Source organism: Muntiacus reevesi, chromosome 1 (genome assembly GCF_963930625.1).
Source record: "Muntiacus reevesi chromosome 1, mMunRee1.1, whole genome shotgun sequence".
NCBI classification, from domain to species: domain Eukaryota; kingdom Metazoa; phylum Chordata; class Mammalia; order Artiodactyla; family Cervidae; genus Muntiacus; species Muntiacus reevesi.
In genome coordinates, this window is record NC_089249.1 from 56,296,139 (window position 1) to 56,434,491 (window position 138,353).

At 52.3% G+C, this 138,353-nt stretch overlaps 6 protein-coding genes across 9 annotated transcripts in view; 3 read left to right on the plus strand and 3 right to left on the minus strand.

Annotated features, from left to right (window-relative positions):
• The window catches only part of MEI1 (meiotic double-stranded break formation protein 1), a 53,628-nt gene extending 30,704 nt beyond the window's left edge, over positions 1-22,924 (plus strand). The window contains exons 19-31 of the mRNA XM_065937441.1: positions 1,110-1,128; positions 2,207-2,482; positions 7,427-7,592; positions 10,336-10,440; positions 12,363-12,473; positions 12,761-12,921; positions 15,143-15,224; positions 15,415-15,590; positions 18,461-18,542; positions 19,113-19,219; positions 21,641-21,769; positions 21,969-22,081; positions 22,879-22,924. Coding sequence (XP_065793513.1) covers positions 1,110-1,128; positions 2,207-2,482; positions 7,427-7,592; positions 10,336-10,440; positions 12,363-12,473; positions 12,761-12,921; positions 15,143-15,224; positions 15,415-15,590; positions 18,461-18,542; positions 19,113-19,219; positions 21,641-21,769; positions 21,969-22,081; positions 22,879-22,924 — 1,573 coding nt within the window. The remainder of the gene's footprint in view (positions 1-1,109; positions 1,129-2,206; positions 2,483-7,426; positions 7,593-10,335; positions 10,441-12,362; positions 12,474-12,760; positions 12,922-15,142; positions 15,225-15,414; positions 15,591-18,460; positions 18,543-19,112; positions 19,220-21,640; positions 21,770-21,968; positions 22,082-22,878) is intronic.
• Positions 22,925-24,640: 1,716 nt separating this feature from the next.
• On the plus strand, positions 24,641-41,643 carry CCDC134 (coiled-coil domain containing 134). Of its 2 annotated transcripts, XM_065944787.1 has the most exons (7): positions 24,641-24,767; positions 26,238-26,356; positions 27,069-27,190; positions 27,396-27,480; positions 29,229-29,410; positions 29,690-29,761; positions 39,128-41,643. In XM_065944787.1, the coding sequence occupies exons 2-7, from the start codon at positions 26,254-26,256 to the stop codon at positions 39,251-39,253; spliced, it is 690 nt and encodes a 229-aa protein (XP_065800859.1). In that variant the 5' UTR covers positions 24,641-24,767; positions 26,238-26,253; the 3' UTR covers positions 39,254-41,643. The 2 variants fall into 2 exon arrangements, with proteins under 2 accessions (XP_065800859.1, XP_065800865.1); XM_065944793.1 differs by lacking the exon at positions 24,641-24,767 and having other exon boundaries at positions 26,262-26,356; positions 27,062-27,190.
• A 1,312-nt stretch (positions 41,644-42,955) lies between these two features.
• SREBF2 (sterol regulatory element binding transcription factor 2) lies at positions 42,956-99,275 on the plus strand. The gene is made up of 19 exons (XM_065944805.1): positions 42,956-43,228; positions 66,581-67,039; positions 68,086-68,267; positions 69,303-69,449; positions 70,829-71,050; positions 72,053-72,167; positions 72,348-72,529; positions 76,803-76,995; positions 77,601-77,782; positions 78,617-78,893; positions 81,596-81,765; positions 86,799-86,967; positions 88,426-88,543; positions 89,384-89,493; positions 90,601-90,733; positions 93,278-93,446; positions 95,270-95,455; positions 96,841-96,952; positions 97,331-99,275. Exons 1-19 carry the CDS (start codon positions 43,141-43,143, stop codon positions 97,549-97,551), a joined length of 3,435 nt encoding a protein of 1,144 aa, XP_065800877.1. The 5' UTR covers positions 42,956-43,140; the 3' UTR covers positions 97,552-99,275.
• A 2,372-nt stretch (positions 99,276-101,647) lies between these two features.
• On the minus strand, positions 101,648-107,169 carry SHISA8 (shisa family member 8). Its single transcript, XM_065923956.1, has 4 exons — positions 106,273-107,169; positions 103,579-103,712; positions 102,669-102,815; positions 101,648-102,293 (listed from the first exon to the last, which is right to left on the minus strand). The coding sequence occupies exons 1-4, from the start codon at positions 106,794-106,796 to the stop codon at positions 101,899-101,901; spliced, it is 1,200 nt and encodes a 399-aa protein (XP_065780028.1). The 5' UTR covers positions 106,797-107,169; the 3' UTR covers positions 101,648-101,898.
• A 7,867-nt stretch (positions 107,170-115,036) lies between these two features.
• Positions 115,037-117,027, minus strand: TNFRSF13C (TNF receptor superfamily member 13C). 2 transcript variants are annotated; one of them, XM_065923978.1, is made up of 3 exons: positions 116,858-117,027; positions 116,222-116,485; positions 115,037-115,684 (listed from the first exon to the last, which is right to left on the minus strand). In XM_065923978.1, exons 1-3 carry the CDS (start codon positions 116,991-116,993, stop codon positions 115,503-115,505), a joined length of 582 nt encoding a protein of 193 aa, XP_065780050.1. In that variant the 5' UTR covers positions 116,994-117,027; the 3' UTR covers positions 115,037-115,502. The 2 variants fall into 2 exon arrangements, with proteins under 2 accessions (XP_065780050.1, XP_065780040.1); XM_065923968.1 differs by having other exon boundaries at positions 116,222-116,488.
• Positions 117,028-125,623: 8,596 nt separating this feature from the next.
• CENPM (centromere protein M) lies at positions 125,624-136,929 on the minus strand. 2 transcript variants are annotated; one of them, XM_065944814.1, is made up of 6 exons: positions 136,813-136,929; positions 136,212-136,291; positions 134,084-134,176; positions 131,975-132,054; positions 130,647-130,738; positions 125,624-126,570 (listed from the first exon to the last, which is right to left on the minus strand). In XM_065944814.1, exons 1-6 carry the CDS (start codon positions 136,867-136,869, stop codon positions 126,430-126,432), a joined length of 543 nt encoding a protein of 180 aa, XP_065800886.1. In that variant the 5' UTR covers positions 136,870-136,929; the 3' UTR covers positions 125,624-126,429. The 2 variants fall into 2 exon arrangements, 1 of the variants encoding a protein (XP_065800886.1); XR_010664407.1 differs by lacking the exon at positions 125,624-126,570 and adding an exon at positions 131,688-131,764 and having other exon boundaries at positions 130,675-130,738.
• Positions 136,930-138,353: the final 1,424 nt, after the last annotated feature.

The following is a 138,353-nucleotide window of genomic DNA, read 5'->3' on the forward strand; positions in this document are numbered from 1 at the left end:
AATATACACATTTATCAGATGATGATGTTGTATCCCTTAAACTTGAAAGTCCCTCAGTCGTGTCCGACTCTTTGTGACCCCATGGACTATACAGTCCATGGAATTCTCCAGGCTGGAATTCTGGAGTAGGTAGCTGTTCCCTTCTCCAGGGGAATCTTTCCAACCAGGGATCAAACCCATGTCTTGCACATTGCAGGCGGATTCTTTACCAACTGAGCCACAAGGGAAGCCCATACCTGAGCTATCAGGAAAACCTTAAACTTATGTAGTGTTATATGTTGATTATGTCTCAATAAAACTAGGAAAAAAGAAGACTTAATAGTGTTTAAATGGCAATACCTCCCAAATTATTCTATAGATTCAACATAATCTTGATCAAAATTCTAGTCGCCTTCTTTTTTTTTTTTTCTTGTCTCGAAATGGACAAGCTGATCATAAAATTTATTTGGAAATGCAAGGGACCCAAAATAGCCAAAACAATCTTGAAAAAGAAGATCAGGTTTGGAGGACTCACACTTCTTCATTTCAAACTTACTACAAAGATAGAGTAATCAAGACAATGTGGTTCTAAATATGTCTAGGAGAGACATCCAGATCAACTGAATAGAGTTGACAGTCCAAAAATAAACCCATAGGGAATTCCCTGTCTGTTCAGTGGTTAGAACTCAGCACTTTCACTGCCAGGACCTGGGTTCCATCCCTGGTGGGAGAATTAAGATCCCTCAGGTCAAAAACCCGAACAAACAAAAACCCCCAAAATAAACCCATATATTTTTATAAGGACAACAAGACAATTCAGCAAAGGAAAGAACTGCCTTTTTAATAAATGGTGTTGGAATCAGCTGCATATCTACATGCAACAGAATGGAGTTGGACTCTTAGCTCATATCATACACAGAAATGAACTCAAAATGGATGAAAGACCCAAGTGAAGTCAAAACTATGAAGCATAAAATCCTGAGAGTAACACGCTCAGGAATTTGAGCTTTGTTATATGTGCAACAGGGAAGAGAGGTTTAATAAATGGTTTAACACACCTACCCTTTGCTTTCTCTGTGCCAAGCCCTGTGCCCGGCCACAGATTAATCTGCTGCATTCCCTGCCCTCAGGCAGCTGAAGTCTAGCGTGGTAGGTAGACACATACACGCTGACAGTTGTGACATACTGTGCTAAGTGTCATTATAGAGTGGGGTTTCTCAGCCACGGCACTGGTAACATTTTGCACAGTCTTTTCTGTGGGAGGCTGTTCTGTGCATTGTAGGATTTTTAGTGGGATTTCTGCTCTCTCACAGCAGACGCCACTTGCACTCCCCCAGTCAAGACAATCAATAATCTAGACAGTCTAGACATTTTTAAATGTCCCTTGGGAGTGAAATCACCCTGAGTTGAGGGCCACTGTTATAAGGTAAGCACGATGAGGTTTTCTTTCTTTTTTTTTCCATTTATTTGTATTAGTTGGAGGCTAATTACTTTACAATATTGTAGTGGTTTTTGTCATACATTGACATGAATCAGCCATGGATTTACATGTATTCCCCATCCCGATCCCCCCTCCCACCTCCCTCTCCACCCAATTCCTCTGGGTCTTCCCAGTGCACCAGGCCCGAGCACTTGTCTCACGCATCCAGATTGAGCTGGTGATCTGTTTCACTCTAGATAATATACATGTTTTGATGCTGTTCTTTTGAAACATCCCACCCTCACCTTCTCCCACAGAGTCCAAAAGTCTGTTCTGTACATCTGTGTCTCTTTTTCTGTTTTGCCTATAGGGTTATCGTTACCATCTTTTTAAATTCCATATATATGCGTTAGTATACTGTATTGATTTTTATCTTTCTGGCTTACTTCACTCTGTATGATAGGCTCCAGTTTCATCCATCTCATTAGAACTGATTCAAATGAATTCTTTTTAATGACTGAGTAATATTCCATGGTGTATGTGTACCACAGCTTCCTTATCCATTCGTCTGCTGATGGGCATCTAGGTTGCTTCCATGTCCTGGCTATTATAAACAGTGCTGCGATGAACATTGGGGTGCACGTGAGGTTTTCTTTTTGCTGGAGGATGCCAGTGAAAATATCCTGGACCCCTGAGAAGCCAGTACATTTTTTCCCAGTTACATCTTGGCTGTCTCTATTTGTTGGGGATTGGAGTCTCTTGGGCCCTCTGCAAGGTGCATTTAGCCTCTTTATTCTTTGCCTCCAGACTGTGGTTGGCGCCATCAGAAAATTCCTAGAGGACACCCCAGACCTGCACCGAGTCTACACCCACCATCCGCTGCTGCTTAGGTTGTTCCTGCTGCATCCAGAGCTGATGAGGAGGTTTGGGCACCGTGTCCTGGAACTTTGGTTCTCCTGGGAAGAGAGCAGCTGTGAGGAGCTGGATGGTGTCCCATCTGCTGGGCAGCCCACCCTTCCCGCCAGCATAGCAGCCCTGTTTCACATGCTTAGGAGCAGCCCCAGCATCCTACTCATTTTGCTAGTAGGTGACCACTTGCTCCTTTCTACTGTCAGAGGAGATGGGTCCTCTCTCTCTGGGAGCTGGTTTCCTGAGGTCAGGAGGTACCCACAGCTGCTTCTACCTGCCTCTGGACTTATCACTATTTTCATGCTAGTAGGAGGTCTTTTCAGCTGGCAGGTGCCTGGTAAATCCATACCCTTTCCTAAGTCTGATGGATGTCTGCTCACTGAGAGATATGTGCCTCTCTAATCCCCAGGGGATATACCTCTGAAATGCTGACCTTTGTCACCATTCTCTCTCGCCTACCTGTCTTAAGTATATTCTGTTAGCAAGGGTTTGATGTCACAGGGGACCCCTGGGGCATGTAGTGGCAGATATCTGATTGGCAAAGAGACTCAGCCTCTTTTCTGTCATAACTCTCAAAATAATGTTACATGTGCAACACTCTCCCTTGGGCATACCCAGCATTTTTTTTATCATGAGTGTATTGCATATTCCAATGATTTTTTTGTGTAAGACATTCCTATAGTTTCTGTCAGGTTCATCAGTTAGATAAGGAAGCTGCTTGTTTGTAGTTTCTCACACACTGGCTTTATTCCATCTATTTTTCTTTATTATTATAGAGATAACTGCTATAATATATATATATATATATATATATATATATATATACTTAAAGTAAATTATTTACACAGTTGACAATTTGTATTTAGTGACCAATTAATGTGACTAGTGGCAGGTCCCAAACTGACAATGTGGTTTAGAACTCCTGCCTTCAATACCAGTTCACTTACTTGCCCCCTGTCCCTTAGCCCTAGGAGAATGACACAGCCCTTTAGAGGTGACTGGGTGTTCTTTTGATATTCTTATCATCAATAAATATGATTCCCCGATTTTACTGGAGTGACTGTGGTGGAAATGGGACTTCCCTGGTGGCTCAGATGGTAAAGCATCTGCCTACAATGTGGGAGACCCAGGTTCAATCCCTGGGTTGGGAAGATCTCCTGGAGAAGGATATGGCAACCCACTCCAGTATTCTTGCCTGGAAAATCCCATAGACGGAGAAGCCTGGTAGGCTATGGTCAGTCCATGGGGTCGCAAAGAGTCAGACACAACTGAGTGACTTCACTTTTCACTTCTATGGTGGAAATAACATCTGCGTATTGTATATCTCACATCCTTAGTTACCTACTTCTGTCCATATTCACACTCACATGTACACACCCCCACTCAGACTTAAATCTTCACCATCTGTCCCTGAGATCTGTCATTCTGTGAAATCTCACATGTGTTGATTTGATAGGGGCCACGTTCATGCTTTGGCTCAAATTCTTCCTTGGATGAGGAAGAAAAGGGAATAAGGAATGGGTTAAAAATAAGCCATTAGTGCATAAGGAAAGATGGGACACAAAGTAGCAATGGACAGAGCTAAGATGCTGGATTTTCTTTGCCAGATAAAGTATTCAGGGTCAGTTCCTCACACATAAGTATTTATAAACCTTTGCTGACCTGTTGAGTTAGGGATCTGAACAGATCTAAGTTTCTCAAAAAAGAAAAAATTCAGATCTTCTGAGGAAGATATACTAATCATAGTATCTTATTTTTGTCTTTTTGAACAGATTAAGAAATAGTTTTAGAGAGATTTGCCTAAGGTCACAAGAGCTAAGATTAACCCAGATTTTGATTCCCTGTAATTTTTTCCAGTAAACTAAGCTAAATCTCAGTTTAAGAGAGAAACCAACATTGACTCAAGGTTTCATCTAATTAGGAGAGCTGTTTGTTTGAGCACAGAAAAGAATTAGACCTAGTTCCTGGCCCATGGGCCAGTGAGGGACTCAGATACAACAAACCCCTAACAACTAGAAGAAGTCTTCTCTGAACTTTGGTTTCCTCATATCTAAAATGGAGATAACATGGGGATAAATGAAAGAATATATAGGAGCACTTGTGGTATGCTGTACACAGAGACTATCATTTACTGATTCCTGACTGACTCTGAACCAGATAAAGAATCTTAATCTCAGAAAGGCTTATTGAGGGCCTTCCCTTGTGGTCCATTGGTTAGGAATCTGCCTTCTAATGCAGGGGATGCAGATTTGAACCCTGCTTGAGCAGCTAAAATCCCACATTCCACCTGACAACTAAGCTTGGAAAGACCTGATACAGCCAAATAAATAAACAGTTTTTAAAAAACGAAGGAAGACTTATCGAATACTGAAGGTCATATAGCTAACAAAAGTCCTGAAAATGATCGGAGTCTAAATTAATGAGTTTTTTACTAAATTAGATCCTAGAAACATCAGTGTTAAGAAAGAAGAGCAAGGAACAACTTTGTTGTTTGTTCATGTGTATAATTCCTACCATTGCTTCCCAGCTTCTAGCTGCAGGAGGGGAAAGAGTCTAAAAATATGTGTTGGTACCAATTTCTGTTTCTGATATGGGTAATTAACAACTGAAAACAAAGCTGTTAATTGCCACTCTTACCAACGGGTGGTCTTTCACGTGGGTTGTTTATATGTAAAAAGCAGTGATGTCATAGAAGCTCTGTTTGTTCCCTACTTGGGCCATGTACCTCTGGTCGGCCCAGTCCCAGAGAGTTCTGGATGACTCTGGACAGGAGAGGCTTCAGAGTGGGCCATGCTCCACCCAGAGCCTCCTCACTAACCCACATGGTGGGGTGCACCCCTTCCTCTGGCATTTATCACAGCTGCCAAATATCTAAGTAGCCCCCTTCCTTTGGCACTTTTAACATTCACTAACTTAGGTTTCTAAGAGACCAGCTTTGGCAGTCAGGCAGCCATGTGCTGGTGAAGGAGCAGAACTAGGAAACTGGTTTGGCTGTGGGTCCTGTGACCTTAGACAAATCACACTTCATCTGGCTTCAGCCTCATACTCTATAAAGTAAAAAGGTTGATGGAAATGAACTGAGATTCCCTTTAGCCTTCTTATTCTGAGATCCTCTCCTTCCAGAGATGTTTTCTGAGTCTCTGTGTGTATGTGTATGTGCATGCTCAGTCATGTCCAACTCTTTGCAACCCCGCGGAATGTAGCCCAACAAGCTCCTCTGTCCATGGAATTTTCTAGGCAATAATACTGGAGTGGGTTGCCATTTCCTACTCCAGGGGATCTTCCCAACCAAGTCCCTACAAGGTAACGAAGATGAAGCCAACCTCATCCCTGCCTTCCTTAAATCATAGTGGCTATAGAATTTATAATGCCCCTGCTTTCTTGACAGGCGAACTAGTTAATCTGCCCCAGTTTGCTGATTTGAAAAACTGGAGTGACACCTACTAGGAAGAGTTATCATGAAGATACAGATAATGTATAGACAAACATGTAACTACAGTTTAAACACAGAACAATACCTGACATTATTAAGTCCTAACTGAGTGATTGCTATTGATGTTGTCAATAAAAATTAATCAACAGTCTATCTCAGAAGGAAATGGCATATTTGAGCCAACCTGAGAATTATAACCTGGTAGACAGTCTTTCAGAAATCTCTGAGGGGAATTCTCTGGCAGTCCGGTGGTTAGGACTCAGTGCTTCCAGTATAAGGAGCACAGGTTCCATGCCTGGTCCATTAACTAAGATCTTGAAAACCATGTGGTGTGGCCAAAAAAATAAGAAAGTAAAATAAAAAGTTCTGAGGACTGTTCTGCCCATAAGAGGTCAAAGCACAGTGATTTAAGTTTTTGAGACAAATGGTTAAATGACATATTATTGATCGTTTACACAATTTAAATCTATACATACAAAGGTAGTAGTGGAGCACAGGTCATCATGGTCCCTCGAAGAATTAGGAAGGAAGTTATCTCCTAAAGACTTATGAGTTGTGACCCTTGATGAGATTGAGAAAGAATGGTATCTCCTAAGGAGGTCTGGTTAATTCAGATGCACAATACACACTAAAAGGGGAGGAAAAGGCCCAAGCTAGCAAAGAAAAATTTTATGTTTAAATGTTTCTCATTGTGCCATAAGATATGAATTATTTCACCAGTATTATCGTTGTTTCTCTGGCAGCTGTGGGGGTTTTTAGAGAGCCAAGTACAGACGCCCCTGTGCAGCACATCTGGGTTTGTCTGGCTGGTTGCCTGTAATCATGGCTCTGTGTGTCAGGAGCTAGGAGTCTGTGTGTGACACTGGTTTCGTGGCACCCAGCCGCCTCTGCCCTGTCCAGAGGAATCGGCCTGTTTGAGCTGGAAGGTGCAGGAGCTCTCAGTGGGATAGTCTCTGGTGTAGCTTCTGCTGACTTCCCCTTTAACATATACTCATTAACTCTGAAAGCAAATAAAAAGCAATGTTCTTTCCCACCTTCTGAAACCAAGGCCTTTACTCCTTGGGGCAGAAATAGCCAGATGCCATGGCGGAGACAGGGCCTGATTTGGTCCTTGCTTCTCTTCCTGTGTCCTGAATCTGTCCTAACCCATCCTGTCCTTGCCCTGTGACATCTCCACCCCCACCCCCTTCTCCCTTAAGGCACACTCAGGTCCCATTGGAGTTGGGAGTGTGTTAGTCACTTAGTCATGTCTGACTCTTTGTGATTCAAGTCCTACCCTTGGGACTGTAGCCTGCCAAGCTCCTCTATCCATGGGATTCTCCCGGCAATGATACTGAAGTGGGTAGCCATTCCCTTCTCCAGGGGAATCTTCCTGACCCAGGGTCTTCTGCATTGTAGGCAGATTCTTTACCATCTGAGTCACCAGGGGTTCAAATCCTAACTGTACCACTTACTAGTTTATGTGAGCTTTGGCACATCACACAATCTCTCTGAGCCTCTGTTTTCTCCCGTTTAGGATGGATTTATTTGACAGGATGATGCATGGTAGGTCCTGAGTGAGTGCTTCCTTCCCCAGGTTCTGTGACAGCATTATTTGGGGCCCTTCTCCAGCCCCTCTTCTTCACTGTTCAACTGTCCCCAACTATAATGCCCTTTGAGCTCTGGCTTCCTTCTCTCCTGCTCAGGACCTCATCTGTTCCAGTCCCATGGACATAGCCCACAAGGTACTGATCGTCCTGAAGACCTTTCTGAGGAGGAATGAAGATGTCCAAGTGGGCGGTCTCATCAGAGGCCACTTCCTGATGATCCTACAGCATCTGCTGGTGGAGCATGGGTCCTCCCCCTCAGGAGGTCAGTCTGTAGCTGCTGGGGGCATGTTTAGACCTGAAGGAAGGTCACTCAGGAGTGGGCCTCTCTACTGTGATGAGGTCTGCTCTGGGAGAGAGAATCTGAGTTTTCTCTGCAAAAGACAAGTCAGGCCAGCGGGGCATCAAGTGAGAAACTTTTATCTCCATCCTCTTGTGGGAGAGTGGGTGCTCAACATACTTATGTGTGTGTGTGTGTGTGTGTGTGTGTGTGTGTGTGTGGTTTGTGCTTATGTTTCATGTCTGCATGGGTGGGTGTGTTTGATGCATGCATGCATATCCCTACCCTGCGCAGCATGTGCTCAGAGCTATTTGTCACAAGAATGGCAGCCCCCAGTTGGGAAGAAAGAAGCGGTAAATGTTGGGGAGGTGAGGGAGGCAGCAACAGCCAGCAGGGGCAAGGGAGGGAGTGGATCTGTGATGGATTGGAAGCTCCTGTTGAGATCCAAAAGGATGGTTTCCAAATCTGGAATGGGACTCCCTGGAGTCACAAAAGCTTGATATTTGGTATAGTGTGAAAGGCTGGGATTAGTCTGTTTTTTCCCCTACTCTTAGAAAGTTGAACTTTTAAATTTTCAAGCAATTAAGAGGAAGTGGGTAGAGAACTATGGCTCACTTGGTCCAGTTCTGTTGAGGACGGGGGTTTGGAGGCATGTTTAAGGGGATCTCAGTTCAGTTCAGTTCAGTCGCTCAGTCGTGTCCAACTCTTTGTGACCCCATGAACTGCAGCACGCCAGGCCTCCCTGTCCATCACCAACTCCCGGAGTTTACCCCAACTCTTGTCCATTGAGTTGGTGATGCCATCCAACCATCTCATCCTCTCTCGTCCCTTTCTCCCCCTGCCCTCAATCTTTCCCAGCATCAGGGTCTTTTCCAATGAGTCGGCTCTTCACATCAGGTGGCCAAAGTACTGGAGTTTCAGCTTCAACATCAGTCCTTCCAATGAACACCCAGGACTGATCTCCTTTAGGATGGACTGGTTGGATCTCCTTGCAGTCCAAGGCACTCTCAAGAGTCTTCTCCAACACCACAGTTCAAAAGCATCAATTCTTCGGTGCTCAGCTTTCTTTATAGTCCAACTCTCACATCCGTACATGACTACTGGAAAAACCATAGCCTTGACTAGACGGACTTTTGTTGACAAAGTAATGTCTCTGCATTTTAATATGCTGTCTAGGTTGGTCATCACTTTCCTTCCAAGGAGTAAGCGTCTTTTAATTTCATGGCCGCAGTCACCATCTGTAGTGATTTTGGAGCCCAAAAAAATAAAGTCAGCCACTGTTTCCCCATCTATTTGCCATGAAGTGATGGGACTAAATGCCATGATCTTAGTTTTCTGAATGTTAAAGCTTTAAGCCAACTTTTTCACTCTCCTCTTTCACTTTCATCAAGAGGCACTTTAGTTCTTCACTTTCTGCCATAAGTTTGGTGTCATCTGCATATCTGAGGTTATTGATATTTCTCCTGGCAATCTTGATTCCAGCTTGTGCTTCTTTCAGCCCAGCGTTTCTCATGATATACTCTGCATATAAGTTAAATAAGCAGGGTGACAATATACAGCCTTGATGTACTCCTTTTCCTATTTGGAACCAGTCTGTTGTTCCATGTCCAGTTCTAACTGTTGCTTCCTGACCTGCATACAGGTTTCTCGAGAGGCTGATCAGGTGATCTCGTATTCCCATCTCTTTAAGAATTTTCCACAGTTTATTGTGATCCACACAGTCAAAGGCTTTGGCATAGTCAATAAAGCAGAAATAGATGTTTTTCTGGAACTCTCTTTGTTTTTTTGATGATCCAGCGGATGTTGGCAATTTGATCTCTGGTTCCTCTGCCTTTTCTAAAACCAGTTTGAACACCTGAAAGTTCACGTATTGCTGAAGCCTGGCTTGGAGAATTTTGAGCATTACTTTATTAGTGTGTGAGATGAGTGCAATTGTGCGGTAGTTTGAGCATTCTTTGGCATTGCCTTTCTTTGGGATTGGAATGAAAACTGACCTTTTCCAGTCCTGTGGCCACTGCTGAGTTTTCCAAATTTGCTGACATATTAAGTGCAGCACTTTCACAGCATCATCTTTCAGGATTTGAAATAGCTCAACTGGAATTCCATCACCTCCACTGGCTTTGTTCGTAGTGATGCTTCCTAAGGCCCACTTGATTTCACATTCCAGGATGTCTGGATCTAGATGAGTGATTACACTGTCATGATTATCTGGGTCGTAAAGATCTTTTGTGTATAGTTCTTCTGTGTAGTCTCGCTACCTCTTCTTAATATCTTCTGTTCTGTTAAGGGGATCTGGAGGAGCTGAATCCTTCCTTTTCAGGGAAGGAGAAGCCACAACTAACTGATAATAGTGTTTAAGGATCATGAGATTTCTTGGAAACCCATAGTGGAAAGACTGTGAGCCTTGGATTCAGGTTTGGGTTCAAGTCCTGGCCCTGCCAGTGACTGTGGGACCTGGGAGATGTCAGTTAGCCTCTCTGGGCCTCAGTTTTCTTAAGTGTAAAATAGAAATGACAGTCCCTGCTTCCCATGATTTTAAAGAGGATTAAGTGAAATAATGAATTCTCTTACTCAACCCAGAGTTGGCACTCAGTCTGTCAGTTGCCCCTTTTCCAAATAAAGAAGACAGGAAATAGGGGTAAATCCCAACGAACTATTTACCATTGGTCGGGTGGTGGTGGTGATCTGTCTGTTAGTCCCCCTGACCAGCTCTTCTTGTTCCTAACAGCTTCCGGGAACCTGCCTTTGCTGTTGAGCCTCCTCTCCTTAGTGCAGCTGAGGAATGAGTCAGAGCAAGAACTGGACAGCATGGCCATGAAGTTGCTTCACCAAGGTGCTTGGGACAGTGCCTGAGGGCCCAGGGCTGGGTAGGCTGTGGGTCGACCCTCATAGTTTTGGCCTTGGTCTTTTCTTCCACCCTTTCACCTTTTGGAAGAAGCTGGTGGGTCAGTCTATTCCTGTGGGCTTCTCTCTCTTTTTTTGAGTAGAGAAGGGTTTATTGCAGGGCCATGCAAGAATGGGGACTCGTGCCCCCACAAACTGAGACCCCCTGAAGTTGAATGATTTCAACAAAGCATTTTTAAAGGCAATGTGAGGGATGAGAGTTGCAGGGTATATGATCATCTCATGCACAGTTCTCTGACTGATTGATCTCCTATGGGCTTCTTGATAAAGGACCTTACAGATCTTCTGCTCGTCCTCTGGGAATGTTTGGAGAACAAAAACCAAAATAAGTCACTGTGACAAGTCACTTCTTAGAATCAAGAAGGCCTGATTTTTGTTCTCAGCTTAGTCACTAGTTATGCAACCTTGGGCAACCTCTAGCCTTTGTGAGCCTGTGGTTCCTCATAAGATAATAGTGTGTACTGATTTAGGGTTGATGTAAGGAGTAACTTTAAATGTAGAATGCCACAGGGTGCTTGGCACAGAGTAGGCCTTCAGTGGGTACTGTCTATGTACCCTTCATTTTTCCTGGCACAAACTCTGTTCTCCACCTCACCCTGCAGCTGACTCAGGATCTGATGATCCAGTTCACAGATCTCTAGGCCTTCTCCCTCCCCACACCCCAAACCTTATTAGGATCTTTTATTGCTCGTTGATGCAGCCACCAGTTCATAGGCAGCACCCTCAGGAAGATTTGTTGAGGAAAGTTTGAGATTAATAGGAAAAATGGTGTGTCTCCAGTCCCTGTGGAGTGTTGTGTCCTTTGGCCACAGGGGAGCATGGTTTTTTCCCTGCCTGGAGCCCAGATCTCCTCATGAGAAGATCAGTGTCTAGCCTGGCCAGGTGCCTGCCTATCTTATCAGGTGACACTCAGCCACGAGGGAGGTTTGTGTGTGACAAAAACAGCTGTCAAAAGGGCCTCTAACAGGGAGACATAACAGACTGAAACATACACATGAAATGAGTATATATTTACACATAACCCTTGAATAGTTTTATTTGCGAGTAGAGGACTGTGGTTCAAGGGTGGGGCTGTGGTTGGGAGGGGCCTAGCTGCCTGGTTGATCATGAGCCATGTAAAGTCAAGTGTAATATGGCTGCCAAAAAAGTGAGTGAGGACTTAGGTAGGTTTCTATCTAGGATGGTGGGGGCAGAGGAGCAAGGGCTGGTAATTCCCAGGAGGAAAGGGTTGTGCTCTGTAGATGTCTACTCCACAGTGTTGTAACTGCTCTGATGAGGCAGGTGGGGTATGAGGAGGCGTTTAACCTTGCCTTGAGAGATTGATTAAGGGAGAATTCATGAGGGAGGTGAACTTTGAGCTGAATCTTGATTGCTGAATCGGAGGAAAGGTAGATGGAGGTGGTATGAGAGAGAGAATGTGGCAAGTTTAGGGAACTGAACGTCGATAGCTACAGACCTCCCCTGGGAAGGTGGTGAGTGCCTATTGCTGAAAGAATTCAGAGATTGAATCGTCTTTCTGCTGATGGTGGCAAGTTGGCCTACATAACCTCTGCAGATTCTGCAACCTGGAGTCTGGTTGGCACAAGTGCTGTCAGAGGCTGTCTTTTGACCTCCTAAACTTGTGCAGTCTGTTCATACATGTAGCTGTGGGCTGCTTGCCTGATGTTTATTCCGATGGAGTGTGTGAACATGTCTTTGGGTTTGTCACTGCTTCTTTCCATTGGCAATAACATCAGGGACACCTGGTTTGTTCTTGATCCCCAAGACTGACATCTGAAATTAGCCAGTTGAGGGCCATTAGCTTTAAGACCTGTGAATGCTGGGGCTCCCAAGGACTCTGATCTCTTGCAGTGAGCAAGCTGTGTGGGACATGCAGCCCCGCTGACTCGGACATCCTGCAGCCCTCCTTCAACTTCCTGTACTGCAGCCTTCACCAGACCACGCTGGGCAGTCAGAGAAGAGGTGCTGGGGCCCAGGCTGGCACAGTGAAGAGGAAGGGAGGGTGCTGGGCAGTGTCTGGGGCTCTTGCTGCCCTCAGTTCTTCCATCTTAAAAAAATAAATAAATAAGGGTGTGTGTGGCTGGAACGGATGGTCATAAGGTCCTTTCTGGTTCCAATAACCTTTGGTTCCAAAATGAAGCTGGGACCTTTAGAGCCTCCAGGTGACCCTTTTGTTCATTCACAGTACGTATGTGAAGCACCTTCTGGGTACTAATTGAGCACCACCTGCTCTGCCCAACCCTCTGCAGCTGCTGCAGTGCTTCTGAGCAGCACGGCCCTGATAGAGCTTCTGGAGAAGATGCTGGCGCTGACCTGGGCTGAAGAAGGCTCTCCCAGGACCGGGCTCCTCTGCTCCGCCTGGCTTCTCACTGCCTCCTTCTCTGCCCAGCAGCACCAAGGCAGTCTTCAGGTTAGTCTAACCGCTGTAGCTTTGGGGCATGGGTGTCCCTCAAAGGAGCGATGAAGATCCGAGTTCTGGTCTCAGCTCTGTGGCTTATTACCTATGTAACCTTAGTGAAGTATTTATCTCTTTGAGCTTCAGTTTCCTTGCCTACAAAACAGGAGAGTAACATGCAAGGCTGTTGTCAGGTTGATTTACATTGATCCATTTAGCACACATGGATCACCTACATGCCAGGCGGTACTTTAGGAACAGAGGAATAAAAAATGAATACAGTATACACCCCACACTTGGGGAACTTGTGTTGTAATCTTTAAGCAAAGCTTTGAAAGGTAAGTAAGACTGTGCCAGGCGAGGGGGAGAGCACGCTAGGCAAAGAGAATGAGATGAGCACAGGCCTGGAGCTGCACAAGTTTAAGACATGATTTATGTATTTGAAGAGTGGTGAGGTATCACATGCCAGGGTGTAGGGAGTGGACTGTCCAGCTGAACGGGAAGGCAGAATCCAGTCGTGATCTTGAAGTGGTGGGTGGCAAGCTGTGATGTGCCATACACATGGGAGCTGTCATGTGACTGTTAGAGAAGGTGATGCAGGGAACAGAAGCGCCATGGACTTATCCACAGAGCACCTCCTTTCCTCTCAGCCCCTCGCCCTTGTATGACCTTGGCATCCTAGTGCCCTGCATGGGCTCCTCTGTGGGCTGCTCCACTTTTGAGTGCTTCCCTTAAGGCTGGCTGCTCCTGGTGGATGTAAACCATTGCCTACCCCTTGAAGAATCCTCTCACTGTGCCCAGCTTTGTGCCAACCTAATGCCAGGCAAACACTCACTGGTATAGAATTGAAGTGAATCTTAAAATTTTGGCTTCTAGATTTTCAGTAAACTGGCAGATCTACACTGTAGCAGATCCTCAGGTAGTTGCTAGTGGGGTCAACTTGGGACAGGAACCTCTCCTGCTTTTCTCTGTTGGGCCCACCCCTGCCCCTGCAGTCACCTGCCTGGATGGAAGCCTGCACCACGTCATCAGTTCTGCCCTGGCCCTCAGCTGAGACCCAGCCAATCACCTAACTGCCTCTGCTCCAAGTCCTCACTTCTGCTCTTGTTCAGTCCTGATCATTCGTCCTCAACACCAAGGCAGCCTGTTCACAATCTGCTGGCCCCAGCCTCTCCATTCCCCTGCCTCTCTATCCCCACAGCACAGTCTGTCCACACTTCCCCTCTGCCCACTATCCTTCAGCACCTTTCTATTTTCTTTGTGGCTGCTGAGACCCTACCTACTAGGCCCCCCTGCAGCCTTACTTCCTGTCATTCTGCCCTCCTCTTCTGAGCACATGCTTGCTCTTCTCCCAGTTCACTGTGCTCTTTCACATCTCCATACCTTGTTTTGTTTGTTTCTGGTTGATTTTTAGTAGCTGTTATTTTTTGGACAGTTTTAGATTTACAAAAAAATTGAGCAGATAGCACAGAACTTGCACACAGCTTCCTCTACTAACAGATTAGTATAGCATCTCAATATCTTTATACAAGTTGGTTCTGCTTAGAACCTGCCAATTCCATCAGCCAACAAGCATTTTTAAGGAAATGCTTTGTGCAAAACTGTGATAGATCCAAGTGGAGGAGAAGCTGCCTAAAGGCAGCTCATGTTCTGGGTAAGGAGAGCAGAGCATACTCACAGCTTTGAACCTGTTGCCTAAACTAACCCCTCACTTTGGTCACTGCTTTGACGTCAAGAAGCACATTCACAGTACTGATCCTCAGCTATTCTTCAAAATGGCTCTGGTGGGAGTGAAAGCAGGTGGTCCTGTTCACGTTTCACAGGTGATGGATGTAAGACAGGCTGAGAGAGGTGCAGGGCAGTGGCTTGTCCACAGCCACTAAACTGGCAAGTGGCAGAGCCAGAATTTTGAATCTGGGCCATCTGACTCCAGGTCTGAATTAGGTAGATGGTGGGCTGAGGTAGAGATGGACTTACAGATAAGGCCAGGATCAGTTCCTCCCTGGTGCAGAGGCTCTCTGAGGATGGGGGAAATTTGGGAGAAGCAGGGTTCTCCAGGTCTGGGCTTGATTTTCCTCCTCAAGCTCCTGAATCCAGGTGAGATTCACAAGACCCTGTGTGGCCATCTCTGTCCTTCTGGATATGTGTATGAAGGTACACAAAATATTGTGGCAGGTTATTTTCTCCCCAGGCTCCCAGAAAGTGGGGGTTATGCCTTTACCCCATGCTCTGCCAGGTTCATCAGACATTGTCCGTGGAACTGGACCAAGTACTGAAGGCCCTCAGCGTCCCGAAGAAAAAGGCTGCACTGCTGTCAGGTGTGGGGCCAAGGGCCTCCAGCAGGGAGAAGAAAAACCTTTACCCTAGATCCTGAGATGGGACCACCCCACCCAGACCAGACTGTGGTCACCCCACTATATCTCCATGGTCTTCCCCCTGTAACAGAGCTGGGCACAGGGAGGTGGGGAATGAGACAGGAACTGGGTGTAAGGAGTTTCCTACTTTCAGCTGCCATATTACGCTTCCTGCGGACAGCCCTGCAACAAAACTTCTCCTCTGCCCTGGTTGCCCTACTGCCCTCAGGGGCCCAGTCACTGCCAGCCCCTGAGGACACTGTCCTATCTCCACTGGGAACATCACAAGTGCTGTCCTTGGTCATCAGACTGCAGAACCTTCTGGTGCAGGTAAGGCCCTTGCCAAGTGCGACCCTGGCAGTGGAGCCTGGTTCTCCCAGGATGACGGCAGGAAGGGGTAGCTGCCTGTCAAGACCCTGGTATTCCCACCAAGGCCTAGAGAGTAAATTGACTGGCTTTAAAGTTACAGTGACAGAAACAAAACTCAAATTGTCTCATAACTGAGAAGTCCAGGGGCCAAAACTGGCTTTAGGCACATCTGGGATCCCAGAGGCTCAGACAGTGTCATCAGAGCTCTATCTCTCTTATCTCCTGGCTCTGCGTTTCTCTCAGCTTTCTTCTCATGGGGATAGGATAGGGTAGGTAGGATAACATAGAGCAGCTCTTGGCTTATATCCTGGTAGAAAGAAAGTTTCTCTATCTCAGTAGCCCCCAGAATTGAATCTCATGAGCCTGGCTTGGTAATGTGCTAGTCACTCTGCTTGAGACATGGGGTGTTCTGATTGGCCTGACTTGTGCCTCTCCTGGAGGATGGGGCATATGGTTAACTCTCCATAACTCACATGGACTGAACATAAGAGAAGAGTGCTTCTGCAAAATAAAATTGTTCTCAGAAGGAGGAATGGATCCTGGACAAGCAAAAAGTGGCCAATCTTGAATACCTGGGAAAAAGTTGGAAGTTCCCAACTCTTAACTGGTTAAGAGTTAATTTTTGATTGGAGAAGGAGAAAGGACACAAGGCCTAGACTTGGGGGTTGTTAGGGAGAATGTTTCCCCTGTCCTGCATTTCATTAAGATATTCACCACTTTCTTGTGCTAACTCAGTGCCAAGCACTTATTAGATACTCTGTACCCATATCTCATCAAATCCTCTTAGCAACCCAAGTAATCTTTTTATCCTTACTTAGCAAAATTAAGTAACCTTGGCCAGGATCCTGCAGATGGTAAGTAGTCAAGCAAGGATTCAAACCCAGATCTGCCTCATAACTTAACCTCCAGGTTGCTGTGTTCCAAAGGATAGCATGAGGAGAACATAGGATTTTCTTGGTTAGTTTGTTAGATTAAAAAAAAAAAATCAGTCTTACTGAGATATAACTTACATGTAGTAAAATTCACTGATTTAAGTGTAATTAGATGAGTTTTGACAAATATATACAGTTTTGTGAACACCACCACAATCATGGTATAGGTTTCCAGCACCACAAAAAGCTCCCATGTATTGCTTTGTAGTCAGTCCCCTCCCCATCCCTGACCCTTGGCAAACACTGATCTGCTTTCTGGCACTACAGTTGTACCATTTCTAGAATTCCATGTAAATGAAATCATACATTATGTTGCCTTGTGTGTTTGTCTTCTTCAACTTAGCTTAATGCTTTTGAGATTCATTCATACTGTTGTGTGTATCAGTGCTTTATTTCTATATCTTGGTGAGTAGGGGCCCATTGTGTGGCTATACCACAGTTTGTTTATCCATTTACCTGCTGCTGCCCTGGTGGCCCACATGGTGGAGTCTGGCTGCAGTGTGGGAGACCTGGGTTCAGTCTCTGGGTTGGGAAGACCCCCTGGAGAAGGAAATGGCAACCTACTTCAGTATCTGTGCCTGGAAAATTCCACGGATGGAGAAGCCTAGCAGGCTACAGTCCACAGGGCCACAAAGAGTTGGACATGACTGAGCGACTAACACAACACTGATAGCTATTTGGGACTTCCAGACTTTTGGTTATTTTGAATAAAGACTGAAGTACAAGTCTTTGTGTGAATATCCATTTTTACTTCTCTTGGGTAAAATACCTAGGAGTGGGATTGCTGGGTCAAATGACATATTAGTTTTCTGTTGCTGTGTATCTACACACCACAAATGTAATAGCTTAACACAGCACCCACTTATTATCTGATAATTCTTTATGTCGGAAGTCTGGGTGGGCTTAACCAGATTCTTCACTTAAGAGTCTCACAAGGCTGAAATCAAGTTATTGCTCAGGCTGGGTGCTTATCTGGGAGATCAAGGAAAGAAACACTTCTTTCTTAGTTTGGTGTGTGGGGAGCTCTTTCATCTTTTTTAAGGTTGCCCCTATTCTGTCTTACATGGCCCCTCTATCCTCTAACTAGCCAGTGCATGTTGAGTCCTTCTCATACTTCTGGTCTCTGGTTCTTCTTCTGCCACTAGCCAAAGAAAACTCTACTTTTAGAGAACTGGTGTGATCAGATTGGACCAACCCAAACAATCTCCCTTTTGCCATATAATGTAACCTAATCACAGGAGTAACATCTGGGAGCAAAGGTCATGGGACCATCTTAAAATTCTGCCTACAACATATGGTAAGTGTATGTCTATAAGAAACCATCAAAGTATTTTCCAAAGCGGCTGCACCATTTCGCCTTCCCATCAGGAGTGCACGAGAGTTCTATCTGCTTCACATTCTTGCCAATACTTAGTGTTTATTGTCAGTCACAGTTAGCTATTGGTGAGTATGTGGTGTTATCTCAAGGTGATTTTAATTTGCATTTCCTTAATGACTAATGATAATAAGCTCTTTTCATGTGCTTATTAGAGCATAAAATTTTGTTTGGTAAAAGGTTCTGCTTTAAGAAAAAACCTACCCGTGCTGACTTAGAAAAACTGCGGGGCTCTTACAGCATCTGTAATTTGTGAATCGCTTAAAGGGCCCAGGGCCCACTCTTTTCTGGAACAGAACAGTCTGTCAGATGTTGGTAAATTATCAATATACACACTGTGATTTGTGTGTGAGTGAGAGATGAAACCAACAAGCGTCTTGATTTTCTACAGAGTCACAATCCCCAATCTGAAATCCTGAAATCCAATTGTTCTGAAAATCAAATGTTTTTTTCTTAGTTGGCAGCAAAATCCATTATTGTGAAATCTGACGTGTACGTCTGTGGGTTTTGTTGTTTTTTTGCAGAAGGACCCTCTGTTGTCCCACGCCTGTGTCGGCTGCCTGGAGGCCTTGCTTGACTACCTGCATGCTCGGAGCCCAGACTTTGGTACAAACCCTCCCTCTTCTCTGATGTTCCCATGGGGTTGGTTGGAGGGAGCCAGCACCTGCCATGACACCCTCCCACCCCAAACTCCCATCCCCTGTTCTGTGATTCATACTCTTCTTTTTTTTTTTTGGTTTGCGGGATGTCAATTCCCCGACCAGGGACTGAACCTGAGTCATGGCAGTGAAAGCCCAGAATCCTAACGCTAGGCCACCAGGGAGCTCCCTGATTCACATTCATCTTGTTTAATTCTTTTAACAATACTGCAAGGGCACTGCTATGTCCGTCATACAGATGAGGACACTGAAGTTCAGGGATGTCAAGCAACTTGCCCCACATATCTCTTGCATGGCAGAGCTCCTCCCACATATAATGGGATATATGGTCTCCCTGTGCCAGGCAGCGTGGGTAGATAGAAGCCCAGGAAAAAACCCCTGGAGTCAGCTTGTTCAATGCCCTGCCTCGAGTGGAGCAACCCGTTTTTTGAGCCAACAGGAGAAAGTTTTCTTTATCAGTGTTCCATGGCCTTCAGAAAAGCAGCATTAACAACACGGTGACTGGTGTTTCCCATAGCCCTCCATGTGGCCTGCCAGCCCTGGAATCGGTTTTTGATGTTTACTCTCTTGGAAGCTGGAGAGAATTCCTTCCTCAAACCTGAAATCTTGAGACTTATGACCCTGGTAAGTGTAGAATGGACGTCTTATAGTCTGAAGAATGTCATCCTCCAAGAAGGTAGAGGGGCTGGGTGGGCCTTCACCCTACAAGAAGCCTGCTTAGAGAATTCCTCTAAATGCCCACATCTTCTCAGCCCAGAAGACCTGGGCATTCTTTCTTATTCACTCACTAATGAAACATTGACCAGGGCCTGCCCACCACATGTCAGGTCCTGTGCTAGCTACCAAAGATGTCAATGAGCCAACTGTTCTTTCTTTTTTTTTAAATTTTTTAATTTTTCAGTGGCTTTTGTCATACATTGATATGAATCAGCCATAGAGTTACATGTATTCCCCATCCCCAACTGTTCTTTCTTAAGGGTCCCTCAGTCTAGAGAAGGAGATAGACAATGAAACTAAGACTTAAAATATGATGTTATTAATGGAAGAGTAGAAAATAATGCTAAGTGCCTAGAACACAGTAGGTATTCATAGAATAAATAACAAGGCAGTGAACCCGTGAATGATAGTGAAACAGATCAATGAATAAGTCAATGGTTGGTGTGGGAACCCAGAGAAAAGTAAATTTTTGTTGCTGTTGTGCTGCACGTGGGCTTACTCTAGTTGCAGCGAGCGGGGCTACTCTTCCTTTAAGTGCATGATCCTCTCATGGCAGTGACTTCTCTGGTTGCAGGGCACAGCACAGGCTCTAGGCACACAGGCTTCAATAGTTGCGCCATGGGGGCCCTAGAGTGGTGGCTCGGTAGTTGTGGCACACAGGCTTAGTTGCTCCGTGGCATGTGGAATCTTCTCAGACCAGTGACTGAACCTGTGTTCCCTGCATCGACAGTCAGATTCTTATCAGTGAGCCAACAGGGAAGTCCCGATAAAAGAGTAATTGTTTCTGCCAGAGCTGGGAGGGACAGTTAATACCTGTTGGTGCTCAGTCACTCAGTCGTGTCCGACTCTGCTACCCCATGGACAGCAGCATGCCAGTCTTCCCTGTTCTTCACCATCTCCCAGAGCTTGCTCAAACTCATGTCCATTGAGTCAGTGATGCCATCCAACCATCTTGTCCTCTGTTGTCCCCTTCTCCTCCCGCCTTCAATCTTTCCCAGCATCAGGGTCTTTTCCAATGAGTCAGTTCTTTGCATCAGGTGGCCAAAGTACTGGAGCTTCAGCTTCAGTATCAGTCCTTCTAATGAATATTCAGGACTGATTTCCTTTAGGATGAACTGGTTGGATCTCCTTGCAGTCCAAGGGACTCTCAAGAGTCTTCTCCAACACCACAGTTCAAAATCATCATTCTTCGGCACTCAACCTTTATGGTCCAACTCTCACATCCATATATGACTATTGGAAAAACCAGAGCTTTGACTAGACAGACCTTTGTTGGCAAAGTAATGTCTATGCTTTTTAATATGCTATCTAGGTTGGTCATAGCTGTTCTTCCAAGGAGCAAGTGTCTTTTAATTTCATGACTGCAGTTACCATCTGCAGTGATTCTGGAGCCCCCAAAAATAAAGTCTGCCACTGTTTCCATTGTTTACCCATCTACTTGCCATGAAGTGATGGGACAGGATGCCATAATCTTAGTTTTTTGAATGTTGGGTTTTAAACCAGCTTTTTCACTCTCCTCTTTCACTTTCATTAAGAGGCTCTTTAGTTCCTCTTCACTTTCTGCCATAAGGTTGGTGTCATCTGCATATCTGAGGTTATTGATATTTCTCCTGGCAGTCTTTGATTCCAGCTTGTGCTTTATCCAGCCCAGCTTTTCTCATGATATATTCTGCATATAAGTTAAATACGTAGGGTGACAATATACAGCCTTGATGTACTCCTTTCTCAATTTAGAACCAGTCTGTTTTTCCATGTCTGGTTCTAACTGTTGCTTCTTGACCTGCATATAGATTTCTCAGGGGGCAGGTTAAGGTGATCTGGTATTTCCATCACTTTAAGAATTTTCCACAGCTTTTTGTGATCCATACACTCAAAGGCTTTAACAGAGGGAGGGAGAGTTAATTTAATAAAATTAAAGAACCATTCAGTAGTGAAGGTAACATTTTAGCCGAGACTTGAAGGATTAATCAAGAAAGAGAAGGAAAAGCATTACGGGTACTGAGGTGAGAACAGCAGGTATATAAGGACATGGTGGCGGGTTGGTTGACCACACGTAGTCTAATGTGAGAGGCAAGGCTGAGGGGCAGGGAGTTGGAGACTGAGGGGTCAGCAGGGCCAGCTCTCAACGTCTAGCAGTCCTCATTACTTCACTGTCCCAAGACACAGCCCCACCTGTGCATACCAGTGCTGAGCTCCTTGAAGGCAGAGTTCTGTGGACTTCAGATCTATGTCCCCAGCCCAGTGCTGGGCATGGCAGGGACACAGGAAGTGTTTGTGAATGGAGGAGATGCCGAGTCACAGCATTCTTGGCTTCTCTCCCTGACCCAGTTTGTGCGGTTCCGGAGCAGCAGCATCCTCTCTCAGGAGGTGGGTCATGTTCTGCAAGGCGCAGCTTCGACCGACCTCTCTACCCTTCCTGCCTCCACACTCCAGGCTCTGCATGGCTTCTTCCTGCAGGTGAGTGGGGAGGGGATGCCATTTAGCCACTTGGAGGCCAAACCCTCTATACCATGTTCTCTTGGGGCGGGGTGGGATGGGGGAGCTCTAACCACAACAGCCAATGGGAGGTCAGGAGTGCAGGGGGTGGAGGGCAGAGAGGGTCTGTGTGGAGTGGGCACTGAGAAAGCCTGTCTTTCTTACCCTCTTTTTTCTCCAGGTCCAGAGCATGGGCCTCCTGACTGACCACAGCATGGCCCAGACCCTTCAGGCCTCCTTGGAGAGTCTTTCCCTCAGGGCCTCCCTGGCCCAGCCACCCCTACAGGACATGCTGTATCCTTTCTTGCATCTTGGAGCTTTGGCCTGGGCATGGTCACCCAGGCTATGGGAGGCCACAGCATCATGCTTCAGAGTAGAGAAGTACCCTGTCTACAGCCCTGTCCTCTTAAGGCAAGCAGGGGTCGGTGAGAATAATTAACAGTGGGAGCAGTGACAATGACTTGTTCTGTTTGTTAAGTTCCTACCAAGGACCAGTCATGTTATATGCACTGTATCGAATACTCACAATAGCTAGGAGTGTTAATGCAGTAGTAACTTAGATCAGAGAGGTTAAATAACGTGCCCAGATCCACACTGATAGCATCAAAATTTGACCCCAGATTTGACCATCTCCAAAGTCATATCACCAAACTCAGAGGGAGTGACCCGTTCCCCAGGAGCTTTGGAGAAAGTTGCCCAAGCCCAGTTGGCACAGATGCTGCCCTGAGTGTAACATGGGGGATGGTGCTGGGTGACTGGCAGGTCCCCAAGCAAGCCAGGGGCTGTGGCAGTTGTCACCTGCCCTCTGAGGGGTTGCTCTGGTGGTGCTCCAGAGACACTTGGTCTGGAGGTGCGTGTGCTTGGGTGGGAGTGCCTCCTCACAGACTCTCCTCCTTCCCCTTTCCATGGAACGGTTCCCTCCTTGATATATAGTGACTACTGAGCTCAGGTATTCAGGTCCCAAATTTAGAGTCCATCCCATTATTCTCAGGAGCACCTCTGCTCTTGTCTGACTATTTTCACCCAAGAAGCATGGTTCTCCCATGGTTGGCCCTAGCTCCTTGCTGTTCTCCTCTCATGGTTGTTGCCAGCTGCCTGGGAGGGGTGTCTGTATCCCTGTCCCACATCAGAGACTGACCCTCCGGCCGGATGCCTAGAAGCAGAGAGAACTGAGACCTGGAGAAGACAAAGTCAGGGCACAGTGGTTTGGGGGAAATGGATGACAACTGCAGCCATTCATCTGGGGCCATTTACTCCGTCATTGAAACAGAATCAGGAAATAAAGTGATACACTCAGATGCCTGTGTGGGCTCTCCAAAAACATTTCACTTTGCACTTACCTGGGCTCCCTCCAGCTGGTTCCTCAGCCAGGATGGGTGGCCTCCTTAGGGAGAGAGGGAGTGGACTTGTTCTGGTTACACCAGCAGGTCGCCTCAGTTGAAGACATCAGTTAGGCCATCTTTGGGGCAGGAGAGGCAGAGAGAGGCCACATGTTTGGTGCTGCTGTGATCCAGGTGCTCTGGGATCAGTTTATCTACTGCTTTACCTCAAGTGAAAGTGGAGAGAGGTACAATTTCCAGGCAAGGAAAGTGAGCAGGTCAGAACTTTCTCAGCCTTCCTAACTAAATGAAGCTGTTCCAGCTCATCTCCTTCCTGGTTGAAGCAGGTCCCCTATGTGCCTTTCGCTCCTGGCTCTCCTCGGAGCGTGTATTTGTGCACCCATGTATGCAGTTCTTCCAATGTCTGCTCTCCACAACTGCCCACTCCTGTTCTGCGTCAGCTTACCTGGGGTGTCGGCTCCCTTACCAGCTGTCTGCCAGGGCTCTCTTGGAAACTCAGCCACTGTTCATTGGTGCCATAGTAATAGAAACTCGGAGACAGGGTTTTGGGTGAAGTAGAAAAGAGTAGTTTTTATTGCTTTGCCAGGCAAAAGGAGCCACACTGGGCTAATGCCCTCAAGACTGTGATTCACCCTGGAGGGGGGTAGTGAGGAATTTTATAGTCTTCAAGGGGCAGGGCATGATCCATGGACAGTTCTCAGGTCGGCTGGCATCAAGATGAAGTTTCAAGTATCATCAATTTTCTGGTTTCAGCTAGTCAAGGGCCTATGGTTCTTGTGGGCAGCAGTTTTCATTTGGTGGTGGGGGGTGGTGGTCTGCTTCCTATAAAAACAATTTAGGAATGTGTGTCAGACCTTTATATCTTCCAGGGAACTGGGAGTTGGGTGATTCTGCTATGTGGCAGAATTATAGTCTAAACTGTTACCAGTTACCTAGTCCAACAGCTATTGTTTGTTTCTACATCTTCACCTTTCCCAATCATTAACGCTAGAGTCAGCATTTTACTTCAAAAGACAAGGATACGGGGTTGTACACGGTTTCGGAGCTCTCCTCGAGTCTGTCTATACTGACGCTGTACAAAATCATAGACCAGGGAAGAACCCAGCGAGCTTGGTTTAGAATTTCGTGAATCGAAGCGGCGAGCAGGGGATGTCCCAGCTCTGCATTGCACATTACTTAGAAAAAGGAGTTAGTCACGACCCACTAAACTGATTTTGACAAATGCAGTTTGAAAAACACTTAAGCTGACAAAACAGTTTCAGGGAGGGCGCTAGGAAGACCGTCCGGCAGGGATCACGGCGTCAGTGTGCTGATGCGCCCTTTCAGGCTATTTTCTCCAAACCAACCGAGACACACAAGTGCGCCGGCGGACCGGCAAGGTGGGCGGAACCGGAATCCCACAGACCTCAAGCCGGGCAGATGCCTGCGCCTTCTGGGCGGAGCCGGAAGTGAGGTCAAGGAGCGACCGTCGCGGCCTGCGCTCATTGGTCAGGGGTGGCACGGTGGGCGGGGGCAGTAATCGGCGGTCCCAGGGCTGCTACTCGCGGGCATTCTTTGAGGATCCACGGCTCTGCTGGTCGCTAGCAGGCCGTCGAGTCGGTTGCTGTCTGACCTGCCCCCACCCCCGCCCGCCTGGCCCGGTAGGTAGGGCGAGGGCCGTGGGCAAGCAGACCCCTTTGGAGAGTGGGGGGAGGAACCGAGGGCCCAGAACTGGCTGCAGGGGGTGGGGTGTGGGATTCGCGGACCTCATTGGAAAGACTTTCTCCTTTAGGAGCTCTAAAGGCACGGGTGGCATCCCTGGTCTGCAAGCCCGAGTGGCCCGCTCAGAACCCACCACCAAGTCACCTTTCTCATTTCCCACTTCTTCCCCGCTTCAGTCATTACCGGCCATCTGATAGTCCCTGATTCCCAAGTTTCGCCTTAAGCAGTTTGGTTCCCTTGAGTCTGGAGTACGACGGTAGAATGTAGGGCTCTGGTTGAGCTTGAACTATTTCCTCACATTCTGTAGGCTTCAGTTGTCTGATCTGCACGGGACAGAGTTGGTTCTCTGATTGACCTCTGTGAGCGGTCACTGTCCATAACTGAGCATCTCTCCCCTGGGGCAGGTGTCCTGGTAGAACAGTGGCCAGCTCTGAGATAGCCTGTTCATTAAGACTCTTAGTTTAACTGGAAAATCTATGAGTGATCTATAAGTGATTTGGGCAGTCACCTCATTTTTCTGTGCATTCATCTCCACGTTGGTAAAATTGGGCAGCTGTCATCTGAGTAGAGGCCTCCTCTGACTGCTGTTTTTAATGTCACACTTTGCTGACTCCCTCTTATCCTTCTGTGCTTGTTTTACAACTTTGTTGGTTGTCTCTTAACCCTACTAGAGATAGAAGTACCATTGTGTGGGGAATGTTGTTCCTGCTGTGTTCCTGGCTCCAGAACATTCAAGGAACATGAAAGTTACTCAGTAGTTGGGGAATGTTGCCTAGATAGGAACAGGTGTTGCTTTTGGTGCCTGTGGTTTCTAGGAGAGTAACAGCCATCTTACCCCAAGACTGCCTTGCCTCCTTTCCCACCCAGCACCCCTCCTTCCTTTCTGATGACAGAAGTCAGGAAAAGCAGGAAACCCCGCAAGTTTCATGTTTTTGACTGCCAGGCCTCGTGGAAGGCCAGGGTGGGGGAACTGAGGGGGAATGATGTTGACCCTCCTTCCTCAGGCATAGTGCCTCACCTAGGTCTTTGTCTCTGCAACAGGGAGATGACCTCCTTACCCTCATTTTGCAGTGAGGAAGATGAAGATCAGAGAGGCTGAGCAATTTGCCTTCTGTAGGTCACGAAGTCAGGCAGAGCCAGGGTTCCAGCGCAGGATGCCAGACCTGTTCTCTGAGCATCCCTGTTGTGCTGACATTTATCTTTCTTCCTCCCATCATCCCATGTCGTCACCGTGTGTCTCTTGGTCCCTGGCCCTGGGCTAGGGACTGGGGCTTCAGTGATTCTGAAAGCTGGGTTCTTGGTATTTGGAGGCTGTGTCATGTCAGGGGAAGTTGCTTTTCAGTTCACTTTCTGTTTTATATAACACCAAGCTCTGGGTCTCACCTTCTTTCACTGGGTTACTCTCTTAGCTCCAGAGTCTTGGATATGGACCTTCTTCAGTTCCTGACCTCCCTGTCTGTCCTGCTATTGTCTGGAACAGGAGTCACAGACACCCTGAGGACCTCCCTGGACCCGAGCCTGGAGATCTGTATCCTTTGGGGTTGGAGGTATTTTAGAGGGATCTATAAATGAGGTCTCTCTATACCCACAGTTGCTTGGGGGATTCCAGGGTAGAGCAGGATCCGCCCCCCCTCAACCAGTAGAAATCGGGGAGAAAAAGTAATGTGCTCTAACCAGATCTTGATCAAGTCAGTTCTCTTCTGAGCCTCAGTTTCCCCAGACAAATTGAGACGGCAAGGCATATATTTCAGTACCATGAGGACCCTGAGGATTTTGCATGTACCTAGCACTTTCTGTGTGAGACCCTGGGCGGAGACCAAATCCTGGCATTTTGGGCTATCTACTAAAAAACCGGGCCTTGAAAGAGTGGAAACTCATAGAGAAGGGTGGGACGGCACCCCAGGCAGAGTGTACAGTGTGAGCAGAGAAGCGGAGGTTCTGGGAACAATGAAGGGTTGTGGGAGATGGTGGAAAGACCACAGGGATGGGATGGGAGGGCAGAAGCCAGGTCCTGAGGGTTGTATTCAGGATGTTGGGTGTGGAATCCTCTGTGAAATAATGATACGGTGCGGGATTCATCTGCTTCTCAGACAGCTTATTCATTCCCTGGGAAGTTCCAGCCATGTGCATCTATGCCCCTAGCAGAGACTTGCTGGCCAGGAATGGGCCCTCTGGATCAGGACCACTGAATTATCCAGGCAGGAGAATTGGTGCCAGCTCCTTAACTTAATGGTGCTCAGACAAGAAGATGTTTGAGGTCAAGCGGCGGGAGCAACTGTTGGCACTGAAAAACCTAGCACAGCTGAACGATGTCCACCAGCAGTACAAGATCCTGGATGTCATGCTCAAGGGGCTCTTTAAGGTGCACGCAGGCAGGGGGCAGCTCATGGTAGGCCTGGTCTTTGACCTGGGCACTGATGGATGAGTAGGAGTTCCCCATGGGGATGGTGTTCAGTGAAGGGGAAGTGAATCCATAGAAGATTTGAAGTAGGGCCTCAGTAAACAGGGCTGGGGCTGGTCTGGGAAGACCTTGGCAAAGCCACTCAGCCCAGGCGGGCTTCCCTCAGGTGCTGGAGGACTCCCGGACAGTGCTCACTGCTGCAGGTGTGCTCCCAGATGGGCCCTTCCCCCAGGACGAGAAACTGAAGGATGGTATGGTCTTCCCCGCTGCAACCTTGATCTTCTCCAGCTGCTCCTTCCCTCTTGTTCTTGTCACTCTTCTTTTCCTCTCTGGAAGTGCCCTCTTGCAGCACCTTCAAGGAGTCTCTTGGGTGGTTGGGCACTCTGTACAAGATTCTCCGAGTGTTTCTGGGCTCGTCTCAGAGCCAGTTTCTGTGTCCCTGATACACATACATTATGTAGTGCTGTCCTGTGCATGGGGCAGGGGAATCAGGGAGGAGCCTTTGCCTACTTCCAGTCCCGCAGTCCTTGCCTTCACCACCCTGACCCTTCTGGTAGAGATGGCAAGGATTGTTCCCATTTATAGAAGAAAAAAACTGAGATCTATTGAAGTGACTGGCCCATGGGAGCAGTTACCAGCACTCTTTACTGCTATTCTAAAAGCCTCAACCTCCTTAAATCCTTTTTGAGACAAGGTGGGACCAACATAAATAAAAGAATATTCTGTATCCTTTCATCTCCTCTTCCAGGAATTTCTCTCCAGTGGTAATGTCTCCCCATTAGCTGGTTACATTCTAACAATAAAGTATGTTAGGTCACACTGTCTGAGCCAGGACAGAAGTAGCCTTTACATATTGAATGCTGGGCAGATACCATCTCTAATCTCCACTGTAACTGAGGAAGGCACCATCACCTTCAGTTTCCGGGTGAAAGAGGACAGGTGGTTTGCCCGGCTCTTACCTGTAAACCTAGTGAATTCCTGAGTTCTTTGTGATTCAGGATTGTTCTGCAGCCCAGAGGTCCCTGCCCCACTTGTCTCAGACCCAGCTGAGCATATCTTTGGAGGGCTCCCTTTCTCTCTCTGTGTGACCTGGCCAGTGCTGATAAGGACGTGGGCCTTATCTATGGGGGTCATTCAAACAGGCCCCCCCCCCCCCAACCAGGGCTGGGTATATAGTTACTATTCTTCATGCTCGCCTGGGTCAGGGGAACCTGCCACCGTAATGGACACTAAACTCAAACTGATATATTGACTAAAAGATACCGGTGGAAAAACTGACCAAAATCAAATAAGGTCTATGGATTAGTTAATAGTATTGTATCAATGGTAATTTTCTGGCTTAGATGGTTTGTACGATGGTTTTGTAAGAATGATAACATTAGAGGAAGCCGAGTGAAGGAATTTTTTGGTGTATTATGTAAGTCTAAAATTATTTCAAAATAAAAGCTTAAGCATTTAAAATAAAATTGGACATATACTAAAAAGAAAACAAGCCCTGATGTGTTCCCTGGCCATCCTAACAGAACTGACCCCTCACAGACACTAGTTAATACCAGGGCCCAACTCTGGACATTATGGTACCAAGTTGGGGGGGTTAGGCCCAGCAAAGCCTCATGGGATGCATTTGCCTCCATCTGCGCAATGGCACCCCTCTGGTCCCCATGGCAAATGAGTCTTCTGAGCTGTGAGGTATGGGGGAAGAAGCATGTCCTTTGGAGTCAGACAGACCTGGGTTTGCTGCTCACTACCTGTCAGCTTCAGTTTCCCATGTGTGAAATGGGAATTACAGCCACATCTCCCTCTGAAGGTAGTTTTGATGATTCGGTGACATAAATCCCTCAGCACGCATTGCACGTGTGGTCAGCAGCCTGTATGCAGCAAGCACTGTTCCCTTCTCTGGTTAGTGGGCTTACCACTGTCCTTTGGAGGGTGTATAGAGCTGGCCAGGAGGCTGCAGAGGGCCATCTCAACCAGCCACTCACCAGGGTCCTCTCGCCAGCTTTTTCCCAAGTGGTGGAGAACACGGCCTTCTTCGGTGACGTGGTGCTGCGCTTCCCAAGGATCGTGCACCACTATTTTGACCACAACTCCAACTGGAACCTCCTCATCCGCTGGGGCATCAGCTTCTGCAACCAGTCGGGCGTCTTTGACCAGGGCCCCCACTCACCTATCCTCAGCCTGGTAAGGACTGGGGTGGAGGAGGTCCGGGAGCCCTCTATGTGGTTGTACTATGAGCCACCATGAGCCTGCTTCAGTGGAGCCTGAATGTCAACCCTTGGTTGCATTTTCTGTGATAAGCCTCAGGCCACCTTGAGGTGCCATTTCAAGGGGTTCTCTGCTGACCTTGGTGCCTGGGGGTCATCACCTGGCTCACATCTGTCCCAGCCTTGGAGGAAATGGCCTGTGGGTGAGCAAGATGCGGGAGAAAGCAGAGGATAACTAGCTTTTCCTCGTCCGCAGATGGCCCAGGAGCTGGGGATCAGCGAGAAACACTCTGACTTCCAGAACCCATTTAAAGTAGACCGCACAGAGGTGAGCTGCTGGGGCCTGTGGCCCTGTCTGCACTGCGTCTGCTGGGCCCTGGGAGGCCAGGGGCTGCAGCACCTAGAGTGGAGTGTGAGGGCTTTGGACTTGGAGCCAGAAGTACCTGGGTCTGGGTCTAACCTACCCTGGTACCTTTGGGCAAGCTGCTGGCCCTGTCTTAGCCTCAGCTTCCTCTCTGTCCATGCTGGGTGAACCTCAGCTATGAGGGGCAGTCAGGGGCTATAAACACTTCCATCCCAGTGCACAGTAGGCCCCTTTCACTCCAGGTGAATGGTAGGGAAGCCATGGGAGGTCAGGCCCTGCTTCTCTGCCCGTGAGCCTCTGAGCACCCAGCCCGCCTTCTGTTCCTCGTTTCCGCACATGTTCTCATCCTAGAGCTGAAGTGGGCTTTAAGGGCTGGAGGCCGCCAGGGGAGCAGGACAGACAGCAGAGGGGAGGGTGAGGTCAGAGTGGCCGGGCAGGAAGGACTGGAGGACTGGCCTCCGCAAAGGACAAGCTCTCCCCCAGGCATCGGGGGGTACTGCTGAAGGTCTAGGATTTTGCTGCTGTTTCATGGATGCTGACAGGTTAGAGACATCAGAGTTCATTACAGCGAAAGCAATTGCTGTTGACCTGGTCATGCGGGTTTCCCTTATTTCCCAAGTCTTGGTTGGGGGAGAGGGGTGAAACAGAGGGGTTCAGACAGATGTCAGTGGGTTTGCATCAAGTTGAGGAACACCAAGCTTGGGAAATCCACCACCTTTATACTGATCAGAAGCAAACCTGGTCTTTGTTGTAGACAGATATCACCTCATCCTTCAAGGTCGCTTTCTGTAAGCACGACCTGAGAAATGACCCAGATACAGAGGGGTCAGGTGTACCCAGCAAGAATGTGCAGGGATGCTCAGGGCCATAGAGAGAATTCCGCACACACACCCCCCACCACCACCACACATACACACAGTCCTTCCATCACCCCTGTGTGTCTTGGCTTAGCTCACATTTCTACATGAATGCCTTATTCCATATGATAATCTGATCAGTAGAGACTAGGACCACATTTGTTTAGTTCATCTCAGACTGCTGTGAGTAGGACTGTGACTAGCAAGATGAGGCCAGGTGCAGTGTTGATCTTAACCATATGCTCCAGGGTCCTGAACTCAACCAGCTCTGATAAGTCCTAGGGGATCAGTAGAACTTATATTAGAAAATCAGGATGTCATTTGAGACCAATCTATTATCTCTCATCATGCACACAGGAGTTTAGGCTGAGCTGCTGATCTTCAGTGTCATCGCTAGTGGCTACCGGGGCCAGTTTGTGTGTGTGTTCAGTTGCTCAGTCGTGTCTGGCTCTTTGCAACCCCATGGACTGTAGCATGCCAGGCTCCTCTGAGCATAGGATTTTCCAGACAGGAATACTGGAGTGGGTTGCCATTTCCTTCTCCAGGGGATCTTCCCAACCCAGGGATTGAACCTGCATCTCCTGAGTCTCCTGCATTGCAGGCAGAGTCTTTACCACTGAGCCATCAGGGAAGCACGATACTGGGGCCAGTAGGTAGACCCAAAGCCATCTGCGTCTGCATTGGAGAGGCGTTCCATGGTCCACTGTCTCCCACTTGATTTGGGTCACCATTGTGTTCTTTGACTGAGCTAAACAATGGGCGCAGTGTTACCATGGAGTTGCTCAGTGGCCTCAGTTGCCCTATGTGGTATAACCCAAGGTTGATAAGGGATCAGGACAGGTGGAAGGATTCTTACCAAGGTTGGATTGAAGCAAGGTTGTACTGGCCTGTGTGTCTGCACAGGGTTACTTCGGGAGCTGCCTTTGATGGCAGCAGGCAGAGCCACATAGTTCAGCAGTGACCTCGTCTATGTGGATTTTCCTGTCACGTGGTTGAGAATGACACACTGGACAGTTGGTCTGACTCAGCTGCAGCTGCCACTTGGCCTGCATGGGCCCTCGATTGTTTGGCCAGGCGGCAGTGCTGGCTGTAAGGGACAAAGAGGATTAATTGTTCCACATGCCTCCTGGGGTCTAAGGCAGTCCCTTCCTAGAATATTGCTGCAAAATCAACATGTCACATCCCAGGACCTATAATTTCACTTTTCTCCAGTTAGACTTTTTGTGTGAAAGGGTTAGAAGTGAGTGGAACAAGAGCATTTTTTGCAAAATTTTCAGACACCTATCTCCCATCTTGGTCCACATGGGCCACTACAAGGGGACTTGGAAAGGAGTGTACTTAGCCAAGTGTTCATTATTTTTGTGGGGGAGGGGAGCGTGCCATGTAGCATGCGAGATCTTAGTTCCCTGACCAGGGATCGAACCCATGCCCCCTGCAGTGAAAGTGTGGAGTCTTAACTACTGGATTGCTGGGGAAGTCCCCCGAGTGATCATTATTCTGATGATCTTGGGCCATACTGTTCCATCCAGGATCTCTAGGTGGTTGAATTGGAGATTCAGAGTCCTCTGCTTTATGTCAGTCCATGGTGGCGGGTGTACTGCCATATCTAGTACACTGACACATATAGGTGGCAGTGCCAGTCAACTGGGCAGTGTCGGCTCGATCAGCAGTTTGTTGCTGGTTAGTTTCATCAGAGAATTGTCTATGGGCATCTTAAACAAGTGACCCAGACTGTCCCGTTGTCAGCCATGGTTTGTTTCTACAGTTCATGGCCCCTGAGAGGGATGGCCATGTGTGACCTGCCAGTTTGCAGCCTGCTCATCTGCCAGACCAGATGGCTAGGACGCTGACGATAGTCAGTAAGAATACAGCATGCCTGGTCACTAGAAATACCATCTAGGCAAGAGTCAACTTTAATTCAGATTGTTGTCTTACTGGGCTTGATGACAGTTGGTCTCCCAGCATCATCCCTGGGGCTGGATGGCTGCTGCTGCCCATAGAAAACACCCCCAGGTTGGTGATTTGCTGGGAGGACTGAGTCTTGTGAGTCACTGGTTAACGGTCCTCGTGTGTCGTTGTCCTCAAGGCTCTGATTTATTACAGTGCAAGGATCCACAATAAAATCAGCAGTAAAAAAAGGTAAAAGACTCCTGGGGTGAAGTCTAAGGGAACCTGGACACAAGCTTTGACGTGTCTCTCCCAGTGGAGTCACATGGGGCATACTTTATTCCCCCAGCAACAGGTTATGAAAACATGTGTGAGAAGTCTATTAGGAGAGCCCGTTAGGATGGGGGACCGGGATGGGGAATACGTGTAACTCTATGGTTGATTCATATCAATGTATGACAAAACCCACTGAAAAAGAAAAAAAAAAAAGACGCAGCACCCAGAGTTTTTACCAGGGACTGGTCACGTAGGCACCCTCTGCCTGCTACTGCCGCTAAGTCACTTCAGTCGTGTCTGACTCTTTGCGACCCCATAGACTGCAGCCCTCCAGGCTCCCCCATCCCTGGGATTCTCCAGGCAAGAATACTGGATTGGGTTGCCATTTCCTTCTCCAGTCCTTGAAAGTGAAAAATGAAAGCAAAGTCGCTCAGTTGTGTCCGACTCTTAGCGACCTCATGGACGGCAGCCCGTCCATGGGATTTTCCAGGCAAGAGTACTGGAGTGGGGTGCCATTGCCTTCACCCTCTGCCTAACACATACCAAAATTCCAGACTCCTGAAGGGAAGCATGTGTTTGTGGCATAGACCACACTTTTGTACAGTTTAGGTGCAGAAAGTGAAAGTGAAGTCGCTTAGTCGTGTCTGACTCTTTGCAACCCCATGGACTGTAGCCTACCAGACTTTTTCATCCATGGGGTTTTCCAGGCAAGAATACTGAAGTGGGTTGCCATTTCCTTCTCCGGGAGATCTTCCCGACCCAGGGATTGAACCTGGGTCTCCCGCATTGTAGGCAGTCGCTTTACCATCTGAGCCACCAGGGCGCCACTCTTATCAGTCAGGGTGATGGAAATCCCTCCCAGAATCCTTGTTCCCAGACACCAGCCAAGGGCTGGCCTTAGATGCAGGCCCTCCAAAGAAGAGCAGTCAGACCAGCTTGGTTAAGAGCACCATTAGCGCTTCATTCGGGTGAACAATCAGTGTAGTTCCTGAGTAATCTCTGACTCGAGGGCCCTGTTGAACTAGTGGCTTTGCTTCAGGTGATGGAGTGGGTGATATGGTTTTTCACACTAGCATAGCTGCCTCCCCTTCATGTGAAACCAAGATGACACACCCTTCACGGTGGCTTGCTGCCACCACAACCCTAATAAACAGCCTGGATAAGAGCAGCAGGGCTGATTCTTGGTGTACCCAGCAGGGACATGCAGGCAGTCTCTAGGCCGTGGCAGGTCGCCTTTCTCAGCGCTGGCTCTCATGGAGATGTTTTCCTGCTGTGATACTGGCTCTCCTTGTCCTGCAGATCATGAAATGAATGCGTCTCCTGCAGGAGGTGGGCCTCAGAGAGAATAGGCTCCAAGAGGTGTGATTTAGCATCATCGTAATGTGCTTTGCTTGGATATAGGCGCAGAAGCAACACACTTCCCTTCTCATCAGCTGGGGATGGTCCCAAGATTTTACTCACTTTTCAGTATCCAGTGTAGACCCCTCCGCCAGTAAGGTTCAGAGAAGACCTTTTTTTTAAAGGTCATCTGTGCTCTATTGCGCAGCACCAGCCCCTCACAGAGCCTGCATTATAGGGATCCTGGGAGGCCAGCCCCTGCCCCCACTCCAAATACCCCAGTCATGCCTGGCTCCCAGCCTGGTGCAGGGTGGATGGGCTGGGGGACCAGAATTCCTGTCCATGAAGTCCACGCTGGGCTCAGTCCTGGCCTCCTGGGCCCCTGGAGGCTGGACAGAGTGGGCGAGATAAGATAGGAGAGCCCCATCAAGTTCTCTGGGGCCCAGGGCCTATCCTGGCAGTTTCTTTGAGGTTTCCACTTGGGGAGGCCAGCAACAGCCCAGGTTTGCTCAGCTCCCCCCATGCACTGCCTCCATACCAGTGGGTGTTCTGGGAGGGCCCCTTCTTATGATACTAGAGCCAGCTTGTATCAGGCTTTGGGCTGGCCACTGTCCCCGTCCAGAGGGAGCTGGCCCTATCCCTGCTATTCAGATGCTCACAGACTGCTGGGGAAGGTAGCAGAGGAGCACAGTCCCAGTCGAGTGTGATCACTGGAACCAGTGGAAGAGGGAAACGTTATGAGCCACAGGACCCATGAGAGGAAGCCTATGGAAGCAGGTGGCCGAGGCTCTGGAATAAGTAAGAGTTGCCAGGTGGACCAGCTCAGGCAAGACCTTCCAGGGAGAGGGACTGGCTTGCATGAAGGCTCAGAGGCAGAGAGCATGCCTTCATTCACCGTTTAGTGAGCATCTGCTGATCCCAGCCACCAGAGAAGCCCTCCGGCTCTGCCCACCTGGGAAAGGCATTCTGGTTGGAGGAGACAGTCAATAAATAATACATGGTAGGTGGTGACAAGGGCAACGGAGGAAAAGGCAGAGGCATGTGGTTAAGGAATTCCAGGGATAAGGTGAGGATGTCACTGCTGTTTCATGTGACTTTGACACAGGAGGTTCTAACTGCAAAGACCTGAAAGCAGCAAGTGAGCCAGCCCTATCTCTGGGGGGAAGAACTTTCCAGGCTGGAGGGGCAGCGAGTGCAAAGGCCCTGAGTTGGAAGCATATTTGGAAAGGCAGGAGCTTGGGATAGGGAGGTCAGAGTCGTAGGCCAAATCGTAAGATCCTTGCAGGTCTTCTCCAGGGCTTTGGCATTTCCTCCGGGACACAGAGGAGCAGGGCGAGGGGCTCTGACTTAGCCCTTTAAGCGGTCAGCCTGGCAGCCGCGTGGCAAATAGTGTGAGGACCAGGGTGGAGACAGATCCTGGTGAGACCACTGTGCTGGTCCATTTGGAGTTAACAGCTGGTCCATTTGGAGTTAACAGTGGCTTGAACCAGGGTGACAACACTGGGGCTGTTGGGAATGGTGAGATTTTGGTTCTGTTTTGAAGGTATAGCCAGTAAAATTTACTAAGGAAGCAAATATGGAGTAAAAGAGGCATTAAGGATGACTTGACAATTTTGGAAGAATGGGGCTGCTATTTTCCACCAGATGGGCAAAGTGGTGGGGCGAGGTTGAGGGCTGGATTGGGGATCAACGTCTTGTTTCTGGACCTAATGGGCATCTGAATGAAGATGTCAAGGAGGTAACTGATTTTGACTTAATTGATGTCAAGGAGGAGGACTAGATTTCAGGGAAGAGCTTATTAAAGCCAGAGCTACAAATGTGGGAGTTGTGCCAATGACAGACCGTGTCCCATCACTCCAGGGGGCAGGAGGACGGGGCAGATAGAGCAGTGGTCTGAGGACCAAGGCCTGGGATATGCCTGCAGTTAGAGATGGGAGAGTGAGGTGGAGCTCACAGAGCACCCCAAGAGGGATCAGTCAGTGGAGTAGTAGCAGACCCAAGAGGGAATCAGTTCCCTGAGGCCGCGTGACAGAAAGGAGGGAGTGGACGTGCCATCGGATGCCGCTGGAGGGCCAGGAAGATAGGGCTGAGAATCGGCTGCCGGACTTTAGCAGCGTGGATACCGGCCCTCAGAGAGCTGGGTAAAAGCTCTTTTGGTCAAGTGGTGGGTATAAAAGACTGAGCTTCAAGAGAACGAGATGAAAGGAAGTAGACTCCCATCAAATACAGGTGACCCTTTTGAAAAGTTACTTTTTTTTTAATATTAGTTTCAGGTGTGCAGTATAGTGATTCAGTATTTTTACAGGTTCTACCCCATTAAAAGTTATTACAAGATAGAGGCTGTAATTCCCTGGGCTGTACAATATATCCTTGTTACCTATTGTAAAGAGATGTGTTTTCAAGGGGAGCAGACCCAACAGGAGACTAGCTGGAGGAGGGCGTGGGTTCCAGGGGAAATCTTAGTTGGATGGGAAAGACCACACCAGGTTTGCATGTTGAGGGGACCCACCCATGGTGAGCGTGGGGAAGAACCTCCGGTGCACGGGTAGGAAAGTTGCTGGAGCCTTATCCCTGAGGACGTGAGGAGGGAGAGAGGCGAGCTGGTGCCTGAGGGAGGGGTAGACTCGCCTGGAAGAGCAGCGTGGGCACAGCAGCGTGGGTCCGTGGGTGTGGCGGCGGGGGCTCGCAGAAGCTGTCTCCTTAGCATCTCCATTCTCTGTGAAACAGGAAGCAAGGTCACGGTCTGCAAGTGAGGAGGGGAGGAGAGATGGAGGCTCGAGGAGAGGGTCTATCTAGGAGAGCAGGACAGGCAGTGGACCAGGGCAACATCCTGGGTTGCCAGGCAGCAGGGAGGGCCTGCTGGAGGTCAGCATCCAAATTTAAAGTAGGCATTAGCCAGGCCCAGCCGGGAGGAGAACCAGGAAAGGACTAGGTGTTGTTTCTCTGCTGACGCAACCTGTTGGGGCTGGAGGGGGCCAGGATCTCCTGATTGGTCCTTCCCCAGCCAGAGCCAGAGGATGGGGTCCTCTGTGGCCCGAGGGGTCTCCTGGCTCCTTGCTTCCCAGGAGGATCTGAAGTAACTGGTAGGGATAGGAGGCAGTGTGATCGGGGAAGCATGGGGCAGGGAGCTTAGGAGGCTTGGGGGCTAGTCCCAACTGGGACTAGCTGTGTGACCTGTACAGATCATTTACCCTCTCTGGGCTGCACTTCTCTGACTTCACCCCATCTTCCAGACTTGTGGTTCAATCTAACACAGTAGGTGGATTACTCCACAAGGTGGAGCTCCTAGTTTGTTTTTAATGTCTGCCTTGACCAAACATCAGATTTACCATATGAACAAGTAAAAGGGGCATATTTCCCAACAGGGTTACCTGACTTGTGGATATTACTGTATTTCATACTCTAACATGATTCATTCATTCATTTAAAAAATACATATTAAGAGCCGCCTGTCGGCTGATGAGACCACATCGGGGCCTTGTGTCCCAGTGAGAGGCACCCCACTATCCACCTTCCTCGGGGAGAGTGTGATCCAGTGGGGGCAACAGGCACGAAGCAGGTGTCACAGAGGCAGGTGGTCACAGGGGAGAAGCACTGAGGAGGAACCGGAGGAGACAGCCCCAGCTGGGAGAATCAGGGCAGGAGTCACCCCAGGGATGGGGACTGCTGGGCTGCAGCTACTGTGACAGAGGGTGGGGGCCGGGAAGAGGGTTCTGGGCCTGGGACACAGCATGTGCAGAGAGCTGGAAGTGGGCACAAAGGAACCCAGGAGCCAGAAGTGAGGGGGGAGGACGGGTGGGCAGGGTGGGCCTGCAGATAGAGCTGCGTGGAGAGTCAAGGACGGGTTTCAGCAGGAGTCCAATTTACATTTTGAAAATATCTGACTGCCGTGAGGAGAATGGCTTCAGAGGGACAAAGTGGGTGTGGAGAGACCCTGAGAGGTGCCGAGGTTTATCAGGAGAGGTGTGGGGGGGGGTGGTGATGGCGTTAACGATATGATAGGTGAGACAGAAGAGACAGGTTTGAGACTTAGGAGTTAAAACGGGCCAGACCTTGGCAATGGACTGTGAGGGGTTTCAACCTGCAGCTGGGGAGTTGGGGGGTGGGTGGGGGTGATGCTTTGTCTCTGCACTACTTGCTGACTGGGATGTGGGACTCTGCTGCTCATGAGGACACGGACTCCGGAAGGGGACTGGGTTTTGGGGAGATGGAACCATGCTGAGTTCGGAGCACATGTGCATACATGTGGAGGTGTCAGACAGGCCTTTAGATAGGGAGATGCAAATCTGAGGGGTGACGGACTGTAGAGGTGCGACAGAAACCCTGGGTTCAGATGAACCGGTCTGGAGAGTCGGGGAGGAAGAGCTGAGGGCCTGGGGGTTGCCCCGGCCAAAGTCCCATTCTCCTCCAGCCCAGCACGCCCCATGTTCCTGTCTTCTCACTGTGCACCACCCTGCACCCACTAGGGAAGCCACAAGCCTGGGCATCACTGTCATCTTCTTTCCATCTCTTTCCAGGTCTGGCAGTTTAACCTCTGATCCAGCTGCTTCCTATATACTCGCTTGCCTACACCTTGCAGCTTGTCCACAAGCAGTAGGACCCCTGTTGTCTTACTCTCGCTGACTGTCCCCCCAATTCAGGGCTCTGGGGGCCCAAGGTGGTCTTGGGCACTCAGCCCCCTTCACCCTGAGTGCAGTCTGTTGCTTCTTTCTCAGACGCGCCATGCAGGTTCGGCGCCTGTCTTTCGTGGAGTGTCCTCTTCCCTCACCCTGTTCACTTGGCAAGCTCCTGCTTAATCTTTTGAGACCCACTCAGCAGTTTCCCCCGAGCCCATTTACTAGCTGCATGTCTGTGGGCTCCCCTGAGGCCAGGGCCTGTGTCTCAGTGACCTTCCTGTGCCCACAGCAGCCTAGCTCATAGCACACTCTTTGCTGCCAGCCGACCTAACAGATGGCTCTGCTTTTCCCCTCAGTTCATCTCTAGCACTGACCCTTTCCAGAAAGCTCTGAGGGAAGAGGAGAAACGCCGGAAGAAAGAAGAGAAGCGGAAAGAGATCCGTAAAGGCCCTCGGATCTCAAGATCACAGTCTGAGTTATAGCCCTGGAGCGGCCCAGGGCTCACGGGACCAGGAGGCGGCCAGTTGGGAGGAAAAGGAGAGTGCAGAAGCGTGACTGATGGTGAGCACCGGCGCCTTCAGAGAGGAGGCCAGAGTCTGCTTGGCTCCTTGGGACTGGCTCCGAGCCCCCGCTGAAGGGACTGAGCCACAGAGGGCTGGACTTCCTCCCAGGGACCTCCCCGGAGGGGTGCCAAGGGAGCTTCCAGAGGGCACTGTGCTGCAGACCTAACCCTGTGGAGATGCTGGGGGAAGCAGGAGGGATCCTGGGCTGGACTCCCCCCGCCACCACCGTGGGTTAGGACCGCTGGCCAGCTGGTGGCCGCTCCTCATGGGGAGGCAGCAGAACTAGGCTCTGAGCCATGTGCAGAGGAGTCATGCCTGCTGCTGGCCCTGCTGTGTCACTGAGATGCCAGGCACAGGTTCCAGCCCCCTGCAGACAATAAAAGCCAGCAAATGCTCTGGGCTGACCAAGGCTGGTTTGGGCCCCAGGGAGATGTGAACCTCTCCATGGAGCAGGTGAGGCGGGCCTGGGCAGGGGGGTCAGGGGCCCTCGGCTGTGGAGACCATCTTAGAGAATGTTCCGCCTACTCAGGAGGAGCCTCAGGCCCTGGCAGGGCAGCAAAGCAGAGGCTTGGCTTCGGCCTCCTATTCCCTTCACAGCACCGTCCTTGATGAGGGGTCAGTGTTGGGAAGGGACCAGAAGTATCCTTCCTGGGAGGGTGTTTAGCCCAAAGACAGTCTTGGAGCAGTCTGATCTCTGTCCTTAGGTATCAAGGAACAGTCATTGAGCAGGCCCAGGGAAGAATCAACTTGTTCTCTCTGACAGTGCAGGGTGCCCCTGGGCCTATTGGGGGCACTGTTGAGGGACAGGCTGCAGCTCTGCAGGAGGCTGTACTCTGTTGTGGAAGGGCTGCTCCCAGGATGGATAGGCCGGACAGCAAGCTCCCTGTGTCAGGAGGCCTGTAAGCAGAGACCAGGGCCAAGGGGGCCGGGAGCTGCAGAGGGACTCAGGCCCTGAGTAGACAGCCACCCTTCAGTCATGCCCCTCCCAGGCAGAAAAGGGAGGGGCTCTGGGGGGGAATTCTAGCTCAGTCTCTTGACTTTGCCAAGCCAGGGGAGAGACACACAGCTGTCCCCAATAGCCCACCACTAATGGAGCCCAAGGGAGACCCAGGGTCTTAGCCCATCAGATTTGCTGAGTGACCCTGGCCCACCCTTTCCCTGTGCTGTGGCTTCACTGGTGTAATGAATTTGATAATGCCTGAACCCTCTGCCCAGCCCTAAACTGCTTCTCTGATGTTGGGGCCTGGCTTCTCAGTGACAGGAGCCCTTCTCTGATGGTTCTTCATTCATCCCAGAGATGTGGTGATCACCCACTGTATGCATAGCCAGAGAGAGAGGGACCCAGTCTTAGCCAGTCTTCACTTCTGTCCTATTTTAGCACCTTTATCCTCTGGGACTCTTCCTTCTACACCTTCACTTCTCTCCATCTCAGTTGATACCTTCTTCTCTACTCTCCAGTGAGCCCACGTTTTCCCCTCTAACACCTTGAAAGGTAGAAACAGAACCACTTTGCCCTCCTCCCTGGGCAGGTCTAGCTGGGAGCTGAGGGAGCAGCTGCAGAGTGGGAGGCACTTTGCCCACTTACCTGACCTGGTGCTCGGGCAGCCCTCTGCAGTAGCTTACTGAGACTCTGGGATGGAAGGGCATTGAACCAAAGTGAAAGTACGTGATGTGGTGTGCCAGCAGACTACCCCGTGGTGTGGGAGCCCTGCTGGTACAGTTGAAGGTGACACTGTCCAGCTCAGCACGTGGCCAGAGCAGGGCAGCAGCACGTGGTTTTCTGTTTCAAGGTGAGACTTCTATCATCTATATCAACTCTCCTGCATGTAAACAATGAAAAGAACATTTGTGTCTCCCTTACTCCCCCAGTAAGGTACTTTGCTATACATATTGATTATAAAATGTAATTTTAAGTAACACTGAAATGCCAAGAAGAAGGTATGATTCACCCTAATCTCACCATTCCGTAACCATAACTGATGCTCACCTGGTGGACCTTCCATCCTTTTCGCCCTCATGTGCACACAGATCCCTTGTAAGTTGTCGGTTATCAATACAGTAGCTGCCTTGTATGAGCTCTGTGTGTCCAGCCTTATCCATGTGCTGGCTTGCAGCAGCTCCTCCTGCCTCAGGGCCTTTGTCTGCATTGTGTGTTCCCCTAGCTATACCAGATGCAGTTGTCACCACAGAATTTTAGGTTTCCTCTTAAATATCAATGTATGTTTTCTTCAACAGACTGGAAGCTCTCAGAGGGCAGGAACTGTCTCTTTGCCTGCCACAGAGATATTCAATAAATACTGTCAAATGAGTGTGCAAGTGATCTCACTTCATCACTCCAAGGGGGCACTGTTCCCCTCGTTTTTTAGAGATGACAAAAATGAGAAGGGGGAAAAAAAAAAACCCAGAAGTTATTTAACCAGCCCAAAGTCACAGGGTTCATAAGTGGATCCATTATGCCCATATGGTTACCTCCACCCAACCTCTGAACTCGATTTTAAGTTTTGACCACCAAGTAACTGCTGTTTCACCAACAAGTGAGACAGCTTTTCCCTTTTAACAATATATTGTGAAAGTCTTTGTCAATAGATACACGTTTGGGAAACGATGCCATGGTATTACATTGTGTGGATGTAATGTATTCATCAGGTCCTTATTGGGCTTCCCAGTTTTTCCAGGTTACAGGGGATTCCGTGATGAACACCTTTGAACACACGTGCTTGTGCACTTCTCGGAGCACTGTACTTCTATTCCTTAGTATAAATTCCTAGAAACCTGCACATTTGTTTACGTCGTGACCAGCTGCGAGGTGGGGAAGTGAGGTGGTTGAAGAAGTGGGAATCCGTGGGTGGATTGCGCCTCAGAATCTCTGCGGAACTCTTCGTCAAAATGTCGTGTTCGCACCGCACCCCAGAAGCCCTGTGGTGGTTCCGGGGCACTGGCACTATCTTAAAGGACTGTAGGAGATTCGGAGGTACCCAGGGGAGACCGCTGGAGTAAACACGTGGTCGCGGCAGGTGCAACGGCGCAGAATTTGTAAAACAAACGCTCCTCACTCAGGCAGTTCGCGAGTCTCTGTAGAAAGGCTTGGAAGGAACGCGATTAGAGACATCTCCAAACTCCTCGGGGGCGGGGGTGGGGATGGGCAGTGTTGGGGGTCCAGTTTTGATTCTGCCCGCCCCAGTAGGCTGGGCAGCGAGGCGGGGGTCGGGGGAGAGGAGGCTGACAGCTGGGAGGATGACGTAATGTGCTCTCGGCTCGCTCCGGGAGGTGTCGAGCGGACGCGGGGCTGACGGCGTTAACCCTTCCACCCCTAGCAGGTGGACCGAGTTAGCTCGCGGAGCCGAACCAAGAGAAAAGGGAACGGTTCCTTTAAACTTGGGGGGAAAACAGGTTGGTCTCAGGACCCGGGGGGCCTCTCTCTTCGTATTCGCTTAAGAGCCGCCAGAGGCGGGGCCTCGCTATGCAAATCCAAGCTGCTGATCGTCGACGCGCCATCACCCCACGCGCCGGTCCGCGCGCCGATTGGCCACGACCAGCCTGGTCCCATTGACAACAAACAAGGGAGCGCGCGGCCCGGGGGGTGGGGCCACGGAGGGCGCGGACTGGGGGCGGGGCAGCACCGCCCCGCCCCCCTCCCGCGCGGCGCAAACATGGCGGCGGCTGGCACCGGCCGCTGAGGCGGTAACCCGGCGGGGGCTGTTGGGTGTCATGGGCGGCGACGGCGGCACCGCCCCCGCGTCTCCCTGAGCAGGACGGCAGAGGAGGCGTGGGGCTGGGGGGGGTGGTCTTCTGCGCCGAGCCGGGCGATGGACGGGAGCGGCGAGCTGGGCGGTCTGGAGACCATGGAGACGCTGACGGAGCTGGGCGACGAGCTGACCCTGGGGGACATCGATGGTGAGTGGTGGGGTGGGGTGGGTGGGAGTGCGGGGGGCCGGGGGCGCGCGCGGGGAGGAAGGGGTTACGGCGGCGCGCGCGGGTGCGCGTGCGCCCACCTTCTCCTCACACACAGCCCGCCACCGGGCAGCCCCGTCTCACGCGGGAGGAACCGGCGCGCACGGTCGCCGCGGCGGTCCGCGACCCTTCCGGGTGCTGCGGGCTTCAGCCCCGCCCGGCGGCTCGGCTCCCACAGGCCGCGCGGGAGCTGCTCCGGGGGCGCCTCGTGTCCGGAAGCCCAGCGAGGGTCGCGGGGTTGCGGGGGTGGGGGGGGGAGCCTGACGGGAGCGGCCAGCGGAGAGCGCGCGGTCGCTGCCTCCGTCTCGCGCCTTCCGAGGTCCGGCTCTGCCTGCCAGTCCAAGCGGCTCCGCGTCGCATCTGTCACTCCCCGCTGGGCCGCGTGGGCGGCCCTGGGAGATTCCCGGGGCCGGGCCCCCAGGCTCCGCGTCCTCCCCCTCCGTGGTCTTCCCGGGATTGAACCGCGGCCGAATTCTCCGGGCGCTTTGGAAAACTTCGGGGGGCAGCGAGAAGCTTAGTCGCTGATGAAGCGAGTGGTGGCGGCGGAGTGTTGGACGCATCTCCCCGCGATAGAGACCCGGGCGCTCCTGCTGTCGCGCTGCAAAGGGACTTGAGCCGCAGGAATTTTGGGTTGTGCTCCCCCCGAGCCCCTCGGGGACAGGTTGGGGAGCGGGTGGCCTTTGTTCCGGCCACCTTCACAGCGGAGAGGAAGAGCTGTAGGAGCCTAGGGGATCATTTTGTGATCACGGAACCCAAAGTTTGGAGGTCAGAGACTTGCCCAAGGTCACCCAAGCTGGTTACAGCACACAGTTACTGGGTCAGTGTTGCCGTCGCTGCAAACAGTCTTTTCACCTGATCTTTGGGGGTGAGAAGTCCAATGAGTGGATTAGTCTCGTCCTAGTAATAATAATAACGCCCAGCAATTGGGCTCTTCTGATAGTCTAGGCCCCAAACACTTATATTGTTTCACTGGTTCCTCACTACAATCCCTGAGGTAGATATTCTTACTGCTCCGGTTTTATAGGGGACCGAAGTCAGGAGATATTAACTTGTCTCAGGTCACTCCCTCCAGATTCTCCAGAACCCATGCTTTTAATCAGTAAGTGACTCAGGTGCATTGTGCTTTGGAGTTTACAAAGTGCTTTCTTGTGCCAGGATCTTACTACAGCCTTGCAGGCAGGTATGAAGGCTTCGTCTCATTATACAGATGAAGAAACCAAGGCAGCAGAGGATTCTCTTCCAGGGGAAGAGACAGTGGCAGCAGCTAATTGAAAAGGATCCATTTCTTATTTTGCTTCTGTAACAACCCTGTGGCCTGACCTTGTTTTCCTATTTTGGTCATCCAGGCAGTGTGGTAAGACTCTTAAATGAAGCCCTAAATCTAACCACAGACTTTTTCTGTTGGATGCTCCCAAATACAGAGATGTGTTGATAAATGAAGGGAGGGAGGTTCTTGGAACTTAACAAGGACAGCTAACATGTCGTGAGCACTTGTGTGCCAGACACCGTGTTAAGCAGTTAGTGCGCATCAATGTTCTCAATCCTTAACAAGTTCCATCAGGTAGACAGTGCTTGTTATACTACATTAATCTCTTTTTTATAGATCCTGAAACTGAGGCTCAAGGCAGTTGATTAACTTACCCAGGCTTACACAGCAGTAAGGAATATGTATAACTGCCTACCAGCAGCCTCACACAAAAATATTTGTGTGGATTTTGCATTCCCGTTCCAAAACTGATCCCTGTTTGTTTTCATTTATAAATTTATAATGTGTTAAAGTGTGTGTGTGCATGCTGAGTTGCTTCAGTCGTGTCTGACTCTGAGACCCTATGAACTATAGCCTGCCAGGCTCCTCTGTCCATGGGATTTTTCCAGGCAAGAATACTGGAGTGAGTAGCCATTGCTCTTCTCCAGGGTATCTTCCCGACCAAGGAATCAAACCCACATCTCCTGTGTCTCCTAGATTGCAGACAGATTCTTTACTGCTGAGCCACTGGGGAAGTCCATTGTGAACTACCTGGTGGTTAAGTAGTAACCTTATCCCTATAGATTGTTGAGTAAAATGAATATTCTGGAAACTCCCACAGTGGTTAAGTGGCTTCACAGGGCTCCATGTTAGATTTGGGGTAAAGTGGTTCCCTGTCTTCATTGATCAACAAGTATTCACATGCCAGCTGTAGCTTCTGAGCTATAGGGAACATGAGAAGATAGGAAAGATAGAATTTTATGGCTTTGTGGAGCTTGAGATGAATGATGATAAAACTGTAGTGTGTGTGTGTGTGTGTGTGTGGTGTGCACGCTTGCTCAGTTCTGTACAACTCTTTGCAACCCCTTGGACTATAGCCCACCAGGTTCCTCTGTCCATGGAATTCTCTAGGCAAGAGCACTGGAGTAGGTGGCCATTTCCTCCTCCAGGGGATCTTCCCGACTCAGGGATTGAACCTGCATCTCCTTTGTCTCCTGCATTGGCAGGCAGACTCTTTACCACTGTGCCACTTGGTAAGCATACTGAGTGTGAAACAGCTCAGTTATACAGGGCAGTTAGTGAAAGTCAGTGAGTGTGGATGGAGCTTGGTAAATACTGGCTTACCAGGAAGACCACACCAAAGAGATGGCCCTGGACTCAGGTCTTAGAGCAAAGTTGAGTAGGCTGAAGACCAGTGGTCTGCAGGTATCCTTGAATGCTCACCCATATACCCCTCTCCAGAACATCAACCCTATGAGGGCCAGGACCTTTGTTTTGTTTCTTTCACCTAGAATTAAATATTTGTGGAATGTTTGAATGAGTCCAAGGACTTTGAGCTACGCAGGAGTCGAATAATTAATATTAGGCTCAGCCCTTGGTGTTGGATCAGATCAGGGCTAGATGCTTCTGGGAGCTAGTCAGCTGAAGAAGAGACTTCTGTGGGTATGAACACATATTTTTTTTGTTTGTGTGTGGTGGGGGAGAGAGGGTATCTACCACCTAGAGAACTCATGCCTGCCTCACAGAGACAGCCATCTGGGTGTGCGATGACAATCCTGAGAGTGACGGGATGGGGAGAGGAAGTAGCCATTGTGCAAGGTGCTGGACATGACAGGACTTGGCCTCAGTGAAACTTGGTCCTGAAGATAGAGCAGAGGTGGAATTTAAGTTCCCATTTAGGCTTTGATGTAGGGCATTGGGAGGGTTCAGAAGCTAGCAGGAAGAGCTGGTTTGGGGAGATGATGAAAATTTGTCTTTAAATGGACTGAAATTGAGGCGCTAGTAGGAAACGAGAGACATCCTCAGGAGAACATCAAAACTGGGGGTGGAGATTGAAGACTAGTCACTCAGATTGATGAGTTGAGGACAGAGGTGAGAGGAAAAGATGGAACTGGACAGGCGAGGGAAGTGTAATAACCTAAGAGGAACTGAGCTTTTTGAGGAACAGTGGATGATGGAGACAGGGCTTTAGAAGACAGCAAGGATGACAAGGCTTTGAAAGGACTCGTGGGATTTGGCAGTTAGGAAATCCACTGGATGAAGTGATTGGGTGAAGTGGTCTAAGGCTAGGTAAACGAGAACATAGTCAGGAGGGCAAGTAGGGGCAGCGGTTCTCAATGGAGAAGGTTGGAGAAACTTTTCAGCAAGCTAATTTACATTCTGTCCTTGTGAATTGACCTGTTCTGGACATTTCATGTGAAGGGAATCATACACTGAGTGGTCTCCTTCACTTAGTATAAGATTGAGGTTCATCTGTGTTGCACCAGTGTTCCCTTGTATGGATACTCCGTGTTTTATCGATTCATCACTTGTTGGACATTTAGGTTGTTTTCACATTTTGGCTATTCTAAATGAAGCTGCTGTGAGCATTCGTGTACAGATTTTTCTGTGGGCATGTTTTCTTTTCTCTTGGGTAGATCCTCTACAGTTTTTGTTGCTATTTGTTTTTTCCTAGCGTTTATAATAGCCCCATTTATTCACTTGCTTACTTTCCATGTTCCCACAACTAACTTAGTCCTAAATCTTGTGACAGAAGCTCAGTTTGGTGGTCAGTTCTTTTTATTCCCCTTGTTGATGCCTCTTCTGAAACTTTCCCTGTTTTTGCTGTGTCTGATGGTTGGTTGAGGTCTGTTGTTCCTCGTTTATACGGAGGCTACCCTTGACTATCAGCTGGGGTCAGGGGCATGTTGAAGCCTTATTCCCTTATTTTTTTGGTGTGTGTTTTATTTTTACTCCCTTGTTTTGATGGAGCACATCCTCCAGTAGCTCCCTAAGAAAGAGTACATTAGAAGTAAATTTGGGGGGACCTTACCTCTCTAAAAATATCTTTATCCTAACCTCTCCAATTTGACAGTTTGGGTGAGTTTAGAATTTCAGGTTGAAGGCATTGCCTCGTTGTTTGCTAGCTTTCAGTAGTTGGGCATCTGATACCATTTTGACTCCTACCCTCTCTGTGTGACCTGTTTTCCCTGGAAGCTTGTGGGCACTTGTCTTTATCCCTGATGCTCTGAACTCCACAAAGATGTCTGCTAATGTGACTGAGCGGTCGGTCTGTGCCTGCTCGGTGGGCTCTGAAGGGCTCACAGAGTCAGATACCTGCCTGCATACGGTCTCCCTGCTGGTCACCCAGCCTGCCCTCCTGTTTGCTGAGAAACCTGCGGTTCCTGAGCCTTTGGGTGGCACTGTCTCTTGGGCCTCTGCTGCTTCTCCCGGCAGACAGTTACGTCTTGGGCAGAGTCCCTGGACACTACCTGGCACTAAAGAGGCACTCTGTAAAGGTGTGTCTAATGAGGAAAGGAAAGCGCTTCAGGTTCAAGGTGTTGGGTGGGCCCCTAGCCTGGTGTCCACGTCACTGGGAAGATTGGAGTGGCCAGCCTGGGGTGGGGGAGGAGGTGAGGAGAGGGGTAGAAACTGACTCCATGTCTCTCCAGTGAGTCATGCTTTGGAAAAACTGCTCAGAGGTGGAGCCTCCATCTACCTCTTACCCCATTTTCAAGATGTAAGCTTTGTCTTGACCCTGAAGTACGTATCACTGGTGCTAGTGTCTGGGTTGAAAGAGCTGCTGTTGTTCTTAGCTTGTTTATTTTCTTTGAGTTTTTAGCTCCTGGTTTCATCCAGTTCCATTTCCTGGGATACATCTTCTGGGCTTGCTCACACCTCCGATCCAGTCTCCCTGGGTTTCTCCTCCTTCCTGGGTCTGTTTGGTCTCGCCCTTGACAAACGTTGTCACACTCACTCCGGGCCTGTGGCCCAGTGTTCTGAGCGCTGCCTGCCTCACAGTCTTTTCTGTCATCCTCATACTCAGCCCAGACGTGGCTTTTTTTAAAAAGTGAATTTTTCCTTCTGTATCGAATAGATCTTTTCTTTCTTTAATTTCATAATTAATAAAGGAACTTCTTAAGCAACTTTATTAAAATAGTGCCCCCCGAATATCAAATTGCCTCTCCTGCTGGGTTTGTGTATGAACTTTATATTAAAGTGCACATGAAACATTATAGCATTTTCACTTATGGGTTGCTGTACATGGAAACAGTTGAGGTATAATTGTCACGTGATCCAGTGTAATTCATCTGAGGAAGCAAATGCCTATTCAGGCCCCTGTGGAACATTTTCATCATTTGCAGTTTTTTCATTAACCTGAGTACTGTTGCCCTGAACACCGATGAGCAAATCACTTTGGAGTTAGTTCATCGGTGTGTTTTTCTTATCAAGGACTCTTCAAGTCAAGAGCTGGATGATAGCTCTTACACACTGCCAGCTGTAGCCCTTTCATTAAAAAAAAAAACGTTTTCAATATGATAAATTACTGTGGTGATTGGAACTTACCACTTGGAAAATATTTTTTTAATGATACATTCATAAAACAAAATAAAAACTATGAGAGGGATACTATGGAAAGTCTTGCCCCCAGCCCTGTCATCATCTACTTAGGGTCCACAACCCCCAGGTTATTCATTTTTTCATTTCATTTACATCCTTTAAAACTTAATGCAGATAGAAGCAAATAGAATGTATGGATTTTCACTTTTGCTCCCCTTTTTATTTTTCACAAATAGCTAGCACGCTATAAGTTTTGTTGTTTTTCTGCCAGTGTTGATGTTAGAGATCTTTCCAGTCTTCTTCACTGTTGCATGATTTCCCATTATATAGATGAACTGTAACTCATCTGCCCAGTCCCTTTTTGGTGGACATTTGAGGGTGTTTCCAGTCTTACTATGAAAAATGTGCTGGTGTGAATAGCTCTGTAAATTCATCATTTCACACATGTGCAAGTATGTGTGCGTGCTCAGTCGTGTCTGACTCTTTGCGACCCTCTGGACTATAGCCCACCAGGTTCCTTTGTTGGTGGGATTCTCCAGGCATGAATACTAGACTGGGTCACTGATTCTTCCCCAGGGAATCTTCCCGACCCAGGGATTGAACCCAGATCTCCAGTGTCTCCTCCATTGGCAGGCAGATTCTTTACTACTGAGCCACTTGAGAAATCCATGTGCAGGTATAGGCGCAGGATGAATGACTAGAGGTGGGGTTGCTGGCTCAAGGTGTGGTGGTGATAGCTACATCACAGGTGCTGCCAGACTCAAAAGAGATAAAACATACGAAAGGAAGGGGCAGGAAATAACATCCTCTTCTAACTCCTTTGTGGTTTCGATAGGTCCTGTCCAATGCTCTCCACGCTGGATGGACCAGTTTACTCCCCCACCACGGTGGAGGAGAAGGCCTGTCCTCCTTAGCTTCCAGCTAGAGTCTGAAACTCTGGTCCCTTTATTCTGCCTCTCTCTATGCCAGTTTAGGGCTGATGCCACCCATCCCCCCAACAATGCACAGATAACAGGCTCCTTTGTCCTGGCCTCCTGGTTCCTCATTTGCCTTTCCTGTACTTGAGACCACTGGACAGTCAGTGAGCAGCCACCAACTTCCTGAGCAGTCCCTTCGTGTGCTTCTGATGTTCCCTTTGCTTGCCCAGAACCCTAGTGGTTGCGACTCTCTTACTCCTCTGCTCCACTTGGTTTCTTGGAGTGATCCTTCATCGGGTTGGCTTGTTCTCCGTACGTTTAGAATTGCTCTAAAGGTACAGCAGTTCCTTATTTTCAGCCCTCCTCTGCCTTGGGGGACTTGATAAATGACTTCTTGTTTTACATTGTCTCATCGGGACTCTCTTCTGTCCGAGTTCCCTTTATTCAGCGTGTTGGTGGCAGCCCTGTCTGCTGCCAAAAGTGTGACTCCTCTATCCTTGCATAAATGTTCTTTGGGACTCTGTATTCCTATAATGTTCTTCGTTCTAATTCTCTTATGACTACTTTTCACCAAAATCTGCAGATATTTTAGGAAATGCCCTTTGGTTATGAATAGCCTCACCTCTCACAGCACTTTCCTTTGAACTGTTAAAAGTCAACGGGGGTGGTTTTTCTGAGCTAGACGGGTGGACTTTCTGTGATTATTTGTTGGGCAGGACTGAAATTGACATGCAATAACTGTTTCCCATCGTGTGATTCTTCCTACAGACGTACACCATATTTGATAATGAATATGGGACCATTTCATCTTGATCCTACAGAGGTACTGCCATTTATCCTGAGGTGCATCAGGATTTACCTAGTTCTCTAGGTAAATGTGACTGTCTTATTCTTTATTAATTATCGACTCTCTCTGCAGTTGCCACTTCTTTTCCATCCTTCAGGTTTTGAAATCACACTGTAGGCAGCATCCACTATGTGCTCAGCGCAGTGTCTGGTTAGCTCTGCAGTTGAGACCCTTTCAGAGGGCCTGTGTTGTGCTGGGCTCTGGCTATAGCCCTTTCAGGGTGAACAAGGTCCCTGCCTTCACACAGTGTGTATGGCCTATTACCTACACTGTCTTTTTGCTTTTAATTCTTTCTCCAGTTGCATGGTATGTTACAGTTGAAGACACTGAGACCCAGATCAGAGCTAGTAAGTTGTAAACTGGTGACCTCAGTCCAACTCCAAAATCCATGTACTTTTCCTCCCCCTCATGCCAAATCCCATCTGATGTAGGGGGCTTCAGATTTGTGAATACTAGGCGGGTGGTGGGCTGGGGCTGGAGAGACCAGCCTCCTCTGCTCAGGTTTTCCTTCAGTCCACATGTGTTTATCAGGAAGGGTCTGCCCTGTGCTGGACGCTTCAAGTGGCTTCCGTGGATCCCACAGCACTTATCTAAGCCTTCTGTCCTGCTGCAGAGCAGGGACTGGGGCTGTCTGCATCACAGGTGCTCTGAGACTTGCCTGAAGCTACAGCACATGCATGGAAGAGGGCAGGGAGTATAACATTCTCTTTGACTCTTATCTGAGAGTGAACAAGGAACTCCAAGTTGCAAGTAGACTCTTAGGACCAAGGGCCCTTTTTTTAGAATACAGTTTTGAAATGTTTATTTTTTCCTTTTGAAAGGGCTTCTGTAGGTGTGGTGGGTGGACACAAAGGAGCAGTCACAGAACAAGGTCAAATGTTCCATCTCTGGACCACAAGCCTCACGGGTTAAACTTTGTTGACATGATGGAATTTTTTAAATAGCAGGATCCCAGAGCGAGGCCTCAAAGGAAGGATCTCTGGGGAAACCTCTGTTTAGAAACTAATCCTCAACCATTGAACGACTTGGAAGCTGGAAAACAGAGCTCTTTCTGCATCTCTCAGGCCTTCGGAATTGCTAATGAGCACATGTCTAAATGTCCCTTATAATGTGGCTTCTGCATCTGTCCCTTGGAACTGGTCTGTTGGGTTCAGGGACTAGATTGGATCAGTGATGAAATTCTGGCTGCTGAACCAGATGTGGAACTGCCTTGTTAAACTGGAGTCTTCTTGGCTTAGGTCGTCATCATCCCATAGCAACTCATGGAAATACTGCTTCTTCCTAAGTGTAAACATTCCTGCGAGGCCTAACACGTTACAGAAGTCCCTTTGATACATTTGTCTTCCTGACAGTGCTGGGAGGTGCTTGATTTTATTCCCATTTTGCAGATGAAGACGAAGAGACAGATAAAATGATTTGCACGAGATTTACTGCTCTGATGAAGTGGCGTTAGGAGTCAACTTGGGCCTTCTGACATGAGCTCATACTCTTCCCTACCCTGTGGGAATGAATTGGGAGATGCCTTTACTCCGGAAGCCTGTCTGGGAACCCCTGTTCTGGTCAGAAGTTGTTTTAAATTTTTTTAATTTAATTTAAGAAATTTATTCATCCCACTTCCGCCTGAGTATCCACTATGTTCCTAGCTCTATGCTACGTATCTGTGCTCTGTGCTGGGTCCCACACAAGCTAGCATATCACTAGACTCAGGTATTAGAGATGAATGAACAAGTCTCAACTTTCAGGGAGCTGACATCTAAGCAGCCAGTCACAATACAGAGCAAAATGCAACAGAGACCAGAACAGAGGAACAAAATCCCAAGTTTTTGAAACACTAAGGAAGGGGAGTAGGAAAATCTTCACAGAGACTGGCATTTGAGCTGAGTTGTGAAGGATGAGTGAATAGTATTTTAGAAAGGAGAATTTGGAAAGGCAGGGTGTTGGGAATAATTTGACATGTTTGGGAATATGTGCTTCATTGTGGCTGGAACATAGTGTAGGACCAAGGGTCTCAAACTTTAATGTGCCAGAGCCCCACCAGGGTACACCCCCAAAGATTCCAGTGTGGAAGGTAAGATCTGGGGTAGAGTTTAGGAGGGGCACCGGCCACGGGAGCAGGCGCAGTAGTGTCCCAGGCTGAGCAGACGGCCGCTTCGTAAGGCTTGCCCACCACGCTCGGGCAGTTTTCAGGCTGTCCTCTTGATAGCTGTGTTTTGTGGCCTTTCTCAGACGTAGCTTTGATCAGACCCCTCTCCTGCTCCCGTGTGCTCTCAGTTGGCAGGCTTGGCGATGAGCCCCAGAAGCTGGCTTTGAGTAGCTCAAGTAGAAAAGGAGTTTATTGGCAGGACAGTGCGTGGACTGATCAGAGAAGTGGGAGAGCCAGAGCGGGAACGTGGGCCAGAGCCAAGGGCAGCTCAGCAGCAGAGTCCTGCTAAGGAGAGGCTGGAGCAGCCTGTTTAGGACCTGCCGCCTCGGTGGCCTCTGCTTGTCCCCGCTTCCTAGAGTCACGTTCCTGGTGGGCGCATGCATTCCTCAGAGTCGCCTGGCAGGAAACGTTACTGCTGAGAACCCAGCATGGGTTCTCCAGAAGGAAGATCAGCGTGCCTGGGAGGTTCGGCTTGAAGGATGGCAGACAGAGCAGAAATGGCAGATGTCCGCGGTGTTTTCCGTGCCATGGCAGGCGGCTTCAGTGAGGCCCTTCACAGCTCAAGTGTGGGCAGCTCCGTCTCTCCACTCTGTTTCACGTGCTCTGCCGAAGCTCCTTCCAGAACATTTCTTGGTGCTATGCTTTTGCTCATACTGTTGCCTTTGCCTGCAGCACCTACCCATGCCTCTCTCTAAGTCACAAACGTCTCTTCGCCCTTCGAGGCTCTGCTTTCCCTGCCTGCCAGGATGAGTCAGCCCTTTCTCTGCCTTCCGACAGCCCTTCCTCTCTGAGGCACCTGCCTGTTCACCCTTGTCACAGTTTCTGGGTTGCTTGGGTTTCTTCCCTGTGAGCTTGCTGGGTGGGAAGGGAACTGGCACTTTGGAGTCTGTGCTGTGTGCACGTTCCCCGAGCTCCCAGCACCGCAGTGCGCAGTGGGTGTGAACGTGCTGGCTGGTGATTTGTAGCAGGGGTTAGTAACCTGCTTTGGAAGTATTATTTTTGTCCTTAGTCTGAGGGAGATTTGGGGGTGTGGTAATGATTTGGGGAAGGGTAGGTTGGTGAGTCACAGGTCTTTCACTTTTGCCTGAATGACTTTTTTAAAATTAATTTTTCTTGGAGGATGGTTGCTTTACTGAATGTTTTAAGAACTGGGAAAGGCTGAGATCCCCAGCTTTGGAACTTTGCCCCCCAGGAGGACAGCTAAGTGGAAGAAGTGGCTTTTGCCAGACTTTGTGGACACTCGGTCACCTGGCACTGTGCAGCGCCACCCCCTGAACAGGCTTGTGCAGGGGTGTTCCTGAGAGTCTTCCTCTCTGCCTGTTGTTCAGCTTTCAGTCTCTGTGTTGCGGGAGAGAGAGAGAGAAACCAGTGCGATGCAGGGTGGGAGCAGATGAAGGGGCAGGAGGTGCAGGACACCTGGGATGACACACTTTTCCTTCCCGAGCTGGGGATGTTTGTTCCCGTTTGAGAACAAGGCTCTGTCTGGTGACATCCACACAGTAACAGAAGCAAAGCATCTGTCCAGGGTGGTGGCTGAGAACTTGACTCTTCAGTCCCATCTCCATCACCTGCTGACGAGTGACGCTGGACGTTCCTTAACCTCTCTGTGCCTAGTGTTCATTGTGTGTAAAGTGGACGTGATGAAGGCACCTATCTCAAAGTGTTGGGAAGATGAAGTGATGAAATCCATGTCAAGTGCTTAACGTAATTGCTACCACGTGGTAAGAGCTCAGGAAATGTGAACAATTGCTATACTATTTTTATTATTACTGCTAGTCATTGACTTGAGTTTTTTCTTAATTGTTGTTCTCAAAATCTATTCTTGATCTGTTTCGAAAAGCATGCATTTCAAAGGAATAAAGAAACAAGATAGACAGCCTTTCAAATATGGGCGGTCAACAGATGTGATGCCTCTGGTGTGGTCTTGAGTAAGACCTGGGTTCCCAGCTGGGACCCAGGGTGGGGCTCTCCCATGGGTGGGGACAGTTGCTGCGAGGTGGGACAGTCTCAGGGGTGGAGGGCTCCTGAGAGGAAGCCCCCCCAGCATGCTTGTTGGGGTGACGTCTAGAGCAGGATGGAGCTTTTGTGGACTCACCTGCCTAAGACCCCTCATTGGACTTGGCCTTATTTCTTCCAGTGTGACAACCCCCACCACCATCACCACTTTCAAGCACTTCTGTGCCAGACACTGTTTTAAGTGTTGTGCATGTATTAACTCATTTAAAAGAGTGCTTAAAGCTACCTCACAGGGCGATTTGAATCATATACCATGATGAGTGGAAGTTTGTGCAAACAAGGTGTTAAAAGCAGACACAACTGGGTGACACTGCCAATGAAGTTCATTTCTAGTAAAAAAAAAAAAAAAAAGCAAAAGATCACATTTAACTTTTGTCTCTAAGTGCTCACACACAAGCATGAGATGAATTGCAGTAAAAATCAAGAACAGAAGCTTTTTAGGAAATGTACTCTGACAGTGTCCTCCTGCACATGGACCTTTTATCATCCCAGCACACAGCACTTGGCCCTGGCAGGTGCTCACACAGGGTCTCTCCGCCAGAACACGTGCCTCTTGGTGTGTTCAGGTTTGTGTCTGGCACACTGTGCGCTCAGTTAATGTGTGTTGAATGCAGATCTTAAGGGATGTGTCTTATTGGTTTGTTCTTTATTTGAAGAAAGAGGGGTGTTCTGGAAAGGAGCATCTTGTCAAGGCAGAAGATCTCATCTGGAGAAAGATTTACTACTTTGGAAGGAAAGTATGCTTGCAAAATACAGTCAGGCAAAAACCTCTCTCCTCTACTCCCCCATGAGTCAGTTACATGAGTGTTACCCTGAGCTGGATCTTCTTTCACTAAAATTGAACTTAGTATTGGGAGTCATGAGGTGGGTTACATTAAGTGCCCCCTTTCTACCCACACCCAGATTGCCCCCAGACTTTATTGTTGCTACAGGTCCGTCTTGCATCTTTCTCCCTGGTTGTAAACTCCAAGAAATGTTTGTTTTGTGGGGGGAAATAGAGTGCATGGAAGAGATATGCAGACCTCAATACAGATATAAATTCAGATCTTGTAGCTTATATGAAGGGCTTAAGCAAATAGTTTAACTTCCCTGAACCTCAGTTTTCGTGACCTGTAAAGTAGAATAGTAATACTAGCATCTGGGTTTGTGTGAAGTAGTAAGTTGGTATTAGTGACAGCTATTATTATGTTGTCCACATAGAATCAATAGGAAGTGGATTTAATTTCAGTCATAACCACCTTCTCTGCATTTGAATAAAATATAAATATGATTTCTAGTTAGAAAATAAGTTTATTAGCTTTTTCACTGAGTTGTTTTTGCTTTTAAACATCAATAGTGTGACTGCTGGCTTTTATTCAAAAATTAAATTGATCCAACTAATAAAAATAATTGGAAAAAAAACAACAACGATTAAATTGGAAGATAACCTACAAACAACCCTTTTTCAAATGTTAGGTTAAAAAAGAAACTATTAAAAAGTCAAAGACATTTTAGTATGTGCTGATCATATCCCTATATGTTAATATATATCCATTGGAGTTTGGATTGTTCCCATATTTATAAGTAGAGAAACTGAGTCTAGGAAAGATCAGTTAATTTCCCAGAGGCAGCACAATTACATTATGAGAGTTCCAACCAGCCTTCTGATTTTCACACAGAAAGCCCTCTTTGAATTTAAACTTGGGAATCCCCATTCTCTTTGGTCTTCCAGTTAATTCTTGGTTTAACTTTTCAACATCCTGCTTTTCTTTTTTAGTATGATTGTTTGCCATGCTCCCTTCACACAACCCCTGAGATAGGTGGCCTGTTTCCCAGTTTTCATACATAACTGGAACTTTCCTTTGGGGACTTCCCTGGTGGTCCAGTGATTAAGACTCCACATTTCCATTGCAAGGCGTACATTTCAATCCCTGGTCAGGGAACTAAGCCCTCATGCTGTGTGGCATGGCCAAAAATTAAAAAAACAAAACAAAAAACTTCCCTTTAATCGATTTTCAGAAGTCTCTTCCTCTGTTGATAAAGTTACTCTAACTTTTGCTTTAGCTGTTTTGATACTCTCCTCTCAAGTCAGAACTCAGCCCTACTTCTTTGCTCAGAATGATTCTTAATGAACATATGGTGTCTGGGGGTTCTGGGCAGGCCAGCAGCCCCCTATACAAACCAGAGTGAGCAGGGTTGAGCTGCAGGGCTCCCCTTCCTAGAGCATTGCTGGACTGCTGACTGTAGCTTTTCCCTCTTTAAGAAGGAGAGAGACCAAGTTCATTACCATGAGCTGCAGACCCCTTAAGGATTTGGTCCTGACCACCTGCCCAGCCTGGAGCCCTCCCGCTGCCCACCATGCAGCTTCAGGCCTCTGAGCCGTGATTTACAAGATTCCCTGGGCCTAGAATTTCCCTGGTATCCTGGTCAGCCTTCATTCCAGCTTCTTGAGGAAGCTGCTTGACCGGCTGGAGTCAGTGATTTTATCACATCCCCTGTGTTGTCCTCGTCTGCTGTGACTGTCACCACCAGATCTGTCACTCTCACTAACTCCTTGAGGTCGAGGGGTGTTTTGTCATCTCTGCACCAGCACACAGTGGGTGTTCAACATATTTAAAACCTTGCATTTATATACCTACTTCACCAAAAGTGGAAGCTTTGTGGAACTTGCAGAAATTTGTCCAGATTTTCCTGGGTAACCCAAATTTCAAAAATATCTTGTCCCATCATGAGGCGGTGTCCTTTCCACTTTTGGTTCAGAAAGCATGTTTGCTGTTTTATAGAGTGCATGAAAGTTGCATGTGAGGGCATCTCAGTGATGCCAAGTTGATACCAAGTCTTTTAACTACCAGAGCGCTGAGTGCCTAGAGAGGCCCAGGAAGTAGAAGGTTTTGTCTAGGTGCTTGTGGAGCACAAGATCTAAGGAAAGTGTTAAAAAATATGTCTTACTGGATGTAATATGACAAAATAAACTTTTTAATGTTAGAAGCATACTCTTATGCCAGTATATCATTAGTATGTACTGAAGATGTATGAAGATTACTGAGGAAAAGATCAGGATGACAAAGGTGGATTTAAGGAGAATGCAAGAAACTGATACTCACATAGTAGGAAAGAAGTAAGATTGCAAATTCAGATACATAACTGGTTAATGTCCTGCGGGGCAATAAAGACAAAGCTTTCAAGGTTATCTTTTTCTCCAGACAAGTCATTTGCAACTTGTTTATTTTCTACATGTGAACATCTCATTTTACAGAGTGTTTGCCTGATGAGTAGTAAAGAGGAAGTCAGACTACTTTGTGTTTCTGGAGAGCATCAGATGACCTTTAGGTAGACAGGTAGGACTTTAGAGACACTGTACTTTTTTTTTCCCCCGCTTATTTTCAAGTTTTGGACAATTTTTTTTTTTTTAAACAAATCACAGCTGGGTTCAGGAGCTAAAAGATGGCTAGACCTGAGGTAGAAAAGTGTCCTTGGTGAAAGAAATTGTAAGTCGTTTTGAAATGGAATTGTGCAATTAAAAGGAAGAAGGCTGTAACAAGCAGAAAGGGTGAGGCAGGTGATCGCATTCAGAGAAAGAGCCCCTCCTCCCCTCCCAAAGGCTTGTGCTGACAAGGAAGGGAGTGGGTACTTTACCAGGGTGAATGACGAGCTAAAGTGAGTGGAAGTGAAATCCCTTGGAGTCAGAGGGAGCCATTGGTGGGAACCTATGAAGCTCCCGCTAGAGAAGTTTGATTTGCTTTGAAAGATTGTTGGCCCAACAAGATACTCAAGACGGTTGTCACCGGGTGGAAGGCTGTGGTTGAAATCAAGGCAGCGGGGAGCAAGAGATAAGCCTGTGATACTGTGGAAGGAGACCTGCCAGGAGTTCACAGTGAACTCACTACAGAGGAAAGAAGAAGAGAGCAACTGAAGGTGGTGCCGCAGGTCGCTGTCTCCGATTGGAGCTCGAGCTGGCTCGGGTTCTCTTGGCCCAGAGACAGTGGCACGGGCAGCTGAGCCGGGTCCTCAGGCTGCCCCTGGTGCCCAACCTGGGCAGGTGGCGAGAGAGCCAGGGCAGACCAGGGGCCGTCCGATAATGACTTGCCTTCCCTTTGTGTTTTCTTTTCTCTCTTAATCCTTCAATGTATTATTTTATTATGTAATACTCAATATGTGCAGAGGAGTGTGTGACACCTTTGTGTGTGTTATGAAACACAAGCATTTGAGAACCTCCACCTTCCTCTGGTTTCTTTGCCAGTAAAGAGTTCACTCATCCCTTGCTTAAAATATAGGATACCTGAGTCACCCGCTTGTCATCCTGTGTCATTCGGCACCTCCTCTAGCCTCCCTCTTCCCCAGGACTGTGACCCAGGATTCCTCTGAAGTACATGATTCTAACCCTGTGCTCTGAGCTTCTTAGCAAATGAATGTGCCTCCCCGTGTTTGAGTGGATCAAATTTTTTGTTTTTAGTTGAGAGATCTCTAGAATAATTTTATCTGTAGAGCTGCCATAGCATATAATTTCAAAGAATATCTTGAGGATATTTCATTTCTTGAGTACTTATTTTCAAGAAATTTATAAGTGGTCACATTTTCTATGGAAATATTGGAGGGTACTTGTTGTCAGATCACACATTTACACAAAATAATAGTTGTACAAATAAAACCTTATTAATTTCTCTAACAGTCCTAATATTCCCTTGGGTGGGGCAGGAGCTCATTCCGCTAGTTGTCATCTCTGTTATTGTAGTTTAAACTCTCAATTTTTCACAATTCAGACTTTTTTCTTTTCCCACCTCCCTTTGGGTCTTCTTAAATGCTGCATCAAGGGAAGAGTTCTGTGGCATATGACCCAAATCCTTAGAGACTCTATTTTCGAATTATCAGTGGGTTTTGCCACGGGTGACTTGTCTCTTCTGATTCCTGGGCTGGTATTTGTTGAGGTGCAACTGGACCTGCCTTGCTTTCTGAATTGTCTTTCAGGGTCTAATTGTTGGCCCCTGCTGTAGAGCACACTCAGGCTTTCTTATTACATGTTCAAGCCATTGCCACACATCTCTGAAATCGGGAATTTTGGCATTCTCCATAAAACAGAAGATCTTCAGATTTACCGTGTGCAAATGCTATCTTTCCAGTGCACATTTAATAAGACACCATGGATGCATGAGGCTTTTAGAGAAATGCCCTGCCCTAACTGCCGCACCTGTAAAATAGACTCATTCATCCTTCTCCTGATGTTATCAGATTCTCTGATAACTCTATGTGTGCTCAGTCTCTTAATCGCGTCTGACTCTTTGCAACCCCATGGACTGTAGCCTGCCAGGCTCCTCTTTCCATGGAATTTTCCAGGCAAGAATACTGGAGTATTGCCATGTCTTACTCCAAAGTAGATCGATTTTTAAGGCGGCAGTTTGCCTGTTGTAGCTGTCCCTCTGTTCCTTCTGGTATTGTTTACACTTTAGGGCTTCTATGTTGAGGGGAGTGGTTGCCAGCCTAGCTCCTTTACTGCTCCTGCAGGTGACCTGAATGGGGATAATAGATGTTTCAGGTCCTGAGAAGCAGGGGTGATCACAAATAGCAAAATGGTGGACAAATGAAAAGTTGCCTTACCACTGACCGTCGGGTTTGATAGGGGTCTACATTGGGCTTTTTTTTTTTTTTTTTAAAGATTCTTTAATTAGAAAAAAAAAATCCTAGGAGGGGAGACAGGTTCATCAGCTTGAAAGCAGGATATGTTTTGGGGATTAGATTTTGTGTTTACCTTCCTCTCCCCCACTGGTTATGTCCTCGTTCCACATACATCACACGCCATGCTTCTGTGTTCTCAGGTCTGTTGGGCAGGTCTAATGTGAAAGATGAACAAAAGTAAGTGAAGAAGGTTTAGGTCAATATCCTTATGAAGTTGGGGATGAGGAACAGAAACCAGGTAATTTTACTACACAGGATTAAAATTGTTCTGCTGTAATGCAACATACACGTTACTAAAAAGTACTGCACTATGCAGAATTACACAGTAAAAACCACAGAGCTTATGGGGAAAGTGGGGTTAGGTTCTCAACACTCAGAAATTTCATAGGAGACCAGAAAATACAGAGAAAAAGTGAATAGGCATTCTGGAAAAAAAAAAGATAGGGAGGTACAAACTACCATGTATAAAATAAACGAACCACAAGGATATATTTATTTATTGTACAGCACAGGAACAATAGCCAATATTTTACAATAACCTTAAATAGAGTATATATAGTTTATAAAGATTTTGAATCACTGTGTTGTAAAACTGAAACTAACATTTTGTTAATCAACTATAGCCCAATAAAAAAATTAAAATTTAAATGCTAAAAATAAATAACTAAGATAGCAACCCCTAAAACAGTTTTACAGATGTTAAGTGACTTGGAAATACAGCACTCTACCTTGAAAAAGACCTGAGGTTTGCTTGTGGAAGTGGATGTTGGAAAGTTATAGCTCATGAGTTACTGTGAAGTGATGGAAGAAGGGCTATCTGAAGTCCAGTGGAAATTCTGACCCCAGATGTGGATGGTTATAACTCATAATACATGCAAGTGACCTGACAAAGCTGGTAGATGTTTGAGGTGTGTACATTTTTTGTTTTCCTGTGTAGCTCATTTCAACTGGGTGTGGTTTAATGCATTTTTTTTAGTGTTTCTTTAATGCATAAGTCAACACAAAATTTATGCCCAAATTATTCCCTAATATATCCAGTTCATCAGAAAAAAATCTGAGTTTTCCAAAAATAAAATAAAGTCAAAGCAAAACTATCAGAAACCATTATGTATAACATGTACTAGCGAATACTGAGTGCCAGGCACTGTGCTGTAGGTTCTGTGGATTATCTCTCAACAACATGACGAGCTCAGTATACTTGTTAGCCACATTCTATAGGTGAGAGACTGTGACTCAGAGAGGTAAAACTTACCCCAGGTTACAGGGCTAGGACAAGGTGACTCTCCTGACTGTGCCGTTCTCTTTTCCTGAGCAAAAACAAATAAACCAACAAAGTGGGGCAGATATTTAAGGAAGAGCAAAATCCATAATATGTAAAAGTTTTTCAAATCAGTAAAAAGAGACAAATAGCCCAGTAGAAAAATGAACAAAGGTCAAGAGCAGGCAGTTTGCAAAGAAGAAATACAAATGGCCAGTGAAATGGGGGAATGACATTTAACCTCATTTAATACTCATTCATGTCAATCAGAACAATTAGATGTTTTTTTCCCACTATCAAATGGACAGAAATAAATGTGGGAAAACCCTAGCCTTTCTGAAGTATATATAGAATATCTGTCTTTTGACTCAGCCATCTAATTTCTAGAACTTTATCTTAAGAAAATAAATAATCAGATAAGTAGGAAAAGATCCTTGTTCAAGATTTTTGTAAGAGTTGTTCATCATGCCAAAAAGATGAAAGCATTCATTCATCATCACCAAGTGATCAACCAAGTGGTTAAATCCTGGTACATTAATAGAATATAACACAATTCACAGCACAACACAATGCAATATGAATGTAGGACTCTCAAAAAGGATGATATTCTGTCCGTAATGGTTGACACTACATACTCTTTGTGTTTTATTAAGCAAAAGAAACAGGGACAAAGTAGCATCTTTCCAGTGTGATCCCATTTTTGTAAAACTATCCCACATGTGTGCATGCTTGTGTTTGCAAGCAAACCTTGAATGGGAAGAAGCCTAGAAAGATACACATCAAAACATTGATGGTAGATGTCTCTGGGTGATGGAATTGCTGGATGATTTTTTTTTTCATTTAATTTTTTTCTAAATTTTTCTGTAGTGAATATGTTACTTTTATGGCTTAAAAAAGAAAATTATTTTAAAACATTGTCTAGGGACTTCCCTGGCTGCCCAGGGGTAAGACTTCACTGTCCCATGCAGGGGGCGCAGGTTCAACTCCTGGTCAGAGAGCTAAGAACCCACATGCCTCATGGCCAAAAAACCAAAACATAAAGCAGAAGCAACATTGTAACAAATTCAATAAAGACTTTAAAAGTTGTCCACATCTAAAAAAAATACCTTTAAGAAAACATTGTCTAACCCAAGATCCATAATAAATATAAAATATAAGAATAAATGACCTTTATAAAACAGTTCTAGCACCTAATAGGGCTCAGTAACAAACACCCACAGAAAGGATTTTTGACCAGCTGCAGTATTGGAAATGATGTTACCCCATTTGGAACTTCAGATTCTATATTTCTGACTGAAATTAATCTGATTGAATATCAGGTTACCTCATTTCAGGTAGATGCCATTGGACCGAGCCAGACACAGTGGCTTATGTTACCTCCAGGTCCCAGGCCCTGTAAAGTACATGTGAACTTGGGGTCTCTTCAGATGAAACCTGGGACTGTCAGGCACAGGTGACAGCCGGGGCCTCTAATTTTGGTTACATGATCAGAACCCACATGTAGTTTCTTGGGGCCCAACTTACTTTATCAGGCAACTTGAATCTTAGTTTATGAAGCAGCTAAACACAGGAGGGTAGCTTGGTGGGGAAGGTGACTGACCCAGTGAGCTGGGGTTTGCATGCCTCAGGCGGTGGCCCAGCTCCAATGAGGCCCCTGTCTGGTCCTCCATGTCTTGCCCAGCTGCATTTTCAAAGCTCCATAAAAATACCCAGACTTCCCAGTGGCTCAGTGGGAAATAACCCACCTGCCAATGCAGGAGACACGGATTTGATCCCCGGCCTGGGAAAATCCCACTAAGCCCGTGAGCCACAGCTATTGAGCCTGTGCTCCACAACAAGAGAAGCCACTGCTGTGAGAAGCCCATGCACTGCCACTAGAGAAAAGCCGCACAGCAAAGAAGACCCAGCACGGCCAAAAAGAAAGAAAATTATTTATACAGAAAACAACAAACTGCCTTCTCTTAGGCCCCTCTTTTCCAGGTTTCGTGGCTCTTTGTGGACATGGGAGCCTGCGTGACATGGCACACGAGTGATGGGAGCAGGGAGGCGCCAGGAGATGCGGGATGCTCCCAGAGGGTAGCCCCGGGGTACGGAGCAGATCTGCGCCTGTGCGGCCTCCCCTTCTGTCACTGCAGCCAGCTGGGTCTGGGGAGGCCCAGCGCGCCTGCTGCGGCAGTGGCTCCCAGAGCCGTTTCCTTCTTTCTTCAAGTGCTTAGTCTCAACAGCCCCTCTGTGCCCCTCAGCCCAGTGCCCGTCTACCTGGCTGGAAATGGCTCTGCTGGAGCTCATCATATGTGGATTGAGAAGGATTTTTTTTTAATTTAAACAGTCACATTCCATCTGCCTACACACACCCTGCTTTGTGAGCTAAGCTGTGTGACCTCTGCACGTTACTTTTCCCCAGTCAGCCCAAGTGTCCCCCCACAAAAGTTTCTGGAGAGCACTCGACAGGGAGCCAAGCACCCGTGTACTAGGGCTTCTGATCCCACTGATAGGGATCTTTGTAAGGATCAGCCTCTCACCAAGCACTTTGCATACATTATCTTATTAATCCTTACCACAAAGAAGCCAAGTCTTCTTGTGGCAGCCTCTTGTGAGGAAACGGGGATGTGGAAAGAAGTGACTTGCCCATATTCACACAGCGGATTAGCTTGGAGATCCACCTGGTGTCAAAGCCTGTGCCCATCTGCCCTCCAGCCTCTTTAGCCCTCCTTCACTTTCCATGGATTAGGGCAGTTAGTGGAGGAGTAGGTCTTATGGCTCACAAAGTAGTCCTCTGTGTTGATTCCCCAGATATTATGGGAAGGGTCAACAAATTATTAGGTTTCTCTTAATCACTTTCTTAAAGCATTTTAAGAAATTGTGCTTGGAACGTGTCAGCACTGAATCGTTTTGTTTAAATTTTGTGCTGAATTTGAGGATATTTTTCAATAATCATGTATGAGAAATTGGAATTAGTTGCTGCAAGTTAGTTATCTGTGGTCTTCTGCCCACTCCTCCCTCCCACAGGTGACGGGCTGAGTGGGGACGGAGCTGAGTTTTGAGGTGTTGGTAAATACCACCACTGTGTAGTCATTTAATCTTGTGAGGTGCTGTTTTGCCAGCAGGTTGAACTGATTGAACACTAAATGTGCTGAACTGCTAGGTCACACTAGAAACCCCTGGGTAGCTTTCTGCTTGCCTATGATAAGACTCTTCATAGCCTAGATTCTCACACGCATGATGAGCACACGCACATACACAGTTAGAGACCTGGGAAGGGCTTGCTGGTGGAAGTTTGGAGAATGGTTGGAGATAGCGCTTAAGGGCTTTTGTTTGTTTTTCTTTTTTCTTTGTGTGACCAGATCAGAGCCTCCTGCCACCTTGAGAGTTTGAGAGGAGGATGCCACAGCTTAGGAACAAGCAGTAGCTTCTTGGGAATATATTGGAAAGGAAAAGGGAGAGGATGTGGACCGGGTAGAGGATTGTAGATCTGAAAATAACTCGGACACTGTTGAGGCCCCAGACTCCCAGTGGGAAGCAGCCCTATGGGGAGGGAAGGAGTCATGAGAGATGAGTTGTTGGTCGTGGATTAAGTTCGGTTTGGGTAAACCTTTGGGAGGATGAACCAGAGGAAGAGGCCCTGGAAGCAAGCTTGAGGCCCTCAGGTCTGAGAATTTAGGGTCCCAGGTACTTGAGCACGATCTAGAAGTGGGGCATGGTCTCTAGTGGACACATGCCCTTAGCCCCACAGACTCCTTGCCCAGAGGGAAGGGGCACAGCCAGAGAAGTCCGGGCCCGGGTTGTTCTGCCCTGACCTGATGGTGCAGTGGAAGAAACCTGAAGGTGGGAGGCCAAGAACGGTTCTAATCCTGGCTCTGCCCTTACGTGCTTTGTGGTCTTGGCCGAGGGGTTTCCCTGCTCTCGCCCTCGTGTAAGATCTTTCCTCCAGGGCCATCACCTTCGTCGTCCTTGCCCAGGATGGCGGGAAGGCCTAGAGCCTGCCGGTTGTGAGGAGAGTCAGGTCTGGCCGACTCCTGCTCTGCCGTGGGGAGCAGTGCTGGCCGGCACTGAAGGCGGCATCCCAGTGCAAGGCTGCTGAGCCCCAAAGACTTAGGAGGGCGACTCCCCCAGCTGTAAAATGGGGCCAGCAGTCCCCTCCAAAGGCAGCACTCACCCAGGACAGAGGCGGCTCCTATTAGACCTGATGCAGACAATGAGAAAAGGGGGCAGGGTGAGCCTGGAGGTGGTAAGGAGGGAGAAGAACAGGAGCCAAGTGAAGTCCTGTAGCGCTTGCCCATGGTCGGCCATGTTGGCCCCATTGAGTCCCCACGGGAGAGAGAGGTCACCCATCTCTGCCCCGGTCTTGGGAAAGCTGTTGGATTTTCTCACGCCTCAGTTGTTGTTCAGCTGCTAAGTCATGTCCCAGTCTTTGTGACCCCGAGGACTGCAGCATGCCAGGCCTCCCTGTTCCTTCCCATCGCCTGGAGTTTGCCCAAGTTCTCATGCTTCAGGTTCTTAAGCAAATTTAAAAGTTAATCAACATCTTATTTGTTTATGATGCCAAATACTTTTCAAGTTTCTTTAATTTTTTAGATCCAAAGCTATACACAAACAGGTACAACCTAGACATTTTATCACACGTTTACCCACTAGACGTTTTGGACATCAGTAAAATTCCCCCTCTCCGTGTGTTCACAGAGATGCTGCAGTTTGTCAGCAATCAAGTGGGCGAGTTCCCTGACTTGTTCTCAGAGCCTCTCTGCGGCTCCTTCCCCGGCGGTGGTGGTGGCGGTGGCAGTGGCAGTGGCAGTGGCGGTGGCGGCGGCGGCAGCGGGGGCAGCAGCAGTGGTGGTGGAGCTGGGAGCGGGGACCCCTCTGGGCAGCGGCCTTTCAGTCAGGTCCCGCTGCCGGCCTTCTCCCCCTCGGCCACCTCCCCGCAGGCTGCGACCCTCCAGGTCAAGGCGCCCGCCGCCGCCTCGGGTCCCACCCAACCAAGGGCGGCCCCGGTTCTGCAGCCCCGCCCCCAGCCGCAGCCCCCGCCCCCTGCCCCGCTGCCGCCGCAGACTGTCATGATCACCCCGACCTTCAGCACCGCTCCGCAGACGAGGATCATCCAGCAGCCCGTCATCTACCAGAATGCAGCTACCAGCTTTCAAGGTGACTCGAGAACTCAGATGCCATAGCCTTTAATGGGTTCAAAAGTTTTCGGGCCAGTCTGCAGGCACTGCGGAGGCAGATCGTGAAGAGTTCTGCCTCCCTGGGGATGACAGAATCTTCCCTGGGGATGACAGAATCTTCCTGATCTGGCCCAGTCTGAATGAGGTTTTGGTTAACTGAGCCTGGTGGTGCAGGATCAGGTTCCCGCTCTTCAGATACCTTAATGTCTGTTGGGCCTGTTTCAGGGATTCGTGGTCAGAGACTCCTGACTGGCACAGTAGGCTCAGGGGTATCCTGAGAACTAGAGGTGGAGACTTGCATGAAATGGGTCTTGAAACTTAACCCAGGCCCCAGGAGGATCGCAGCTCCTGTAGGTTGAGAACCCGGCATCCAGCCAGCATCTGAGCATCCACCACGGAGAGGAGCACACCTTTGTCGTAGGCACCCTGTCTCTTGAAGTGGCGGGCCTCGAAGTGGGCCCTCGGCTGTGTGCGGAGTAAACCAGCAACTTTCTGCGCTGTGTCTGCGCTGTGCAGTGTCCCAGCCCCTTTTCTTGGGATTTCTCTCTGACCCTGTGGGGAGCCCAGGGTGGGATTAGTCCTGCTGTACTAATTTATTTCACAGGATCTGCCAGCTCTTCAGCGGGCTTCAGGGGTTTCGTGTCTGGGGAATGGTGACAGAGCAAAATCCAAAACAGTCATCCCAAAGTACATTTTCCATTCATTTCCTGGGAGCCAATGAAGCCCCAGGAGTTGGTTCTAACATGTGTTAACTCGCTCATTGGGGGCAGCCATTTGCTGTTTAGCCCCCCTCACCTCCACTGCAGCACCTGGAGTAATGAAATAGCTTCTACTCGTTAGCTCAGAAATTGAGGCAGCCCTCATGGGATCTTCTTGTCCACTTGACCAGCTTGTGGATAACTTTCCACATCCTCTCCAGAAGCAGGCAGGGAGCTGGGGTCCTTCCGAGGCACTCGGTTACAGCGCAGCTACGGTGACAGAATGCATTCCTTGTCCATGTGACTTTTCTTCTCCTCTCTTCCCAAGTCCTTCAGCCACAAGTTCAGAGCCTAGTGACCTCCTCCCAGGTGCAGCCAGTCACCATCCAGCAGCAGGTGCAGACGGTGCAGGCCCAGCGGGTGCTGACGCAGACGGCCAATGGCACGCTGCAGACCCTGGCCCCGGCCACGGTGCAGACAGTGGCTGCGCCCCAGGTGCAGCAGGTCCCGGTAGGTGACTGGCAGGAGTTCCGAGAGGCCATGGTAGGGGCTCTCAGCCAGTCTCTGATGGAGGATGGGGTCTACATACCAAGCAGGGCCAGCAGGGTGTGAGGGAACCACTGGTGGGGGCAGGTTGGGGCCACTGGACCTTACAAAGCACCCGTGAGACCCAGCAGAGATAACATATGTAGGTGGACACTGGCACTCATATAAACTCAGTAAATGCTGGTGTATTAACTTGTTTGCACATGTAATGGGTATAAAACTGAAAAACAGATGTGCTAAAATGTTTTTAAGACATGCAACGAGGTGGGCTGTATTTCTAACTAATGAAGTAATTTATCTTAAAAAAAAAAATCCAGGTTTACCACTTTTGCTTCTCAGCCATGTTCCTGGCATTCCTAAGTTTGTCCATAATCAGATCTCTTTCCCCTCCACAGTCCCTCTGCACCACGTCTTCTCCGCACTAGCTAGGCTTCTGGCACTGCTCGAATTGAAGCCTTTCAACCTTCCATCCCAAGACCCTCTTTGTTGTTGTTGTTGGTTAGTCGCTGAGTGGTAGCCGACTCTTGCGACCCCATGGACCGTGGCCTGCCAGCCTCCTCTGTACATGGGATTTCCCAGGCAAGAATACTGGAGTGGGTTGCCATTTCTTTCTCAGTGGGATCTTCCTGACCCAGGGATCTAGCCATGTCTTCTGCTTGGCAGGCAGATCCTTTACCACTGAGCCACTTGAGAAGCGAAGCCCCAAACCCTTTTTAGCTGTGCTCTTTCTCCCCCTCAACCCAGTAGTCAAGCTACATTCTCAGTTTTATGAAAATTTTATCATTCTTGTCTGGAGGGTCTTTGCAGCAAGAAGTAATACAAAAATAGACCACTTCCTTGGTGGTCCAATGGTTAGGACTTTACACGTCCACTGCAAGGGGTGTGGGTTCCATCCCTGGTCTGAGAACTTAAGATCTCATATGCTGATGGTGCAGCCAAAAGAGGGAAAAAAAGAAATACAGTGCTACCTTCCTTTTCCTTTTCTTCCTTTCTATGCAGGTCCTGGTACAGCCTCAGATCATCAAGACAGACTCCCTTGTCCTGACCACACTGAAGACAGATGGCAGCCCTGTGATGGCCGCGGTCCAGAACCCCGCCCTCACTGCCCTCACCACCCCCATCCAGACAGCTGCCCTGCAAGTTCCGGTAAGAGCTGTGCCCCCTCTTTCTTGGGGATATTAGGCCTCAGAGATGTTAACAAAGCCTCCAGACACTGAATGGATGCAGAAACTCTATGAAATGTGTCAGTCAAATTGCAAAATCACCTCTTTTTAGTTTTTTTTTCCCCTTGAGAAGTACCAGCACCGAGTGTTATGTGGGAGTCCTAGGGTTTATGAAGAGCAAGGGAGGGACCGCAGAGGAGCTGCAGGTTCACCCAGGACCATCCGCCTCTTAGGTCCTGCCAATGGAGGTTTATCTTCTGAAGGACCCTAGGCAGGGAAGGGCTTCAAAGTGGGGCATGGAAGGTCCCTTACTTAAGGTGTAGGGTCTTGGTCACTGTCTGCATCTTGTGACCAAAGAGTCTGACAGAAAAAAGTGATCAGAAATCATTAAGCATTATTCATAAAAGCCAAGAATCAGAAACAACCCAGCTATCCATCCAAAAAGAACTATTGATACATACAGCTACGTGACTGACCTTCAGAAATAGTATGCTCAGCAAAAGATACTGATCGCAAAGAATTCATGCTGATGTTTCCAGTGTATGAAGTTTAAGAAGACAGTGATAGAAGTCAGAGCAGTGATTACGAAGACAGGGAAGGGGCGTACGGGAACTTTCTTGGGAAATAGAAAGGGTCTGTGTCTTCGTCAGGGTTACGTTGGTTACACACACTGTTCCATTAAGTTGTACACTTGAAATGTGTACTTTTGACCATGTGCAAATTATTTCTTGATGACTCATGCATTTGAGAAGCGTTTTATCTGCTCATTGGCCATTTGGATATTGAAGCCGTTTGTTGAAGAAAATAAAACTAAAATTAGTGAAAATAGAAACAGAGAAGGAAAAGCAGATCTGAGGGGAAAACAGGGGGATGCCTCCATAGTTGGTGTGTTTATTTAATATAATGGCTCTGATTGTCACTTCTGCCCCTGAGGTTTTTGATGGTCAAATTGTATAAGGAAACCCAGTAAGTTACTTCTCCGTCATGTGAGAGGAAAACATGTGTCACACACAGGAGAAAGTTTTGTGGTTGGTGCAGCATTGTACACAAGCTCAGAAGCGGCTGACGGGTTGAAAGCGAAGCAGAAACCGTAGACATTTTCTGGCATCCTTAAACCAAAGGTTGGCGTTGATCCACACTAATGCTGTTGTGGCACAGGCTAATCAGCAGTGACTCTGAAAGGGCACAGTGACCAAGATACTGTGGCTCCAGGGCGTCCAGACTTGATTATCCCAAGCAAGGCGTCAGACCACACAAAGCATTTTCAGGTGATGCCACATGGCCAGGGCCAGTGGGTTCGTGACCTGAGCTTGCTTTCCTTATGCTAACCAGGCAGTCATTCTGACCTTGTGTCTGTTCTAGACCCTGGTGGGCAGCAATGGGACCATTCTGACCACGATGCCTGTGATGATGGGACAAGAGAAAGTGCCCATTAAGCAGGTCCCCGGGGGAGTCAAGCAGCTCGAGCCTCCCAAGGAAGGAGAAAGGCGGACGACACACAACATCATCGAGAAGCGGTATCGCTCCTCCATCAACGACAAAATCATTGAGTTGAAGGACCTGGTCATGGGGACTGATGCCAAGGTGGGTGCCAAGCAGAATGTTGTCTCATGCCCCATCATCTCCCCTCTGTCTGTCTTTGCTCTGGGAATTTAGGGAAGACCCAGGCCCAAGTGAGTGAATGCAGGAATAGATAAAGGTGCTTTCTTATTAAAGCATCTTGTTGTTTTGAAATTCTATGAAGTTTAGCTGTTGGGGGTTGGTCAGGCAGTAGCTTGTGTGGACCTTTGACTCTGCTCTGCAGTGGTGGCTACTCACTGCCCCCCACAACCACCACTACCGCGTCACAGGCTCCTGCTGCTCACTGATGGCCAAGTACAGGACCGTGTGCACCTCTTAGTCAGCCGATGGCATTTTTGGTAAATGTTTAATCATATTCAGGGATGGCTAGCAATATTTTAACCTTTTAGGGAGGAGATAAAATGTAGATTGGGTCTTTGACCAAGAACAAATAAGAGGAAATTGATTTTTCATGTACTTCTGGTGTTTCAATTAATGTATCTTTTGGCTTTGGCATGTAGATTTTTAAATCTATTATCTGTTTATCTTTACCTCTATTTTCAAAGAAAATACAGTTTTCTTGGTAGCCTACAAATCTGAAAGGTACTGATATACTTTTATTTAAGATAACCATCCAACAGTGCTCTGGTTTTTTGTTTGTCATTTATTTTCCTTAAAGTTTGTTTTGGTACGAGGATTATTATAAGAAGTAGGAATAACAGCTAATATTTAGTGCTCCTATGTGCCAGGCCAGAGACTAAGCCCTTTATACATATTATCTCTTTTAACCCTTATGGCAAGCCTATGACTCATATACTGTCATTATCCCTATTTCACAGAGGAGGAAAAGTGAGGCTCAGAGATGTTGGGTAACTTGTCCTGGGTTACACAGCTAGTTAGTGAAAGAATCAGGGTCTGAACCCAGCAAGGACCTCCCACTCCAGAGCCTGAGCTCTGGGCCTCTGCTGCCCTCACTGTGCAGGCTGGTCTGATGCCCCTGTGTTTCTCACCCGTCTTCCTTCCCAGATGCACAAGTCTGGCGTTCTGAGGAAGGCCATCGACTACATCAAATACTTGCAGCAGGTCAATCATAAACTGCGCCAGGAGAACATGGTGCTGAAACTGGCAAATCAGAAGAACAGTGAGTGTGCCTGTTATAGGAGAAGTCCTATGTTGGGCACTGGGGAGGGTCCACGGGTGTGTGTGCGAGGTGCCGTCATGGGTGAAGCGGAGCAGGGGCTGTGTGTCCCTCCTAGCCCCGCCCTGGCCCAGGTCAAGTGTTGTAAAATGGACCATTTGCCAGGTAGGGTTTTCTTTACAGAACTCCTGAAGGGCATCAACCTGGGCAGCCTGGTGGACAATGACGTGGACCTGAAGATCGATGACTTTAATCAGAATGTCCTTCTGATGTCGCCTCCGGCCTCCGACTCAGGGTCCCAGGCCGGCTTCTCCCCCTACTCTATCGACTCAGAGCCAGGAAGCCCTCTATTGGATGACGCAAAGGTAATGAGCTTTTGAAATCCCCTGACTCTGGGAATCTCTCCCATCTTCTGTAAGTTAATAGTGGGGAGATTGCAGACAGAGGTCCAGGCCAGGTGTTCAGAGGCCTCAGGCTGGAGAGGAGCAAGAATTGTGTGAAATTAGGCACATGCTGAAAACTAAAGAAAAAGAAGACTGACTCTATGTGGGGAGACAGCCCCTGATTTTATTGGTCTTTGCTGAAAGGGCCCATCAGAGAGGAATAAGGGCCGAATCCAGAACGGGGACACACAGCAGCTGTCACGCAGAGCTAGGAGTTGCTGGAGGCGCCTCATTGCTTTCCTTGCCTGTAATGAGCCTGGCAAGACCGCTTAGTGAGGTTGATCAGTTGGGTTAGGATGAAGCTGTCTCTGGGTCCTCTTCGGGAAATGATTACAATTTGCAGCCTTAACAGATAACATTCCTACCAAGGGCCTTTAATTGTGGAAGAAAGCCCCTGGCAATTGTTGTTTAATGGAGTTAGTTAGAAGAGAATCAAGCCTAATGATTTTCCTAGGACCCTGTGGAGACCACTGGGTTTTGTGCTGTATTTAGACACTGGCAGTTTCTGGCTTCAAAAGCACAGTTTCCTTCTACCATAAGTTGTTGATCAGACTATTTATTGTAGCATCTGCTTAATTTTATTAAGGAAGCTCTATTTTTGAAATATTTTATAAGTGTGGTTCTGTTTGGAAACACAAATCCATATGACATATACCTTAAATTGGATAAGTGTCTGAATCATCAGAAGAAATTTTCAAGTGGCTTAAAAATGTTGAAAAGGAATGACATGGTATGTACACAGTGGAAGTCAGGGGAGATCCGACTCTAATCTGGTTCCCCAGGCCAGCAGAGCCTCTGCCTCCAGTTCTTCTGTAAAATGGAGAGAAAACAATGTTGTGGGTTTAGAATAGGTAAGCTTCTGAAAATAGATTCATACTAAAGTATGGTCTTTAATCAACTTGGAGGTATAATTTATATGTGATAAAATACACCTGTTTTACTGTATTGTACAATATGTGTTTTAATAAATATATACACTTACGTAACTCACAGTAGTCATGATATAGAGGAAAGAACTGGAAGTATTTTTTCTAAGATCAAGTTGAAGACTCGAATGCCCAGAGGAATTCCCTGGTGGTCAGTAGCTAGGACTCGACGCTTTCACTGCCAGTGGCCCAGGTTTGATCACTGATCGATGAACTGAGATACCATAAGCAGCACTGCATGGCCAAAAAATAAAAGAAGACAAAGATGCCCGCTCTTGCCACTTTATTCAACATAGAATTGGAATCCTAAAAAAGAAGTTAAAAGGAATCCAAATTGAAAAGGAAGAAGTAAAACTGTCACTGTTTGCAGATGACATGATACTATGAAAATTCTAAAGATGCCACCAAAAAACTACTGGATTAATAGGTTTAGCAAGATTGCAGGATATAAAATTAATGTACAGAAATTGGTTGAATTTCTATACTAACAAAGTACCAGAAAGAGAAATTAAGAAAACGATCTCATTTGCAGTTGCATCGAAAAGAATAACGTATCTAGGAATAAATCTGACTAAGTAGCTAAAAGACCTTTACTAAAAAAATTGTAAGACACTGATGAAAGAAACCTATAATGGTGATGGACACAGATGGAACGATATATCGTGCTCGTGGACTGGAAGAATTAATACTGCTAAAATGACCATACTCCTCAAGACAGTCTGCAGATTAAGTGCAATCCCTATCAAAATACCAATGATATTTTTCACAGAACTAGAAAAAAAAATCCTAAAATTTATATGGCAACACACAGGACCCCAAGTAGCCAAAACAGTCTTGACAAAGAGCAGTAGAGCTGGAGGTAGCAGGTTCCCTGATTTCAGGAATCAAAACAGTATGATACTGGCACAAAACAGACACTTAGATCCATGGAACAGAATAAAAAGCCCAGAAATAAACCTACTTATGTGTTCAGTCAATCCATGACAAAGGAGGCGAGGATATACAAAGGGGGGAAATGACAGCTTCATTAGTAAATGCTGCTGGGAAAACAGGACAGCTCCATGCAAGAGAATCAGATGTACTACTTTCTCACACCATCTACAAAAATAAACTCAGAACAGATTAAGGACTTAAATGTAAGACCTGAAACCATAAAACTCCTAGAAGAAAACACGCAGTATGCTCTTTGTTACTCGTCTCAGCAATGTTTTTTTGAGTATGTCTCCTCAGGCAAGGGAAACAAAAGCAAAAATAAACAAATGGGACTACAGCAACTAAAAAGCTTTTCCAGCAAAAGAAACTATCCGCAAAATAAAAGGGCCACCTACTGAATGGAAGATGGTATTTGTCTAATGAGGAGTTAATATCCAAAATATGCAAAGAACTTGTAGGATTCAAAATGAGAAGAATAAACAATTTAAAAATGAACCTAGGACATAAACATTTTTCCAGAGAAGACATACAAATGGCCAACAGGCACATGAAAAGATGTTCAGCATCAGTAATCACCAGGGAAATGCAAATCAGAACCACAGTGAGGTACCACCTCACATCTGTCAGAATGGCTATTATCAAAAAGACAACAAATAACAAGTGTTTGTGAGAATGTGGAGAAGAGAACCTTAGTGTGTTGGTGGGAATGTAAACTGGTGCAGCCACTATAGGAAGCCTCCCTGGTGGCTCAGACAGTGAAGAATCTGCCCACAGTGTGGGAGACCCTGGTTCATCCCTGGAGAAGGAAATGGCAACCCACTCCAGTGTTCTTGCTTGGAGAATCCCATGGACAGAGGAGCCTGGTGGGCTACAGGCCATGGGGCTGAAAAGAGTTGAACACCACTGAGTGACTAACACACACACCATGGAAAGCAGTATGGAGGGAGGTTCCTTAAAAAAAGGTTTAAAGTAGAACTACCACCCAATTTAGCAGTTCCCCTTCTGGGTATTTTCTGAAGAAAACAGAAATACCAATTTGAAAAGATATATGTACCCTTGTGTTTATTGCAGCCTTATTCACAACAGTTAAGGTATGAAAGCCACCTAAGTGCCTATAAATAGATGATTGGGTAAAGAAGATGTGGTATATATGCAATGAAATACTAGCCATTAAAAAGAATGAAATCTTACCATTTGTGACACTGTGGATGGACCTAGAGGGTATTATACTAAAGTGAAATTAGTCAAACAGAGAATGACAAGTGTTGGCGAGGATGTGGAGAAAAGGGAACCCTCACCCAGCTGTTGTGGGAATGTAGTTGGTGCAGCCACTATGGAAAGTAGTATGGAGGTTCCTCAAAAAGTTTAAAAGAGAACTACCATCCAATTCAGCAGTTCCACTTCTGGCTGTTTTTCTGAAGAAAAAGCCATTAAAAAAAAGAATGAAATTTTGTGACAACCCGTATGATCCTAGAGGCTATTATGGTAAGTGAAATGAGTCAGACAGAGAAAGCTAACCACACATAATTTCACTTATATGTGGAATCTTTAAAAAAAAAAAAAATGGGCAAAACAGAAGCAGATGCTTAGATAAAGATAACAAATGGGTAATTGCCAGAGCAGAGGGTTTTGGGAGAGGGGGAGACTTAGAGATACAGACTTCCAGATAACAAATAAATGAGTCAGCGGGAGGAGCTTTACAACATGGGGAAAATAGTAATGTTGTAATAATTTTGTCTGGTAACAGATGGCAGCTAGATTTATTGTAGAGATAGTGTCATATATGAAAATAATCCAGGCTCTGTGTTGTGCACCTGGAGCCAACATAGTGTTTGTAGGTCAATTATACTTTAATTAAAAAATAATAATAAATGAATAAATCCTTTATAGTTTAAAAAAAATGATACAGAACATATTTATCTCCTGTGAACGTACACCTTTGCAGGAAGTTCACCCATGTCTCTCCAGGCTCAGATTTAACTTCTGATGTTGCCTTTGGTTGCTTTAGATCAGCTTGCCTGTTGTGGAATTACACAGAAGCAGAATCCCTCAGGGTGTTCTCTTTTGTGTCGGAGCACTGTGGTAATAGCAGGGCCCCTCTACCTCCGGTATGTAGAACGTGTTCTTCTCCCAGGTGGCAAGGGGGCAAGGGCTTCCCATGCCTGAGCAGCAGTGGGAGAGGAGTGAACCTCTTAGTTCCAGCCTGAGTTTATTCCCATCCAGCTTCATGGTCTTGAATTGAAATCTCAGAGTCCCAATTCCGATATATATAAAGTAAAATGCTATAAAAACCCACACAAGTCTTCCTTCTCACCTCGAGGCCCCCTGTTTTGAAGGTCAAAGATGAGCCAGACTCTCCTCCCGTCGCGCTGGGCATGGTAGACCGCTCTCGCATCCTGCTGTGTGTCCTCACCTTCCTCTGCCTCTCCTTTAACCCCCTGACTGCTCTGCTGCAGTGGGGAGGGGCCCACGACGCAGACCAGCACCCACACTCAGGCCCTGGCCGCAGCATGCTGTCGCTCGAGTCAGGTAGGTGGAGGGCACCTCCTGCCACCCAGGCACGAGTGGGCTGCTGTGGCAGGAGAAGGCCCTGCCTGCAGCCTACTTGGCTTGTCACCAGGTCCCAAAAGGCTTTCGCAGTGGGCCCCCGCCTGCTTGCTTCTGATGGCGACTGGCATCAGTCGCATGCACAAGTAACAGGGCAAACCTAAGTTCAGTAAGAAATAGCAAAACAAATCAGGACCCTGCTTGGCTGTAATTGGGGTTTTGGAGGTATGCCTGTTTGGAGGAGGATGTGGTCTACTGTCTGAGTTGTTAAACCAGCTGCCGAGCCCTGCCTTGACCAACAAAGATTTGTGTGGCGTCCTGCCCCATGGTGACAGGGGCGCCAGGGCTCCTATTGAGGCTGTGAAATTGTCCCAGATTTTCTAGGTGTGGATTAATTGCATATATTTATTCGTGCCCTAGGCACTTAGACATTGTTACTAAATGAAACAATCACATTTGTTCCAAACATGAGGGAGGAGGCTGCTTCCTGTCACCCCGGGGTCGGTCAGGTGCCCCGCAGTTCCCCCAGGGCTGCCCTCCATGGGGGGGCCCTCCCTCCCGGGCTCAGCTGAGACGCTCCTACATAGGCTCCAGGGGCTGGCTCGACTGGATGATGCCGACGCTGCTCCTGTGGCTGGTGAACGGCGTGATCGTGCTGAGCGTCTTTGTGAAGCTGCTGGTTCATGGGGAGCCGGTGATCCGGCCGCACTCGCGCTCCTCAGTCACCTTCTGGAGGCACCGGAAGCAAGCAGACCTGGACCTCGCCCGGGTGAGTCTGTGCACCAGCTCAGAGACCATCATGCTCAGAGCGTGGGCATCCTCCGTCCCTCTTCTTCAGGGTCCTCTCTTCTCAAAGGTACAGGAGGGAAGGTTCAGGTGTCATACCCATTGCATGATGGGAAAGGAGAACAGCATTGACCCCAGTTTCCCAAGTGTGGCCTCCAGGAATGAGAAAAACACAGACAGGGTCTTCAATACAGGGCAGTAGACTGTCCACTAGGCCCTCTCAGGTTGGCAGAGACATGTTCAGATCCTCGGTCAGAGTAATTTCACTGCATATTTGTCTAAAACTCTGGTTCTCAAACTTCAGGGTCATCAGGACCACCCTGAGGGCCCACCCCAGAGGTTCTGAGTCGGTAGCAGGGAAGGGTTGGGATGGAAAACCAGGAATTCACTTTTCTAACAAGATCCCAGGGACTGATGATGCTCCTGGTCTCTGGAGACCACACTTTGAGAACCTAAAAGCCTAAAAGATCACATGGTTCATCGTCTCCATCCATGTTATCATCTTATGTATGAAAGGTACTGGGGGAAATTCTGCATAGAATATTTGCTTAAAGATAGAATGCGGTACAATCCCAATTTAGCAAAAAGGCTGGGAGGAAGTATATCAGAATGGCAGCAGTCATTCTAGGGGATGAGATTCCAGGTGATTTCTTTGTACTTTTCTGTAGCTTTCTGAGTGTTCCCAGATTTTTCTTCACTAAGCATGCATTACTCTGATAACCTGGGAGTCTGAAGAGAAAGTAAGAGTTTTCACTAAAGTGAAACTAAACGGCTGCCCCAAGGCCGGCGAACATTACACCTTCTCGCTTCCTTCCAGGGGGACTTTGCGGCGGCTGCGGCCAATCTGCAGACCTGCCTGTCGGTGCTGGGCCGGGCCCTGCCCACCTCCCGCCTGGACCTGGCCTGTAGCCTCTCCTGGAACGTGATCCGCTACAGCCTGCAGAAGCTGCGCCTGGTGCGCTGGCTGCTCAAGAAGGTCTTCCAGCACCGGCGGGCCGCCCCAGCCACTGCTGCGGGCTTCGAGGAGGAAGCGAAGACCAGCGCCCGGGACGCAGCCCTGGCCTACCACAGGCTGCACCAGCTGCACATCACAGGTGAGGGCTGGCGGCCGCGGCCTGGCCTGCCTCCCAGTGCCCTGCGCCATCGCCCCACCCGGGCTCAGTTTGGCAGTTTTCTGCCCCAGATGAACAAAGTCCCCTTTACAACGCTCGTTGAGGATGGTTAGACCAACCGTCCACCCATGGCCATGGCTGTGAAGATTGCAGTTCATCATTGTGTGTGCTTAGTCACTCAGTCGTGTCTGACTCTTAGCGACCCCATGGACTGTAGCCCTCCAGGCTCCTCTGTCCATGAGATTCTCCAGGCAAGAATACTGGAGTGAGTTGCCATACCCTCCTTCAGGGGATCTTCCCAACCGTGGGATCAAACCCTGATCTCCTGCATTGCAGGCAGATTTTTTACCATCTGAACCACCAGGGAAGTCTTCCATCATTATAAGACATGTGTTTTTTCACTTTAACATCTCTGCACCAGGCTGTATCCTCTACACATTGAGTGTCATGGTTGAGTTGGCAGTGCTTTCTCCTTGGTGGTGCTTAAGTTAATGGAGAAACTTCAAAATTGATGGCGTCTTAGAATCAGAGAAACATGATCCTTTATTTCATTCCATGAAGTCCTGCTGTAATAGAGAAGCAGATTGGTCAGCAGGTGAATAACAGTTCAGTGTGGTTTAGGGGTCACAGGAGAGTTGGGTTTCAGCTGGGAGGGGAGGGGTCCCTGTTGGGTAGGGCCCTGGGAGGCTTCATGTCAAATCTTGGCTTTGCATGGAAGGAGGCGTTGGAGCTCACCAGCTCTGCCGAGGAGATGTGCCTTCCGGGCCGGGGGATGTGTTCCCAAGGAGGAGGCTCCGCTGTGTGAGGGGAGGGTGACGGGAGCCAGCACAGAGGGGGCGACGGCATCGTCAGGCCTGTTCTCTGAAGCCGAGAAGATTCGCTCCAATGAAGAGGCTGCCTTTGGGAGGCCTTGTGGGAGCTGGTGCAGGTGCTGAGAGGACAGACAGAGAGGAAGGAGCAGGTGAGGTTGACAGGCCTTGGGGACTCATTGCCTGGAAAGGGTAAGGGGCTTCCCTGGTTTCTTGCTTGAGACTTGGGGTGAATCATGTTGCCACCAATAAAGGTGGGGAGAACAGGAGGCACACAGCTTTCTAGGGAGGAGGTGAGACATCCAGCTCGGGACCCTTGCCCACGAGACACTGAGGAGGGCTATTCAGTGGTGGGGGCCGAACCGGATCTGCCATCCATGGAAAGGAGCTGGGTCTCTGGTCTTCAGGTGAGGATGAAAGCCATGGGCGCTGATGAGAGGGCTTGTGATGAAAGGGCCCCTCCAGGGCATGTGGGAGGAGACCCACACAGAAAGGACAGGGAGTGGGGCAGAGGCTGACCTAAGGTGATCAGGCAGGAGAGGCCGAGAGGCTTGGTGTGTGGGGAGGAAAGGGTTCAAGAAGAGAGGTTGCTGCTGGGATGTGGGTAAGACGAGGGCAGAGAGCAGCCGTGGGTGCAGTGACAGGAAGGCCATAGGCAGCCTGGTGGCTGGGGGAGCTTCGCCCGGGGGTGGGGCGCTCCCAGGCCCCAGGGGGGATGGAGATGAGACACTGGGGCAGCCTTGGGGCTGGAACACCTGCGGCCTTGTGGAGCTCTCGCAGCGGGGCCCCATGTGCAGACCTTCCCTGCTTCCCCGTCCATCCTGAGCCCCTGGGGATGGAACAGGCTCCATCCAGGTCTCTGATCCGGAAGCTGCATCTGTTGAAGAGAATTCCAGCTGGGATGTTTCACACCGCTCATCCCCCACACTCAACCCAGCACTCGGCGGGCCTGGCCCTGAGCAGGGCCCCGAGAGGACAGAGTGACCGAGAGACGACATGGTCCCCACACTGCCTTCCCCGCATAGGAGAAAGCCCAGTTGGTGGTGCCTCCTGGGAAGACCAATACCTAAATGTCTGTGCCAGATGAAGTCTGGGGCCTGATATGAGACCAGAGAGGCTGGGTGGGGTCAGGAGGTCCACCACAAGGGTCAACCTGCTCCCCCCCCCCCCAAAAAAAAACAAGGCAACTGCTTGTGCTGGCCACCTTCCCTTGCTGTAGTGAGGACCGAGGCAGGTGTCAGTGTGAGAGCCTCAGAGCCTCGACAACGCCCCGGGGTCTGGTCCCAGCCTCGGGGTCCCTGCGGGTGAGCCGTGTGGCTCTCACGGGAGAGTGCAGTAAGCATCTCCTGGCTGTCCACCTCCCTGCCAAGATGTGTCCGGCCGTCACGGCTCAGTTTTGTGTAACTTCCTTCCCTCAAAAGGGTGTGTGTTTATAGACTGTGGGATCTTGTTGAAGCAAGATAAATTCAGATCAGCTTTTATTTTTTTAATCTTTCTTGCACCATTTGGAAACATGGGACTCTATTGGCAGAACACGGCCATGCTGTTGACACCGTTTGGGAAAATGCTGCATCTAGCCCCCCAGAATCCTGTTCACTCACCCGCAGTCCTGACCACTTCTGTTACCCAGGGCTGGGGCTGTGGGCCAGCCGTTTGACCTGTGCTTCCTCTTGTCCTCAACCACCTGTGAGGTAGAAGGGAGCACAGAGCTACTGGGTTGCAGGACTGGCGCCCCATCCAGGGCTGTCTGATCACAGAGTCCACCAGCTTCCTTGCCATGGTTCTGTCCTTGTTCTGATGGTGCTGGAGGAGGCAGGAGAAAGCATGGGTTGAGGGCCTCTGTCAACATTCATCATCCCGTTTCTGCCGCTATAGGCAAGCTTCCCGTGGGATCTGCCTGTTCTGACGTACACATGGCCTTGTGTGCGGTGAACCTGGCTGAATGTGCCGAGGAGAAGATCCCGCCGAGCACGCTGGTGGAGATCCACCTGACCGCTGCCATGGGGCTCAAGACCAGGTGTGGAGGCAAGCTGGGCTTCCTGGCGGTGAGTGTCCTTCACTTCCATCCCTTGGACCTTCTCAGAGCGCCCTTCCCAACCAAGTGAGTGAGTGAGTGAAAGTTGCTCAGTCGTGTCCAATTCTTTGTGACCCCATGGACAGTAACCCTCCAGGCTCCTCTGTCCCTGGAATTCTTCAGGCAAGACTTCTGGAGTGGGTTGCCATTCTTTTCTTCATGGGATCTTCCTGACCCAGGGATTGGTCCTGCATCTCCTGCATTGCAGGCGGATTCTTTACTGTCTGAGCCACCAGGGAAGCCCTTCCCAGCCAGGAGCCAAGATGTAAAACTTGGTGTGGGCCCTCCCTCAGTTGCTGACCACCTTGAGGGGTAGATGTACACTCAGTGGGTCATTCCACAGATACTTGGCAGTAAATAAAATAGACAGGAATTCCTCCCCCCAAGCCATTTTAAGTGGAACGAGGCATTCTAGTGCCCTGAGGTGTTGCTTCAGTGATAAGAGTGACCTTGTATTCAAGAGGCTAATATGTGACTCTTCTGCTTAGAATCTGCTGGTCGTGTCTCCTGGTTCTGTTATTAACTGAGAGGCCTTCTGTTTGGTACCTTGTGTTGATCACAGCTCTGTGGGTCTAGAAGTGGAAAACACTGTATGTCTTGTGAGGGGCTCGTGTCAGACTCCTGGTGGAGACCATGGTTTCCTCCAGTGTGCCTGGCACAGGGCCAGCCTCGGGAACTCTCAACTGGATAATTCACAGACTATGTTGCCAACTCGTTCACAGCCCCTGCTGACCTCAGGCTTTCTCTTCCTCTAGCAGACACAAGCATGTCTTATTCAGTGTCAGCTTTGGGTTGGCTGCCCAGCACATCAGCTATGTTCAGCATAGAATGATCTTATCCCCCCATCCGTCCGTATCTTTTAATAGCACTGATGCGCTGAGAATGAGCAGGAATGTGCCCAGTGCTGACACTGATGTGCTTGAAGTGTGTCACCATAATCTGGGTGACAGAGGACACGGGAGAGGAAGACCGTGTTTCCAAGACCCGTTCATTCAGCAAAGGTTACTGAGGCCCGGCACTCCCCGGGGAGGACGTGCAGTGGCAAGCAGGACTTTCGCCCTGCCAGGGGTGCTCACAGTTGGACAGGAACCCAGATCAGGCCCAGGTCTAAGGGGCAGCAGGATAAGGTGGGGTCTGGATGGCTGCCTGGAGAGCATACTGAGCTCCCGACCCTGTCTTAGAGGAAGTCAAGGTGGCCTCTCTGGGCTGGGAGCAGTCCTAGTGCCCTGGACCAGTGTCAGCACATTTGTCACTTCTCTGTCCCCCAAGAAGATTTGAAGGCATAATCAAAATACAACATACACACAGAAAAATGTGTCCATTTTAACTTAGCAACTTGATACATTTTCATACAGTGAACTTACCCACTTAACAGCCACCCAAATCAACAAGTTGTGTGTTCCTGTCACCCCCAGAGGCCTTCACCCATGCTGCCTGCCCCAGAGGTGACCGTCGTTCTGAATTCCCTCACTGTAGTTTAACCTCCCTGCTGTTTGTTGTTCCTCGAAGCTTTTTATTAAAGTACAATATGCCTGTAGAAAAGGATGCAAATTATAAATACACAGGTCAGTGACTTCATAAAATGAACACACCCTTATAACCAACAGACAGATCCGGAAACAGAGCATGACCCAGACCCTGGAAGACTTTCTTGGGGCCCTTGCCATCAGCAAACTGCCACTCCCCACCCCAAGCCCCCCAGCCAGGTAACGGCCATCTCGATGACCTCAGATGTTTTGCGTCTATAAACTTCATATGAGGAGAGCCACGCCTGTGTCCTGTAGCTGTCTGCCCTCTCCCGCTCAGTGCCATGTGTGAGGTTCATTTATGTTGTGTGGGTACAGATTGCCCGTTCTCGCCGCTGCGTGGGAGTCCACTGTATGACCGAACACTTCCAGTGGACCTGGGGGCCGTCTCCTGTTTTGGTTACTGTGAATAGTGGCGCTGTGACCATTCCTGTTCCTCTCAGCGGGCGTGTGCCTGCATCTCTGGTCTGGCGCTGCTAGCTCAGAGGTTTTCTTATGCTCAGCTTCAGTGTCCACAGCCTGGCGGTTTTCCAAAGTGGATGAACCAATTTTCACTTCCCAGCAGTGTAGAGAGTCTCAGTTCTGTACCCTCAGCAGACACAGGAGAGTTCTGTGTTTTTGGTCTTTCTGGTGGTATCTCATAGTCCTCATTCACAGTTCCCAGGTGGTTAACGATGTGAGCCCCTTTTCATGGGCCATCTGGATGGTCTCCTTTGTGAACACCCTGTTCAAGTCTTCTACCTGTTTTTCATTTGTGACGTCTGTCTTTCTGTTGGTTCGAGGAGTTCTCTGCTCGGATCCTGTGTTGGAGGTGTGCTTTGCGTGTGTCTCCTCCCACTCTGTAGCTTGCTGTTCTCTCTCAGTGGTGTTGGTTGTAAGCACAAGTTCTTAATGTTCATGAAATCATCTGTTCTTTTCCTTAACAGATATATCATGCCCTCTTTAATATTCCTTTATCCTACCTCAGTGTCATAAAAATACTCTACTAGGTGCCTGGTAGACCCGTTATTTTTAAATGTCGCACGTGGGTCCATAATCCATCTGGAACTGGTTTTTTTATGAGTTGGAGGCAGAGATGCCAGATCTACTTTCTTTTTCACATGTCTGTCTCCCTGTCTCAGAATCTGTTAAAATGACTGACTGCTCGCCCCTGCACTCAGTGGCCCCTTTTGCATAAATTAAATGTCTGCGTGTGAGGACTCTGCTTCTGGACCCTCCGGTCAGTTCTCTTGTGCACCACCAATGTCACAAGACCATATATCTAATACGCCTGGAAGTATCGGTCCTCCGGCTCTAATGACTAGTGTTTGCTGTTTACCTTCCTGTATACATTTTAGGATGATTTCCATCAGCCCGGAAATCCCAGCAGGGTTTTGATTGTCCTTGTTGCTAAGATGCAGCTGCTCTGTGAGAGGGACTCGTCCGTTTGAGGAATGCATGTGTGTAGCAGCTGAGGATGGGGGAGATGGTCCCCCAGTGAGTGCCCCACCTCCCCAAAAACATTGAGTGTGCCTAACAAGCAGTGAGCAGTTTTTTGTTACCGCTCTTGTTTTGTTTTTTTTGCCACATAGCACAGCATGTGGGATCTTCTGTTTTTGTTTTTCTCTTTTCTTCTGGACTGTGCCACGCATCCTTTTTTGGATTCAGGCAACCATCTCCAGGTTCCCTTGAGAGAGCCAGCCTGCTTGGTCCATGTCCTTTGAGTGACACTTTGGCAGGGCTATTTCTGACCCTGGCATTCAAATCATCTGAGACCGTCACATTAGCTGATGGTGCTCAGATCCTAGTAAAGGTCAGAACCGTCAGGCTGAACCAGCAGAGGAAGCAACCTCCTGGGTTGTGAAGGCAAGGCTGCCGTGTGACAGGTGAGGCCCAGCCCAGCAGCCGCTCCTCCTCCAGGCTCCCTGCACTGCGCTCTTCTCTCTCCCCTCCATCCTTCTCTGCTGAGTTTCTCATTCAGGTTGCACTGTATCAAGTGGTTTTAGTGGGTTTTAGAATAAAGATTTGTTGTTGTTCAGTCACTATGTTGTATCCAACTCTTTGCGACCCCGTGGACTGTTGCATTCCAGTCTCCTCTGTCCTCCACTATCTGCCAGGATTTGCTCAAATTCATGTCCATTGAATCAGCAATGCTAACTATCTCATCTTCTGCTGTCCCTCTTCTCCTTTTGCCCTCAGCCTTTCCCAGCATCAAGGTCTTTTCCAGTGAATCAGCTCTTCACAACAGGTGGCCAAAGTATTGCAGCTTCAGCATCAGTCCTTCCAGTGAATATTTAGGGGTGATTTCCTTTAGGATTGACTGGTTGGATCTCTTTGCAGTCAAAAAAATGACACAATTTCTGAAAACATGGATGGATATCACTATCCCTGCAGGTTTATCCCTGGGCCCTGGAGTGATGTAATCTTATGGGCAGAAGAGGGGCTTGAGAAGCAGGAGCTCTCTGGTAAAGAGGCTTTCAGAGTCTTTTCCTCACGAGATCAGTGTTCTCATCAAGGGGTCACCCAGGGATGGCAGTGGGGGCGGGGGGGGTCTCTTTCTCTCTTTTTTTTCAATATTCATTTATTTATGTGCTTGGCTGTGTTGGGTCTCAGTTGTGGCACACAGGATCTTCATCACTGCACGTGGACTCTCTAGTTGCAGCGTGCAGGCTCAGTAGTTGGCAGCACATGAGCTCAGTTGCTGCACAGAATATGGGATCTTAGTTCCCCAAACAGGGATCGAACCCACGTCCACCTGCACTGCAAGGTGGGTTCTTAACCACTAGACCACCAGGGAGGACCCTAGGGGGTTCTCTGTAGGGTGGACAAGGCCCTTGCCAGGCCAGCCTTGAAGGAGGGGCATCACGCAGGCCTGCTTGCGTCCTGGACGAGCCTCAGGGCGGCCCTCTCACTCTGGCGCTTTCTAGACTGATAGTGACCGTAAATGACAGTCGTCGGCCACTTGCCGGGTGCCTGTTCTAAACTCTTCACACTTGGAGGTGAAAGAGATGAAAATGAGTCAAAGCAGAACACAGTTTTACCTAAAAATACTCTGAAAGATATGTAATTAAAATGGTAGATAAGAAAAAATCTCAGGACCCAGGGGGCTGCCTGGCTGGAATGCAGGGTTGGACAGGGTTGAGGGCGGGCATGCTGTGGGGGGCCAGGGGGGCCTGGGAGAGTGCCAGCACGGCCAAGAACAAGATTCAGGTCAGGTTGGGCAGACCCAGCAGGACAGGGTGCAGCCGAGTCCCCAAGGGTGCCTTGAGCCCCCAACCCCTTCCCTCTGGGGTTTGTCATTGAGCCTGGCAGGTTCCCCTGGAGCCATCACCCTGGTTTCCGTGGGGGTGTCTACTTGCAGGCATGGAGGGTCCCAACCCTCCTGCTGGCCACCCTTCCCTAGCCTGCCTCCACCACGGTGGCACTTTCTGACAGCCTTCTGCTGCCTGCGGCTGGTGTCCGCCAGCCCGGTGTCACAGTGGTCCTTGTCCTTCCACAGAGCTACTTCCTCAGCCGCGCCCAGAGCCTGTGTGGCCCCGAGCGCAGCGCCGTCCCCGACTCGCTGCGCTGGCTCTGCCATCCCCTGGGCCAGAAGTTTTTCATGGAGCGGAGCTGGTCGGTGAAGTCGGCTGCCAAGGAGAGTCTGTACTGTGCACAGAGGAACCCAGGTGAGAATGCCTTGGCCCCTGGGGGCCCCCGGTGCTGCCCCCAGACACATGGAGACACAGGGTGCCTCGGCCGTGAGTTCCTTACACTCAGGAGCTTGTGAGCCTGGTCGCCAGCGAAGCTGGGTTTGCAGCTCGCCACTGGGCCACTCAGCCCTTGATCCTGGCATCAGTCACCCCGCCACACATCTCCAAAGGTGACTGAGCGCCAGCCGGAATCTTGCCCTTGTGCCGGGCGCTGTGGAGACTCAGCAGGTGTGGAGGAGCTGCTCACTGGCCCCGGTCTCCCGCTCCTGCCGGAAAACAGACAGACATAGACGGAGCAGTTAGGGAACAACAGGCGACAGACGGTCGTCAAGTGCTCAGGGTGGTGGCGGAGACAGGGCTCCGGGCGTCGGGGGAAGAGGCTGGCTGGCTGGCCCTTGGTTTCTGACGGTGATCAGAGTCGACTCGCCCGGCCTCGGAGCGGGCGGGAGAGGCCGGTCAGGTTGGCCCAGGCTTGAGCAGCCAGCGGCTTTGTGCTGTCTGCACTTTTCCTCTCTCTGAACTGGGAGTGTGGGGAGTCAGACGTGATCAGCAGGTTCAGGGGTGTGTGTCAAGCATTTTGTGAGGAAGGCAGGGTCCACTGTCGTTTCTTCTCAGTAATTCTGTTGTTCAAAGTAAAAATGACGCATGACCCCAGAGAGGAAGGGCAAAAGCAGAAGCCATTATCAGTCTCGGATGCGTGGCCAGGCTGCTCTGTCCACAACGGAGGCTGCCCCTGGCCCTCACGCCTCTGGTGGCTCTGTTTCTAGGCCTTGTCACCCAGAATATATTCCCAAGTGTCCTGCCTCCCCATCCTTGTCAAGTTGAAACCCACACGTCTTTGGCGTGTGAATGAGGGGAACGGTCTGGTGATGCCCTGTTTGGGGCCTGCCAGTCGGGGGACTTGGTGACAGGCAGCTGTCATTGCCAAGCATTGCCAGGCTTCTTGTTTAATCGGCTCGGCCAGACAACTTCTGGCCACAAGTCTTGTGTGAAGGCTGTAAGCGGGAGCTGGCTCTTCCTCAGCCTGTCAGGTAGGGGCCTCAGTGGCCATCCTCCTAAGCCGTGGCAGAAGGGGTGGCCTCTGAGACTTGGGGTGGCTATCCATCTTCCCGGTTTCTGTTTGCTGACGAGGGTCGTGGCCATCACCTTACTGCTCCCAGCCTTGAATGAAAGGACTGAGTCTTGTGCCAGGAGACACAGCACCCCTCACGCCCCCCACTGGAACCAGTCCAGGACTCGTGTAGTCTTGGACTTGACCACTCTCCCCCTGCACACCCCGCACTTCTGACTGTTCAGCGAGCAGTTCTGGGGTTTGGTTGGGGAGGTTTGGCCCCATTCCGTGGGTCCCTCCCCCACACACTGTTTTCTCTGTAGGACAAACTGAGCTCATACGTGAGCCCCACTCACCCCTCTCCTGGCTTCCTCTTCTCTTAGCCGACCCCATCGCCCAGGTGCACCAGGCCTTCTGTAAGAACCTGTTGGAGCGAGCTGTGGAGTCCTTGGTAAAACCTCAGGCCAAGAAGAAGGCTGCAGACCAGGAAGAGGAGAGCTGGTACGGACCTTGGCTATGCCCTTCCCCCGCCCCGCCCCTGCCTCAGGCTACCCACCTGGGTAGCACAGATGGAGCTCTGAGATCCACCTCCCTTAAGGAAACGAGCCCCAGTGTGGCCACTGCAGGGAAATCCAGTGACTCTTTGATGTTGATGTCTCAAGCCTGGCAGCCCTATGAGAGCCCTCTGTGGGCTCAGAGCTGGCTTCTTTGCCTCTTGCTGACCCACCAAGTATATCACTTCTCCCTTTTCTCCTTTCTACCTGTCTCTTCACTGAGTGGAGTCAGTTCTTGGAGCAGGTTGGGGATTTGATTTTTTTTGCTTTGCCCTTTGGCAGGGGGAGGGTGGCCTGTGGAATGGAGCATGGGAAGCTCAGCAGAAGGCAGACGCCTCTGGCCCAAACATCTTGGGGACCCAGACTTGTACTGAGAGGTCAGGTGGTGTCTTACTCTTACGGAGTCACCGAGCACAGCCTTTCCTTTACAGAGTCAGACCTGAGAGGCAGACAGGTGCCAGCATCGCTCTCATTCAAGGCCCAGGTCCTGACGAGAGTGCACCTGGGCAGAGAGGGGATCTCCTGCCTGGGGGATCAGAAAACTTCTGGGCAGAGACCACGGTTGAATTGGGTCTTGAAAGGCAAGGGATGAAAGAGAAACCTTGCTCTTCCTGCAGTGTCAGAAACAGTGTCAGGGCAGCCTGGGGTGAGCCGGAGTGGTTGGTGGGGCAGTGTTCGGAGTGTGCCTGGCCCTGTGGGCCTCAGAGCTGGGGGCTGACCAGCTAGGCCATGAGTGAGGTCCTTGTATACATTCTGATGTGCGTGGGACCCTTTCTTTTCTTTGCAGTGAATTCTCCAGTGCGCTCGAGTACCTGAAATTACTTAACTCTTTTGTGGACTCCGTGGGGATTGTGACACCCCCCTTCTCCAGCAGCTCCGTGCTCAAGTCGGCCCTTGGTAAGCACCTTGCAGGAGGCTCCACGGGCCTCAGGTTGCTTGACTCAGTTCTTCACAGCACTTGTGTCTCGGGGGTCCAGGGTTAGTTATGAGTCTGCCACTCAAGAACCTTCTCTGGCTCTGAGGTGTGTATCTGCAGTCCCCACATCACCCCCATCCACAGTTCCCCTCGCTGGGCTGTGTTTTGGGGGCAGGAAATCACAATGCTACTAGAAGTGGGACGATGAGTGAGTCTGTGATGCTGCCCGGGCCCTGGCTGGCCGGGACAGGTCAAGAATGCTCCCAGATGCTCAGAATGGGCAGCAAGTGGTCCAGGCCCTGGGGGCTGGTGGGGGGACTCACCTTTCAGTACACAGCGGTCCCTGGGGCTGCTCTTGGGTCTGACACTCTCTGCTGGAGAGGCCTTTCATCCGGTGTCCGTACTGCTCCGGCACCCACTGCCTCAGGTGGCCGCACAACTGCTGACTGAACTGGCAGCAGGACATTCTTTGCTTCTGTCTCTAAACTGCCCTCCAGATGACAACACGAGAGCTGCCGCCTCTTGCGTGGCTGAGGCTGCAGGAGAGAGTATGGAGCTTCCTCTAATGACTCTCCCCACGGAGGGCAGGATCGCAGGGAAGCAGCCTCCCATCGCAACCTCTGACCTCATGGCGTGTCTCATTTCCTAGTTGAGAAAACAGTGTGCTCTTAGGCATTTCATGTGCAGGTTCACTGAGAAACTAGGCCTGAGAGAGGAAAACACTAGAAAGATGTTATCCGCATCATTACTATACATATTCTGGAAACACTGTTTTTCACAACTGTTGGAAATTTGGGTTGTTTCCAGCTTCTTTCTTAAAAAGTAGCACCACAGTGAACATCTTTTTTTTCTCTATTTAGGCTCATTTCTTTGTGATGGATTTTCAAAAATGAGATTCCTAGGTTAATAGGAGTGAACATTTTTAAGGCTGTTAAGGCAAATTGCCAAACATGTTCTGAGATGGGGCTGGTGGGTGTGAGAGGGCAGCCTACAGGCCCCAGCCTGTCATCTGGAGGGAGAGATGACAGGAACAGGGAGGCTCTAGTTTCCGCAGTGCTTGAGCAGCGTTTGGTTCTGTTTGCCTCTAGGCCCAGACGTCGTCTGTCGGTGGTGGACATCCGCCATCACCATGGCCATCAGCTGGCTCCAGGGAGATGACGCTGCTGTGCGCACTCACTTCACTGAAGTGGAGCGAGTCCCCCAGGCCCTGGAAGTGACAGAGTGCGTAGCCCTCCTTGACCTCTTGCCCGCTTCTTTCCAGGGGAGCCCCTGGTGCCAGCGGGTGCCAGGCTTGCTGGGTTAGTGGGGGCAGGGAGCGGGTCTGCGTGGCCATCAGTGTGAAGGGTCAGGCAGCCTGGGGACAGCACAACAGATGGAGAGATGAAGCGAGGGGGCAAGGGCGCTGCGGAGACTCCAGACGTGGCGAGGTGTGTGTGTGGGGGCGCGAGGTGTGTGTGTGTGTGTCTGTCTGTCTGTCTGTCTGTCTGTCTGTCCGTCTGTCCCCATGCTCCCAGGGCTCCTCACACAGGCTGATGGGCAGGAAAAGCTGGTGGCTCCTTCTACTACAGAAGGTCCCGGTGGAGCCCGGCAGGCCAGTGCTGGCTTCTGAGGCCCAGGGATCCTCTCGTGTGCTGGTGCTGAGTCCCATTTCCTCTCAACCACCCTCCACCCCACCAGCCGTATCACTAAAAAGGCCTTTAACACAAGGCATCACCAGAGAGCTTTTGACATTCCTCTTGGGGACTCATGCCTGCCTCTTGGGGGCATTTGGCCTGTAGTGACGGGCAGCCTGCCAACACCCTGGCTGCTTCTGACTGGATCTGAGTGTCCCTGACATCTTCTGCCACTTGAAGAAATTGTGAAATGCCCCAAGGCAAGAAGGCCTCACTGGGGCTTCCCTTAGAGCCAAGGCTGTCGCGTTTCCCGCCAAGCGGGCACTTACCCGGGAGAGCAGGAGGGAGCCGAGAAAGCAGGTTTAGGCAGCTTCACCACTCCCAACTTCATTTAAGTAACCCCCTTTTAAACTCTGACCAGTGAACGCCCACCCAGGGTGTGTTGTCTTCCAGCTGACGCACCCAAGCAGACTGAGGCCCAGCAGGTAAACTGTCTAAAGTCATCTCACTTCTAAGAACAGGCCCTGGGGTGCAGCTAAAACCCCTGCAGGCATTCCCTCCCCTCAAATTCAGCCACCCTGGGGCCCCTTTGCTTTTTGGTTGTGGTGATGCTGTAGGACGCCCCCCCACCCTAGCCTCCCCACTCTCTCCCTGATCTGCTCCATGAAATGAGGCTGTTTCTCCAGAGTTGCGCACCCGGCCTGTGCACCTTAGTGAGTGGGTGCAGATAACAGGGCCGATGTCGTATGTCCCCACAGGGCGCGGCGAGTGGTACTGTGGCTCTGTAGAGAAGAGTAAACTGACTCACGGGTTTGTTTTTTTTTACTTTGTGCTCTTCTACTTTTTTTTTTTAACCTTTTATCTTGTATTGGAGTATAGCAGATTAACAATGTTATGATAGTTTCAGGTGAACAGCAGAGGGACTCAGCCACACACAGACATGTACCATCTTCCCCCTGAGGCACAGATTGTTTAAGTGACCATCTTGGGTGACTGCTGGTGGTGGGGCTGGGGTCTCTGATCCCTTCCCCTCGGTCACATGCCACATTTGGGGGTCTCCTGCACCCCTCCACGATTCCATCATCCACTCAACGAGTGCTTAGCTGAGGGCGTACTTGGTGTCAGCTGAGTTCTAGGTTCTGGGAGGCCACAGTGAACGAGACAGTGAGTTATGGCCATAAGCAAATAGATAGTGGCCCGCCCCACTCAGCTCTCCACTCTGGGAGCCGTGGCCTGTGCCAGGGGCCAGTCTCGGCTCCCAGAAAGCAGGCAGCACACCATGGGAAGGCGTTCTGGGCCAGAGGCAGGTCAGTCTGCAGGAGTTCACACAGCGCCTGGTGAGGCCAGGAGGCTCACAAACTGACAGCCGGTGTCGGGGGAGCAGGGGGCCTGAGCCAGGGGGCAGCAAGAGGAGGCTTGCAGGGGGCTGGGCAGGAGAAGGCGGACCAGAGGGCCAGCAAGTGAAACAGGTCTCAAGTGGGGAATGGGTATTCCAGGCAAAGGCAGCCACGTCAGCAGAGGCGAGGAGTGAGGAATGGAGCAGAGATGAGCTCCAGTTGCCTGGAGCCTGGAGCTGGGTCAGAGGCTGAGAAGAGCCTCGTTCAGCGCCTGCTCTCCTCCACTCCCCTCACTTCCTCCTGCAGCCATGCTCCCGCCTGGATGTTCTCACATGTGTCAGACACTCAGGGCCTTTGCACCTGCCATGCCTCTTTCCAGAACCCTCCTCCCTAGAAATCCACACACCTGCTTCCCTCGGGTTCCTTCTGCACCAGTGTCACCTTTTCCATGAGGACGTCCTTGGTCATCCTTTATAAAATGCCATGCCCTGGCTCCGGGTGACTTTCCTTCATGGCCCTCGCAGTGCCTGGCTTTACACAGTCAGCATCTAATGTGTTGATCATCCAACTCCCTCACTAGGAGTGTGCACATTTCTGGAGTGAAGAAGATGTTTAGGGCCAGGGAGCCTCCCTCGCTCAGGGCCGGCATTTCCAGTCTGGAGCTGGGACCTAGAACCATTATGGCGGCCTTTGGTCCAGCAGACCCACATGTCACAACAATGTGGGGATGGCAGTGGCCGGCTTGGGCTCCCAACATTCATTCTGCCAAGGTGATGTGCGCTGACCTCTTGCCTCTCGCCTCTGTCACCGCCCAGGAGCCCCCTGGTGAAGGCCATCTTCCACACCTGCAGAGCCATGCACGCCTCGCTCTCCGGGAAGGCAGATGGGCAGCAGAGTTCCTTCTGCCACTGCGAGAGGGCCAGTGGCCACTTGTGGAGCAGCCTCAACGTCAGTGGGGCCACCTATGACCCTGACCTCAACCATGTGAGTGGGGGCGTATCTGGCCCCGGGGGTGGTGCTCATCCCTGCTGGGAGAGAGCACTCTGACCTGCCGTGAGCCCACACGGCCTGTGGGACTGCGCGAAAGGCAGGCCAGGTAGCAGCCCCTCCCCCAGAACCTGGCCCGGTGGTCCGGGGGTTTTCCTTTCAGCCCTTGGGACCAGCATGTTCCCATCTGGGTCCCGGGTCCTGCGGGCCCTCAGCTGGCCAGGGCACGCCTCTGCCGCGGCCCCCGCCCCTCGCGCGCACCCCCTGGAGCGGGCGGCTGTGGTGCATTGTAGTTGCATTGCACGTTCTGGCGGTACCCGTGCAATGTTTCCACAGTGCATCACAGAGGCCTGCCCGGCCCTCGAGAGACGCCCCCGTGCCTTGCTAGAGGGACTGTGTCGCTGCTGGGTCGCGAGGCAGGGCTGTCCGGGGTCCGGGGCAGGGGAGGGGAGGCGGCGTCTGCTCACCAGGAGGAGCCTGGTTCACTCCGGAGAGGGAGGCTGTAGGTGTGTCCTGAGGGTCGGCCTCCGAGGCCCTCACTAGGGTTGGTCTGGCACGTCTGGCTGAGGTCGTCCCTGGCCCCGGAGCCTGCGATGAACCCGAGATGACACGCCAGCCCTGCAGGACAGGTGCGCCCGCAGGCCCTGAGGCTCGCTCTGGGTGGTTCCTCTGCTGGGCCCAGTAGTGTTTGTCTTCATGGAGCCGCAGACGAGTGTGAGGAGGAGAGAGAGGCTGCAGGCACCTGTGTGGGAAAGTGCGCCTGGAAGAAGGGGCCCCCATAGAGGCTAGCGTCCGTCAGAGGGCAGAATTCAGCCCCAGGCTGCTACCTCACCTCTCAGAAATGCTACCCTTGGTCGAGGAGAAGGGTCTCATCCATGTTCTCCACCAGTGCTGTCAGCAACCAAAAAACCACTGTGGCCAAGGGTCAGGCAACATACAGGTGTGAGGCAGGGTCGGGGGTGGGGGGTGTGGGGCAGCACCCTGGAGAAGGGGACGCCAGGCTGGATGAGATGGGAACGGCCTGGAGGCATCCATTGGCCCCTGAGGGCAGCACATGAGCCACCTGGAGAAGCACTTGCCCTGGCGCTGAGGGTGAGCTAGGCCACACCAGCCTGGGCTGAGGCCAATGCTCCTTTGTGACCCTGCAGCCCTGTGTGTTGCCCGTTTTGTGGTTGGGGAAACAGGCTCAGAGGTGAGGTCATGTGTCAGGGCCACGTAGCTATGGACGGGAATCTGTGAAAGACTAGACCAGTAGATCCAAACCCCAGCATTGAGCCTCTCTGTGGGTCTGCCTTCTTGGGTTCCTGTCTCCCCCGCCCACCACAGAGGCCACTAGGGCCAGACCTGGGCCCCATCCGTGGAAGCAAGCCTCTGATCCCTGCTCCTCCATCTCCAGGTTCTAATTGCCCTGCAAGGACAGGGCCTCTAGACCACCCATGGGCTCCCGGAGGTGGGAGGGGCTCCCAGAGGTGGGAGGGGCCCCCAGAGGTGGGAGGGGCCAGCGATTTCCTGTCAGAACCACCCCAGTTTTATTCCTGCTCTCCCCATTGTCTCCTCCATGAGGCGCTGCCCCTTTCTGAGCCTTGGCTTCCTCACCCGCTCGATGGAAGAGCAGATCTCCCTACAGGGGCTGTGGGAAGAACTAGATGACATGAACTGAAGCTCACTCCCTGGCGGTTCTCTTGCTCCCTGATTTTCTGGGGCTCCCCTTTCATCCCAGAGCTGCCAGGTGTCTGGTTGGGGAAGACCTGGTGGGTGCAGGGACCCTTGCCGTGGTAACCAGCCAGTCACCTTCTCCTTCCTCATGGCCCACCCCGCAGGTGGTCCAGCTGCTGACCTGTGACCTGCTCCTGTCGCTGCGGACAGCGCTGTGGCAGAAGCAGGCCGGAGCCAGCCAGGCCCTGGGGGAAACCTACCACGCATCGGGCGCCGAGCTGGCTGGCTTCCAGCGGGACCTGGGCAGCCTGCGCAGGCTGGCACACAGCTTCCGCCCGGCCTACCGCAAGGTAAGGCCCAGCCTGCTGCCAGGGAGGGTGGATTGAGGTGCCAGAACCCAGCCCAACTCTGGCATGGGGTCATGGAGTCGGCTGACATGTCAGGTCCTGGGCTGGGTGCCGTTCATCCCTTTGGCTCATGCTATGTGTGCCCAGCTCTGGCGCGTGGCAGTGAGCAGTCCACATGGCACAGACAGGCCAGCTGAGAGCTCGCCTTACCAGTTAACACGAGGGAGCGAGAAGGGGCCCCTAGTCTGTGTGAGGAGGGGTGGGACGGCCACAAGGGAGCGTGGCTACGTTTTCATAGTGGGTGTCAGGATCCCCTAGAAATGTGTTTAATGCTTTTTCTGGGCCACTGGGGCTTTAGTTCTGTGCTTGAGAACTCTCCACGTAACATCCCCTTGGCAATGAGGGCAGTTGTATAACCCACTTAGTGGATTCAAATTGTTCCCGTGTTTACCTTTATTGCTAATCAGGAGTAATACAACTCAACATATTTTCCCTGAATTGTTTTCCAAAAATTCAAGTGAGAAGGCCAGTGTTAGGGGTGGGGAAGGGCTGTATTTGGAAACGTGCAAAAAAGAAGGGTTTGGGGTACAGCTGCCCTCACCCTCGAGTGCTCTGGGACCCTCATGGGGTTGCAGGGAGCCAGGACAGACCCTGCAGACGAAATAGTCATGTGAGAACCACCCCCTTCACGGTAGGAAAGAGGAAGTGCACCCAGGGGCGGCGGCCTCCTCACAGGCCTCCTCAGAAAACATCCCCACCTGCCTCTCCCTTCCCCGCCTCACCCTGGCCTTCCAGGGCAGCGCCACCCTCCTCACACCCTGAGGTGTTGGGGTGTAAAAGAAACTAGAGACCTAGGGAGACCCCTTCTGCCCTCCCCGCCCCCGTCGGTGACTCCAGTTGACAGAAGAGCCACAGGTCTTCCTCCTGGAGACCTTCTGAACTCTGAAGAAGAGATCGTTTCTGAAGAAACCAAAGGACACAGGCCCCCAAGCCGCCTCGAGCTGTCCCCTGCCTCTCCTCTGTCCTGTTTTCAGGCTGGAGGCAGCCTCCAGCGTGGTGAGGGTCCACGCCGCCTATTTGTCCTCACACCCCGGAGCGCACATCGGTGCTCTCCATCACCGTCCGCAGAGGTGGCCCTTAGCCTGCCTCTCGGCGTGCTCTCTCGCTCCAGCCCCACCAGCTGGCCTGTGCTGTTCCCCTTTCCTGCCAGGCGTGTGTCCGGGGTCAGAGTGAGGATGGGAGAGGTTGTTTTCAAAGGGTGAGCAGGGCAGGGTGTCGTGGAGAGGAGAAGGGGTGTGGTCAGGGGGCAGATGCAATGCTGCAGGGAGGGATGCCCCCAGGGACACAGACAGGTGAGGACGCCGCGCTTGTGTCCCTGGGCCCGCCAGGTGTTCCTGCATGAAGCCACTGTGCGCCTGATGGCCGGAGCCAGCCCCACCCGCACCCACCAGCTGCTGGAGCACAGCCTGCGTCGGCGCACGGCTCAGAACGCCAAGCATGGTGAGCCCGCTCGGGCCCGGAGGGTCGTCAGGCCGGGGAGGGCAGCCTGATGTGGCGGGTAGCCAGGGCGGGTCCGAGAGGCATTGTGGGGCTGGACGGGCCTCGGTCAGGCTGTTGTGGGTCCAGCCTCTCCAGAGTGAGAAGGGGATGGTGGGGGGTGTTGTCCCAGCGCGGGAGCTGGGCCCCATCTCAGCCCCATCACAGAATGATAGAGTAATGTGTGTGGCGCCCGCCAGGGTCAGCTCATCTGTCTGTTGAGCTGAACCTCCCCTGCCTGGGGGCGGGGGACTTAGATACACAAGTTCTCACCGAGCCCTGGGGACAGCACTGCGTTGTAGCGGGCTCTCAGTGGGTATGTGTGTCTCCTGGTTCCCACAGGAGAGGCGGACGCCTGGCCTGGGCAGCGAGAGCGGGCCACTGCCATCCTCCTGGCCTGCCGCCACCTCCCCCTCTCCTTCCTGTCCTCCCCGGGCCAGCGGGCCGTGCTGCTGGCTGAGGCTGCCCGCACCCTGGAGAAGGTGGGCGACCGGCGCTCATGCAATGACTGCCAGCAGATGATTGTCAAGCTGGGGGGCGGCACCGCCATCGCCGCCTCCTGACCACGGGGCTCTGCCCACCTCGGCCGCCGCCTCCCTTGGTCACTCTCCAGCTCCCTCTGTCTCTGAGTCTCTCCCTCCTCCCTCTGTCTCTCTCCCTCCTCCCTCTGTCTCTCTCCCTCCTGCTCTGTCTCTGAGTCTCTCCCTCCTCTGTCTCTCCCTCCTCCTTCTGTCTCTCTCTCTCCCCTCCCTCTGTCTCTCTCCCTCCTCCTCTGTCTCTGAGTCTCTCCCTCCTCCCTCTGTCTCTCCCTCTTTGTTTGTCTCTCAGTCTCTGCCTCCTCCTCTGTCTCTTGTGTCTCTCTCCTCTTCCCTGTGGGAGCTGAGGGACAAACCTTGGCTTTGGAGCGGTCACCTGCCGAGGTTTCTGGACCACCTCTGGCTAGTGGGTCCCTGGGAGCTGCTGCGGAGAGAGGCCCCAGTGGGCCTGAGCAGGGAAAGATAGGGCGGGCAGGAAATGGGGGTTCCCTGACTTCAAAGTGGCAGAGGGAGCTCCCAGGCTGCCCAGTCTCACCTCCAGCCCTCCCAGGACTCTTCTTTCCTCTGAAAATATCCCCACTCCCTTTTCCTGCTTCCTTGTTTTTTTTTTAAATCAGGCTTTCCCTCTGCGGGACATAGGTCTCTGGGCACCATGCGCTCCACCCGTGGTGCTGTGCCCAGCACACCCCCCTTTTATATGAATGTTTTTATATCTGTGTGCTTGGAGTTGCCGTGATGCAAGGCTGAGTTGCTGTGGCATCTTTATTTCTCTCCCTGGGTCCACATCCCCTCGCCTGTACCTGACAAAGCGAGTTCATTGTTTTCTCTTCATTACACAGGACAGCCAGGGGAGGAGCGATCCCAGCCCTGGGGAGGTAGGTGGGAGGCAGGGGGCAGGCTTGGGGATGGGTGAAATTGTGTTGGCATTATTTTTTAATTTTTTTAAAAAATAAATGGTCTTATTTAATTGTCCTGTTCCTTCCCACTCCCCCGCCCCCTGGGATGTCAGCCCAGTCTCGGGGTACACCCCCAGGGGGCTGGGAGAGAGAAAGTCACCCACCAGGACTGAGGACCAAGGGCCTTCAGTGTGGGTTCTCCACTCTCTTGGGCTCCCTCCCACCCCAACTCCTACCTCCACGGTCTATTTTTATCCCTAATTCTTGACCTGAACATAAGCCAGGCTGGCAGGGACCAGACCCCAACCCGTCCCCAGACAAGCCCCTTTTTGAGGTGGGCACAGGGTTGCCCAAGGTGGGTACTAGGATCAAAGCCCCCTTCCTTGAGGGGTCCTGTGAGGAAGGGTGGCCACACTTTTCTGGATGCCCAGGCTTGGCATCTACCTGAGGCCATTTCTCCCGGGGCCTGAGGGCTGCCTGGCTCCCGGGGCCTGCAGGGAGGCCAAGAGGGGCTGCCCTCCTCCCTCCCTGTGCCTCTCACCCCCTTGGGCTGGTTGGGGCAGAAAGTGGGCAGGGGCCCCAGCACAGACGGAGGGTGCATACAGCAAGGGCCCCCCTCACGCCGAGAGCAGGCTTCACCCACGAGCCTGGGCCGTAGCCACTTGCTCTCTTCTGCCCCCACCTTAATTTATGGCCCCTGCCCCCGGGTGAGCCAGCCTTCGTGTCATGTATATACTGTGCCTTTTCTCATGACGGTTTCGGGCGGGAGGGGGTGGGTTTTTCACTGAAAAGGGGGCAATGCCTGTGGCTTTCTTGATATGGAATCATTCACTGTGTCCTGGATGTAGGTTATTGAATAAACACAGATTGGTACCACCCAGCGTGAAGCGTGTGGGGTCTGTGGTGTGACTGCAGGGGTGACCGGCCAGGCGGCTGCGTGGCTCGGCCTCCAGTGGGTCCGGAACCAGGGGTCATCTCTCCCCCTTTGCCAAGAGGTCCCAGGGGCTTTGGGCTGACAGACCTTCCTTGCCCGCCCATGCTCCTGGCCCCGTCCTCCCAGCGCCAGCTGTCTGGCTCACATTGCAGGGCTGGGACAGACCTGGGCGAAAAGGGGTGTTGGTGGTGGTGTTGCTGGGGTCAGAGGTCACCATATGCAGGACACAGTGCTGGCAGCTTAGCAGACGGCAGCAGTTCTTTGGGATTTGGGGTGCAAAGCCCTCCTGGGTTCACCCCTGAGAAGTCTTTCCTCAGTTGGGTTTCCCCATCTCCTTGGAGGCAGAGAGCTTCTGAGATGTGGCTTGCAGGTCACATCTGAGTCCAGCTCCTGTGCTTCCCAGCCAGGTCCCCTTGGAAGTGTGGGTGGCAGGGGTGGGGGGGTGTCCCTTCAGCCTCCACGAGCCTGTGTGCAGACAGCCAGCCCCTGCCTGTGATGGCCTGCTGGCCAGTGTGCACCACCCGGTGCACGTGAAGTGCCAGTTTGTAGGGAGGGCCTGTGAGGCTGGGGAGGGGCCAGGCCGCAAGGAGTGCGGGGGCTGTGTGGGCAGGTGGGTCAGCAAGGCCCGTGGGGATGAGTCTGGGGGCCGAAGTGCATGGTCCATAACCCAGCCCCCGGCTGAGAAATGGACCAGGGCCCTTGAGCCATCTAAGCCACTCCCTTCTCTGAAGGACATACAGAAGGCCACTGTCCCAAGGGCCAGAACAGCCTGTGGGGGTGAGGGATGGGGGGTTGGGGGGTCCGCTGTAGTTGGTCCTTGTCCACAGTCACTAGAGTAGCATTTCCAGTGGAGGCCTGGCCCCCTGAGATGGAGATCCAGGGCCCCTTGGGTCTGAACAAGCAACGAGGTCACGCCCACCTCCCAGCCCAGCGTCTCCAGGGCCTGTGTCACCAGGGTGGGTGGCTGTGGGTGGCTGATGTGTGCCCAGGAACCCAATCCTTTTGTGAGTCTCTACGGGATCCGTGACTCAGCACCCACCCCCCTCCCCCAGCTCCATACAGCTGCAGGATCCTCTTGGGGGCACTCCCCCCACCCTGGGTTGAGGGTGTGAGAGCCACCTTCCCTGTGAGCCATGGGGCTCCCCACTGCAGGCATAACCATGGATCCTGGGCTCTGTTCTGACCTGGGGCTTCTGGGCTTTGGTTTTCTCAAGAGAATGTAAGGAAGGGCAAGGTGGACCCTCCTACAGGTGAAGAGCTGGAGGGTTTGGGGGCCTCAGGGCAGCCCAGCCAGCAGGAGGAAGGCCGGAGACTGGCTGGGAGCATGGGGCCCCTCTGCCAACACACACTGCTATTCCACCACCAGATCCACAGTGCCGGCAGAATGTGGAAGAGTCCTAAACTACCGTCAGTTGGGTGACCTTGGCATGGTACTGAGGTCTCAGGACCTCAGTTTCCTCATCTGTCCAGCCACACGCTCACGGGGCTTTCGTGAGGATTAAATAGAAGAAATAGCAAATGGCAGCCATTGTTATTAAGACAGTATACCCTGCCTAAGATATCCAGTGAGCGGCATAACCCAGCCCTCAACTTCCCACCAGTGCCTGGCACAGAGGAACTTAATGCACGCAGGGTGCTGGCAGTGCCCTGGGCCACAGCCAGGAAAAGGGAGAGCTGACAGCGCCAAGCCTGAGGGGGGGCAAGCACCCTGGTGGGGGCACTGCCAAGGCTCTTGGGTCCAGCAGCCCTATCCCCGTTTCCCCCAGAACAGCCACTGGGAGCAGGCTCCCCCATCCTGAGTACCAGCTGTCTCCCGGCCCACTGCCCACGCCCATCAGGGGGGTGGCCCCGGGCCAAGCTGGCCAAGTGGCCTGCAGCCCAGGGGCCGGCCCAGGGCCAGACAATGTCAATGAGGATCAGCCAGGCTCAGCCAAGTCAAGCAGGTGACTGGCTGGAGGGGCTCTCCTCCGTTCAGGGGCATGGACCCTCGGGGGCCCACTAGCTCTCTCTCCTGTGCCAACCTCCAAGATGGCTGGGGCCTAGCTGCCCCCTCTCCCATGGCTCCTCCTGGTGTGGACATTCCGGCTGGCTTTCAGCCCTGACCACCCTCACCGGCTACTTCTCCCTAGCTCCCAGAGCGCTTGCCCACCAGCTCTCAGTCCTCTGCTCTTGCACATGCTGTGCCCTCTGCTGGCACTGCCGTCTGTCCAGTCAATGACCAACACCTCCACCATCAGTGCCTCTCAGAGCCAAGCTGGGGCCCCTTTATTCTCAGGGATGGGAGTCACAGAAAAGGGTTTACTTACACAAGGAGCCCCCAGGACAGAACCACTGTCTGTCTGAGGCCTTACCCAGTGGGCCTCAGCCCTGCAAGACTCCAAGGCTTCTCCTGGTTCAGTCCGGGCAGGCAGAAGGGCTGAACTTCAAGGCTGGCACCCCTCCTTCCACGGCCTGGGCCCACCCGATCAGGCCCATGTCAAGTCTCCAGGGCAGAAGAGGGCTCCCGGCGCTGCAACGCCTCCGAGAGAATCGGCAGCCCCTTCTTCACACGGTGACCTCAGCTTTGCTGTTGGTGCTCAGGTGCCGGGGTCCGCGGACCATGCTGCCGTAAAGGCCAGGGGCCTGCGGGCTGAAGGCCTCGGGCAGCTTCTCCACGCTGAACTGGCTCCGGGGCGCGTGGCCCGGCCGTCGCGGCGCCGGGGAGGCGTGAACCGCCAGGTGGCCGCGGGTAGGGGGCGGGACTGGGCGGCCGGCGGTCCAGGCCTTGTAGTGGCCCGATGGGGTGGAGCCGGCAGGGGGCGCGTAGCCCGGGGGCGCCCAGGGGCAGGCGTCGAGCAGCTCAGGCAAGTCCTCGGGAGGCCTCCGGGCTCGCACCGGGAGGGTCAGCGGGGCGGGTTCCGTGGCGGGAAAACGCTGGTAGAAATCTGGCGCGGAGGCCTCTGCGGGTCCAGACAGCCTTGAGTCGGGGTCGGGGCCAGACCTAGACCTCGGGGCGTGGCCAGGCCCCGGGGGGCGGGGTCAGGCCTCGGGGCGTGGTCAGGTCCCGGGGGCGGGGCCTCAGCACCTCCCGGCTCAAACCCACTCGGGCTACGCTCCCGGCTCTACATTCGGCTCTCCGGCCCCAGACCCGCGGCCTGATCAGAGAGGGGTGCGGTGCGGCGGAGGCGTCGGAACCGATCGGCGAGGGGGCGATGCGGGCGTTGGCTGGAGCGCCGGGAACTTTAGAACTGGGACGCCGAACTATGCAATCCAGGCGCTTGCACCTCTGCGGGTGCAGTGGGCCCGGCGCTCCCCGCACAAACCCTGCCTCTCACCTGCGGCCTTGAGTGAGGCTGCCTTGAGGGTGGCGTACTTGGCGAAGTCGGGCTGCAGCGTCAAGTTGCCGCCGCCCTGCAGCCGGGGTGCGCGTGGGGGCCCCGCAGTCACCGAACCCAGGGGCACGTTGTTGGGGCGTTTCTTATCTGGAAGGAGGAGATGAGACTCGGCTCGCTGACTGGAAGACATCCCGCACCTCTTTGCAGCCCACTCCCCAAGGGCAATTAACGATAACTTGTGAGATGACTTAGGAATTTATTCCTCCTCTGTCTCCTGACGCAGAATCTACAGTACCTCGGACAGGGCCTGGCTCAGAATAAACGTGAATAATAGCAGCCAGCCCTGAGGGGGTGCTCATCTAACTGGTGACTTGCCAGCTTGTTCGATTGGAGCCTGGCGCTGGGGCTCAGAATCGGCTTCTCCCAGAGAGGAAGAGAATGTTTGAGGATTGGAACCCATAGTGGGGGGAGGGGAGGTGCTGTCAAGCCTGTGTCACCAGCAGGAGTCCAAGAAGGAGGCACCAGCTGGAAGGAAAAGGCCCACGAGAGGCCACAGACACAGGCCAGTCAGACCCCAGGGCTCTGAGCCAGAGCCTAGGACCAGGCAGACCCAGAGTCTGAACTGGGCATCCCTGAATCTGGACTCTTCTTCACAGAGTTCCAGAGGCTGGAGGTTGCAGGACCCCGGGAGGGACTCTGTGCACCACAAGGAGCTGACTAGTTGCCTCACAGAGGCTGACTAGTCCCCTCCCAGAGGCGGGAAGCTCACTTCGATCTGGGAAATGGCGCACAGCCTTAACCCCCCGCCCCCCCCCCCCCCCCCCCCCGCCCCGTCCCCTGCTCCCAGGCCTTCCTGACAAGGCAGCTCTGTGCTGTGGATCAACAAAGGCCGAGCCACTAGCCGCCTCACCTGTGCTGTTGTGGGGGGAGCCCCGGGGAAGACCATCACACATCTGCACCTGGACACAGCTACCCAGAGGTGGGCCCAGAGGTGGAGGCAGTGGCTCCTGGGGGCCAGGCTGCTTCAGGAGCTCCGTCAGTGTCCTGTGGGGAAAGAGTGGTGACAGGCAGCCTGTTTCCCCATCAGCCAGGTCTGGCCCATCAGAGGCAGCCCCCGCCATGACTTCGCACTGTGTGGCCCTGGACAGCTCTTTCAACCCCTCTGGCCTCCCCACTCCCCAGTGATTAACCTCAAACATCTAGTTTCCCCTCCCAGACATGACCTGTAGCCCCAACATGGCCGACTCTCAGAGCAGGTCAGGAAACTAATGCGGTCATGTGTAACCAGGACCACTTTATTTTCCAAAGGCTCCCCCCCTCCCCTTTCTGGAGTCTACTCCCCAAGACCCTCCATGTTGCGCCCCCTCTCTCAACACAAGCGTCTGAGCATCTCTGGCTCCTGGACTTTGTGCTACTCCTTCTCCGTCTCCTCTGGGAAAACTCCTACTCATTCTTCAAAGCCCACCAGAGTCCTTCCTCTACCAGGAAGCCTTTTTTTTTTTACCTGCCTGCCTTCCTCCCCTCTTGCCGCAGGGGTTTCTGCTGTGTTCCAGGACTTAGCTGCCAGCACAAGCAGGGAGGATGGACAGTGCGGGGAAGGAGGAGCCACGAGACCCCGCAGTGCCAGCCCCGCACCAAAGGCTGTGTGACCTTGGTACCGGGACACCCAGCCCCCACCCAGCTGTGACGGGATCTGACTGAGCCTTCCCCACAGACAGCCAAACCCAGCCTTCAGCCCAGCTGCCTTCAGAGTCCAGAACCCATGATTTTCTCCTCGCTGGGGCCTCAAATGACTGATTCATGCTGAAGCCCACGGAGATGGGACACCTGGGATGGGCGCAGTTGGCTGCAATGTGGCAGGAGCTGAAGGTCTCCTAGCGGCTGCCCGAGCTGATCCACATGCCCTGCTCACTCCTTGGCTGCTCACCCCCGTGGTCTTATCTCTGAGCACCCACCAGCCAGCTCTCCCAAATACCTGAGAGATTTTCATGCCTCTGAGCCTTTGCACAAACTTTCTCCAGAGACAGACTCGGACTCGCCACCAAGCCGTCTGAGAAGCCTTCCCTGACCAGCAAGCTCAACAAAGCAGAATTAAGGGTGTGACTTGAGGGGAGGAGGGCAGGGACTCAGAGCACACCCACACACAAGCTCCAGGTCTCCCTAAAAGAGAAATGGAGTCAGGGCACATAGGAGCCTAAAGCCCAGACAGAAAAAGGCACTGGCCCACGCGACACAGCACATCAGGGGTGGCCCAGCTCTTCCCGAAGCATCACTAGACCTGCTTCCTGGTCCCCTGAGGACAAAGTGGGTTCCGGGTGAATGTGTCCCTAGGCTGCCACAGCTGTTCCCCTCCACCATCATGGCCCCCAGGTCCTGCTGCACCGCTCGGACCAAGGACAGGCCCTGTCCTCTCCCCCTCACCCAGCTCCAGGAGGCTCCAAGCTCAGGAGGCCCAGGCCCTGCTCCGGGAGCATCCAGCACCCAGGGTGAGAGGCACCACATCGCACGCAGCACAGCGGCTGACGCCAGGGTTCCAAACCCGGTTCCAGCCTACAGCTGCCTTACAGCAGGTGGGCTGGGTGGTCTGGAGGTGAGGGGTCCCACAGAGTGCCAAGGAAGCCCTCCTGCCCCTGAGGGAAGTCTAGGAGTGGGGAAGCATTAACACCTAGCCCGCCCAGGCATGGGGGCCTCTCTCCGCGATCACTTCTAAGTACCAGCCTGTCGCACACCGTGTCTGCAGCCCACACACCCAAGGGAGCCGGGCCTGGATGAGTGAGAGAGGAGGGCACAGGCCCCAGGACATGGGGTGACTGGGGGCATGTGAGTGTGTTGGGGTATGGGGTGTGGGTGAGGGTTTCAGGTTTGGGACATCGAATCCCAGAGTCCCTTTCCCAGCTGAGGTAGGGAACCTGTGACCCCCACGTAACACAAAACTCAGAACTCAGCACCTGTCCAGACCGCAGCCAAAATGAACCTGTACTGCTCCCAATTCGGATCCCCTTCTAACCAGGGGGCACTGAGTGGGGTGAGATGGGGAGGTCTTCTAAGAACACTAGGGAAATAAGGTCAGGCCTGAGTCACAGCTTTGGGGGTGGGGTGGGGGGTGGGGAGTGGGAAGGGAAGCAGGAGGGGAGACAGCCAAGGGAGCCACAGAAAATGTCCCTTCCCTGGGGACCTGAGATGCCCGACGCTACATCAGTGCACAACGCCCAACCCCAGCGCTAGTTGGGCCCGGGCCCCAGGCCCCCTCCCCTAGGCACGGATTTTGTGCCCTCTGTCAAGCGACCTGCCCTCCCCCCAACTCCGGAGGAGGCGGGAGCCGCGGGGGAAGGCGGCTCAGCACCCAGCTCCCGCCGGAAGGTCAAGGGGAGACGGCGCGGTATCAGCTGTCTCCCTCCGTGAAGGGGGGATGGGGGGAGAAACAGACATGGAGACAGTCAGAAGCGGGGAGGCAAAACCTGGAGGAGGGGGCTGTTGAGAGGACCGGAGGTCCCAGAGGGTCAGGAAGAACGAAGGATCGCGAGGGGGAGCCCACCCGGCAGGCTGGCCGTCCAGGGGGTGAGGAGGGGGTCCCGGGCCTCGGCCCCGGGCCGCGCGCGCTCACCTGGTCACGGTGCGCCGCGCGCGCGGGCTGTGCGCTCTCTCCAGGCCCAGGCGCGCCCCGATGCCCGCTAGCACCAGCAGCGCGGCGACGCCGCACACCGCGTAGACGGCCGTGTGGCTGCGTTCGCGGCCCTGGTCCCGGGGCGCGGCGGCGTCGCGGGCGCGCGCGGGCGGCCGGCCAGTCTGCACCCAGGCCGGCGTGTCGTAGTTGGAGCAGCGGCTCTGGTCCAGGCGCCGCGGCCCGTCGTGGCAGCAGAAGCGGTAGCCGCACGTGCCGCAGCAGAAGTTGTAGGCGCCCGAGCTGCAGTTGAAGGGCGGGTCCCACTGGCCCATCACATCGTAGTAGCCGCGGCAGCGGTCGCCCCCGGCTGGGGCCGCTGTGCCCGGAGCCGCCGGCTCCTGCGCCTCGGGGGCCCCCGCGCGGCCCGACGGCGGCCGCGCCAGCAGCAGCGCCAGCCAGAGCCCAAGCCCGAGCCCCGGCAGCACGCGGCGGCCGCGCAGCCCCCGCACCCCGGCCCGCTCCATCGGGCCCGCGCCTTCGGCTACAGCACCCGGCGCATGGCGGCGCGCCGCGGCTCCGTCCCGCCGCGCTCCGGGCCCGCTGGTCCGCGCCGGCTGGGATCACACCCGCCTCGCCGCCCTGCCGCTGGCTCCTGGAAGACACCGTCTGTGTCGTCAGCCTCCCGCGAGGACCCCAGGTCCTGGGGCGGGGTTCGGTCTGGGCCTCGCGGGGCCGCGTCTCCGGTGGGCGCGTACTCTTCGGAGGCTCACCTCGGACCCGAGCAGGCCAGTCGGCGCCCTGGGACTGCCCCTACCCCGGGCCGGGCGGCGGGTCCTTGCCTGCGCGCGGTCCCGGCCCGGCGGGTGTGCAGGTCCCGGGCCTAGCGGGGGCGGCGGGCCGCCGGATACCACTGCCTTCCCGCCGCCCGCTCCGCGCTGCCCGCGCTCTGGCTGCGGCTCCGGCTCCGCGCGGGCTCGGGCGGGCGGGGGAGGGAGGGAGCGGGGGAAGGAGGGCAGGCGGGAGGGAGGCAGGGCCGGGGGAGGAGCGCGGCCGCGGCGGCGGGAAGGCGGGGGCGCGGCGGGCTCAGCACCGGCGGAGCGCCCCACCGAGACCCTCCCCGAAGGCCCGCCGCGAGCGGTCCTCGGATCGGGCGCTCCAGGGCGCGCAGCCCAAGGCTCTCGGTACTGTTCCTTCGGACACTGGGCCCGCGGCGGGCGCGCTTGTGTTTACAGGTGCGGGGACTGAAGGGACCGGGCAGCCCTGGCGGGCCGCTCTTGTACCCCATCCTCCCCGTGCCCTCCGCCAGTTCCGATCCGGACACAAGTGTGGCTTGAGGCAGGGCCATTCCCTTCTGCGGGCCTCGATTTTCTGGCTGTTAAATGGGAAGGAAACTTCCAGCAGAGCCGCAGCAGAGGGCCAAGTTTAGGTTCCCTCCAGGCCGCCTCGGGTTCGGTGTTAACCCTGGGACACGGACCTGGGTCCCAGAACTTCCTGGACGCTGGGCTGGGGTCCTGCGGTGACCACACGCCTATGAGCGATGGACACGGCCTAGTCTGGCGCTCCCTGGATCTCTCCTGCCATTCCAGGTGAGAAAGGGAGGAGACTGGTTTAACCGCAGGGACTCCACTTGGGGCAGAGCCCTTGTCAGACCCTTCGCCCTGGTCCCCACTGGACCCTCAGGTCCTTTCTCAAGCCCGGGGGGTAGGGGTAGGGCCCGGGAGGGAACCTACTCAGAGCACTACTCAGTTATGATTTTGAACTTGGTTTTAACTGCAGAATGTGATCCGAGCAACCCAGGTGAGGTGCCTTGCTTTTTCCCTGCCTCAGTTTCTCATTTTAACATCAGAAACTGTCTCTTCTGGCAGAGAGGGGTCAATATGGGGCCTCCCACTGTCTACATGAGAGCACCGACTGCGTGGGCCAGTTCCCTGGTGTCCCCGCAGTACAGACTTCTGCCACATCTGCTGAATGAATGAAATGACTCTAGCCTCGAGTTTCAGATGAAGAATTTGAGCTCCTTGCGTCCTTCCTGCTCCCCCTTGCATCCTGTCTTCACTCAGTAACTGGGATCAGCTTATAAAAATGGAGGAGGTGGAGGTAGGAAGGAGACAGATTTACATTTAAAGGAGGATCAGGTTTTCTGTTGATGAGATGAGGGGCTGACAGGCTAATTTCAGGGCTAAGACAGGAAGGAGGGTGACCTCTCTACAAAGCCCTCCCCCATTCCTTATGCCCTGGCCAAAAACAGACTGCTCCTCTCTCCTCCACCCACAAACACGCTTTGGATCCAGCCCAGGAGACCCTACCCTACTAAAAGGCTTTATTACAATTTTAGAGAAAAAAGGAAATAGATGAATAAAGGAATAAAATGAAATTGCCTTAGTCCCATTACCAGGGAAAACTGATGCTTTACAAACTGCTTTTTAACTGGTTTTTCATTTACTCTTTGCTGTCAAACCTTCCGTATATTATTCTGCTCTAGGACTTTGTGTTTTCTGGTGCATCCTTTGCTGCTTTCTTAGCTGGTATTCCTAGAAATGGAATCCATGGCACAGACTGCCTAGTTTGTATCCATGCCCCCAACACACACTGCCAAGCAGCCCTCTGGGTCACTGAGTCTCGGAGGGTGACTGCGTCTGCCCTCTTTCCCACCCTATTGCTGGCCACTAGGTTTCAAGAGACTGGCTCCCCGGCACTGTGACCTCTTCCTGGGTAACATGACCCTGTTGGACCCAGAACAAGTCTTCCAATGCTCTGCTCCTCCCTGGGCCCCTCTCCTGCACCTACTCTCTTGGCATCATTGGATGCCCTGCCCAGCTTCCACCCCAAATTGATTGCAATCAGGATATATGTCTCCATTTATCCAATGAAGGAGCTGGATTCCAGACACCCCGCTACCATAGCCCCAAGGGACTGATGTCCAACCTTCAACTCCTCCCCATCTCAGTCTGGCTTACGGGTCAGCCAGGAACCATAGATGCCCACATCTACTGGGTCCATGCCAGGCACTCAATGCCCTCTCCATGTGAACATTCAGCCTTGGGGTGGAGGATGACCCAGAGAGGGCAAATGCAAAGAGAGACCACAGCTGACTGGCGGAGCCTGGGGTCTGACTGTCCACTCAGCTGACACCGTCCCCCAGGTGCCCAGCCATGTGCTGGGCAAGGGGATCTAGAGATGGAGCAGTCCAGTTAAGGGGGGACCCCCTTGTCCAAGCTGCCCTCCCTGGACCCTGGGATCTCTCTCCATGACAAGGCACCAGAGCACCGGCCCCTCATCTCCACTGTCCGCCGCCCCCAAGCCTGTATCACCAAAAGTCATCCATTGATCCAGGCTTAAAATAACCCCTGGCATCTGCAGTGAGCTCCACGGGGCGGGCAGAGGAGCCGAGTCTCCGTTCATGAAGGGCACCTGCCCTGCCCCCAGCTCCGAGAGCTGGGATCTGGAGAGTGTGGGTGTCTGAGTGTGCTAGAGAACATGAGTGAGTGTGTACACATCTGGGGCTGGCACGACTATGAGGGCCTTCACTGCACGTGGGCATGTGCGTATGTGTGTGTGGCAGTGTGAATGTGCCTGTGCACAACCCTCCCTGTTGAGTCCTCACCTGGTGCCCAGGTTTGGCTGGGCAGGGCTCAGGGTCCTGAGAGGAGAGATCAGGGATATACATTAAGAACCTGGCCTGGGCCTCAGCCTCTGGATTCTAGGTGGTAGGTAACCAGTCTGCCCAGCCTTTCTAGAGAGAAACCCAAGACCCCAGGAAGGGGAATGACTTGGCACACAGCCTGGAAGGGCCGGAGTCTGGCCTGGAACCTGCACTGTGTGCCCCAAACCTACCTTCTGACCAGTTCAGTACAGAGAAAGCAGCTGAGGCCCCCGGCCCAGAGGGCCGGCAGTACCCCCAATACTAACACCTGGCACATCAACTCCTCCATGAAACCCTGGGCCCTCCCACAGGTTGTTTCTCCCTGGAATGCCTTTCCAGCCCCTCACACTGAGAACTCCTATTTATTCTTCACTTTGGATCCAGACTAATATGAGTTGGAATTCTGGCTCTAATAAGACTGATCAACATTTCTGGGCCTCAGTTTTCTCATCTGCAAGATGGGCTGCTAGCTCTTCTTCCTCAGGGCTGCAGGGAGCGGCCAACGGGTCTCCGGTCGAAAAACATCGGAGCCTGCAGCCTTTTGGGAGCCCCCACCACAGCTGTGCTAAGACGGTTATTCCACCGTGGGTGCCCTCCGTGAGTCGTTGCCAAGCCCATCTTGCTCCCATTTCGTCTATAGTGGAAGGTTACCCAAGAAGCAGATATTGCAAGGGACCATGGATTCCCTGCTAGTGCAGATGCTGAAGAATGTACGTTGAGTGGGGGGGGGGGGGCGGGGAGGTCTGCATGGGAGGACCCAAGGCTCCTTTGTCTCCCTGAGAGGCAGTTCGTGACTCAGGCTCCAGCTGCCTGTGGGAGGGACGGGACGCGCCCGGGCTCCTGAGGTCTCGAGGGAGCAGGGGGGTTTGGAAGTGGGGACTGGCGCTGGGTGCTGGAGCTCAGCTTCTCTTCGCAAACCCGCGTGCACGCAACGAAGGTGCAAGTCTGGAGCTGCCCACCGTGGCCTTAGACCCAGAAAGGACATGTGTTCGGCGGAGGCCATACCGCGCCTCCACCCCGCACAGGTGCTCTCTAACACCGCCAGCATGTCAGTTCCTAGGACATAGCTCCGAGGTCAGCTCCGAGGGCGGAGCGCCGAGCCGGAGGAGGGGGACAGAGCCGGGTAGGCCACCTCTCCCCAAAGTCGGGGCCAAGCCCCTTTCATTTGGACCCCTCCCGGCTCGGGTCGCGGTCCTCGGGCCTCGTTTGAGGACGGGGATCCCGCGTGAGCGCGGCGGTCCGGAGTTTGGAGTCTACAATTATCTCGGTGCCCTGCTCCTACACGACCTGCCTTTTTCCCTGCAGGTGAGCCTCGGACCCACCCCTTCTACCAGCTCCTGGCCCCGCCCCTTTCCTGATACCCCGAGGCTTGGAGTTCCTCAGCCCCACCTCCCTCCTTGACCCCGCCCTCGCCACGCCTCTAGCCCTGGCCCCACCCCCTCCCTCCCGCAGCCCCGCCCGAAGGCAGGCGGTCCAGGTGCCCCGGGTCTCGCTGACCGCAGGAGCCGCCGATATAGACTTTCACCTGCGCCGGAGTCGCAGGCACTGTCCTGGATCCATGTAGGACGCCCGGGGCTGGTCCTCAGATTCTCTGCGCTCAGGGGAGTGAAGAGATGCTCAAGAGGCCCGGTGGGCCCTGGAAACCCATGCAGAGTTCCCCGAAGAGTACGGGCCAGAACACAGACGTCTGTGTCATCCTGGCTTCTCCTCGACTCTCCTTGTGACCCTGGGCAGTTGTTCCTACCACCCATCCCCCTGCAAGCTCCCTTCCCCGCCCCCAGTTCAGGATCAGACAGCTGGGGAGCCAGCAGATACAGGAGAAAGGTCAGATTTCCGGTTCTGGGTAACAGAGAATTTGGCCTGAGTCACCCACAACAGAGAAGATGGGAGTGGGCTCCCACTTTGTGCCCAGGGAAGATCTATCGGGTCTGGAGGTGACAGAAAGGGTGAGACCAAGCGATGGGGCTGAAGGAGCGCTGTGCTCCCAGAGGTGGGTGCCCTAGGTGCCACAAGGTGGGAGTGGCCACAGGGAAGGTTCTGACAGCCTCACCTGGCACCTAGCAGCCGTGAGCCCAAGCCTCCAGCCCCTCCCCCTGCCCCGACTTCTCTGCACCTTTGCACACAGCTCCCTGGGCCAGGAATGCCCTTTGTCTGCTCTGTTCCAGCAAGACAGGTCTGCAGGCTTCGGGGCATACCTCCTACTCTCCAAAGCACTCTACATGCTGAATTACCACACATACACACAGCCCCGTCCCCCTTCTCTGCGCCCCCCTCACCCCCCTCCACCCACCGCACCTACTGGGGGCATTCCCCGGCTCTGGCCGGGATCACCCTGTCCTGTGCTCGTGTCCTGCTCTGTCTCTCCCCTTGGAATAGGACCTAAGACGGGGTCTGAGGCTGATCTCCTGGCACTGACCAGCATGGTTCTGGCACAATGCAGGCCTGCTGGGATCTGGGATCAACAGGGCAGTAAACAGATGACAAAGGGAGATGGGAGTGGTAACCCCTGAGACCAGAGCCTCAGGCCAGCTCTGGGAAACTCACATGGACTGGGGGGGTAGGGATGAATTTCTGAGGGTTGGGGGGCTCTGGGCAGAAAAGTGTCTGCATCCCAGAGAAAGAAGTCAATAGAGGCATTCATGAGGTGGAGCCCCTACTTGCCACATGGCCTCTTTAATCTTGGACAGTTGGTTGCCTCTCGGGTTCCATTTTGCATGTGGCAGACAAGCCCCAAGAGATGCCACAGCTTCTAAAAGCAAGAGCTGTGTGGGACCATCTCTGCCGGGACAGAGGGAGGTTAGGGGTCACGTTCCTCCTCCTGGCCTCACCAGCTGGGCCTCCCCACCCCCACCTTGAGCCAGGAGCCAGGGCTGTCAGGCAGGAAGTGAGAGGTGCCTGCAGGAAGCCCCAGGAGGAACTGAGACTTCAGCCAGCCCCGCCCCCACCTGCAGGGCCCTGGGGACCTTGGGGACACCTGACTCTGCACCAGGAAAATCTGGCCAGAAACAGGCTAGAGGGAGGGAGGCTACTTCCCTGGGTTCCGATCCCAACAAGCAGCTTTCCCAGTCTATCTTGGATCCTTCTTACTGCAGAAAGAGACCAGTTGGGGAGGGAAATCTTTGAGTTGAGATGAAAATAAAGAGCAAAGCCTGGAACCAATGCCTGGGGTCTGCAGCTCCCTGGTCTGCTCCTAGGACCTTCTGGCCAGCAGGTGCCCAGGTCTAGCCCAGCTCCACCACTGCGGATTGTATCTTGGGCCAGGTCCCTCCACCTCTCTGGGCCTCTTCTTTCCTATCTGCAAAATGAGTCATATAATCCCTGCTCAGGGACAAGAACTGGTCCAGATTTTCAGGAAAGCAGTTTGACCAAAAGGGCTCTAAAAAAGGTCAAGGCCTTTTTAAAGCAATGACTCTCCTTCCAGGAAACAGAGACTCGGTGTTCTCATTTGTGAACTGGAGGTGAGGAGTGGGGATCCTCTAGGTTTCCTTCCAGTCCTTGGAGGGCCACAGGCCCGGAGGAGAGCTTTGCACCCAACCCCCACCTCCATTTTTTCAGAAAAGGAAACAGACTGGACCAGGGGTTCAGTGGGGACACAGCGGTGCCAGAGGTTTGCATGTCTGGGCCCCAGGGGGCTGCGCCCACTTGTGTCGCCGGCAGGGCCCACCCCCCCCCCCCCGGCTGTGGTAGCAAAGGTGGGGAGGGGACGGGGGTGGCCGAGAACAGCTCAGGCTCCCCCAACTCTGAGATGCAGAGAAATGGAAAGTTGGACCCATTCTGGGCCTGCCCCCAACCCTCCTGCCTACAGCCCTCACCCTGACCTCACCTCAGCCACCTGGTGGCCGGGGGGATGGGGGGAGGCATCTGAGATGTGTTCAGGATGGAGAGAAGAGACTCAGATGTGGCTGTCCGGGTTCTGGGGACACCAAACGTTGCTGGCCGCTGACTATCTTCTGAGCTGGGAAAGGGCTGGGCCGGAAGTGCAGGTGTCTACTGGGCAGCTCTGATGGGCAGGTCCGGGACAGATGGACAGAGAGCAACTGATGCATAGAATAGAACACGGTCAAGGTGGGAATCCTCTGGCAGTCCAGGGGTTACGACTCAAACTCTCACTGACAAGGGCCTGGGTTCCATCTCTGGTCAGGGAACTAAGATCCCACAAGGTTTGCAGCATGGCCCAAAAAAGAGAAAAGAATATGGTCAAGAACCTAGAAGGAGGACAACATGGTACTCAGCATACCATCTTCTGACTTCCCAGTCCCTTGCCCCTTCCAAGGGTGCTAAGCTGTGACAAATTCCAAGGACACAGTCCAGGGTCGAATCCAGGTCAGGAGGATCTAACCCTCCTGATCACAGGAGGTTGGGCAGGAAAGCCAGTGGCTGACTGAATGCACAGCATGGTCCAGAACTGGGAGACAGGGTCTTGGTTCCAGGCCCCAGGGCTGGGGGCACCATGGTCAGAGGAGCAGTTCCGCTGGGGTGGTGGATGCCTGACTTGGGGAGGACAGGCCACAGAGTGAAGGGCACTCACAGGACACCGGGTCCAGCTGGTTCAAGGCCACAGGCCTGCCCTGCCTCCTAAGTAAGGAGCCTCCTGCTGGTCCTGGCCCTGCCCTGGATACAGCTCCCGGTGCCCCGGAGGCTGCTAGGACTCCAGCTGGGCTCATGCGGACACGCTGTCTGCATGCCTCGTGTGCAATTGCAGTCCAGCCCCACAGGCTCTAGACTTCCTCCCAAGTGTGAGCCTGGGGCTCTGGAAGCTGCCTCCAGGGCGAAAACGGCATCACAGATCTTAGCAGATTGGGCCAAGCTCAGGGGTGACCCTAGGATACAGATACCCAAGAAGCAGCACAATTCAGGCTATTTCTTAAACTCATCTTGTACTAAATCCCAAAGCAAACCGGTCAGGGTCAGTTGGTTACTCACTGCTGCCATTTGTATTGGTTTAAAAGCGGGGCAGCTCCGAGAGCAAGTATTGAATACAACCCAGCTACAAATAAAGCATCCTCCTACTCAATGCTCTCCTAGATTCATTCTGGTTTATGGTGGTTTCCCCAAGCTTAAAGAAAAACTCTACTCAGAGTCTCCCAACCACTCAAAAAGCACAGAACTCAGCTATGACCTTTAAGGACAACGACAGGTGGTATGAATTTATTTTGTGTATTTGTGCTCACTCAGTCATGTCCGAGTCTTAGCGACCCCATGGAATGTAACCCGCCAGGCTCCCTCTGTCCATGGGATTCTCCAGGCAAGAGTACTGGAGTGGGTTGCCATTTCCTCCTCCAGGGGATCTTCCCAACCCAGGGATCAAACCAACCTCCCTTAATGTCTCCTGCATAGGGAGGAAGATTCTTTACTGCTAGCGCCGCCTGGGCAGCCCAGTATGAGTTTAAGCCAAATGCTAACATGCCATACAATGCCATGCAGTCCAAGCCCTGTGGTCTGGGTGCCTATAGCTCTGCAGGGTTAGCTGGGGAGCAAGTGGGCTCCCAGAAAGGACAGTGGGCACCGGGGTGAAGAACTGAATTCAACCTCCAAGTCTGGCTGGTGGCCCGTAGAGAGGGCGGGGGCCGCCTGCTGCCCTCAGTCGCTACTGTAGCTCAGGCCCGGCTGTCTTGGTGGTCACCAGTTCAGTGGAACCCAGCTCTGTGGCTGGCACGGGGACGCTGTGGGCAGGTGGGGTGGCCGCCGGGTCTTCACTGGGCGGAAGCCAGATGGGAGCCATGGCATCCAGGGTTCCGGGGGAGAGTGTGGCGTCAACGTCCAGGGGCTCTGGGGAGGCGGCGGTGGGGGGGGGGTGTTTGCGGGTGGCGCTGGGTCAGGATCGGCTCACGGCCGTCCCCACCCCCTGTTCTGGAAGCCTCCCTGGAGGGACAGCCGTCTGACTGATGGGAGAGAAGTCAGTTGATAAAGCCCCACTGGTGGGATGGGGAGGGGTGGCACGTGATGGGCCCTCAGGACGGGAAGTTTCTAGAGCTGGCTGGCAAAATGCCAGTGCTGACAGAGGGCGAGGAGAGGTGGGAACCGGTCTGGCTGTCCCAGAGAGAAGGCAGGACAGGCCCCCACCCCCACCCCACCCCAAACCGGGCTCCCCAGCCTTATGTCTCTTCCTCACACAGGTCTGGGGCGCTAGGGCTGTGTCCCCGCCTGGACCTGGGGGGTCTCTGGCAGGACTATTTCTCTCCACTCGGCCTTGCCTCCTTCAGACCATCCCTACTCCTTCACCCAGGCCCCCTTGGGCCCCTCAAGGACCATGTCTCCCCTCCGACGTCCCCCAGCCCTCTCGGGTCCCCTAGACGAGGAACTTACTGTCTGGGTCTCCGTCCGGGGCCTCTGGGACCTCCGGGGCCTCGGGAGTCTCAGGGGCCATCACCGTGCCCAGCCGCCGCCGCCGCCGGCGCTTCCAGGTCACCAGCCCGAGCAGGGCCAGGGCCAGCGCCAGGCCCAGCAGCGCGGGGGCTCCGAAGAGCAGCGCCGGGAGCGGCAGCGCCGCCTCGGCCTCCGCGGGGGTCCCCGGGCCCGCCGACTCCTGCGGCTGCAGCGCCGTCCCGGGCGCCAGGCTGCTCGGGCCGCCTGCTGGAGGGGACGGGCAGGGGGAGCAGGGGGCGGAGGGGAGGGGGGCGTGGGGAGGGGGAGGGCCGGAGGAAGGTGAGGCTGGGCCGCGGAGGAGGGGGACGGCCGGGCGGGGCAGCGCAGGCCGAGGGGCGAGAGGGGGCCGTGAGGGCCACGCGCCGACGGCTGGTCCCCCCTCCAGGCCCCCGGCTCACATTCCCCACCCCACCTCGCCAGTTAACCCGAGGCCCGCGCCCCCTCCCCACGTCCTGGGACAGGGCGGCGGCGGGTGGGGGGTGGGGAGGGCATGGCTGCGACTCCTGGCATCGCCCTCCTTCCCGCTCCAGGGCTGCCCCGCGCGCGCGCCATGCGTCGGCGCGGCTCGACTCTTACCCGGTCTAGGCTCCGTCGTCCGGAGGAGACTGCAGGCCACACAGTTGCGGACCAGCGGGTCGAAGCACTGGGTCTGCAGGCACTGCGCGGGTGCCGGCCGGTCTTTGCCCCGCATGCTTCTCCGCCCTCGCTGCATGCTGCCAAAGCCTCTAACCTTCTGCGCGCACCTCCGCCGCCCTCCGGGCCGAGTCTGGCCTCTGCTGCCCCACCGGGAGGAAACCGGGCGGGGCGCCACCCACTCCGCCCCAGCCCGCCCTCCTGCCTGCTGGAGTGGGACCACTCTTAGCCCGTGGCCCAGCACCCCAGACCTTCTTTCTGTGGTTTCTCCATTCAACCATCACCCCTAGACAGCCACTGGGCGGGCCCTTTTCTGGGCAGTGAAATCAGGTTGGGACTGAGACCCGGGGCTTTATCTTGGGGCACAGAGGATGGGCCCCTTAAGCAGGACACAGAGCTCTGGGGTGGCCTCCTCCATCCTGCCCCCCCATGGCCAGCCTGTGGTCCCAGGCCATCCTCGCTGGCCCTCTTCCCCTTCCTGCCTCCTCCTCCGGGGAGCCCTCCTGTCCTTCTCAGGCAGCGCTGGCCAGTTCGTCAAACACAACCGGAGCGCCCACACTGTCCCAGGCCCCCGGGGGACTCCCGCACTGGGAGGTGGTAATGGGGGAGGCAGTGCCTCTCGGCCACAGCATCCCTGAAGATGATCCCCACCGAGGGGACGGGGAAGCTTTGTGGACAGGTCAACTTTGCGGACAGGACGAGCAGGTGTTTGCTAGATGGAGTGACATCCACTGGAGCAGGCAGTGTAAACAAAGGCCTTCGGCCGAATCCGAAGGCCAGGTAGTGCTGGGACCAGAGGGCGGGACTGGGGCTTTAACTGAGAGAAGCCAAGACCCTGGCTGCGAGGGCACTGGGGAGCCATGGGGGGCTTTCAGCAGGAAGTGTCCCAGTCAGACCTGCCTGTTAAGCTCTGGCTGTAATGGAGTGCGCAGATGGGGTAGGTCCAGGCACACCTCGGTCTCTAGCTCTTAAGCAAGAGGGAGACTCAGAGCAACCGATAAACAGATGGACAGACCAAGGCCCAGGAGGCAGTATGCAGGCCACCCACATGGACTTCTTTTCCCCAGGGCTGTGTGTGTTCAGGCCTGCTCGCCCCTGTGTCTCATCGAGGCCCCTCCTGTCTGACTCCACTCCCTAGAGTTTGGGGATGCCCCTCCTGACTCTCACCTGTGTCTCTTGGACCAAATCTCAGGCAGACACACCAGCCCCCTTGGCCTTCCTGGACAGATGCTGGACCCCCCTACCTGGAGCGGCCGGGGGGACAGGGCTAGCAGGGAGCCTCAGGAAGGAGCATGGACGTGGTGCCCTCGTGGTGGGCCGTACCAGACCCCTAAGCACTCAGGGCTGGAGGTGCACAGAGGAAAGAGTAACTGTCCGGGGGCAAGGAGGGGGCTCAGGGCCAGGAGTAGATCTTTACGGCTCAAGCAGGAGGGAAACCTTCCAGACAGAAGGTGGGACGGACAAGTTCACAAGCAAGAGAGGGGCAAGGGGAAGCTTGCCCTGGGTCCTGGCTTGGCTGCTGCCTTGGGGGCCCAAGGCTGCGGATGGGCTGGGCCAGGCCTTGAGCCACAGGCCCTGGGGGGTGAGGAGCCCCAGGAGGTGTTGGAGTGGGTGAGAGTCTCTGAGCTGTGCCTTTGAAGGGACCCTCTGCCCGCTGCTGTGGAGTTGCAGCCTGGCCAGGGTGGGCAGCACAGCAAGGAAGCTGGCACCATAGCCCAGGGCCGGGGAACGAGCCAGCAGGTGTTTCGGAGGAAAGAGGGACGTGATGGAATGAGGGGAGCAGGGCTAGCCCCCCTCCCAGGTTTCTGGCTCCGGAAACCCTGAGACGGCCGGCCTTGAGGAGCCCGGGGCCCACTGCCTCTCCGTCCCCTGCCCACGGGCCAGCAACTCCGTGGCAGGAAGGTGTAGGCGGTGGGGCAACTGCAAAGGAGAAGTGGGTCTGGGGCGGGGGTGTGGGTGTGAGTGTGGGTGTGTATTGAAGGGGTGGGGGAGCCAGGAGCCTGCACAGGAGCCAGGGCAAGGCAAGCCCTCCTAGGGGCAGAGCGGCAGGGGCAAGACTAAAGACTGGGTCCCCCTCCCCACCCCATCACCACTGATGCCGCTATTACCTGTTAGCCATGGGAAGTCCCCCTTAATAGCATCAGGCATGTCTTCTAACCTCTGTGTGTATATGTGTGTGTGTGTGCACTCAGTCCGTCTCTTGGGGATCCCATGGACTGTAGCCCACCAGGCTCCTCTGTCCTTGGGATTTCCCAGGCAAGAATGCTGGAGTGGGTCTCCATGCCCTCCTCCATCCAGGGACTCTTCCTGACCCAGGAATCGAACCTGCATCTCTTGTGTCTCCTGCCTTGGCAGGTTTGCTCTTTACCTCTGCGCCACCTGGGCAGCCCCTTCTTTGAAGCTGGGTTCCGGACAATTGGGCAGAGGGAGCTTAGTCTCAGGAAACTTGGGGAGAACCTAAGCCTAGGTGATGGGAGGCCCAGGTCTGGGGTCGTGTACACAAGCTTCCCCTGCACGGATGGCCCTGGGCCTCTGTCTTACTGCGGCCGCTCTGACCCTGGCGGAGAGCAGTGGAGGTGACCAGCGGGGCCTCGGGCCATTCGGGGAGAGTGGCGCCTGGTGGTGCCGGCCTCCTGGAAGGAAGGAAGTCCTCGTTGGACACACAGGCTTCCCGGGCGCCTCCTGCATGCCTGCAGAGGCAGGGGCTGAGGACAGGCAGATGGAGCCTGCGAGGGCCTGACTCCAAACCTTTTCACTTGTGCTTCCTAAATAGGGAAGCAGGGAGACCTTGAATCTCTGTTTGGCTGACTTAGGGGTTAAGAAATTTCGGGACTTTCCTGGTGGGCCAGAGGTTGAAACTCTGAGCTTCCACTGTAGGGGGCATGGGGTTGAATTTCTGTTCAGGGAACTAAGATCCTACATACTATGTACTGCCACAAAAAAAAAAGGAGAGAGAGAAATTTCACCATCAGACCATATGGTAGAAGTTTATTCCTCAATGTGTTTTTTCATATCCTCTGAAGTCAAATTTATTACTTTTTTAAAATTCACCTTATCACTTTTTAACTGTGAAATATGACCAAGAGGGTGGGGTTAAGTTTCTAAAATCAAATGTGGTTCAAGCAAATGTCCCCTGTGCTCTCCGTAGCTTTTACTTTAACTTATATCATTACTCTATGTATGCGCAAGTAGAAAATTAGGGACTTTGTTGCTGAAAAACCCTTCTAATTGAATCTATTAGTGTTCTCAATGTTTCATTCACCGAGTTTTGTTTTTTTTAAAAATATGATTAATTTGAGTCTGTCACGGAAAACGGAGTCTCCTTTGATCTGTGTCCCCCGAAATACCCCCCAAAACACCCTCCCCATGGTTCTGACACAGGTGCTGTCATGATGTCATTTTTTTCAGATGGGGAAATAGGGGCTGTGAGGGGCAGAGCGGTGACCCTGTACCTCTGGGGGGGCCTGGCTGGGGTCTGCGTCCAGCTGGCCGTGAAGTGTGGCCTGTGTCCTGCCAGCCTCAAGGACAGGGTGGGGAAGTGAGGACGTTCTGCCTGGTGGACAAGCTCAGTGTCGGGGGGGTGGAGAGGGGAGGCCCCAGCGGCAGAGAGGCCCAGCCCCCAGATCTGGATGTGAAAGCGCTCTGAGACCTGGGATGCCTGTGTTCTTTACCTAAAAATTAGTTTTATTTGTAATTTTGTGAGTAATATGTGAACATGTTCTCATGAAAAAAACCCTCACACAATACTAACGTGGATGAGTAAGAAGGGCATTTCTCTGCCATTCCCCAGAGGGGGTCTGTTTTCACTTTGTTGAAGTCTTTCATCCCAGTCTTATTTTTATGCCTTTACATTCTCGTCTACGCGCATTGAGAAAAGCAGGTTTTGTGTTTCATAGAGAGAGGGGCCACGGGCTGTGAACTGACCTATCGGTCTGAGTGCCTGTGTTGGCTCTCTTGTGTCATCTTCTTTTTGGGGGCCAAGCCACATGACATACAAGATCTTAGTTCCCCGACCAGGGTTCCAATCTAGGTCCCGGCAGTGAAGGCGTGGAGCCCTAACCGCTGGACCACCAGGGAATTCTCGCTCGCTCCATCTCATTTTGTCACAGCGGCCAGAGCCCCCCGAGTCGAGATTCCCTTTGCCTTTTTTTATTTTTTGGCTGCACCGCATCTTCACTACTGTGAGAGAGCTCTCTCTAGTTGCGGCGTGTGAGCTTCTCACTATGGCGGCTTCTTTTTTTTGTGGAGCGAGGGCTCAGTACTTGTGGGACGCAGGCTTAGTTATTCCTCGGCAGGTAGAATCTTCCTGGACCAGGGATTGAATCCATGTCTCTTGCCTTGACAGGGAGATTCCTATCCACTGTGCTACGGGAAGCCCTCCTTTGGCTTTCTCATGTATTGGGTTGGCTAAAAAGTTAGTTCAGATTTTTCATAAGATGTTATGGAAAAATCCGAACTAAACTTTTGGCCAGCAGATGTCATTTTAGCTCTGACATCCAGGACACTGCCAGAAAGTCTCCTTTCCTACCAGGGAGAGTGGGAAGGGTGTGATGTGGGGCCTCTAGACACAGACAGGGAAGGGTTGGGAGAGGCAGGGAGGTCAGTTCAAAGTCCTGGTGAGGCCAGAAGTCCCTCTCCCCTTGAATCCAAGTTACACAAGGTGAGGCCGTGGAACAGGGGGACAGAGGTGGGAGTGCTCCCTGAGGATGTCTGTCCAGGAGGCAGTTAGGAAGTCCTCACCCAGGCTCTCAGGCCCCTCAGCCTATCCTCAAGGCCCCATCCCTCCCCCCGCCACCAACTCACACAGGTGCAGTGCGGGGCTTCCTGACCAGGGCAGCCCCAGCGATCTCTCAGCCTGGCCCCTGGCTGGGGGGTGTGGGCCCTCCATGTGAGGCCCGAAAGGAGACCCGGCCCCTCAGCCTCACAGCGAGAGGCGTCCCCCACCCTCTGGGGCCAGGCCTACAGTTATGTAAGGCGGACAGAGGTGCTGAGACTTGGGGGATGGGGCGGATGGGGAGCAGGATCTCCCCCCCAAGGGGCCAGCTGTCCCCAGGCCTCATTCAGGGCACCCAGGAGGGACCAGGGACGTACCACGGGTCAGGCAGTGTTCTAGGTGCTGGGGCGACAGCAGGGAACCAGAGACACAGACCCAACACTAAAACCACAGAGGAGGTGGGGAGGTGAGACGTGCTGGGGAGGAAATGTCAGGAGCGCAGGGCGACGGGGGGGTGGCCGGAGCCTTGGGAAAGGCCCGGTGCAACCTTGGGACAGGAGGACAGAGGTGCGAAAGACCCCGCGGATGTCTGGGGAGGAGTGGGCGAGGCCCAGGGACCCACCGGCCACAGCAACCAGGGAGATGGGAGCATGCACGCCCACCACGGCCTGGCCCTGCACCCCTTGCCTGGACCCGTGGGGGAGGTGGCCTCGTGATCCTTCCTTTGCAGAGAACAAAGCAAGCCCAGGAGGAGGGATGAGTCCGGCGGCCCCTTGGGCCTGAGCCGTCCTGCCACCACCCCTCCAGACCACATCTGTTGGTTGATGACATCGGGGGTGGGCGGGGGACGGGGGTCTAGTCCAGCACGGAAGAGGACCAAGTGCGGGGGTCCCCTCTGAGCCTGGCCGGGCAAGGCTGTTACCCAGACCAAGCACCCGCTACATGTTAGCTCCCAGAGCCCCCCAGATGTCTTTGGCAACCCCCCCGACACCACAGGGGTCACGGGCACCAGGGATGGCCACCCGCTCTCCCGCTCAGAGCGGCTGTTCAGGGACCCCACCCCCATCCCTAGGGTCACACTCGAGTGGGCCTCACAGCTTTGGGGTGCAGCAGGCTCTGCAGCCCCCCCCCCCCCGCCTCCCCCGGCCTTGCCCCATGTCTGTGAGAAGTCCTTTCACAATGATTCTCTGCTTGCACGCTCGCAGCCCCAGGGGAGGCTGAGCGGCACAGGGGCAGTGGGGGAGGGCTTAGGTGAGCAGGCGTCTTCTGGAAAGGGTCCCTTTGAGCTGGAGTCCTGCCAGGTAGGTCCAGCCCGGTACCAGGTGTTTGCAGGCAGGGATACCCTGCGGCGGGGCTTTAGTTCAATCACCTCTTGCGCTCACCTCGCGCTCCACACCGCTGGGCACAGCCAGCCAACCACCCACCCCGTCCACCCCCGGGGGCCACCATCTGTGGAGGGCGCGGAGGGCCAGACCCCGGCAGGTGCCGTGCCCAGCCCTTGGGTTTCTCTGAGCCTCTCGAGGACCTCACCAGGCCGCGGGGCCCGGGGATGGGAAGTGAGCCGCCCCAGGTCACGCTGCAGGTTGGCCGCAGACCCTGAGGCAGTGGGACGCAAAGGCCGGGTCCTTTCCCAGTGCATCACTTCCCCTATGTGGCCAGGCTGCCCTGTCTCAGCCACAGCCCCAGGCCGCCCCTGCCTTTGCTCGCTGAGGGGTGGCAGAGATGCAGGTGCCAGGCTCGGAGCCCCCTCCTGGGTGGGGAGGGGAAATAGCGTCGGCCCGGGGCCGGGATGCCTGGGTCTGGGCCGCCTTCTACGGAGCGCCTGAGCCCCTCGGGCCTGGGCTCAAGGGCTGCCCGCAGCCAGGTGGCCTGAAGACCCAAAGAAACCTGTGCCCCTGAGCAAGCCCTGCCCTTCTGGCAGCCCCAATGCCTCACCCACACGGCGGGGGCCCCGACGCCCCCTCCTTCCCCTGGGCTCTCAGGGAGCATGGCGCCTCGGGCTGCCCACTGCCTTGGGCCTGCTGCCCAGGGTCCATGCCCACCATCAGTAACCGCCTCCGACGTGACCACCCCATGACTGTGGCCAGCCTGAGAAGTCTTCCATTAGCTTTGAGTTTATTTTTTTGTTTAACATCATAGCTTCTCCCTCTCGGTCCTCACGAGTGGCTGGGAAGAGAGGTCAGTTAGCCTGACCCCAGGCTACAGACGAGGGAACGCAGACACATCAAGCGTGTGACCCGTCGGCAGTCAAGGGCAGCCTATCCCATCTCCCGCCCCGGCACCAGGCACCTGTGCCGGGCACCACAGGGGGATCGAGACCGGCCTTCCGTCACTTCCCCGCATCACACCGGCTCCCGGGCCTGGGGGCTCGGCTCCGCTGTGAGGCAGAGGCAGGGTTCCAGGGTTCTGGGGCCCCGCTGAGCTCGCTGGAGCTGTGAGAGCACGGAGCTCCCCCAGCGCTTGGAAGGCTCCCAGGCCTGCGGCTGGAAAATGTGGTGCCATCTCTCTTGTTAAATGGCACCAGCTGGTGAAGAAAATGTGGCACGGGGACCAGAGCGAGCGGGCGAGCGAGCCCCGTGCTGGCGGGGGCGGGGCAGGGGCACGGGGAAGGACCCCATCTGACGCCAGCCCAGATGTGGCAGGCAGGGTGTGCCCGCACTCCTGCTCACTCCTGCTTGGACACCGCAGCCTGTTGCCCTCCTCTCCCCTCCAGCAGCCCTGCGGGGCCCCACCCTTTTTGGCCCAGGCTCCCGAGGGGCTGAAGACAAGGCCGGTTTCTAGGACCCCAGGTCTTTCTGGGAAGCTGACCTCCTGGGCCTCGGCTGATCCTGTCCATCCCTGCAGAGACCCCCCACCCTGACCTCGGCTCAGAAGGGGGCCTCCCTCCTCAAATGCTGAGGGAGCTCTTGGCTCAAGCCCCAGGCTCCTACCCTGCTCCCCGCCCTCCCCTCCACGAGGCCTGCCCCTGTGCTAACGGGGCCCCAGCCAGTGGGAATGGCACTTCAGGAGACCGTCTTTCCACACGGGGCGCTCTCTCCCACACAAGGCCTGCGTGTCCACCGTTTCTGGGTTCTCACTGCCCAGCGGAGATGACCAAACCTCTCTTCAACGACTGGGCACACAAGAGAACCACCAGAGAGAAAAGCAGAGAACTGGGGCCAGGGGTGGGTTCTGCCTGATTATCTGCGTGACTGTGGATATGCCTCTGATGACAGCAGTCTCGGTTTCGTTAAATGTGAAATGGGGAAACACTGTCAACTTCACACAGGTCTGCGGGGAGGGCGGGCGGCAGGAGTGACTGTGTGAGAAGCACTCTGTAAAGCGTGAAGCTCTGCAGAGGTCGGGTGATGTCTGAGACCTGAACCGAAATTGCTGTGGCTGAGGTTCTCGGTGGGGGCTGCCTGGAAGACCAGCTAGGCCTCAGCAAACCTTACCGAGTGAGCGCGGGGTGGAGAGGAGCCCAGGCAGAGGAGAAAGGTGGGCCCCATCCTCATGACGCCTGCACTGAGTTTCAGGTTGGCCCATCCGTCAGTGAAGCGCGTGAGCTGCGGCTGCCATGGTGACGTCAAAGCAGAGGCCCTGCGGCATTGGCAGTGCCCAGGGCATCAAGCAGGGCCCGTCCTGAGGCCAGAGGATGGAGGGGGTGCTGGGAGGGCGCTGGCATGCTCCACGGGAACCAGGATCTGGCTCTCTTCCTCTCCCACCAGACCTCCTCCTCATCCAAGCTCCCAACGGGAGTGTCCAGCCAGCGACAGGGGCATGGCTGCAGCTCATACCTGGCTGCCGGGATTTCTGCAGCCTCATCTCAGCATGGCCACAGATTCTAATTAGACCCCGAGGAGAAGGAAAGCAGCCGTCATCGCAGTCTCCTGCGGCCAGCCCAGAAACCAGCCTTCGGTCAGGTTCTCCAGCTTGACTTCGTGGTGTAATTCCTGGATGTGCACCAGTTTTGTAGCTTAGCTCTGTGTGATTTCACATAAGAGTTCAAGTCACTGTTCGTGGAGTGCTTACCTGGCGCCGTGCAAGCATTCACACATTTATTATGCGATACATGGAGCACCCAAACAAGCGCAGGAGTAATACAATACACCTCAGGCACTTCACCTTTACCACCATGTCACTCAACCCTTACGACGCCAGCAAGGTAAGCTGAACAATTTCCATCTAACACCTGGAGAAACTGAGGCTCCGCAGGTCCCGTAAGAATGGCAAGGCCAGGATGTGGAGTCGGACTGGGCTCATAGAGTTCAAGCTCCCGCTGCCCAACTCTTTTAAAAATATTTATTTATTTATTTGGCTGCACTGGGTCTTAGTCGAGGCATGAAGGATCTTTAGTTGCAACATGTGGGATCTAGTTACCTGACCAGGGGTCGAATCCGGGCCCCCAACATTGGGAGTGCAGTCTTGGCCACGGGACCACCAGGGAAGTCCTTACCCGCTCTGACTCTTAATTGTTTGGAGTCAGTTGCCTCATCTACAAAATCAAAGTGGTGGATGAGTTCAGTGACGTTCAAACTTTCAGCCACGGACCCTTTGTTCAAACGAAGTCTTGAGAGGTAACAAGTCAGATCAACGAAGACCTGGGGGGATCTGCTGGGGTGGGCACTAGGGGTAGGGGGCTGGAGTCCCACCAGCGGGACTGCTCCCCGCCGCCCCCTGGCACTTCCTGTTGAAACGCGAGGACTTGAGGCCCTGAGGGAGGAGCTGCCCGCTGACCCAGGCCTGCCAAGCCCTGGCACGATCTCCAGCAACAGTGACTGCTGGCCCGGGCACCCAGCCACGGGGGAGGGCGGCCGGGGCCTCACAGGTCCTCCAGGGAGGGGTTCTCGGAGCCCCTCAGCAGGGACAGCAGGTTCAGGGCCGAGACGCCGGGCACGTGGCCCGCGCAGATCTGCAGCAGGCGGACCAGGCGCTGCGCCATGGTGGCGCGGAAGTCTTCTATCTGCAGAGGAGGAGACAGGAGCACGGTGAGGCGGTGGCCAGAGGGGAGCGGGGGGCCGAGACGTGGGGACAGCTCTGGGCACCGCTGCCCCCAGGGCCATGCCCTGTCTGCGCCACACCTCAGCTTATGGAAACCCTTCCGACGCCCTCCAGGGGTCAGAGACGCTGACCCTACTCCAGAAGAAACAAAGGCTCAGCAGGTGGGGCTGGCGAGGTCAGGGACATCATCCAGAGGCCTGGTGAGTGACTGTTGAGCTGGGGTCTGAACCAGGGCTAGTCCCAACCAATGGTGGGGCGGCACCCATTAGGATCTCTCTGAGACGGGCATGCCCAGGTTGGAAAGGAGGGGTGGGGAGAGTGGCCCTCACGGACAGGGACGTGCCATCAACAGACGGTCCCTACACCAGGGCCACGGAAGGGCTAGTGGGCCCAGAAGAGCCGTGGAATTAGGCAGAGGTAATCAGACTGTGCGAAGGCCCCAGCTGGTGAGATGCTCCAGAAAGGAAGAATAAACAGTGATGCTCAGATGGCCTCCCAGCTCCTCCTCCTTCTCCTGTTCCCTCTCTAACTGGGGAAAGGGCACCACCATCCGCCCAGTCACCCAAACTTCCGCCTGAAGCCCCCCTGCTCTCACTCCACCTTGTGAGTCCTGGGTTCCAAGTCCAGAGGCGACATCTCAGTCCTCACACACTGGCCTCGTTCTCAGTGGGGACTCTTAGTGGAGTTTGAGGCAGCTGCTCCCTCCCTGGCAGGCCTTTTCTCCCGGCTCCCAGGACCCACCCCTGCCAGCTTTTCCTCCCACCTCTCAGGCCGCTCCCTCCTTTGTGCAACATCTCACTGCTGGGGTGGGGGTGGGGGCAGGGGCGGGGCTTCTCAGGCTGAAAAACCCAGAGTTGACCCTGACTCTTCTTCCTCTCCGGTCTCACAGGCAGGCCATCCACACACCATACCAGTCAGCCCCACCCTGGAAACACCCAGCATCAGAGACCATCCCAGCTCCCCCTTCCCCGGCCACCACGGAGCCCAGACCACTCTGAACTCTTCCAGACAGTCCCCAGGTCCCTCTCCCTATTCCTGCCCTTGCATCCCTCCAGTCTACTCTCCTCCTGACAGCCGGAGGGGCCCCGTTCAAAACTCAAGTCAGGCTGCGGCCCTCCCTGGCCCCACACCCTTCCGCTGCCCCAGTCTAACAGAGTGAAAGCCACCACGCCTTTACTGCGACCCACAGAGCCCTGCTGATCTGGCCCCAGTGTCAGTCCCCCGCTCTGCTCCAGGTGCCATGGCTCCCCGTGGGCCTTGGACATGGCAGGCAGCGTCCAAACTCAGGGCCTCTGCACTTGCAGTTTCTCCAGCCTCGTGGGCTTCTCCACCAGGAGGCTCCATGGCACCTCCCTTCACATCTTCACTTAAAGGTCAGATTTTTAGGGAGTCCCTCCACCCCTTATTTAATCCTGTCACTTTACCACCACCTGACACGTCATATCTCCGTGCCCTAACACATCACGCTTTCTACTTCCCATGTTTCCTCCACTAGAATAGAATTGGGAGTGTTAACACTCCTTTGCACTATACTGACTCCCTAGAGCCTAGAACAACACTGGACAGGCTATAGGTTATGTTAAGAAACATAACCTATTCCTGTTCCTATTCAAGGAATCCTCTGGGTGTTGTGACCATGGCCTACGAGTGGTCCCTCCAAACTGCCGCTGCTCTCCCGAGGGCTCCATGGCCTGCTTCCTGCAGCCTCGTCCCGGGCCTCCTCCCATCCACACACCCTACTCCAGAGACGTGGCCCCCAAACATCTGAGCCCATTGTAACTGCCCTGACGCCGACGGGAAGAATGGCTGGATTCACTGCCTGGCTTCCAAAGCCCTGCGGATCCTCCTGCCGCAGCAGGCGTGACGTGTCAGTCTATTTCCCTCCATTCTGAGGGGCAGGGCCAATGTCAAGGCGTCTGGTTCTCAGGGACTCGAACAGAGCCTAGTAGCGGAGCTGGGAAATAACTGCAGCGGGCAAATCCTGCACCTCCCTGGGCGTGTTTCCTGCCCTGTAAAACCGGGCCAGTGTTTCCCGCCATGCAAATGCCTCAAAACACAATGAGGCTCCAGCTCATGAAGTGGGGGAGAGGGCCCCGGACAGGACTGCACAGGTACCAGGCCCGCTGGCTGTCCAAACACTGGGTGCCTTGGATGAGAGGATGCCAGGCCTAGGTTCTCAGCCCGCCGGCTCCAGGCTGGAAATAGAAAGTCAGCCACAGACCTTTTTTCGGTGGCTCAGATGGTAAAGAATCTGCCTGCCAAAGCAGGAGACCCAAGTTCGATCCCTGGGTCAGGAAGATCCCATTGCAGGGCATGACAATCCACTCCAGTATTCTTGCTTGGAGAATCCCATGGACAGAGGAGCCTGGCGGGCTACAGTCCATAGGGTCGCAGAGAGTCGGACACCACTGAGCAACCAACATTCTCGGGCTAGAGGATAACGTAGGACCTGGTACAGCCTGCCACCTCCTGGCCAGGTGCAGAACTGCACCACTATGCGCCACGCAGCCAGCCTGCTCAGCCAGGAAAGAGTCAGCAGCACACCAGCCTGGCTCTTCTGCGGACTTGCCAGCCGTGTGACTGTGAGCAAAGCCGGGCACCTCAGGGTGCCTCGGGTCCTACCTGTGAGATCAGAGCCTTGTTCGAGTCCGGGTTCTTAAAACAGTCGTGATCAGATGTGAAACACAAATCTGTGACCGAGCAGTGTGCACATTAAGCGACGCACTGGGTGAGAAGACCGAGGTCTAACAGCTTCTGCAGAATCGCAGCAGTCATGAGGTCCGACCCATCCCCGTGGATGTGCCAGTGTCTGCCGCTCCTGTCGCTAACAGTCAGACTCTGCTAACACTACTGTCGCCTCCCATCTACGCTCATAATGCTAAACTCCTTCTAGAGGTTAGTGGGAAAAAAAGTAATTTTTTTCTTGTCCAAACCCACAACTCCCCTGAATTCTTCTCCCTTCGGACCAGAGGGGTCTGTAGACCCCAGAGTCAGCACCTCTGGTCTAGATGGTGATGACGGAACGCACGCTGACTCAGCGCCCTCTGCACCACATCACTTGACCTTTGGGGACAGGTGTGAGACCCAGAACAGAAACACAAATCTTTAAAATGAACCTCAAAACCAATAAACATAACCTATATGGGGAAAGAATCGGAAAAAGAATGGATACATGTATAACTGAATCACTTTGCTGTCCACCTGAAACAAACACAACACTGTAAATCAATATACTCCAATGTACAATAAAAAAAACAACTGAACCCTAAACCACCTGAGCAGGTTTGGTGTGCAGGTGGGGCAGCCCAGGACCCAGGAGCCCTTAGCAGACCCCCAGAGGGGGCAGAATCAGCTCTTGCTGAGAACCCTTTAGCAAAATGTCTTCGGGCGCCACACTGCAAGGAGAGGCTGAAGAGCAAAACTCATCAGCAAAGCAGAAATCCGTGTGCCACCCTCACGGCTAGGATTCACCTCGTGAGAAACCCCGAGAGAAGCGAGTCAGGGCAGGACCAACATTACATGTATCCAGTCAGCCATCTGTCCACCCCCCAACCTCCATCCTTGCTGCCTGCTGGACCCCCTGCTCTGGGCTGGGACCCAACAAGGTCTGCGATCCAGGGAGCTAAGTGGGAACGGACGGCATCCTGACTGCTGGTTAATGACACAGACAGGATGCCTGGCCTCACAGCGCTTACACCCCCGCAGAAAAGCGAGACATTCACAGGGACCCATAGACACACACACACGAGACTTAGCCATGAGTACAAAGAAAAATGTCAAAGCAAGAGGTGATGGCACCTGGTGTACAAATAGAACTCAAGATGTACATGGAGCGTCACCCCACTTTACAGGGATGCACCCAAGGCTTACGATGACCCAACCAAGGACAGAGAGTGGAAAAGCCAGGATGCCAGCGAGGATCTGGTCTCCACATCAGGAGCCCCTTCACATGGGCACTCATGATCCTCCAGGAAGCACCCGCCACGCCCGCTGTGTTCTGACTGTGCCAGCCCACGCCCCGCGTGAGCAGGTCCTTACCTCCAGGTCACAGAAGAGCAGGGGGCTCCGGTAGGTGTGGGCCAGCTTCACCACGGTGTTCCGGTGGATGCTGCAGTGGCTGTCCCGCCCAGCTGCAAAGAAGCCACGCCTGTCATCTCCACCTTCCTGGCTGTGATGGAGAAAGCACTGGGCCCAGGAGGTCACGTCCCCTCTCTGGGCCACAGTTTCTACCTTCTTTGGGTGACAGGCCTGTTGTACCTTCTTTTCAGGGCAGTCAAGATCATCAGATCAGAAAAAAGGCTGAAGGGACTTGATAAAGAGTCGGACTAAACACATGAGTTTCCTCATCTAGGAAATGAGGATCGTAACAGCACCGACTCCGCTGAGTTACTACAGTCAGTGAACGAATACACGGAAGGGGCCTGGGGTTTACTTCTCCACCAAAGCTTATTGAGAATAACGTGAGCCAGGAGCTCACAGTGCAGCTGGTGAAAGGGGCAGACACACCATCAGCATCGGTAGAAAGGTGAGGAGTCTGACAGAGGCCTGCATGGACACCCCGAGGGCCCAGACTGGTCAGAGCTGGTCAGGAAGGTGTCCCCTAGGGGGCAGAAAATTGGGGTCAGCCACATAAAAAAGGAAAAAAGTATTTATGAGAAGCCACACGGTACAATCATTAAAGGCATGGGCCCTGGAATATGACCAGCTAAGTATGAACTCTGCCCTACTACTGTCTAGCTGTGGGGCCTTGGATGCGTCACCGAACCTCACGAGCAGCTTCCTTCTCTGTAAAAGAGAGACAATCTTACCTACCTCGATGGTACTTCTTGTGAAAATTAAGCGATACAGAAACAAAGCACTTAGAACAGAGTCTGGTCTATAGTGAGTGCTCAATATAGGTTAGCTATTTTTTAAGATTTTTTTTTTTTGATGTGGATCATTTTTAAAGTTTCTATTGAATTTGTTACAATATTGTTCCTGTCTTATGTTTTGATTTTTTTGGCCATATGGCATGTGGGATCTTAGCTGCCTGACCAGGGACTGAAGCCTCACCCCCTGCATTGGAAGGCGAAGTCTTACCCATTCGAATGCCAGGGAAGTCCCCGAGGTTAGCTACCATTATTTCCACTGTTAATATTAGCGTCTTGGAGAACTATCTGAAGAAGAGTAACAGGAGATGAACCACCAGGCACCCCAGGGCAATGGTCTCAGCAGAATTAACCTGGCAGGATGATCGGCTCCAACTTACTTTATGGAGACAGAACGCAGTCAGATTCCAAAGCCCACGGTCCCCCCATCACCCAGGCTGTCTCTGCACGGAGTCCACCACGGGCCCACCCACGGCAGCAGGCAGGGGAGGCACTCACCTCCCGTGGCGAGGAAGGTTACCTTCCCCAGGAAGAAGGCTGCGTCCAGGTGGCACAGGGACTCCTCCACATTCTGCAGGCTGGGGCGGCCAGGCCAGGGCAAGAAAACAAGCAGAAGACATACCTTACAACAGAGAAGGCAGAAGAAGCCCCCGCGCCTCTGATCACAGAGAGGCCAGGGCATAAGACAAGGGTGATGGGAGACAGCCCTGGAGGAACACTTTGTCCTTTTGGAGCTTTAAACTTCTTCTAATTAAAAAGTGAGTCAAGTTTGTGAAATGATCAAATAGTAAATACTGGTGTATAAGTAAAAAGTAAAGCTCCCCGTCTCCAGCACCACCTCTACTTTTAACTCCCCAGAGATGACTGCCACAATAGTTTGGGGTGTAATTCTGGAATTTTCTTCATGTGTAAATACAGACAGTGATATGTATAAGCAGCCAGTCAGGTCTAATCGAGTTTGATGTCTCTGTTACATTCTTTGGAATGACCACACCATACCCCAAACTAACTGCTTGCCCTGTGGTGGACATTTAAATGGTCTCCAGTTTTTCACCATCACAAAGAACGCTGCATGAATATTGTTTCCTACGTCTCCTACTAAGCAGATGTTTCTGTAGAACAGATGCTAGAAGTGGAAGGGCTGAGTCACAGTATGTGTCTTTTTTTTTATTTAAGTATGTGTCTTTTTAAAGTGTGGATAACTATTGCTGAATTGCCTTGCAGTAAGATGACAGCGATTTTAAGTCATATCAGTTGTATGAAAACACTCTTTTCCTCCAAACAAGGGCACCTTGACCTGCTGCATTGAGGCCTTCACTCACTGGTATCCAGGGAGTGATGAAGGCCTCTGATGTCTTCCAGATCAAAGGCCATCTTGGTCAGGCTTCATGAATGAACAAGGCCTGAGACCAACGGCCCTATGGCTCAGACAGTTCACCAGTGTCCCTTCTGGTGAACAGAGAGACCTCACCCGAAGAGCAGCAGCCCTGTGGGCCAGGGCGCCCGCGGCAGGTCTCAGCCCTTTCTTGCCCCACCCGGGCCTAAGTCCCTGCTGCCTGACTCCCAGCGGTCAGGCCGTGCGGTCTGGACTCGATCCCGGTGTCTGGTGTCACCGTCCCCCGGTTCCCAGGCGTTTCCACCACAGCCTTCCCTTAACCCCACCACAGGGCCAGGTAGGTGTCTGCCCTGGTTTCTGTGCTGGACCCTGTGTCCTGCTCTTAGTCAGCTTTCCCCAGGAAGGAGAGAGGAGACCTTCCACCTGTATTCCCTAGATTGGCTGCAGTCCTGACCCCAGGGTAGCCAGCACCGTGGGGAGGCCAGGCCAGGCCACCAGCATCAACATCACCCACGCTGCCACTGCCCCGGCCCCAGAGTGAACTGGGCTCTGAGCCTGCCCGGGCCTGGGCGGTCCTCCACACAGGCTGTACTCCTCCTGTCTGTACGCCAGTCCTCCACCTGGGACGTCCTGCTCACCGTCATCCCTGTCTGGCTAACTCCTCCTCATCGCTCGGGTGTTTTATGTGTTATTTTAACTGACTGAGTGCCACGGGTGGCTTCTGCGCTCTTAGTTCCTGGACCAGGGATTGAACACAGGCCCCCACAGTGAAAGTGCTGCGTCTTAACCACTGAATCGCCAGGGAATTCCTTCTGGCGTCTATGTAGATGTCACCTCCAGGAAGCCAGGAAGCCAGAAGTCTAGTTTGACCTGAGTCCTAAGAGTCAGAGGTCTTGTTCGGGCTCTCACAGCCCCAGGATTCCCCCTTTGACAGTACACATCACAGGTACTGTAACTGTCTGTTCAAAAGTCTAGATTCCTCCCCAAATGGACCTTGAGAACAAGGTCCGTTTCACTCACATCTGCGCTGCTGTCAGGGAGGCAGAGTGGGCCTCAGAGAGCATTAGATAAATGACAGATGACACCGCTGGCATTTGTCAGTGTCTCTCAAACTTTTTGCTTTGGCACTGGCTCCTCCCTCCTCACCCTCTAGGTTGCCCCCCAGGCAGCCTCTCCCTGTCTCCTCTCCTTCCCATAACAAGTGAGGCCAACGTCCCAGCACAGCCCTAAACCACATCTGAGCACTGACAGCCCCATCCCCTGGCTCTCACCTGTGTTTGCTGTGAAGGTTGACCACAAACACAATCAAGTCAATTCGGGGCCGATTCACGCTGCAGGGCAGAGGGAGGGACCTTGCTAAGTGGCTGAAAAACAAGAGATCGCAGAACTCAAGGTACACGTACCCACATCACAATGACTGTTCACACACTACCCTTTGTAGGGAAAGAGGCTCCCCTATTCACCTGAAGCTTTTGTGTGTGTGTGTTTTAAAAATATTTATTTATTTGACTATGCCAAGTCTTAGTTGTGGCATATGGGATCTTCGATCTTTGTTGCTGCATGTGGGATCTTTGCAACCTGCAGGAATTTTTTTCTTAGTTGTGGCCTGTGGGATCTAGTCCCCGACCAGGGATCAAACCCGATCCCCCTGCATTAGGAGCATGGAGACTTAGTCACTGCACCACCAGGGAAGCCCCTACAGGAAGCTTTTGTGGGCAAGACTCCTCAAGTGAGCACAGGGGCAGCGCAGAGCTGATCTTATTCAGATTACCCCTGCTTTACTCTCCCTGCCAGAAAGTTTAGTAACTCCCTTGGCAAAAAGGGATTTTGGATATAAGAGGGCATCTAGCCATCTAAACTGAATGCTGGGAGGGAGGCCAGGCTCAGAAGGGGAGAGGAAGGTGTTAGACTGTGAAATTTAGGGGTTAAGACCGAAGCCCTTTGGAGTGAGATAGAAGTGGGTTTAAATTCCAGTCTGCCAACTATCAGCTGTGTGATGGGCAAGTCACCCTCAACACTCTTCTATGTACTTGGTCTCAGATTGTTAAATACCCACCTGAAGGGTTTTTGGGTTTTTTTAATCCTTTATTTCTGCCCACTTCCCTTTATTCCTATTACTCATCTGCCCCTACCCCTCAGCTTCTAATTCAAGAATACCAAAAAGTTTACAAAACATAACAAAAGTTAAAACACACACACACTCCTAAAAGTTCAGTTACCTAAAAATTACTACTATTAATGTTAGAACATTTTTCTAAATATCTTTCCATGTACAAATGTATACACATTCAGACACTAGAATACAGTAGATGGAATCTAAAAATAGGATAATAGTATTTCCTTTTTTGGTAGTGATTTCCATCTTGCTCAAGGAAGGCGATTTTGTCCACATTTTCCTTTTACTCTAATGCTAATTATTTTATCTTTTCTTATTTCTGAGCTTACGGGATTATCAGTGATAGGATTTGGTGTTCTATAGCCTAAGAGCCTGGTAAGACGGGTAGGGCACAGGTGGATCTGTGAACAACCTTTATTTTGAGGGAAAGATGATGTTCTCTCTAGGAAGGGGCAATTCCAGTTCCCATAAAGGAAATACACTCTAGATCTAGATCATTCAACTTAGACCCCTGGAGCTTGTCTTTCAATCAGGGAGAATGACACCCACATATATTCAGTCACGTGACTCCTGCCAGCAGCTGTTTCTACTCCCTATCAGTTAGAAAAAGGAAAGCAAAATACACTTTAGTCACCTTTTCTCCAAATTTGGGGAGTATCTGAGTAACTAAATATTCTGGGCCAAGTACTGCTCAAGGCAATGGGGTTTCTTCACCAGTCAGCAAAAGTCAAAGTCCCTGCCCTCAAGGGGCTAACCTTGGGGTGCCTCAGGGTGGCAGACTGGAAACAAGAAAACAAACACGTGAACAAGGAAATTTTTTTTTTAAACAAGCTGTAGCCAGTTTTATTAAAGAAAAATTGTACATGATTTACTTTTCTCCAGTCTGTTCCGGCATGCTTCTAATAATATCAGAATCACCTGGATCAATGACAGCCAGTGTGCATACTCTGTAGTACTTTCCACATGCTGTGCCCAACTCAATGTTATTGCCACTGCAGTGATGCACACCAGTTTTGGCCAACATGGCATAATATGGAAATTTCTTTATAGTGACAAGTGCTAGAGGGAAACAGAAAAACTGGCGAGACAGAGAAGTGACAGAGGATGCTTTACACGGGAACAGATCACGCGTCAGGATGGAGACTCCGAGCGGTGGGTCAAAACTCACCCCACCTGCACCGGCCTCTCTGGCCTTCCCCTCCACCCCCATCCATTCAACCCACCTCCCCGCTCTCCCTTGAGCCCAGGCCAGCGATCGGACATCTCCAGCGCAGGCTACTTACACCTTCAGCTCCGAGGTGCAGTCCTCCTTGAGCATCGAATCGGCCAGTTGCTGCAGAAGAGCATCCTCCGTGCCCACCAGCTGCCCAGAGAGAGGCGGCCAATGGATCCCTGGATACAGCAGCCCCGTCGCTGGGCCCGGAGGGCCGCGACCCCAGGATTCTGGCTGTGGCGCGCGAGGCACTCTTTACCGAGAGGACTACGGCAGGCACGGGTGAGGGTCTGAGGTTTGCAGTCGCTCCGGCTCCATTCACTACCTGCCCACCCCAGATCCTCCCTGGGACAGCCTCGTTTCTACCGGAGGCCTGACATGGATACAGGGGGGAAAGCACATCCTGGACCGCCTGCATCCACCCTGCGCGCGGGCGCCCGGCCCAGCCGCTCCACCAATCAGAAACTCAGAAAGAGCCCGCCGCGCACTTATTGCTGGAGACTTCCCAGAGGGCCGCTAACTCTGATTGGTTCAGAGAGGGGCTCTCCCACCCACCACACTCCCGCCGGAGCAGCCCAGGCCAGAATCGCAGAGAGCCACAGAAGGCCTGGCCGCTGAGGCGCGGCCCAGGAGGAAAGGTGGGCGCGGGAATCGGGGCTGCTAACGCCTACCAAGATGGTGGCCGTGTTCAGGCCTGGCAGCTTGTCCAGCGGCCGTAACGCCGACATCGCCGGTAAGTGACTGAAGTGCGGCTCGCTGGGTGGGCGCCGGGCTTTCAAACCTTCTTCTGGCCCGCCCCTTGTGCGTAAGCGCGGGTCACGTGACACTGTCTGGGCGGGGCTTCGTGTGATGTAGGGCCGAGCAGGGCCTTCTTAAAGGAGACACTACCGCTTTTTCTTGTCTTTTAAAATTTTTTTATCTTTTATTGGGGGATAGCCGATTAACTGGAGAAGGCAATGGCAACCCACTCCAGTACTCTTGCCTGGGAAATCCCATGGACGGAGCTACTTCACTTTCACTTTTCACTTTCATGCATTGGAGAAGGAAATGGCAACCCACTCCAGTATTCTTGCCTGGAGAATCCCAGGGACGGCAGAGCCTGGTGGGCTGCCGTCTATGGGGTTGCACAGAGTCGGACACGACTGAAGCGTCTTAGCAGCAGCAGCAGCAGCCAATTAACAAACCATGTCGTGACAGTTTCATGTGAACAGCGAAGGGACTCAGCCATACAAACACATATATCCATTCCGCTCCCCCCAAACCCTGCTCCCCTCCAGGCTGCCATTTAACACTGAGCAGAGTTCCACGTGCTAGACAGTAGGTCCTTTCTAAGGGGAAGTTTTCCACGGCTGGCCCTAGGCACCAAAGGTGCTGCCTGCGAGACAGGACTTTAATTTCACTCCTGGGAGAAAGACGGTATTCAGTGATTTGTTTATTCATTTTTCCTTCACTCATGATCATTCCAGGCGCTCTTGTTCAGTCGCTCAGTCAGTGCAGTTCAGTTGCTCAGTCGTGTCCGACTCTCTTTGAGACCCCATGGACTGCAGCACACCAGGCCTCCCTGTCCATCACTAATTCCCGGAGTTTACTCCAACTCATGTCCATTGTATGATGTCATCCAACCATCTCGTCCTCTGTCGTCCCCTTCTCCTCCCACCTTCAATCTTTTCCAGCATCAGGGTCTTTTCAAATGAGTCAGTTCTTCACATCAGGTGGCCAAAGTATTGGAGTTTCAGCTTCAGCATCAGTGCTTCCAATGACTATTCAGGACTGTTCAGTCACTAAATCATTTTTAACTCTTTGCGACCCCATGGACTGCAGCATGCCAGGCTTCCCTGTCCTTCACAGTCTTTTCGAGCTTGCTCAGACTCATGTCCATTGAGTTGGTGATGCCATCCAACTGTCTCATCCTCTGCTGCCTCCTTCTTCTCTTGCCCTCAGTTTTTCCCAGCATCAAGGTCTTTTCTTATGAGGCAGGTGGCCAAAGTATTGGAGCTTCAGCTTCAACTTCAGTCTTTCCAATGAATATTCATGGTTGATTTCCTTTAGGATGGACTGGTTTGATCTCCTTGCTGTCCAAGGGACTCTCAAGAGTCTTCTCCAACACCACAGTTCAAAAGCGTTGATTCTTCAGCACTCAGCCTTTTTTATGGTTCTAACTCTGACATCCATACATGACTACAGGAAAAACCGTAACTTTGACCACATGGAC

Bases quoted from the DNA above. Each gene is read 5' to 3' on its own strand.
- TNFRSF13C (XM_065923968.1), bottom strand. From the start codon at position 116,993: ATGCAGCGAGGGCGGAGAAGCATGCGGGGCAAAGACCGGCCGGCACCC. The intron at 116,489-116,857 runs GTAAGAGTCGAG...CGTCCCCTCCAG, and splicing joins GACGACGGAGCCTAGACCGG to CAGGCGGCCCGAGCAGCCTG. The intron at 115,685-116,221 runs GTAAGTTCCTCG...CCGCCTCCCCAG, and splicing joins CCCGGACGGAGACCCAGACA to AGCCCCTGGACGTTGACGCC.
- SREBF2 (XM_065944805.1), top strand. From the start codon at position 43,141: ATGGACGGGAGCGGCGAGCTGGGCGGTCTGGAGACCATGGAGACGCTG. The intron at 69,450-70,828 runs GTAAGAGCTGTG...TGTCTGTTCTAG, and splicing joins CAGCTGCCCTGCAAGTTCCG to ACCCTGGTGGGCAGCAATGG. The intron at 72,530-76,802 runs GTAATGAGCTTT...CCTGTTTTGAAG, and splicing joins CTCTATTGGATGACGCAAAG to GTCAAAGATGAGCCAGACTC.
- CCDC134 (XM_065944787.1), top strand. From the start codon at position 26,254: ATGGACCTTCTTCAGTTCCTGACCTCCCTGTCTGTCCTGCTATTGTCT. The intron at 26,357-27,068 runs GTATCCTTTGGG...AATGGTGCTCAG, and splicing joins GGACCCGAGCCTGGAGATCT to ACAAGAAGATGTTTGAGGTC. The intron at 29,411-29,689 runs GTAAGGACTGGG...CCTCGTCCGCAG, and splicing joins ACTCACCTATCCTCAGCCTG to ATGGCCCAGGAGCTGGGGAT.
- SHISA8 (XM_065923956.1), bottom strand. From the start codon at position 106,796: ATGGAGCGGGCCGGGGTGCGGGGGCTGCGCGGCCGCCGCGTGCTGCCG. The intron at 103,713-106,272 runs GTGAGCGCGCGC...CTTTCCCCACAG, and splicing joins GCGCGGCGCACCGTGACCAG to GACACTGACGGAGCTCCTGA. The intron at 102,816-103,578 runs GTGAGGCGGCTA...TCCTCCTTCCAG, and splicing joins CTCCCCCCACAACAGCACAG to ATAAGAAACGCCCCAACAAC.
- CENPM (XM_065944814.1), bottom strand. From the start codon at position 136,869: ATGTCGGCGTTACGGCCGCTGGACAAGCTGCCAGGCCTGAACACGGCC. The intron at 136,292-136,812 runs GTAGGCGTTAGC...CTCTCTGGGCAG, and splicing joins TGAACACGGCCACCATCTTG to CTGGTGGGCACGGAGGATGC. The intron at 126,571-130,646 runs GTAAGGACCTGC...CCTCCTCTGCAG, and splicing joins TGCTCTTCTGTGACCTGGAG to ATAGAAGACTTCCGCGCCAC.